The sequence below is a fragment of the Mirounga leonina genome, unplaced genomic scaffold, assembly GCF_011800145.1.
Source record: "Mirounga leonina isolate KUSES-001 unplaced genomic scaffold, KU_Mleo_1.0 Mir_151, whole genome shotgun sequence".
NCBI classification, from domain to species: Eukaryota; Metazoa; Chordata; class Mammalia; order Carnivora; family Phocidae; genus Mirounga; species Mirounga leonina.
In genome coordinates, this window is record NW_023270377.1 from 99,052,884 (window position 1) to 99,197,062 (window position 144,179).

Here is a 144,179-nt window from a genome sequence, read left to right on the forward strand (position 1 = left end):
CAATATTCTCAGTCTAGATATACCACGGGCTAGGCTTAAGAAAAGGGGAAAGTCTTCCCTTTGGTCTATTTTGACCTTCATGGAAATGCTGCACATTTGGAAAATGTGGTTATTGTTGATAGGATACGTCGCCTCTCTTTGCTATAAGGGTGTAGTAGCTTGATGATATCAAGGGGTTCATTTTATCTACACGGATTATTCCCTAAATGCAGATGGGTTCAGAGTACATCACCTTCCAAACAGTATCCCTTCCACACTGATGTCGGCTGGACAGCTGCCTGCTCAGCTTCCCGGCACTGTGGGGCCATGCTCTGGTGACCACACAACCTTGTCTGATCAGTCCACTTGCTCGGCACTATTGATTTAGTTCAGTGCATGAGAGCTTGGTGTGGAGGGCACCCCACCGGCTGGGGTGAAAGACAGGCTTGCTGGCAGGCACCATCCTTTTTACAAGCATGACCCACAGGGTGTCTTGCAACAGTGTATTCCAGGCTTTTTTGTCTGCAATGCCCAGAGATGAATATCTTTTACATTGCAAATCAGTTTATGCACACGAGCACACCCATACACACACACACACATCTGAAACCAAAATTTCACAAAATAATGCTCTTATTAAGTGATTTAACAATTAAATTTAAAAATAAATTTAAAAATAAAATATGGTAGAAAACCATTCCCAAACAAACAATATTCTTAAAAGATGCTGGGTGTTTACTATTAAATTGATCTCTGACACAAACTACTGAGCTGAGGCTAGCAGATTGAAACACAATAGGTTAGTAGAACTTTTATGTGAAGGACCCAGACTTTCTCTTCATTCTTTTCCTTTTAAAATTTCTTTTCCTCCCTTCCTGCCTCCCTCCCCTTCTTTCTTCCTAGCTCTGTTTCCTTTTTGAGAAATGCTTTCGCGAAGACATCATAGTACAAAGTTAGCAACATGCCAATCTGATCGTCACTGGAAGATCTGAAATTCATTCCATTTCCCAGCCTATGACTCATATCCTGGGTCATAGGCTGTTAAGTATCCTCAGTGTTACTGGTTGTTGCCAAATTATGCCCCAGAAAGGTTACACCAATTTACCTCCCCAGCAGCAGCGTATGTGGCTTCCCAAGTCTCCACATGCTTGGTAACACAGGTATTGTGAAACTTTAAACATTTTTACTAATCTGATGTGAAGTTGTTCAGATCATTTTCATAATTATTAGTGAAATCGAACACTTATCTGGCAAATGTAGATCAATCAGATTTTCTTGTATGTGAAATGACTATTCATACTTCTGGTCTATTTTTCTATTAGGTAGTGTTTTATTATTATTTTGTAGCATTTTTATATATTCGATGCACCAAGCATCTCTATACTAAACATTTGCTAGTTAAATGAATAGCAAATATTTTTCCCTGTAGCTGAAGGTATAGGAATTGCAATTAATTTTTTCCCAGTTGTCCCCAACCATACATTAAAAAGTCCCTCCATGTCTCTCTGATTTGCTAGGGCATTTCTATCACTTTACAAAGTTTGTATATATGCACGGGTCTCTAAGATTTGTACTCTCGTCTGTTGTCCTATTTCTTCATCTTTGAACAAATATCATACTGTTTTAATTGCTATACTTTCATAATAGGTTAAAAATCTGGAAGGGTAGGGGCGCATGGGTGGCTTAGTTGGGTAAGTGTCTGCTTTCAGCTCAGGTCATGATCCCAGGGTCCCTCTGCCCCTCCCCCCGCTTGTGCTCGTGCTCTCTCTCTCTCTCTAAAATAAAAAAATAAAATCTTCAAACAAACGTGGAAGGGCAAATGTTCTGTCATCCTTCAGGTTTACTTGGCAACTCGTGGCTCTTAATTTCTCTATCTGGGTTTTAGCATATTTATTTAAACTCCATAAAAATTCTTGTTGGTATTTGAATGGAATTATGTCGTGTTTATTGACTAATCTGGGTAGGTCTGCCATCTGTCGAAACTTCTCAAACTGTTTAATAAGGTTTACATCTCTATTCAGATGATCTTTTATTTTCTTAATATTTTGTCATTTTTCTCCATTAAACTTATTGAAAATATCTTGTTAAATTTAGTCCTAAATAACTTAAGGTTTTGTTAACATAATCTTTTCCCATAATATTTTCTAATTGATTATTTTTGATGTATAAGAATACTATTGATTTAGTCAGTCTAGAAATCTTTATGAGCCCTCTTTCTACTTCAGAACTTTGGGTTTTCTAACTAGACACCTGTATTATAATATAAGGATGACTTTATTGTTTTCAAATTTTTGTAGTGTTTGATTATTACAAAAAAAGCTGTTATGATTATTCCCATATAAATATTTATCTGGAGAGAGCTTTTATTTTTCCTAAGTAAAGAGTGGAATGACTGGGTCATATGGTATGTTAAACTTTTTAAGAAACTTTTCAAAGGGCTGTATGATTTTCCATCCATTCCCACTAGCAATGTAGGAATGTTCCATTTGCTCAAAACCCTTGTACACTTGCTATGGTCAGCCTTTTTAATTTTAGACATTCTGATCAGTGTGTAGAAATACTTATTGTTGTTTTAAATTGCATTTCCCCAATGCCTTATGAGGTTGTGTACATTTCCATGTACTTATTTGTCATCTGAACATTTTATTTGGTACAGGGTCTGTTCCCATCTTTTGCCCAGTTTTTAAAATTGGGTTGTCTGTCTTATAATTAACTTGTAAAAGTTTCTTATATATTCAGGATTAAAGTCCTTTGTTAGGTAGATGTTTAGCAACTATTTTATCACAGACGGTGGCTTGTCTTTAATTTCTTTAACAGTGTCTTTTGGAGAGAAGAAATTTCTAATTTGATGAAATCCTATGGGTTGATTTCATTCTTTTATAGTTCATATTTTTAGTGTTGTGTTAAGAAGTTTTTCTCAAAGCCAAGGTTATTAGGATTTTCTCCTGTTTTCTGTTTTATTTTTATAATTTTAGCTTTTACATTTAGGTTTATCCATTTTGGGTTAATTTTGGCATCTGGTAAGAGTTGAAGTTTTGTTTTATTTTGTTTTGTTTGAATGTGTTTATCCAATTGCTCCAGCACCATTTGCTGTAAAGATTTTCCTCTTCCCCATTAGATTTCCTTGGCACTTTTGTTGAAAGTCAGTTCCATAAATGTGAGATCTACTTCTGAACTCTCAAGTCTGTTCCATCGATCTACATGCCTATCTTTTTGTCAAAACCACACTATCTTGATTACTGCAGTTTTATAATAAATCCTGAAACCATTAGTTCAATCCCTGACTTTTTTCTTTTTAAATGTTGTTTTGGCTATTTTAGGTCATTTGCATTTTTTTAAGAGAGAGAGAGAGAGAAAGTGCATGCAAGCATGGGGGAGGGGAAGAGGGAAATGGAAAGAGAGAATCTTAAGCAGACTCCAGGCCCAGAGTGGAGCCCAACACAGGGCTTGATCTCAAGACCCTGAGATCACGACCTGAGCCATAATCAAGAGTGAGACGCTTAACAGACTGAGCCACCCAGGCGCCCCAGTCATTTGCATTTCCATATAAATTTTAGAATCAGCTTGCCTATTTCTGTAAAGAATAAGCTTGCTGGGATTTTGATTGGGATTATAATTAATATCTAGATCATAGCAGCCTTTGCTGTAATAGCCCCAAACTGGAAACAACCCAAATGTCTTTCAAAAGGTAAACAAATAAGCAAATTGTGATATATCCATATGATGGAACACTACTCAACAATAAAAAGAAATGAACTTTTGATACATGCAAACACATGGATGAATCTCAAAACCATTATGCTGAATGAAAGACCAAAAAAAAAAATGTATGGGGTATACTTCCATTTATATAAAATTCTAGAAACTGCAACCTAATCTGTAGAGAGTAGTAGAAAGCACACCAGTGTTCCATGGTGCTGGGGACTGGGGCTGGGAGGGGAAAAGGAAGGGATTACAAAGATATGGGGACATTTGGAGGTGTTCTGGATAGGTTCATTATTTTTATTGTAATGAGGGCTTCATGAATGCCTATATATGTCAAAAGTTAGCAAATTGTATACTTATTGTGCAGTTTATTATAGATCACTTATACTTTAATAAATCTATAAAAAATATCTTATAACAATTAATTTAAAAAAAATCCTTTTCCCTATCAACAACACTGTGTAATCTATGGATGATGGTGGGCATCTTGGTGTTGCTCCTGACATATAATGGATTGCTGCTCTGTTGGTTCATAGGGATCGCCCTTCTCCTCTCCTCCCCTGTCTCTTTGTCCTGTCCTTTCTTTTCCCTCCTTTCTTCCTCCCTTCTTTTGTTCTTTCCTTCCCTCCCTCCCTCCTTCTTTTCCTTCCCTCCTTCCTTCCTTCTTCTCTTTTCCCCCATAGGTTTGTGACAAAGTCTATCAAATTAAAGAGTTTCCTAAATCTCTAATTTTTTTTTCCTAAGCACATGTGAAAGTTGAAGTTTCCAACTGTTTTTTTTACATTTAAAGAATTAACATACATTATTATTCTTACTTTGTTAATGTAAAAGATTATATGCATATATATGAATATATATACACCCACCCACCCACACACACATATATATATAAATGTCCAAATTGCTTGCATTTTTTTGGATAAATCTTATTTAGGCTTGAGACATTTTTATTCTTGAAACGATAGATTTGATACACTACAGTTCATTTAGGGTGTTTTTTGTTGTTTTGTTTCTTTTTTACATGAATATTCCCAAGCGAGATTGACCAATAATATTTCCTTGCCTTTGTTTTTCTAGTTTTGATGTCAAGTTTGGACTCATAAAATGTGTTCAGACACTTCCCTACTTTTATATTTTTTGAAGCAACTTATATAATATAAGATATAATATATCTTTTCTCTGAAGGTTCACAAAACCTCATCTAAAAATCATCTATTGATGGGACTTTTGGATGGTGCAGTCATTTAAGCATCCAATTCTTTTTTTTGGCTCAGGTCCTGATCTCAGGGTTGTGAGATTAAGCCCTGCGTTGGGCTCTGTGCTCTGTAAGGTGTCTGCTTGTCCCTCTCCCTGCTCCTCCCCCTGGCTCGTGCACACTCTCTCTCTAAAATAAATAAATTGTTTAAAAAATCATCTATTGTTGCTTTAGGGGTAAGGTATATGTATGCATATTTACAGATTCAATGACTTTAATAATTATGAACCTTCTAAGTGTTCTATTTCTTCCTTTAATTGTTTAAAAGACTTTAATTTTTAGAGCCATTTTAGGTTCACAGCAAAATTTAGTGGAAAGTCCAGAGATTTCTGATATGTGTCTGGCCCCCACACATGCATAACTTCCCCCATTATCAACATCTGCCACAGAGTGGTGTATTTGTTACAATTGAGAGACCTGCATTGTCACATCATAGTCACCTGAACACCATAGTTGGTGTTACAAGGTCACTCTTGGTGGTGTACGTTCTGTGGGTTTGGACAGATGTATAATGCCATGTATCCATCACTGTGGTATCATACAGAGTATTTTCACTTTCTAAAATTCCTCTGTGCTCTGCCTCTTCATCCCTCTCTGTCTTAACCCCTGGCAACCACCAAACTTTTTACTGTCTCCATAGTTCTGCCTTTTCCAGAATGTCATTTGGTTGGAATCATAGAGTACGTAGCCTCCTCAGGCTGGCTTCTTTCAGTTAGTTATATGCATTTAAGTTTCCTCCATGTCTTTTTATGGCTTGATAGCTCATTTCTTTTCAGTGTTGAATAATATTCCGTTGATTGGATGTACCACAGTATTTATCCCTCTTAGTCAATTTTTGTAGTTTGTATTCCAGAAATTTTACCATTCTAAACTTTTTAAATTTATTTTTTAAAAGATATTCATAGTGTATATTTTTCTATGTCTATGCATTATATATGTATACAGAGAAAGAAAATCTCTATTGTATCTGTGGTTTTGCCTTACTTGTAATCGCTAATACCATTTTCTTGTGTTTTCTACTATTTGCTTGGCTAGGCTTGCTTAAGTTTTCTCATTTAAAAGAACCAGATTTTGGGGTACTTAGATGGCTCAGTTGGTTAAGTGTCTGACTCTTGGTTTTGGCTCAGTTCATGATCTCAGGGTTGTGAAATCAAGCCCCGCATTTGGCTCCATGCTCAGCGGGGAGTCTGCCTGAGATTCTCTCCTTCTGCCCCTCCCCCTCCACCTGCACTCACACAGGCTCTCTTTCTTTCTCTCAAATAAATAAATAAATAAATATTAAAAAAAAACAACCACAACAGATTCTGGTTTTGTTGATTTGTCTGATTTATTAGTGTATTCTCTGCTCCATTAGTTTCTTCTTATATCACTATTTATTCCTTTATTCTCCTTTTTGTTCTTATTGCTTTTCTAATTTCTTGAACTAAACACATAATTTTTCAATAAATACATTTAAATACATTTAAAGCTATGAATTTCCTTCGAAGCACAGCTTTAGCTTCATTTTACAATTTTAAATATATTTATCTTTCCGTCCTAAGTCTGGGCTAAGTCCTCAGAACTATTTTGCATTTCACAGTTTGTTCTGTGTCTGATCTAGACTTTATTCTTGATGTCTTTTTTAAAATTAAATTAGCCAACATATAGTACCTTATTAGTTTCCGATGTAGTGTTCAATGATTCATCAGTTGCATATAACACCCAGTTCTCATCACATCATGTGCCCTCCTTAAGACCCTTCACCCAGTTACCCCATCCCCCCACCCACCCACCCCTTCTGCAACCCTCAGTTTGTTTCCCAGAGTTAAGAGTCTCTCATGGTTTGTGTCCCTCTCTGATTTCTTCTCATTCAGTTTTCCCTCCCTTCCCCCATTATGCAGATCCTCTGCACTATAGTTAAAAATAGGGCTACCCTAAGACCTAGCAATTGCACTACTGGGTATTTACCCCAAAGATACAGATGTAGGGAAACGAAGGGGCGCTTGCACCCCAATGTTCATAGCGGCAATGTCCACAAGGGCCAAACTGTGGAAGGAGCCGAGATGGTCTTCAAAAGAAGAGTGGATAAAGAAGATGTGGTTATATATATAATGGAATATTACACAGCCATCAGAAAGAATGAATACCTACCATTTACATCGATGTGGATGGAACTGGAGGGTATTATGCTAAGCAAAATAAGTCAGTCAGAGAAAAACAATTATCGTATGTTTTCACTCATATATGGAATATAAGAAATAGCTCAGGTGTATGTTTTTTTAAAGTATTTTATTTGAACAACTACACTTGTCATCTCTAAGATTTCTAATTGTTTTTTTTGTTGTTGTTTTAACCTAAATTTGTGAAAAAATATTTTTGGTTGGGGGGGGGATTCTAGATTGAAACATTTTCTTTCTTCCAGTATTTTAAGATGTTATTTTATTGTTATTTTATTGTTTGCCTTCAGTCTTCTTGCTGCTTTTTTGAAAGTAACATGTTTTTCTCTGTGGCTTCTGCATGCCTTAATTTTTTTTTCTCTATCTTTGATTTTTAGCCACTGGACTATGCTGAGTCTAAGTGTGGTTTTCTTTGGGTTTACATTGCTTAGGGTTTCTGAATCGGTGCGTTGGTTCTGTCATCAGCTTTGCGAAACTTTTCTCTAGAAGAATGCCTACCTACCTATCCTTATTCTCCCACTTGTTCTTTTGGGACTCAGTTACATGTACTTAATTCTCTACATTACTTCTTACATGTCTCCTATGCTTTGCTATGATTTTTCATACATTTTTCTCTTTAAACTTCAGTTTGTATATCTGCTATTCCCTCATATTTAAGTTCCTATCTGTAATTCTTAATTTTTGATATTGTATTTTGTAGTTCTACAATGCTCATATAATTGTCTTTTATAATTTGTATCTCTAGTAATTTTTTATTATATACTAGACATTTTATTAAAAGGAATTGTAGAGGCTCTGGATAATATGTTCCACCAGAAGAGATTCTCTGTCTGAGACATTGGGCGGATCAGTATGGAGCTGACCACATCAATCTACTCAACTTAGGTTGGGACTGGGTTGCAGTTTTAGTGAGATTCATTTCATTCACCTCTGTTTCCTCTCCATTTCTTGGACATGTCTCTCCCAAGCTTTTGCTTGACAGGCTTCTAGGTTCCTATCTCCCTAATCTTAAAATACCAGAGAAAATTCAGGCTCATCCTTCAGAAGTGTGCAGTTTTGTCCCTTCCAAACTTGGTAAATGTCTTGTGGAGGAGAACAGGCATGCATGTTTGAGGTGGGACACTGTTCAAACAGAAGAGTTTCTTCTAAATATTGTGAGACCAGTGGACATTTCCTATCTTGTCAAAGTTCCATAGTCTTTCATGCAACCCTAAATTTTTAAAAGAAACCATACAGGAAGCCAGTTGTGCATTACTGGATCCTGAGGTTTCCAAATTGTTAAGCCAGCCCTATGCCACCTCCAAAAGTTTTGTCCATTTCTCTTCCTCCTAACAAATCCCTTGTGTTTGGTAGGTCTCATCCTCAACCAAAACCAAAATTAACAGATAGTGCCTGGAGGAAAAGGACAACAATTAATTGACTACTCACATTGGAAGAACTCTCTCTACTCTGAAAATGTAGCTCATTTACTTCTTTGTTTCTACAACTCTTGATCTTTAAAGACGTGATTTTTTGCAATGTATCTGGATTTTTAAGTTGTTGCAGTGAAATCAGTGGTCTGCCACCACCTACTACATTTTCCCCAAAACCGTGATCATATTTTAAAGTAATTTTAAGATTTCTCTTATTTTTATCTTATTTAGGGTAAAAAAAAATCTAATTTGATTTTTTTTAACTGCCATTTAATCATCTTCGTTCATGTCTTTGGGATTTTGATTTGCAGGTTCATCTTGAATTTGATTTTTTTTCTTTTTTGCTTCCTTTCTCTTTGTACTTATCACTTAATGGTTTAGTGGTTTTGTAGTTACCTCCTTTTCTCCTTCTGGGAGCTCCCAGACCAATGCTGTGCTTTGTACCGGTGGTTCCTGGCTCTTATTCCCATGGGAATATGGAGCCAGCAGGATGCTTCTCTTAAGTCTTGATTGCAAACTTCCTCTTCATACCTAGGACAATGTGAGAACAACTTCTTCAGCTTTCTGTAATGGGCAAGGATGAGCTGCCTCAGTTTCTGTTTCCAACCAGCGAGTTTAGCTCTGTTATCCTGCTTCATGCTTATGTGTGTGTATGGGAGGGGGTGGTGTTTTCAGCTTGTGAGCTACAGGATATGAATTCCTTCCACCCTTATCTTCTTCTAGACCTGGGTTCCAGCAGGTGTCCTGCTGTACCCTTGCTTATTGGTATTTCTGTTCTTTCATCTTTCTACAGAGGTGTCCATCATGCTTTTGACCATGACTATCTTTTTTAATTCCAGTTTTTATTTTTTATCCATCTTAGCTATGTGTTTGAGTTGAGAGGAGGTGAACATGATCAAAGCATAACATTGCAATGCAATTTCCTCCAAGAGTTGAACTCTAGATTTTTTTAGCCATTGTATTTTGGCTTTAAATAGCTAGTGCATAAAATCTTCCTTTGGATACAGTAGGACAGCACCTCCCACTGTCACCTTTGTGTACTCTCAGTGTTATACAAGTAGGCTTGGATCAGTCACCTTTACAGAATGTAGTTTTGAATTCCACAAAAAATGGGTCATGAATGAGACTCTCCACAGATTTCCCAAAGGACATGAGATTTAAATAAAGCTCCTATGTGCCCTCAACCATAGTGATATATATCTAACACACATTGCATACCAAGAATTGGACCACATCTCTCACCATTGTCATTGATAATAAAAGGCCAGAGTCTTCAAGCAAGTTTAGTTTTCTTTTTATCCTTGGTCATTTGTTAAATTTTTTCATTTTTCCTTGGATTACTCATCTTTCACTGGACAAGAATTTATTGAGCGTAGTGTTGTCCTTAGTACATAGGCAGACAGATCCTGGGCAAATCCATTCAGGAAGCTCTAATGTTGCTTTCCTAAAAATATCTCCCCAACATTCTTGACTGGTATGAAATGCCCATCATCACTCTCTTTTGAAGGAAAAAAACGAAATTTGTTATAGTCAAATATCTTACTGGATTTTCTTTTTGAAAAGCCCAATTGCCATCATATATTAGAAGAGATGAGTTTAACCTTGATTTGGATGGGATACAAGCAAGTGCAAGAGAGAGTTGTCCAGAGCAGTGTATTTATAAGGTCCATGGGAATGCCCTAGTTACCAAGAGATGGTGGGAGGACACCATTCAATGATGACAGACAGGAGAAAAAAAAAATCCAAGAACATGGGATCCCATGCATGTAAAAGCAGGTATCTTCCAAAGTGTCTTAACAAACAGAAATGAGGACAATTCAACTGCTCTTAGATGGGAATGATCTCACAGGAAGAGAATTTTAAAGAGCTTAAAAAGTTTTTATATTTCTATACTGATGGGTTCATTTATTCATTTTTTCCATTTGGTTAGCAAATATTTCTTGAGCACTTCCTATGTGTTAGGAAAAGGAAATGCTAGGTGCTGGAAATACAGATGAACAAGACACAGTCCTTGTTCTCAAAGGGCTCACCGTTGATTGGAGAAGACAGACAAGCACACAAGGAAACATCCAGAAGTGTAGAAGGTGCCCAGAATGTTCCCCTCAGGAGGAGGGGTATGTACCCAGGAGTGAGAAGGGGCTGAATTCCCATCCAGAACATACTGCTTCTTACATGTTTTCCCTAAAGAAAGATGAAGAAGAAGAGCCTTTCACATTATGAGAAGGATGTGGGAATGTGAGAGGAATCTACATCATGTTGGCAAGCAGGGTTTGGAAGCTTCTTTAAGTTTAGATCTTCTTTAGAAAACCAAAGCTCCCCGCCCCCAACCTCTTAACTCCACCTCCCCACCAAAAGGAAAGACAGTGGATGAGCAACTATGAGACATACAGAACCTGTGGGAACTTGCACTTGGCCATCAGTAGCATTTATCCAGACATGCAATCCTTTGGTTCAGCCCTCTAGGAACTCAGACTAGGCTGTTCTCACCTGTTTTCAGGATCAAAAAGAAGTGAGTACTGAAAAGGACCTTCCATTATCATAAAAAATGAGGCTCATGGGCTCATATCATATCCCACGATTAAAAAACAAATGACTAGGAGGTAAAAAAAAGAAAATATAAGTATTCTAATGTTCTTGTTTCTGTAACATGAAATATTAGAGGCTTTGCAGATATCCTGAGGTTGGGCATAGTGTAGAATAATGATATCTGCTGCCATTTCTTGAGATATTACTATGTGACGCGTACTGTATTAAGTACTTTATAGGCATAATCTCATTTGGTCCTCATCTTTTATTATTGTTCCTGTTCAATATATTAGGTCTAGAGGTGAGAACGTGGTGCCTCCTGGGAAGTGAAAGAGATTCATTTTGAGCAGAGTGTGCTCTGCAAGGTGGATAATGCTGATGGATGAGGCTGCGAGATAGGGAGGGGGGTATATTCTGAAGGGCTCAGAAATGTGGATTTTTCTGACTGCAAACAAAGCAAGTGAGATTGAGGAATTACCACATCCAAATGCACCCAGCCAGCAGGAAGTTTTGGCATCGTTACTTCTTTCTCATCCCTGAGGTTCCCCAATTTTTTCTTGCTTGGGAAATCCCCTCCAATGACAGATCTCTGCCCATCGACCAACCAAATCCTCCCCCTCCTCTCTGCAGATTGGCCCATCAGCAGCTGGGAGAGGGCCACACAGTGCTGCAGGGGCTAGTGAGGGGAAGATAGCCGCCAGCGTTGGCCTCCACCTGGCTCACCCAGAAAATGGTTTTCTCTAGGCGTAATTAAGGATGACTTGATGTCTACACAGCTACACTTAAGTCTTTGTTGGCCTGCTGTTGTTCCTACTGAGCGTAACAAGGCCTAAAAGCTCTATTCTGGTTGCCTCAGCCAAGCGCCAAAGGGGAAAGAAATTAAAAAAAAAAAAAAATCACTACTTTCTTTCACTAAACATGCCCATTTACTTGTTTTTCTATTTTATTGCATTAGTCATTGCTATAAACCCTATGTGGTCTATTTTTCCCCCTTTTATGATAGTGACATTCCATAGCCAGGTAAGCACTCAAACCATGAAACAGACCTACAACATGTATCCAAAGGCAAACCATGAAACAGACCTATAATATGCATCCAAAGGCAAACCATGAAACAGAGACCTATAACATGTATCCAAAGATGTTGGCTAAAATTCCAACAAATGGTCCCCTCCATATGGATCCCCAGAGGCTCCCAGACCAGGGGAAACCCTTGTTCCTTCACTCTTCAGAGCATCTCTGAAAGGAGAGTGATTGTAATTATCGTCATTATCATTTTGGTGTGTGGTATTGGCCGTGTTCCTTCTTTATTCCAAAAACTAGAGTTGCCCAATTTAGCAAATAAAAGTATAAGACACTCAGTTAAATCTGAATTTCAGATTAATGACAAATAATTATTTAGGATCAATAATGCCCCATACAATTTTTGGAACAGACTTATCCTAAAGTATTATTTAACCTGGCAACCCTACCACCAACTCAACTCTATAAACACATAATGAGTGCTATCTTGACTATCACTAAGTGCTGAAGAGTCACTCATGAATCAGACACACATTTTCCCCTGAAGGGGTTCAAAGGCCAGGAAGCTGGAGATAAGAAGCAACTAAGAAAAATAAACCCGGATATGGATCAGACAACTCACAGTATCCACTCACCCAAATACTCACACATACACAAACACCAACCAAAGGTAATTTAATTATGAATTTCAACACACACAAAAATGCAAAACAATAAATGTTAGCATGTATTAAAGTATTCAGGACTACAAAAAAAAAAAAGAGTAATATGATTCAACCAACTAGGATTCAACCCTGAAATGCAAGAGGGAGTTCAAAATGCAAATATCTACTAATGTAATACATCACATTATTATGTCAAAAAATTGATAATCTCAACATGTAATGAAAAGGAACTTACCACGTAAATATTTGTTCATGAAATTAAAAAAAGAAAACACTTAATAAAAGCAGGAATGGGGCACCTGGGTGGCTCAGCCGGTTAAGCCTCTGACTCTTGGTTTCAGCTCAGGTCATGATTTCAGTGTTGTCAGATCAAACCCCACGTCAGGCTCCCCACTCAGGGGAGAGTCTGCTTCTCTTCCTCTCCTTCTGACCCTCCCCCTGCTCACATGCTCGCTCTCTCTCTCTCAAATAAATAAATAAATCTTAAAAAAGTAAGAATACATAGACAAGTACTTAATATGATAAAATACAGAAATGAATTTATTCCTAAATATGAGAACAACAACAAAAGTCTTAGAAAAACAGATATAAAACCTGTGTGTATGTGTGTGTGTGTGTGTGTGTCCCATACCAAAAGTCAGAATCATACTTAGTGGTGTAGTAGCAATATTTTCCTTAAGCCAGGAATGAAACGATGATGGTTATTATCACAATTATTATTTAATAATTAACCATTACAATTAACCATTGGTAATGGTAAGTATTAACCATTATAATTGGGCAAAAGAAATAAAAACTAAGAGATATAAATACTTAAAAGGAGATACCAAATCTGTTATCTTCAGATGATATAACTAAAGACCCAGAAAATCTAAGATCATTTGAAGGTGTTAGAAGAAAATTCAACATAGAAGAAAAAATTCAATAGAGTGTCAGTTAACAAATGCTTGTGCAAAAGTCAACACCCTTTTCTATGAAAAGCAAGAATCAATCAGAAAATGGAACAGAATAAAAATTCTACCAATAATGGCAACCATAGACATAATTTCTAGAAGTAAACATAATTGATCATATGTGCAGGTCCTACACGAAGTAAACTTTAAGATGAAGGATCACAAAAGAAGTTCTGTGCTAATAAAAGATGTACTGAGTTCTTGGATAGGAAGTCTCAATTTTATAAAGCTATCAGGTTTTTTCAAAATTAATTTCTAACCTGCAATCTTAATGAAAATATCAAGAGGGCTGTTTTTAGCTTGACAATAATGTGTGAAATTCACCTGAAAAAATAAACTTTTGAAAAAGAAGAAGGAACAGAAGAGATCTGTTTGACCAGGTATTCAAATGTATTATGTAGTTATAGTAAATATTATACTTTGGATGTGAAGAAAAAAATTTCAGGGGAAAAAAATCAGTGGGATGGAATGGAGAGAACAAAAATGTACGTGAGCACTAAATATAAGATAAAACGTTTAAAATCTGTTGGATAAAAGAGAGAATTTCTTAAATTCACATATAGTGAACACACAATGTTACACTAGTTTCAGGTGTAACAGAGATTATTTTAAAAGATACTTCAATTGAGAGCACCTGCGTTGCTCAGTTGATTAAGCATGGACTCTTGGTTTTGGCTCTGGTCACCATCTCAGGGTCCTGGGATCAAGCTCTACATCTGGCTCTACACTCAGTGTGGAGTCTGCTTGAGATTCTCTCCCTCTGTCTCCCCCTCTGCCTCTCTCTCCACTGGTGTGCTCTCTCTCTCCCTCAAAATAAATAAATAAATCTTAAAAAAAAAAATACTATAACTGGACCACCGATTTAAACATGTAAAAATACAGTTATGTAAGTTTCCCAAAATGAGAAGTATAAGAAGCTTTCATAAAGCAGATACATAAGTCAGAAATTATAGAAGAATAGCCTGGCAATGTTGATGAATTAAAAATGTAAAGTATCTGTAAGCAAAGCCATATATAGAAAGTGAAAAAAGAAGAAAAATATTTTTATACATATCAAAAAAGGCTATTGTGTTTTAATTAACAAAGAGCTCATAAAAGGCACTGAGAATAAAGACTAATAACCACTCAAAAAACTGTATGAAGTTTGTGAATAAGCAACTAACAAAAAATAGAATGGACAATTTCTCATAATTTAATAAAATCAGCAGTAATTCTGTGTAACTGATCAGATGGGTAAAAATTAATGGATTTGGTGGTATCTAGAGTAGGCAATTTGCATGGATAAATCAGCTTTATAAGCCATTGGTGGGCATGTAAGTTGGGATACCCTTTCTACAGGACAGATATCTGGGTGATATCTACCAGAACTAAAAATGCACGCTTGCTCCCTTTGACTGCTAAGAGCACTTGTAGGAACTTATCTTTGTGTAAACATATGCCAAAGTAAATGTACAAAGTTATTCACTAGAGTATTGTTTGTAATTTGGGGGGATAAAAGTGGAAGCATAGTGCCCACCATTAGGAGACTGGTTAAAACTTGTGATACATCGGTTTGATGGACAAAAGGGAAACCAGTGAAAAGAAGGGGGCATGAGGTGGATGCTGATATGGAAAGATCCCTGGAGAAGTGTTGTGTGAAAACCCAAAGTGGAGGTGAATGGTGTAGTATAGTCTCATGTGAAAAAAAAAATGTTTTATACATAACATATAAAGAGAAATACATATGGATATGATATTATGCAAAAATATATAAATATATAAATATGTATAGGTAGGGACTTACCTATGATATTCATATACTGGGAAATGCAAACATTTTTTTGTAAGAACAAAAACTGTTCATTGTGTTGAGCACTAAGAATAGAGATTGAGAGTCAGAAGAGGGGCAGATTATCTTCCATTTTATGCCTTTCCACACGTTTTGAATTTCCTAAGCATACACATGTATAGCTTTCTATTTTGTCCCCATGCCACCTGGAGTTATTTGGGGCTGTGGGATGAAAGACTTTTTTTTAAAAAATCATGTTTTTTTAAAAAATCACGTACATTTTCCTTGTGATGATAGGGGTCAATGCAATGCTCAGAGGAGTGACTGTCCAGATTTGGTAACATCCGAGGCTAGCAAGCTCGTGCCTGTTCTTTTGCCTCTTCTCCCACTCCCAGCAGGACAACTCAGTGTCTGTCATTTTCCTAGGCTCCCCTCCTCACTTCCACGCCACGCTCCTCCTCCCTAGGCTCCTGCTGAGGTCCAAGCATAGATGGAGAACTGCTGCTGTTGGATTAACTGGTGCAGTCACAGCTCCAATCTCTCGCACCTGCCAGGCTCCTGGAGGTCTCTTCTTTGGCCCCCCACCCCCACCCCCACCCCCGGGGCTGGTCTGGAATTCCCCTTGCTTGAGCAGTGCCGGCCTCCTCCCAGCCTGGCTCTCCTGAGTGAGCTGCCTAGAGAGGTTGCCCAGGGAGGTAGCGCCCCACTTGGAAGTCGGTGGGGCTTTCAGGTAAAATATAGGTGCTGCCTCTTGCTGGGTGATGACCATGCTTCACTTCTCCAAGCCTCAGTACCTTCAACTGTCAAATGGGGGATGATAGCATCTTCCTCCTAGCTCTGCTGTGGGCAATACAGTGAAATAATGTATGTCCCCCAGTCGGTGAGCAAGAAAACCTAGCTTTCTTTTGCTTTTTTTCCGCTCTTTATTTTCCCATAGTTTTCTTTCCTTATGGGGTGGGGAGAAAGGAAGGAAGGCTATTGCTAGGTTGCCAACCAATGTGACAGAGTTATGACGTGACTTAGCAATGAGAGCCTTGGAGCTATCCATGCTCCAGACCCTGTCCATCCCTCCATGACCAGGGACCTGAGTCTGGGAGCTTCCCCGTCCCAGTGGCTCCCAGAAGCTCTCCTGAGATGAGCTCAGGCTTCGCCAGTTCCTATTTCTTCATCATTTGATTTACAAGACACATTGCCTATGATCTGGAGGTCTCTGGGCATGGGCATCTAAACAGAAAAGAGCCATTAAGATTCGATCAAACCTGCTGGGTAAAGTTCCAAGTGTGCAGTGAGCCGGGGGCCTGGAGACAGGAACTTCCCATGAAGCAGCACGGCCAGCCCCAACCAGGTGCTGACAGACTGTAGTCCTCGCTTTGATTCTCCCCTCAGAACCATGGGGCAAGATCCCATTGCCATTGTTACCGTTAGGGATAATTCAGCTTTTGTTTCTTTTCTGTGGAACTTGACAACTCTCCTTTAAGATGATTCAAGTAAATCCCTTATTTTAAAGCCCGTGCTCTTTCAAAAGAGAGGAAAGAAATGCAGATGGTCCGCACAGGTTATGGGGCAGCCTCTGGAGTCCACACACCTGCCCGCAAACCCCACATCTGCTGCTGAGAAGCAGGGGAGCATGTGAATCTCTGAAGCTTTGGCTTCTTCGTCTGTAAACTGGGATAATAGCATTCTCTACGTTAGGCTCAAGGTAAGCAACAAAACACCTAGCAAGGGCCAGGCACACAGCGCACAAGAGGTGTTGTCCATCACTATACGGATTGGCCCCACAGGAAGTGAGTTAAAAGTGAACTCCAGAGGCAGAGTGCCCGGGGTCCTAATCCAGACTCTGCCATTTGCCGGCTGCGTGATTTTGTCATTACTGAACCTCCCCGTGCCTCAGTTTACCCCTCTGGGAAATAGGAATGATAATGGTCTCCACATCAGGTAGTTGTTGTGAGAGTTAAATAGTTAATATGCACCAAGTGCTATTTAAAGTCTGGCACATAGTAAGTACAGGAAAAATACTGGCTTTTGAAAGGATTGTTAATGACAAACACCCAACTGAAGGAGTCCAAAATAGCAAAATTAAGGAAATATATATACACGCATATGACCAACCTCAATGGAAGTAGATAGAAGGCAATGTCAGAAAACAAATTCTATACACAGAAAAATAGAATCGATAAATACACTGAAGTGAAGTAAGCACACACACACCCACTACTGAAAATGCAAGCTTCTGGTGAGCACCGGAGGGATAGGAGACACCTCAGTGAGATCAGCAGCAGGGAGCACGGGGCTTTCCGAAACCGAGGCTGGAAGTGCCTGTGGTTGGAGGTGGGCCCAGCGCAGCCAGTAGCCGATGGAGGCCTTGCTGGAAGAAGGCCCGCGTCGGAGACGTGCACCCTGCCTCTACGTGGGGCCGCTTCTACCTCTCCCCGCCTGGATACCAGCCACCTGGGGCCAGCTATTCTGCCCCAGCCCAGAGCTCTCTTTGTCATCACTGGTCTCTGGGTGGGTCTCTGAGAAGAGACCTAAGGTTGGCACTGTCTTCTGCAGGAGACCTGCCTCAGACCTTTTCCCCCCTCGCCTCAAGGGGCCCAGACCACCCAGCTTCTCAGCCAGCTTCCCGCCTTGCCAGCCCACCCATCGACCATCTTCAGCCTTAAGACCCGACCTGAAAAATGATGGAAGGGATTTTCGTCCTCCTCATGCAGTCCATCTTCTGGGTGACCCCTGCACCGAAGACTTTGAGAAATGGATGTGAATCAGTAAACATGAATTCGTGCCCGATACTCACAAAATATTGGGCTGGTGTGGTAATATGTTAGGGGGTGTATTTATATATTATATATATTTATATAATTGACTTCCTGCTGCTTTCCAAGAGCTCAAAAGGGTGAAAGGGAGAAACAGTCCAGCTTTGGGGTGCGACCAAATATAAGTCAATACAGTAATCAGTGGAGTGTTCGCCAAATCTAAGGGTTTGCCCCTGGCAGGGAGTGCCCTGAGCAGACCAGGAAGGGAAGAGACGGGGCCCTACTAATGGGGAGAAAGGAACCTCTTTGAAGGACCTAAGACCTGGTAGGTTGGAGATACAGGTGAGAGAGCACAGGGGAACCTGCATGCACAGGGGGTATCCAGCACTCCTCTTACCCTGCTCTGGGTCATAAAGTGTGAAGTGCTCATTCCTTTAGTCTTTACAACATCCCTGTGTGGAAAGCACCACGATCAGGGCCGTATCATAAATGGGGAGACCTAAGCCCAGAGGAGAAGCCGGCCCGTGGTCTCACAGTTGCCAAGCACAAGTGTGGGGCTCAGATCTGTGTCCTTGACCTCCTGGCTGAGCTGCCAGGTGAGATGGTGTGTGTATTCGGAGTCTGCACTTACTAGCAGCCTGTTTCTTTGGCCTTAAAATGGAAGTAATAATACTACCCCTTGGGGTTTGGGGGCCTAAATGAGATAAGGTAGGTAAAGTCTCTGGTTTATTTTACTTTTTTTTAAGATTTTATTTATTTATTTGACAGAGAGAGAGGCGGCAAGAGAGGGAACACAAGCAGGGGGCATGGAAGAGGGAGAAGCAGGCTCTCCACTTAGCAAGGAGCCTAATGCGGGGCTTCATTCCAGGACCCTGGGGATCATGACCTGAGCCGAAGGCAGACCCTTAATGACTGAACCACCCAGGAACCCAGGCACCCGAGTCTCCGTTTTATAGTAGGTGCTCAGATGTCCCTGGCCATCCCCTCCTCAGTCCCCTCGAAACTACCTTGAGCTTTATGCACTGATCCTTTACTTCATAGCACGTGTGGTCACCATTTCTGGAACGTCCATCAGATTTCCAGGTCTTTGCTTGGTTTGCACAGGTTTCTTCTACCTGGGATGCCTTTTCCTTCCTTTTCCAGGCTTCCAAAACTGGGAAGCCTCCAAGTCCCCATTTAGGTAACAGTTAGCCTGTGAAACCTTTGTTCCCTCCAGCTCTAAGAAGCTTTTCTTCCCTCTGGTCCCCTGGGGTCTTCTGTGTGGGCTGCTTCAGAGCACCCTGGGTCTCAGCTTTGCCACCCAGAAAAGGGGACGATGATAGTCTCCCTATTGGAGCTGTGCAAGGTATGTTACACTTGACAGAGCACAAGAAGCTCCTAATAAGTGGTATCCATTATTCTATTCTCATTATTACTTGACAAACTCTTGCTCATAGTATTGTTTCCATTGAATCTGGTTTCTTTTCCTTCTTAAATGAGGGATCAGGGCAGGGATATTGTTAAATAATGCTTTGGTTTTTTTCCACAATGCCTGGCACAGAGCCTAGAATGTAAGAGGTGCTCAGTGAATGACAATCGACTGAAGGGAACAAATATCAAGCTAGAGATCACACAGTGGGGGAGATTGACCTGGATTCAAAGGAATGAGGCTCTGTTCACACCTGCTATGTGCTAAGTGCTTACAGTCTGCAAAGCCTCGTGCTAAGTGCTCTAGTGTATGGGAAGAAACTCTGGGATTGCTGTCTGGGCCCAGGGATTAGCCTTCTGGTTGGGACTAAGCTAGAGGGTCCAGCACACGGTTTTTCAGCAATTCCAGAAGCACTGGGGCCACCCTTGGGAAAGCTGTGAATGAGGTCCGGCAGAATAGAAGTCCTATGGCTACATGGATATTCTCTTTTTCATCTACTGCTAGATGTCCTATATCCAGCCAAGTGTCATGGGGCCACTCAAAGCACACCATGGGTTCAATGAATGAAATGTGGAAATCATCCTAAGGAGGAGGAGAGAAATGCTGTGGATTGCTGGGGAAAAAAGAGAAAGGTGTTTTATAGGTAGACAGAAACAGAAGTAAAAAAAAAAACGCCCCAAACAAAACAAAACAAAAAAAAACAACTATGAAGGGAGGACGACTAGCAGAAGTTTTGCTGGCAAAATATTGGGGACAAACTGTATATCCAACAATAAAAAAGTAGTTATGCAAATTATGACACTCCACTCAATGTAATTATTTAGGGGCATTAAAAATTAAGTTTGCAAAGACCTTATAACAAGATAGGATTGATAGTGACAAATGCAATGATAGAAAATCACACAGCAGACTATTAGAAACCTCTTTCTTTAAATCCTAGGTTTATGCATGATTGTTTTCTTTTCTCTATGTTCTATTTTTCTGGGTTTCTCAAAACTTCTATGACCATGAACAATTTTTAATATGGAAAAACAATGAAATTATAAACTTGAATTATATAACAGATCTACATTAATTAAAGTATTTTCTAGATATAAGCAGACTCCTGGAGTTTATATTCACAAACTCTAGTGCAATGTGCATAAATATCCTTTCCCTTTCCTGATTTTGATGATTGAGAATATACTGAATATGATTTGCATACACCATATTTTAGGGTGAGCATGTGTGAATCTCTTGCTATGTCCTATAACTTGAGATGATCACATATGTTTATATCCTTATGATATGTACATATACATATATATACGTATATATACACACACACATGCTGGATCAGAACATAGTTGCGGTGGAGAAAGATGGACAGATGGCTAGACTGGTGGGTAATATAATAGGATAGACCCCTAGTGTGTGCTGGCAAGTTCAAAGGTGTGTTACAGACTGAAAAAGGGAAGACGTTCTAGCAAAAACACATCCTGTCTTGAAATGGACTCAAAGTTTGAGAAGAAATTGGACAACAGAGACTATTTGTGGTTTCTTTCCTTCCCATCTCTCTCTCTCTTTCACACACGCACACACACACACACACCCTCCCCTCCTCTCCCTCCCCATCTCCTCCTCTCTGACTGATGTATGAGTTGTCCGGCCCTGAGGCAGCTGCAGCTGAAGAACACTGTCCCTGGGCATTTTGCCCGCTAGAAAGAGGCAACCAGGGCTTTGGAGAAATGTGTCTGACAATGACAAAAGCCCAAAGTGGTCAAAACCGGCTGAGTTTTTGAGAGAAAAGATCTATTTTTTAGACCTGTCTGGGCGGGGCTGTGTTTTGAAAATAATTATTTAAGATTGAGTGTAATCCGTTTAATGTGCAAGGAAGTTACTAATTTCAGAGAGAAATAAAGATCCTCAGAACCCAGATTCCTCTGAGCTCTACCTCAACCTTAGCCTGGGGTGATCACTAACTCCTTTGGTGAGAAGATAATTTTATTTTAATTCTCATGCAATGGCTGAGAAACTTCCATACAAATGCCAGCTATCAATCTTTATGAGTAAATTATTGTCCTCACAATTTGGGTGTGGTACAGGAGAGGATGACATACTTTAGGAGCTATAAACCTTCTTGGATATAATTTTCTTCCTAGGCTATTATAAACATAACAACCTTTTTTTTTTTTAATAGCTTAAGCTATTGAAAGAGAAAAAGAAAAGATTTCAGCAACAGTGCAGATACCGCTTTACTTTTTTGTTCCATCCTAGAAAGAAAAATGACTTTCCCCCCACACTTTAAAATGTGAATGAATTAATTTGACTTTGAAATTCTCCTGACACTCCTTGAGGTAACTGGAGCCACATGTGGTCAAATCGGATTTGGCAAGCAAGACTTTTCCAAGCCTTTTTTTTTTTTTTCTTTTTTCTTTGTTGCCTTCTCTTGGAGCAGACTAGCTTGCAAGGACCCCCTGCCCCCCCAACTCACTGGAGAAACACTTCTCCAACAGATAAGACACCCAAGCCTGAAATCCAAGCCATGACTTCAATGGGGGGAATGAAATACTTGAGGGTTTCAGGGCTCTTGGCCTTTGGATTCTAAGAAGGCGATAACTTCCCAGAATTCAAAAGGACAGTGGTCAGATGCTTCCTGTCTTTTATTTACCTGATAAGGAACTTAAAGTTAAGGGGCTCAAATAAACTGCCAGAGTCACCCATGGTTGGGGACAGGGCTGGGACCAGAACCCAGGGTTGTGGGCTGGACCCCCGCCTGGGGGTGGGGGGGCCCCACAGTTGCTCCTCTGGCATCCACAGCAAGCCCCAGCCCCGCTCACCATGGACGCCCCAGTGGTACCTACCCCAGAGGGTCGTTTGAAGGCGAAGTGAGCCAGTTCGGGCAAAGCGTCAACAGCAGTGCCCGGGACAGTGTTCCTTCTTATTGGTTTAACTGGAAGAATGGTCCTCAAAACAGGAGAAAGCCAGCCAGAGGCATTCGGCACTGACCTCCCAGGCAAGGATGCAGACACCAGCGTAGTCACTGATCACGTGCGAAATCTGCAACAAGCAAGCGTTCAAGTCCCTCGCCCTTTCTTTAGATTTTTACCAGTCATTGAGGCCAGCATTTTTGAAAGCAAGGCTTTGGAATTTGAGTTGTTTGCGTTGAAAATACTTAAGTGTTGTCCCGCATCTTTCTGTGAGGAAAAAGAAACTGGGCTGGTTCAGGAGGTTTGGTGCCTTTGTCACAAATAAAGAAGGCAGTTGCTTCCTGTGTTAAAGCCAAGTTTAATTTAGAGAATCCTTTGGGGTTTTTTTTTTTTCCTAAAGAAGCTGGGTACGGTTGTATATAACCAACAACTCTTTCAGTCTCCTGTGTGAAGCTGCACTTCTATGCCTTGTGTCCTCTGTAAAAAAGATGCAAGGATCCATCCTTCTTTCCTATGCATGTTTGAATGGTTTTATGTAATTTGTTGTTTCCAAAGAAAACCGCTTGGTGAAATGAGAGAGGTGTTTGTGTTCCCCTCCAGACTCCTCCAAAATCTGCACTTTACGCCAGCACCTGGACTGCCTGCTAAGTTTCTGGAAAGTTGTCGGCTCCTCCCCACTTCCCAAAGTCCCATAATTAGCTCCTCTCCTATTCCCAAAGTCCCACAATTAGCTCCCCCCAACTTCCCATAATTAGCCCCGCCCTCCTTCCAACGCCGGGACGCCACAAAGGTGCCCTCGGGCTCCAGGCACTGATGGTCTTGCTGCAAGGGTCCAGGAGCCACAGGGCCCGGAGGAAGTACTTCAAGTTCAGGGGCACCCGTGAGGAGACTGGAAGGGCAGCTTCGGCCCGTGGGACACAGTGGGTCTCTGGGAATAGGCGCCACGACGCTCCCCGACCCAGGGGGCTCCATTGCTCTGTCTGCCGGGTGGGTAAAGCTGCTTCTTGCAAGAAAAACTAGCCCCTGCACCTGGCCTGCCGGGCTACTTGACAATAAACACTGCTGTTATGGAGGGCATCCTTTGCACTTGACACTGGGTTAAGTGCCATCCACCAAGCATCCCTTTGAATCCCCCGCAGTACCCCTCAGAGGCCATCCTCACCCCCGTGTCCCAGGTGCAGGCTGAGCAAGGTGAAGCACTCAGCCCAAGTTCACACAGCCAGCGAGGGGCAGCGTCCCCATCCTTGGTGATTCAGGACAGCAGAGCGGTCCCCTAATGTCTCCTGTTTTCCTCCTTAACGAGAGAGAGAGGTTCCGTGTGGGTTGCTGTCGTGCCTGGGACCTGTCAGCATCTGCCTCCGCGGCTTTCAATAGAATGGATGGTTCACCCGTTAGATAAAGGATTGTATTTGATCTTATTTTCTTGGATTCTCAGTATCAATCCTGCCTAGCACCTTCTTTGCATTCGTGACAGCCTCGAGATGTGAGCATAAAGCTCTTTGGTCTCAGACGCTGTTTTCTGCTTGTGTTTTCCCCAAGTTTGCCTCAGCCTGGGGATTTAAGAGGATGAAGCCATTTTCTCCTCAACTCCATTGGATTGTATTTAGGCAAAATGAAAATATGCAAATCCTCTCCCTTCAGGCTTGCTCTCATTTAAAACTCAGACTCCCAAGTCTGGAGCTGAAGCAAGAGGTTGGGAAGAAATAATCCCTCCCTCACACCCGCCAGGCCATGAGCGCCTAAGTCCTGTCCGGTCCAAACTTTCCACCAGCCGTCGTGGAGGCCCCGATGGGTTTGCCAATGGTTTCCTGAAATCTCCTAGGACTTCTGTCCCATAAATACACCAGACACAGCTTCCTTTTCGGGTGCCTCCCTCTTGGTAAGGGTTAGTTTGGGGCCCATAACCTAGAAATTGTTTCCTCTTAAATAAATCATTGTGTCTTGGCTTTTGACCCTGCACCCATTCATCAAAACCGGTTCCTTTCCTCAGCTTCTTCAGTGAAGTTCCCACCCAAACCAGTTCCCCTGTGAGTGGAATTCCCAGTTTACGGGTTACTTTGATGTTAGTCTTGAGTGTTCTCTTCCCCACTAGTGATGTGCGGTAGACTGGGTGAGGGTTACGTGGGGGAGCCCTTCCAGCCTCAAATGAAGGGTGGATTTTTGTTTTTGTTTTTTTTTTTCCGGGGAATTCTGACACACTGGGTGTTTGATAAGGCTACTCTCTACAATTTCTACCCTGATATACCAAGCTGGCTTAGGCTCCATCCTCACGGCGTGCCCCTGAATCCCATGTTCGATCTATTTTTTAAACCCTTATCCCAAGGGAAGCAAGTACTCAATTTTCTCTCTTATTTTCCAAATGCAGTCAGGTCATTAGATTTGACTTAATGAAGAATAGTTGGTGGGAACAAGCCAGGCTCTGAAACACCAAGGAAAGAGTTGAGGGCTCTGAGGGGGTGGGGGGGAAAGAGGTGGCAGAGAATCGAATATATGCAAGTAAGCACTTTTCCCATTTCACATTAAACAGTTTGATGCCATTTTTTAAAAGAAGGAAAGAAATATTTTAGATATTCTAAGCAGAATGCTTAAACCACAAATTCTGTAAAAAATGAACAGCATAAACTATTAGCGCTGTATGCGTCATGAACACCTTCGGCGAGACAATCAGACACGAACACCAGCAGCACCTCCGAGCCATCCGTCTGCACAGCGCTCGACTTCTGCAATTTCCTAAGATTAATGCCTCCGCTGTTTTAAGATGATGAAAGTACAGCTGAGACGAATCTCCGTATTTTTCACCAGTGATTTAATAAAGGCCAGCTCAGAATAAATATGGAAAGGCTACTCCGAAAGCTTTTTTAGCTTTGTGCTGAAATGTGTTGGAACTTTCTTCCACAAATTGATTGTATCCCAAGTTCTGATTTGTCCAAGCACGGAAGGAAGATGTTTACTAAGTCGTGGACTCGAAACATCCCACGTGACACGCTGAGGTTTAACAGGGAGTTTAGAGAAAGGTGCTTCCTTGGGCAAAGCCAGGGGCCGGGGATGGTGAAGTTGACCCTACTTTTTTCTGGCCCGAAATGGGTACCAAGAGAGATGGAGGACAGAAGGAATCTGAGTTCTGGATTTTGCTGTCCCCCAGCTCAGGCTTCTCAAAAAAGTGCTTATGCCCATATGATGTCACACTTTGGGTTTATTTTTGTGCCTCAGGATGTCTTAAACACATGCAATCGATAAGTAGCGAGACAGGCAGATGGATATACACATGGACAGTCAGAGGGGCAGATAGATAAACACACTTCAAGATATTATAGGTAACTACTTCCTAAAGTAGTCAAAATCCTAAGGGACAAGGCTGACTATAATTTTAGAGGATCTATTTAAATCTTATATTCATGAGTAAGAAAAGTTTTTTTTTTTTTTCATTTTTGATGAGTGGGAGAGGAGGGCAAGCAAGAGAACAAATGAGGAGGAACGGATTTATTAATATTTCTTTGGGCCCCTGTTCTCAGCAACTGGCTCCTTAGTATGTCAGCTAACCCCTTCCAGAGTTCCTGATTAGCCTGTGCACGCGCGCGTGTGGGTGCGTGTGATTGTCATTGGTCTGCAGCCCACTTTCCGGCATGTCAGGGAAAACCGGGGTCCGTTTGCAGGATTTGGCAGGGGCCGGCAGGGTTGGCTCCTCTGAGGTTGGGGAAGCGCCCCCCCCCCCCCCCCCCGCCGCCCCGCCTTCCAACGCTGCAGCGGGGCGGCTGTGTTTGCCCGGGCCTACCCCCCCTGCTCTGGGCCCTGCTGACTTTAATTACTCCCTCCTTGGCCAAATTCACAGGTGGCTTCCCTGGGAGGAGGCGGTTACCTCTCCCCAAACCCCCGGCTGCTCATTTCCTCAGTGGATTAGCAGGGCCACGATGAAACAGAAGCTTGTGGCTTCTCCATTCTTTACACAACCTGGTGTTAGAGGTTGACCTTTCACCCCTGGAGATTCGGAGGATTAAGGCCGCTTTTAAGTCCCGCTCTGGTAACTAATCCACCACTTTCACTGGATGTTATGTAAGCACTTCCTGACTTACCCTTTAAATCCTGTAAACATAATAAAACAGAGTTTAACCTTTACCTTTGGATTTCCCCACTATCTTTTGCGCTGTCGAATCAACTGGACGGATCCAGGAACAGAAAGCTAATAAGTGATAGCCTGATTTTTTTTTTTTTTTTTTTGCCCTGGGACATGTAACAAAACATTACAATCTTTAATATATTCAGGTCAAATAGTTGTGGGGGAGCACCAAAAGCTTCAGGCTGGGCAAATAATGTTTCTCTCCCCTTTAACTGCATATATTTTCCCACAAAACAATGAAGCAGATGGTATTGGGTGTTTCCTCCCCTCCCCCTTTTCAACAAATTAGAACCAATAAGGTCCAAATGATAGCTGGAAAAATGGGCTTTTGAGACGGTTTGCAGTAATACAGATTTTCACCGCTCCTGTCTCAAGTCCGCAGCCTCCTGAGAGTGTCCCGAGAGGCCCGCTTTTGCAGACTTCCCGCTTTTAAGCATGAATATTATTAGCTAGCCCCGATTTCTAGGCCCAAAGAGCAAATCCAAAATTGTTTTGGACAAACATAAAATGCATTCATCCTTCTCATTTTCTGTTCGCCCTTCGACTGGTCAGATGCCTTTCCCGAATGTTGTTTCTTAGGGACTGAGTTACAGAATTGAAGGGACTGTGTCTAAAGAGGTCCCATTTGGTAGCAGATTGTCACCAGGCTCCCGGTTAATGAGGCCCAAGCCTTCGACACATCATTATTGTCACCGTGAAGTCGATGTCAACCACTAGAGCTCCTGAGCTGGCCACCTTCATAACGTTCCTTACTGGTGAAAGAGAAGATTCTGGATTAGACTAATTCTTGTTGTTGTTGTTGTTCCTGTTTTTGCCACTAAGAGAATCTAGCAGACTTATCTGGGCAGCAGCTGGGGGTGAGAGGAAAGTGGTCAGACACTAGACTGCCAGCCAAGCAATGGGACGGCTTGGGACCAGCCAGCCTGTGTCCCCATGCATGTCACCAACCGTAATTGGCCCTCAATTTCCCCATCTTCATATGGTGATAACGTCCCTGACTCCTTCCTCTGGATCGCCAAAGGAAAAATTGCATGCAGTGCTTTCATATTGAGCGAATACATGGTTGAATGTTCACAGAAAGATTATGATTGGCTGGATGACAGACTATAAAGAAAGGAACTCCCTGTATCATTAGAAACTCTAGTAATTGAATTAAATACAGAGAAGACAGCTCTTTCAGCTGTCCAATGGGCTATACAAATTTATCTCCTCTTTAGGCCACGTGGTCCTCAGATAAATCCAGAGGGTCTGAAATCTTCCATGCGTCCCCAGCCCCACATTGCTACCTTGCTGGGCCCTGCACTAGGTAGGGATGCAGCTGATTAATTTAATCCACGCCACAGCTCTGTGTTGTAGGTGTTAATAGCGTTTGCACCCCGGGGACACTTAAATTCAGAGAGGTTAGTATGCAGCTGAGATGCACACCCAGATCTGCCTGAGCCCTGCCTCAGCACACAGATGAGCCCGTGTAGACATGGCACGTTGCGCCTTTGTACCTCTTTCTCATTTCAACTTCTCCAGTCCTTCCGGCTTCCCAAGCAAGCCTCAGAGTTGCTTTCATTTGAGAGTTGAGATAATGAGGAGCCGTAAACGTAAAATGTGATTTATTGTAGTGTATGGATATTTCGAAATATTCCCTAGAGAAAATGTGAAGTGCCCCAGGGTGGGGTGAGAAGTAGGAATCAAAGGGTTTGTTGGCCCAAGCAAGTGAGGAATCGCTGGATTTGGGGAGGGTGGCAGGGGGGACTTCCCTGGGATTTCCTTAGCTTCTCCACTCTTCTGGGCCCCTGGAGACACCCTGCAGGAGGGGAACTTGGCCTTCTCTGCCTATGAGGGACAGTCCTTCCCCAGGTCCTCCAGGATGGAGGTCATGCGAGCTGAAGGCTGAGTCACAGTCCGGCAGCCTGCTTCTCCTCCACGCCCCTTACCACAGACCTTCCCATGGCTGGAGAATTAATGGGCATCTGAACACTTAAGAAATGCTTCTGGACAAGGAACATGTGTAATTTGTGTCTTGTGGTAAATGCTTTTTCAATGAGCCTCTGCAGAAGTGTAATGTCCTGTTTGTGACAAACGTGTCCTTTCTTGCAGGTAGATGTGTCACCGCTCGGCTCTCATGCGAAGCCCTCACACATAAGGACAGACGCTAGGATGTGCTCATGGGTCTACGCACATGCCACGCATTATAGCTGAGGGAGGAAGGCCCAGCAGCACCTTCCTTGGCATTCGCTACCTGTCCCTGAGGTGATGAGGAGCTGGAGAGAAGGCGACATGTGTGCCAGAGTGAAGATGCTCCAAAGCAGGCTGGATCCACATCTAGCTCTGCTTGGGGACATCAGGCTTCCCAGCGGTCAGGTTCCCCCAGTGTGCCCACTCCTTCACACACTCAGCCCCTTTGCCTTCTCTCCCCCAACAAAGTTCACCAAGTCCAGTTCTTCCTGGGTCCTGCCAGGTGGAAAGGGGAGAATCCAGGGGAGTCTCTTCATCTGTGAAACGAGAAGATCAATACCTGACCCACCTAGTTCTCAAAATTTTTTTGAAGGTCACAGGTGATGATGGGAGTGATAGAATTTTTAAACTGCAATCCAAATAGAAAATTCTGATCGAATGTAAGTTCCATGAAGATGGGAAATATACATGTGGTGATTTATCTTCACAAACTGGAAGTGAGAGCTCAGGGTAAGAGAGGAGGCAGAAAAGGCACTGAAAATAAAAAGTCACGCATGCTAAAAATATCTAATATAAGGTCAATGGATAAAGAGAGAAACTTCCCGACAAGTTCTTACAGCCCATAAGTATTCAATTTTTAATCTTTAAACAACTTGAAATTCTTCCTCTTTTTTGTTTTTTTGCATTTAATTGAACCGTACATCAACAAATATTTATTGAGGGCTCACTATGTACTGGACACGGGGGTTAGAAAAGTTAAGAAGTGGTAAGGTAGTCCTCCCTTATGGAGCTTAGATCCCTGAGCAAGATGAGCCATAGCGACCAACGTCTCTCGTATGGCAGGTCCAGCCCAGCCCCTTCTCCCGGAGGCGCTGGGACCGTGGAGCATCAGTGGTGCTCTTGGACTTGGGAGCCGGCTTCTATGAAGACATACATCTCTGACACGCAAGCCGTCCTCTGCATCTCAAGAAGCTGTTGCCGTGGGAAGTAGAAGACGAAGGGAATAACAGAGGTATGCCTGTTGTCTCCCTGTCTGCTCATTTAGCTGAAAAGCAGGAAGCTGCCATGATTCTAATTCACTTTCTTTTCTGGTTCCTGAACCCACATGGTTGATTTTATATCATTAGAATCCACATGTGAGGTGCCTCCACATCTTTATTGTGTACTGTTAGTGCTGAAAAGCGGCAAGGCCGTGTGGACACAAAGGCTCTGGGGTCAGAAAGACCTGGTGCATTTCTCGCCCCTGCCTTCTAGAGTGGATAAGTTACCTTATACTTCTTTAGGCCTTTATTTGCTCAGCCATGAAGTCGATGAAATGACATCCACGTGGTAGGGCTCTCATGCAGGTTTGACCTATGGAAAGCCCTTTACCTTGTTTCATATAGAGGCTTAGTGAACAGGAACATTTGTTATTGTGGCAACTCGAAATTCTTAGTGATAGCTCAGAGTTACCAAGAAAAGCTTAAATAATATTTTGGATCTGCTTCCAAAAGACAAAGATGTAGATTTCTAGCCAAAGGGAACTGTAATGACATGTATGTCGAAGGATAGCTGGTCCATTGAGGTGACAAAGAACATGGACCTTGGAGTCAGGCAAAGCCAGGTCCAAATCCAGGCCCTTCATTCCAGCTGTGAGTCACCAGACATGTGACCAAACATGGAGAAGTCTTAATTCCTTCGCCTATTAAAAAAAGTGGGGTTGATTGTAAAGATCAGATTAAAAGACATCATGTTAATAAGATGCTTGGCACATAATAGGAATGTAGTCATGCTCACTGTTATTTTTCGCTGGAAAATTCAATCGTATTGAGCATCCCAATCTCAGCATCACCCATGGTATATTAATAATCAGAATGATAGCAATAATTAATAATCATATCATTTATCACCTAGGGGATGATCAGCAAAGAGACTTAACCCCCCCCCCAAAAAAAACCCTCAGTGTTAAGAGGACATTTTTTTCCTAAAAATTTTTAAAATTGCTAGCAACAGATGCATTTGCTAGATTTCATGCCATAAATAACCATAACCACTTAGAATTGTAGTTACATGGCTTCCTTGTAGCTCACACTTATCAATCAGTAGGGGTTGCTTAGGCCAAACGGTTCCCAAATACAGTGGCAATGAAGAAAAGAATCAGAGTAGATGTATTTTATGGTGTAAGACCCTTTTCAAATTGAAGTGTGAAAACAATCAATACAACCAGGTGCCTAACTATCCCGAGTCCACATAGAGCAATTACTGAAATAACAGAAAAAAATCAAAAAGAGCCTTCCTACCAAGGTAATTCTGGAAAGGCAGAGTAGCACCTTGTAAACCTTCTGTTTCCATAGCTCCCCAACAAACAAGGGCTTTGGACTCATGTGAAAACTGCATGATCTACAGCCAAAACACTCAGTGTGAAGGTGACATTTCTAGAAGGAAAAGTAACTTAGTTGGGGTATTGAGTTTCTAGATAATTCTTTCTGTGCTAAACACGTTTAATATTTTGTGGGTAAAAAATGACCCTCTTTTAACATCCATCTTGCCTTCTAGATATCAAGTAAGTAGGATTAGTGTTTAAGTTTTCTTTTTTTTTTTTTTTTGAATGAGGTGAGGATTCCTTGATTCAGTGTGTAAAACAGATGAACAGAAGTTACTCTAGTTGGTGCTGGAGTTCCTTCTCTTCACTGCCCTCCCCCTTCACCTGAGGGACCCCATGGAAACTCAGAGGAACCCTAGCACTCAAGAGAAACTATCAGAAATTACTTCCTCTTCTCATCCAGCTCTAATCATCTAGTTATTTTAGTCTTACACTAAAAAAAAAATCCTCCCCAGTCAGAAATTTCCCATGTTTGGAGGACACATTTAGAGGATCAGGACTGCTAGAGAAATTTTTGAAGTTTCTAATAAGGGGAAGCCAGCTCCCAAAGTGCTAGAGACAGGGACATGAATGACATTTCTGATGACAGAGAGCACATCATAAGCAAATGGCCCTTGGGAGATCCAGAGGGATGAGGGCTGGTCCATAGTAGGGGCTACGAGCCATGTCCCTCTGTAGTGTTCGCTCTTCAGACTCATATAATGCCCAAGGGGAAGAGACCTCAACTTGTTAGTCCTGGAATATTCAGTGAGTAATAGAAGAGTCAGTTTGGGGATGCTTGAGAAGGTGGCAGGTCCATCCCATGGTGGGCAGACAGTTCTGTCCCATTATCTTAAGACTTCCAGGGAGGAGCTTCTATGACACCCCTTGCTTACTATTACGGGATTTTATCACCTCCACGACTGAGAAGCCCCATTTTGTCAGCTAACATAAACCTTTCATGGAGGAATCAGTGCCCATTTTTGTCTAAGAGACAATTAGGAATTGCTGATGACTATTCTCAACACCTTTGAGCTTTCTCAAGTCCCATATCTTCGGTTTATTTTTTCCGTGGTGTGGAAATTGCAAGTGACTTCAAGCTACAGACATTGTGAATTAATTTCCTATGCCTGCCCCTGGGGTCCTGGGAGGAAATGGGTGCACCTGCCCCAAATCAAATGAATAATTCATATCGCATCTGGGTCTAAAAGGTGATAGGCAGCATAGAAATGGAGAAACAGCTGCAAACAAGATTAGGGATGCCCCCCCTTCCCTCCCAAAAAACGCTAAGGCAGAAAGGTAAACTTCAGGTGATTGCACTGGTACTTATTCTCCTGAGCTTTGTGAGCTCGGGGGTTCTGGCATGCGTATTCCTCTGAAAGCGCTGGCTGGGGCGTTCAGAGGACAAGGAAGGCAAAAGAAGACAAGGCTCAGGGACTGGCTATGTTCTGCATATTAGGGGGAGATCACCCAGCACTGGGGCCTGTCGAGTGTGCCTCTGGGTACTCAAACATCTGTGGACAAGTGTGTCTCCCTCCAGCTGGGAAGACGGCATTGTTAAGGAGAGGCAGGTATTTCACTGTGGCCATATGTGGGAGAGGACCCCAATCTGCTGTTGTGTCACTATGGGAGATCGTTTTTGCAAAGGCGCCCTAATATACACTCCATCCCATGTATTTTCTTTAATGTGACACTGACACTGATCTTTGAGAAGTGGGGTCTATGTTTTCGTCCTTGAACCTGGATGGACATTTGTAATTGCTTCAGTCAATCAAATAGGATAAATGTGGTGCTGTGTGGCCTTCGAGGAAGGTCACAAAGGCGTGGCTCCCACGTGGCCCTTTCTCTCTCTGGATGCTTCCTCATGGGATCCAACCACCATGTTGTAAGGCAGCCCTGGCCACATGGAGAGGCCACACAAAAGTGCTCCAACTAAACAACCCCAGCAGACAGCCCAGATCAACCTCCAGACACGTGAGTGAGCGGGCCTGCAGATGAATCCAGCCCCCGAACTTCAAGTCTTCAGCTGAAGCCACAGACATTGTAGAGCAGAGACAAACCATTTCCACTATGCCTGGCCCACAGAGACGGTGAGAGATAGTGATTATTGTTGTTTGAAGGCACTACGATTTGGAACTCAGCCCCCTTGGGCAAATTATTTGCCTCTTTTTGGCTGCAATGTCTGTATTCTCTAAAGAGTCTGCTCTCAACGATTCTGAGGTAAAACAAACAAGATAACAGATATACAGGGCCTTCTGTCTAGTATGTGGTGTGTAAAAGGGAGCTAATGTAACGTGGGGGGCTGAGACAGCCAGGACACCCCCTTTGGGCATCTTTGCATATCTCCTGGGGCCAGTTACGCTTATGGTGGCACCAAGCACACAACACCTGCTGTCATCCTGGACACCCTTGTTTGTCCACCATTTGCCCTGCTCAGGCCTCCACCCCCGAGTTAGATGGGGAGCTCCTTGTGGGCTCAGCCTCAACACTCCGGGCACATAGAAGGCACGTAGCAAATACCAGTAATCCTGTTCGTTTTTTAAACTCAAGGCTGTTGCCGATCCCACAGAGGTAATGTGTGTTGGGGGAGCAGGTGGGGTTAGAGAAGGAAGAGGTGGAGTTCCCTTCCTCCTTTCTGTGCTGATGATTGATTCTCTCTAGTCTTTCCAGACTCACCTGTAGGTCCCATCTCTTTGAAAGCTCCTGGAACCTCCCTCTCAGTTCCTGTATGCTTCTAGGGGAACCCATGTTTCCTTCTATCATACCACCAGATTGTCTCTATTATCTACCACTCCCCAGTAGACCATAAGCAAGATAAAGTGTTCTATAGCCATATCACCAATTATCTGTCTGTGGCACAGAGCAGGTGCTCAAAAAATACGGACAGATGAATAACACATGAATGAATGAACAAATGAATTTAGGACACCAGACTGGGTTCACTTGCCACTTGCTGGCACAGTGACCTTGGGTAAGTCTACTTATTTTGGGGGGGGGGTTGCTGTTCTCATTTTCATATGTGCAAAGTGTTTACTTTGCACATACCAAGGGCCAAATGAGATCGTATATGTGAAAGCGCTTGCAAAATGGCACAGTGTTGTTCAAATAGGCAAATCATCATTTGTTTACTCTGTATAGAAGAGAGCGAAGGTTGGCGAGAAGGGGATGGGCGATGGAGGTGGGTCAGCAAGGGACAGAAGAGCATCACCATCACTGACAAAAGCAGTAACAAAAATCACCGTATAGCAGCTCGCACTGAGCACGGATTATATTCCAGGCACTCTCTGAATGCACGGACCTTTCATCTCCTCGATGACACAAGCAGCTTGGTACTACTGTTTGCACCTTCCACTTTGCAGCTGAGGAAACTGAGGCACACACGGGTTGAGGCACACACTTTCCAATGCTGCAGAACTGGTAAGGCATGGAGCTGGCATTTGAACTTGGGCCTTTTGGCCTTAGAGTCTGCACTTCTGACCACACAGCATTAAGCTGTCTCTTCAAACTCACCTACACAGGAAGGAGGAAATCCCATCCCACCTACCGGGAGGCCCAGATGCCTCCAGACCCTGTAGACTGGGTTAAAACATACCAGTAAGGAGATATCTTGAGGGGGCTTTATGACAAGCTGGAAAGGACTTATCTAAGATATCTTCCTCCCTGGGTAACCGCTGGCTGGAATGCTGCCATTAGAACTTTGACTTCTGTGGCCTGCCCTTCGGAGGACCCGCTGAGTCTCGATGTTCCCAGGGTGAGAGCTCACAGCTGTTTAGTAAGAATTAGTTCTCAGACTTTCCAGCTTCCTCCCTTTACGCCACCCCCACCTCTCAAGTAACTGGCTTCATTCCCTCATCATCTCTCACACAGGCCCTTTCTTGTCCCTGTGTTTTTGTCAATCCATTCACTTTGTCAGGGATGCACCTCCCCCCAATGTTTGCCGTTTTAAATCTCACCCTACCTAAGATTTAGCTCAAGAAGTAACTTCTCTAAGAAGTTTTCTCATATTTCACCAGAGGGACCTCATTCCTCTCATATAAGGTTTGTTAGAAGAACTACACTTTTTAGCAAATAGTAAATTACCCACTGAAGTGAAAGACTTGTCTTCTCAGGAGAGATCCTTCTTCCATGTGGCTCTTCCCTCATCAAATCCAAACACCCTTTCTTAGAATAAATAAGCTTACAGGCTGATTTCCAGAGCATGTATAACCCCTCTGATAACCTTTTCAAAATTAGTTGACTCCATCCGCCAGGTAACTTTACCCTCACTTCTTTTAATCCCACATTAACCTAGGATGGCGTCTGAAGTTATTTTGGCCCTTGATTTAGACAACTGCTCTCTTATAAAGACTTGCCTCTCTTAGCTTCTCAAAACACATCTGAATAGGGACATAATAGTTATTAAATGTAGCCCCTCAACAGAGAAATGTTGAAAATAAAGTGCAGGTTGGACCACTGTGGAAACTGTTATATGACATATTTGGTGTAAAATACAGCTGAACTAACAAGAGGCTATAGAAAGATAACACTTTGGCAACAAAGAGAAAATTTCTGCTGTCTCTGGATTGGAGGGCATTTTGTAGAAATGGCGATTAGTCAGTCTAGAAAGTATCACAGTCAACAGTTGCTCATCAGCACAGTGGAGGAAGGAAGAAAATCCAAGAATAATTCTCTGGTGCTCTGAGCTACACCTCATGATCTGGTGGCCACAACCCATCAGTCAACAGACATTTATTTAGCACCTGTGGTGTGTTCAGCACCAGGTTGAACACTGAGAACCAGTTTGACATCCCAGTCCGCTCAGATAACAGTTGTGGGAGGCTGTGTGCCATCCAGGCCACAGGGAGGGAGACCCAGGAGGGTGTGGAGCAGTGGAAAAAAACAGGCTGGAATTACAAGGGAGCCACATGTAATCCATAAACAGGAAAATCCTCTCCTGCAGAACCGAGAGTTGACTGCCTAGGTGCAGACCAGGCCAAGCCAGTCAAGACCTGCCTTGCGCTGTGGGGAGGGTGGGACATGAGCAAGCGCAGCTCAAGCCCTCAGTTCTGTCCTCATCTCTGCTCAAGGGCAGCACCGCATCCTCCCATCCAGGCGCGGAAAGCAGGGCTGGAGGGGCAGCCGTAGGTTCTCCTTCATTCCTTGTCTGGCTGGACAGATAATGGGGAGATGCTGAAGGAATTGTTCCCAGGGTTTGTGATGACACTGTCCACATTGGACCGTCCCCAGTGGAGGTGGAGAGTGGCTGGCCAAGGGTCCCAGGAGCGTGCTTTGTGGTGCGTCCCAGGCTCCATAAGTTTCCCACAAAGCTGCCTGTTAATGCGCTTCTGCTTGGGGAAAGTGCCCTGGAGCTCAGGCTCATGCCCGGTGGTGCCTAAGCAGCTGGCCTTCCCTCTCTGCCTGAATTGGTGATTTCAACTCTGACGACCCATTAGAATATCCTGGGGAGATTTAAAAATAGACCCATGCCTGGGCCCACTGGAGATCAAATGAACCTGACCCCCTGGGGGTATGGCCTGGACATGAGAATGTTTGGAAGCTCTCTGGGCAATGTTAATATGCAGCCAGGGTTGAGGACTGATTATTAAGGGCACTCTTTGGGCTAATTAATCTCTTATGGTCTGTCTTTGAAAATTACCCCCCACCCCACCCCCCCGAATCCCTATTCAAAATCCCTCTGGAGGCGGGCCCACTTGTCCGGAGCCCAGGGTCACAGCCCCCCCTGCTGCCGGGTGGGAGCACTGCCACACACAGATTCCACCCCCGCAAGGATCTGGGTGTTTCTGGGTTGCCTGGAGACCCCTCCCCAGGCCAGGAGCTAACATCAGTGGGCTTCCTGCCCTGTCGCTGTGCTGCTTCATCGACATTCCCACCAGTCCTCCTCAGTCCTGTGAAGAGTCACCCCACTGAACGCACGAGAAAACTGAGGCCCAGAGAGAGAAGGAGCTCGGGAATTGCTTTCTTCTATGTTTCTCCTCAGAGCCCCAAGCCTGGGTGTCCCGAGTGTTTCCTCAGCTGGAACATTTCCTGCCTCCCAGGTCTCCTCAGAGATCTTGCTCATCCCAATTCAGAGAGCCCCACCCCTACTGGCAGCCCTCCCCATGGCCTGCTCCATCCCCCCACACCTAGACAGCCACTTGGCATCTTTGATCCTCCATGCCTGCTGGCTGAGAAGCTGCTGACCCATGGCGTCGCCTGGGGTCTGTAGGATGTAGCAAGCACCTGAGGCCCAGCCTTCTCTTGGTCCAGGGAGAACAAACATCCCACAGGAGGAGCCACTTCCTTGGGCAGTTAAAATCCAAACTTGACAGGACATGAAACCATGGCTGCTCAAAAGCCCAGAAGGTGTTCTGATGCACTCCCCATCACGCTCACACAGGCAGCAACCCTGTATGAGGGCTCTGAGTGTTCCCATTTAAGCTGTGGAGTGAAATCCTGCAGTCATGGGAATCATTCACTCACTTTACTGACCATGCAAATCAAGGGAGGAATGGTCCAGAATTCGAAACTACCACTTTCTTGCTCTGTGGCCCTGATATGTAACAAATGGAGCCTTTGTGTCCTGATCTGTAAAATGGGATCATAATGGCCTTTTCCTCACTAAACTTCTGTGAGGTCTTAATGAGGTAATAAAAGTGCATTTTGTGCAGCGCCTGGCATGCAGTAGGCACATAATAAATGTTGCTTGTTGTCTTCACCTTGCTCTTCTTGCCTGTAGCCCTTCCCCCCTTCCCTTTTGTCCCCCACCCTCACCCCACCAATAACGTAGCTGTTACTTAAAACCAAACTCAAAAGCTTTGCCTCCTCTCAGAATGTTGTGGAGTTAGTTGGGCCTCTGAACGGTTTCGGCACCATGAGCCCACATGTCCCTGCCTAGGTCAGCGTAGACTTCACAGCCCCTGCCTGGATCCACCACCGACTGTCTCTCCACAGACTCTCGGCCACCATCTCTTCCACACTCCAGCCTGCGGCTGGGCCAGTCTTGCAATGCTGATCTTGTGACTATGCAGCTGAAAACACTTTTGTGGTGCCTTGATGCCTCTGGGGGTGAAGCCCAAGCTGCCGGCCCACCATGCTTGTTGTCTCCACGGGGCTTGGTCCTTGCTGGCCTAGCCGGAGCCCTCCATCCCCACCACGGCCGATAAGCTTCTCAGCTTTTAGGAACAGCTGTCCCTCTTCTTAGAAGGGCACCTACCTGACGCCCACCACCACCCCACTGTGGACCTACACAACACAGCAGCGTATTTACTGAGTGAGTCAGCTCCACAGATCTCTTCTGGGAAGCCTTTCCTCACATACCACACCCCGAGCAAACAGACCACATCCTGCGTTTGTATCTTTCAATAGACTTTGATCCCTGCCACTGCATCTGAACAATTAGTTCTGTTACTTACTTCTTATACATCTGCCGCCATCTTGACAAGGGAGACATCTGAATGAAAATTAGCAACAGCAACAACAAAACAGCTCACCTTTATTGTTTGCCAGTGCCAGGCACCATTCAAGGCACTTCAATACCTATTATTAACTCACTTAATCTTCATGACACAGTGAAGAAGTTTCTCTTATTAACCCATTTTACAGATGTCAAAACCAAGGCACAAAGACATTAATAACAATTCCAAGATCAAGCAATTAGTAGGTAGTTTATGCTCAGAGTTTAACACAGTGCTGGTGTATAGTAGGTGCTAGGTAAGTTCTGTGGGGCTGAAATATATCGTTTGTGGTTGAAGCATGCCAAATTCAGTTGCGTTAGAGGCCGGCCTCTCCCGCCCTGGTTAAGGCTCTTCACCTTCTGGTCATTAGCTTGTATTCCAGGCTGAGGCCACATGGTGTGGGACTCAAGCGGGTGCCCGGCTAGCACGCATTCCCCCTCCAGCTTCTCAGTTGGTTGTTCTGTGAATTCATAACACACAAATATTTTATGACTGCATTTATTCTTCATAACAATATGAATGAGCAACTGAATAAAAGCTGAATCCCTTGTGAAGCCAGAGGAAGAGTGATTAAATTATAATCATCCTGGATTAATTAATCTATAATATTTGCTCTTTATATGAAAGAAGAAAATCAGCCTTCAACATAAAGGTTATGTACTCCTGAGGTCTGTGTCTTAATAAAGGAAAGGCTTGGGGAAAAAACTTGACAAGCCCCCAAGATACGACATGTTGTAAATGTAGACAGAAGGTTATTACTGATATAAAATATATTCAGTGTAATTATCAGCCACAACAAATAATCAGAGCAATGATAATGAATAATTAACATTTTTATATTCCTATAGTAATGTGTCTAATAGATAAGTGCACAACATTGAATTAATTTATTGTGCTATAGTGCTTTTAGTAATGAAAATTGCCTAATCAAAACATCTCTTCCACGGTATTGCCAGATATTGGCAGAAATCACTGATAAGGTTTGTTTCTTTGTCTTCAGATCTCATTGTAGTAGAGATGCTATGAAATATTTAGAAAAACCTAAGTTGAGAAATTGCAGGAAGAATAAACTCAAGGCAAGCTATAGATCTCAGTTAAGGGGAAATAAATTTAAAGACATCACTTTCCATCCTTGGCGTTAAGGGTTAATAAGGGTGTAGGAAGCAGTCGTGTCTGCCTGAGAAAAAAAAGGCTATACACAGGAGAAGGGGTCTTATGAGTCAGATTCACAAAGGTCTTCCGTGGGTGTCCCTTTATTCTCCTCTTCCTGGGGTCTTCTTTTCTATAAAGCAGGAAAGGGAAAGATGACCTTCATCAGCAATTTCACCCTGGAGTTCAAAGTCCCGTCATTTTGTCCGCATGTTGGACTGTAATGATCTGTTTCTTACACCCACCTTCTTCATCAAGCATGGCAAGGGCCATCTTCTGTTCATCTTTTTATCTTCAGGGCCTCACCCAATGCCTGGATCCTCAGTGAAATCATTGAGGAATAAATGAATTGTAAGCCTATCTATGTCTACTGCCGGTGGGAGATATAAATGTTAATGGATCTAACATGGTCATAATCTCATCCCTTTAGAATCTATTACCTAAAGCAAGCCTGGTGGCCAGAGATATTGAGGAGCAGTAATATGTGAACAATGACTGATTCCACTTCTATTAAGGATGCCTATGAAGCATAAGTCAACAAATACAGGAGCCCCCTCTTCTGAATGTGGAGGGAAGTGCTACCTAGCAGGGCATAACATCAGTTAAGACTTATGGGGAGAGACCAAATGGCATCTTAGACCTCTTCTTCCTGTTGTTCTTACCAATGGTTCTCTATAGCAGCCTCTTTTCGAGCTCTAAGGTGCATACCAATCACCTGCAGATCTTGTTAAAATGCAGATCCCAATCCTGTAGATCCCAAGTGCAGCCTGAGATTCTGCATTGCGCTCATAGGCTCCCAGGTGATAGTTCTTCTGCTGATCTGCAGATCCCACTTTGCATTGCAAAGATCTGTAGGGACCTCTCTGTCTCTGTTTCACTCTCTGTTTAGGTACTTTTAGATATGTTTATGTTTGCAAGATACATACATAAGGGACAATCTGCTGGTCTCAACTTGCCAGGATATGGTTGTCTTTCTAAAAAAGCTACAAAGGAATCGACTTTGTTCAGCCAGTATCTGAAGAGTCCAACTGTGTGTACAGGACCTAAAGAGAAACAAACAGCTTCGTAAGTGTTAAGCGTATATGCTAAGTGCACATCTGTGGTGTGACTGTGTCTCATTTTCAAATGTAGTGGAGTTGCACAGTATGTGGTCTGTGACAACCAGAACATGACTGCCGATGTAGTTTATGCATCCTCCTCACGTTAGTATCTCTGCATTATTTTCACGCCAACCACCAGAATTTTGTCCGAAGAGTGGAGGAGATAAAAAGAAAGAAAGCAAAAGAAATAACCAAATCTATCATAACAACTACTTTACTCAGGGCCTAGTTCTGTGACAAGCCTTTTACCTGCCACTGAGGCAACTGAGGGAACTTAGGAATCTGACCAAAGTCATAGGTCTTAGATGTTGCAAAGTCGAGAATTAACTTCATAGTTTGGACAACTGCAGAGACTGTCCAGGCCCCGTGACTTTGTCACAATGGTCTACAATGGTCTAAGGGACTATAAGACCAGAAAGTATACAACAGACATGCGGCCTATAAGGGTTTACACTTTGATAAATGACATAAAGCATACTCATGACAAGATAAATCACCATGGCTCTGTGGATTCACCCCAATGAGGGGAGGGCCCAACATCAAACAGCCTGGCAGACAAAGAGGAATCATTGCAAACCAGGATTGCCACTGAAGGCTTCAGGAAGATGGTTAGGACCAAATTCAGCTCTAGGGACTGAAGTGATAGTTGGATATCAATAATATCATGAATAGGGCTTCAGGGAGCAGTGAATGGAGCAATCTGGCCAGACCAGAGAATTCTGTGTGCCTTAGGAATGTGGTTCCCCAATCTGGCTCTGCATCAGACTCCCCAGCAGAATGAAATCAAAACACTCCCAGCCTCCCTTTCCCCTAGACTGATGGCATCAGCCTCTCCCCAATAAATCCTTGCCAATATGATTCTCAAGAAGTTGCCTACATGGGTAGGCAATTGGCTTCTGGGAGTGCTCTACCAGCCCAGGAGTCTGTGGGGGTGGGACATGTGTCCTTCTTCTCAGTGTTCTCAGCCTTAGTGAAGTGGCTGGTGTGGAGTAGGGGCTCAGCACGACAGGAGAAATGGACCAGAGTGACCCCAGGAAGGAGCGAGAGATGAGGAGGCTCTGCTTCGAGAATCTTCAGAGAACGGTTTAACCCTGGGACTCTTTGCTAGTGGAAGAGGAAACTTGGAAATGTCTTTCCACAGAATAAGCCCATCTCAAGTGTGTGCGAGTTGTGGGCCCTTTGACCAGGAACAAAAGTAGGCTGCACCAATCCTGGCTGGACCGGAGACCTCTGTCCTGCCATGCCTGGGACTGAACCTGGGCCTTGAGATGAACTTGGTGAAGCAGGCAGAGCTGGACTTAATGAAGAACACATACTTTTCTCTGCTTTTATGCCGAAGGCAGCCCTGACCCCCTCTCACCTCCATGAGGACTCCTAATGCAATCTCTTTAATTCTCGTTTTCAGATTTCTTGAGGGGTCCAAAGAAATTTGAAAAGAGGAATCTCCATGTTTAGCCACTATTGATTTATTTTGGTTCTGGTTGGCCGATTTTTATATAAAAACAAAGAACAAAGTAATTCTCCAGGGCTGGCCTAAGCTGATTACATTAGAACCTGTTCTACCCCATAGAACTGGAGAGGGCCTGATTTCTATCTGAACAGCGAGTCTAAGACCAAGAATGATGCAGACACACCAATAGAGGAAAAAGAAAACTTAAAGCAAATACCTGGATGTTTGGGAAGTAAAATTCTGCTACAGAAGGAGTGAGGCAAGCAAATGACTTTCACTGCTGAGTCAAAATCTCGAATCAGTTGGTCGACCTATACCGGTTGAATGTATTACTCATCGATCCTCTAGATATTCCCGGTGTAGACATACAGCTTCAAAGATCCGTCAGTTAGGAACTGGCTATAAGTGACTGCAATCTGCAAAACAATGGCTTAGATGATTGAAGCACAAATGAGTTACCTGGAAGGAGGTCAGGCAGGGATGTTATAATGGCTTCACAAAGCCATCAGGGACCCAAACTTCTCCTGTTTTCTGCTGTCATCCTTCCCCTCTGCTTGTTGCCTCATAGAGATAAGACGGCTGCTCTACCTTCACTATTGCTTCCAAGATCCAGGCAGAAGTAGAGAAGATAAGAGGCAGAGGGACATGTGCCAGCTGAGTGTGCTCTCTTTTTAAGGAGATTGCCCCAGAAGTTCCACCCAAAACTTCAGCTAATATCTCATTGACCTGAACTGTTCCTAGCACCTCATTTGCCATAAGCAATATATCAACCATGTTCGTCAATCTGAAAGTTTCCAGTATGGCCATTCCCATTGATCTTCACTTATAGCCCTACTGCCAGGCAACCACTGATCCCTGCACTTTCTGAAGGGATCAGACCATCATTCAGTTTTGAGAAAGGCCAAGACAGACTTCAAAAGTGGAGGACAGTGACTCTAGAAACCACAGTAAAATGCATATATGGTTCTGGGGATTATGGGTCTTTGCTGCTGGCGGAACATAGGTGGGTGAAGCTATGGGATCTGATGTGATAAGACAGAAGAATGGAGAAAGGAGCAAAAGAGATGAGGAAGTGAGAGGTAGGAGAAGGAGAGAAAAGAAAGAGCGAGTACTCATCAGACGGATGAGAGAGACTGGTCCAACAAAGCTTCACTGAAGAGATGCAACAGGTGAGATTCTAAAAACTATGAGCACAGTTTCCAGGGGCAATGGAGAAAAAGGGCTTCCCAGCAGACAGAAGCACAAGTGCAAGTGCATGCGAGCTTGAGAGAGTATGAACTGCAATTAGTTCTAGCAGGAGGGACCATAAAAAAGATAGCCAAGTAAGTGAGGGTCACACGTAACATTGTAAGCCCTGTATGCTGGGGAGAGTCATTAAAAGATTTCAAGGATGGGGAATCATAGGATCACATTTGCGTTCTAGAATGGAAAGCGTGGCTGAAATCTGTAGGTAAGATTGAAGAACAGCAAAATTAAGGAGTTAGAAACTGGTACAATGAATGATCCAGGTGAGAAGTCACATGGGTTGATATGGAGATAGAGTGGGAAGAGGGAGGAACGGACTCTAGTGAAGACAGTAAGGAGGTAGAATAGGCAGGTTATGTAGATTAAACAAGGTCACATAGCAAAGAAGAGGCAGAGTGGAAGTTTAAACCTGGCCATGTGACCTTGAGCAAGTTACATAATCTTGGGCTTTAATCTCTTCATTTGCAAAATAAGGTTAATAATAGTACCTGTTGTTGAGATAGTTCTCCATGGGGCTCGAGTTTCTGCACATCTTGTTGAGCAATGCGCTGACTGCCTTTTGTTTTGGACTATCTTTTCAAGGATGTTTCTATAGCCTTGGAAGATAGAGATCAAGTCTCCCTCTAGAGTGAAGGGTAGGCATGTTTACTGCCCATTATAAAAGATTCAGGTCCCCTAAGCTCAGGGTCTACCTCCTGCAACTCAACCCACTGTGGGTTCAGGTGTCATCCAGCCCTCTTTGTACCACTCTGTGGGAATTGTCACAAAAATACTGATATTCTGGCTAGTTCTATTGCTGTGAGTAACATTGTTCTTTGTCTTTAAGCCAGAAATCTTACCAGCATCCAACAAATGCTGGCAGGCTAACTTGTTAGCTTGAAAGCAGGATTAAGTCTTACTCAGACCCTTCATGGTTCCTACCACCTGTGTCACATGATTATTGTGATTAATTGGGTTTATACTCGTAGAGCCTTTGATCAGTGGCTTTTGGTAAGCCCTCAGTAAGGGTCTCATGACTGAGGTGGCAAGCATAGTGTCTTTCTTTTCTTTCTTTTTTTCTTTTTTTAAGATTGTATGTATTTGAGAGAGAGAGAGAGCACAGCAGGGGGAGAGCAGAGGGAGAGGGAGAAGCAGGCTCCCCACCGAGCAGGGAGCCTGATGGGGGGCTCGATCCCAGGACCCTGGGGTCATGACCTAAGCTGAAGGCAGATGCTTAACCAACTGAGCCACCCAGGCGCCCCTGCGGAGTGTCTTTAGAGTATGCCTCCTGAAGCCTGAGTCCCTGGCTTCAAAGCTGGCTCTGCCACTTATGGGGCATAAGAATTTGGGACTGTTACTTCACCTCTGTGTCTCAGTTTCTTCTTCTTTCAAATATATATAATAATAATAATGATAACTACATCACAGAGTTGTTATGAGGTTTTATTGAGATAATGCACATACAATGCTTAGACAGTATCCAGTATATAGTGAGCTTTTAATAAAGTATAGCCATTATTACTATGTTATTATTTTTGCAGGAGACAAACCATTATCTATAGAAATAGAATCATTAATTGACCATATTTCAAGAAGTTGTTAACCAGCATTGAAACTTTGTGGATATCAGTTTAATTACAACCTGAGGATGATGGTGATGATGATGATCACTAACAAATACTGGGCATTTTTATATGCTGGGCACTATGCTACTACCTTTATATGCTTTATCTCAATCTGCAAAGCCATCCTATGTGATATTATTATTTTGATTGTTATTTTACTAATGAGAAAACTTAAGCCACTTGCCTAAGGAATTGGTTGGAGTACTGACTCACACCAAGAATATCTGTTTGGGAATCCTATCAAGAAATAAAACATTGTCCCAAACTACAACTGACCCCATGGCAGCAATGTGGTGGCTTGCATTCCAATTTCATCTAAAGAAACTCATAGTAGACCTCTGGGCTAGTCATACCTGGACCACTTACTTTAACTTTAACATCACCGACTTCCTTGACACCTCAGCAACGACTGTCCAGGAGCCGAGATGACCTAGGAACTTGTACCCCTTCTCCATTCCTCCAGGAGGCAATGAGGCAGCAACCCACTGTGCCAGTTAGGGTACTTTCAGCTGCACCCAATGAAAAATTCTAAATCGAGTGGCTTAAACAATGATAAACATTTATTATCCCATAAGATTAGTTAATTCAGCAGCACGATAATCACGCATGGACCTAAGTTCTTTGCATCTGTCTGTTCTATCACCATCACACTTTTTGGTCCCAGTACATATCATCTCCCCATGACACATTCATCTGAATTATCTCTCTTGTTCATGCTCAAACCAATCAGTGGCAAGGAATGTGATGTTCTAAAGACTATTTTAGACCAATCAGCATTCACACCCAGAGGGTGGAGTCTACCTCCCCTGAACCACATGGCTACATAGATAAACATGCATACTGGAATCTAATGGGACACCATTTGGAAGGATTGGTTCTTGGTTAAGTAGCCAATAATGTTTTCTATAGCTAACTGGAAAAAAAATGTACTAGTTCATTAAATTTCTCTAGCCCAAATAGAGTGCTTGTCTCTCTGCCCAACATTTGATTGGCATAGCTAGCACTTTTCCAGATAAAGTGAGCATATAAATAAGGAAGAGAGAGAAATGTACCTTCTGTGCTATCTCCCAAGCTACCATCCAGAGTTCTGTCTGGGGAATCCCCTTTAATTAGTGGGCCCTTCCAGACATGTCCTAATCATTTTGACTCCTAGTGAGAATGGATTAGGCTCAAGGTAAGAGCACTGATACCTGTACATTCCCGGTGAAACTGAGGCTCAGATACATATTGTGTAACTTGCACAAGGATAAAAAGTGGTAACCTGAGATTCAAACCTACCTATTGGATTGTGTACCCAACCTCTTTTACTACTTGGGGATGGGGGGAGGGGGGAAAAGAGGTGGAAAAGACTTAACATTTTGTTTCCCATCATTGGCTTAATGAGCATATATAAAACCCCTAGAGCATAGGAGGCACACAGAAAAAGAGAGAAAACCTCAGAAGGCTCAGTGAGAGACACAAAGATGTAGGGCAGGCAAAGCTAGGATGGGAGCTGGACTGGACTGGGACTCATAAGAGAAGATGGTGAATATTTGTTCCTAAGCAACACAGCACTGTAAACAGTATTTTTCTTCTGTTAAAATTATCTGCTTGTATATCTAAAAGAGAAAGTAAAAAAAAAAACCAAAAAAACACAACTCAGTCTCCAAATCACGTTGTTGGGTTTTTTTTTGTTTTTTTTTTTTAAGAAAAGAATTAAAACTCTGCCTGCAGCAATTAAATATTCCCAGATACCCAAGTTCATCTTCTGTTAACTTTATTGAATAAGTGGAGACCCACGTTAGCAAAGTCGTTGCCTTTTTGTTAAGCCACCCCCTCAGCATCTTTCTTAGGTGATTTAAAAAAATGGTTTGGGGTCTCCCTCCTTCAGATTTTCCCTATTTTTCTCTGCAGATGTCTATCTGGAAGCACTCCAAAGCTGAGAAAAGGTGAGAAGCAAATACTGAACAAAATGTTAAAACCACTAAGAATTTATCATTTGTTCCAAATATAAGAAAGAATTCCTAGATAAAAAATGTACATTTTACAGAATCAAGAATAGCTGCATAACCCATAACAAATTAAAAATCATTGCTCTCTTGATCAAGACGCACAGTAGTTTGACCTAAGATTTAGATTATGCATATCCCATCAAATGCTTGTATTTGATATAATTTTTTTTATTTGAGTATAGCTGACACACAATGTTACATTAGTTTTGGGTGTAAAACATGGTGATTCAGCATCTCTATACCTTATTCTGTGTTCACCACAAGTGTGGCTACCATCTGTCACCATGCAATGCTATTATAATACCACTGACTATATTCCCTATGCTGTGCCTTTTATTCCTGTGGTTCCTTCATTCCATAACTGGAAGCCTGTATCTCCCATTCCCCTTCATCCATTTTGCCCATCCCCCACCCTCTCCCCTCTGGGAACCATCAGTTTGTTCTCTGTATTTATAGATCTGATTCTGCTTTTTGTTTGTTATTCATTTGTTTCATTCCTTGTATTTGATTTTCATCTTTAAGTAAAATCTTAAGTTATATGGATGGGTTATTGAAGATTTCAGAGTCTGAGTCAATAGCATTCATTACCATGAAAAAGATTATTATTACCCTTTACATTTGGGAAGCATTGTTCATATGCATTTATCCAATAGGAAGCATTCATCGATCACTGATATAAATATTATACATTGTGTGCCTGATGGCAAGCCAGGAGCAGACTTCAAATAATTAGGATATCAGATACTGACCTTGGTACCCACAGTGGAAGCAGATGTATCCCGATTAGTAAATTCTATCTCTAATCCAAAGTGAATGACACTTGAATTTCCTGAACAGCTTAAGTTGAATGTCAAAGATGAGCCCTCCTCAGGAAGTAGAGTGAACATGAGGAAATTAATCAGGCCAAAGAGAAGAATCAATAATGTATAGAATAGGAATGGAGCAAGAAAGAAGGGGTCGGGAGGGTGAAGGAAGAGCCTTCTCTAAGCCACTCCAGAGAGTGAGACATTGCTGGTGTGGAGAGACTCCTTTGCCATCACGGGTGGAGCCATCCACCATCCTTTATCTTTATTTTGGGTGAGTTCAGAGCTTGGAGATGTGGGTTGACTACCTGCGGTCCCCCAGGTAGTTGGGCTGAGCCAAGTTTCCTGAATCCCAGCCAGTTGTTCTCAATTCTCAACTCATCTTCTCTTACCAAAATCTCCTAATAATTCCCTCTGCTCAGGAAATCCACACCAACCGGGTGGGTCTTGAAAAAGACACATCATGGAACAGAGAATTTCCAAGTTGGAAGAAACGTCAGTGATCATCCAACCCCTTCATTTAAAAATGGGAGTTGGAGGGCTATAAAGGATTCATGAGTTGTCCACCATCACCTCTTTTCCATCCTTCTCTCTGGAGAAGTGATATGGAAGGAAAGAAAGAAGGGAGGACGGCCGGCATCTTTTATCTTGGTGGGCACCTCTGCTTCCTCCCTCACTGTTGCCTCAGCTCCTCGCTCACTCCATCCCTCCTCACATGATGAAAATCAAAAGAGATGGAGAAGCCTGGGAGCCTTCCACTTATTCCACTCCCTCTGCCCACATTCTCAACCCAGATATTAACTGCTGAATACCTCCTTACTCTCCTCAGCTGCCACCTCTTCTCCACTCTGCTCCTTCCTCCACATTCCTTACTTCTCACCTGCATTTCTGTAACAAACTTGACACCTCTCCAAGCTTGTCCATCTCCAGTCCACTTTCCACACCTCCAGTGGGTGCATCTGACTATAGCACTTTCCAGATGAAAATCCTATCTCCAGAATAAAATTCAAACTCACTGTACAATTATACAAGATCCTTCCTGATCTGACTACTGCCTTCTCCAGCTATACCTCCATTACCCATTTATTCACTGAATACAGATAGATGGAGACTGGAATATGTGCCAGGCAGTCTAAACACTGAATGCACAAACACATACTTAGCCATTCACTGCCCTTTATGCTTCTGCTCTTGCCACATGGAATGGCTTAATTTTTCCCAAAGTGGCATGCTTTCTCAAACTCTGCTTACCTCCTGTGACTCTGACCCTATTTCTCCTTTCTCACTCATACTTCTTTTTGTTTTGTTTTATACTTTTGTCATTGGCTTGGATACATTCTCCTCCAAGAATCATTCTCTCACCCCCTATGCTGAATAAATGACTGACATTTTTCCATAATTCCCAGAGCTTTTCATACATTATAGAAATTGTTGGTTTGTCTGCATTCCCCATTAGCTGTAAGTTTGTAGAAAGCAAAGGTCATTTTTCTATCTCTGTACCCCTAGCACATGACCTGTTGCATAATAGCATAATAGGCATTCAATAATTATTTGTTGAATGAGTGAATAGATGAATGTAGTCTTACCTCCCCAGCAGATGGCTGTTAGTCCTTCTCAGCCTTGTCTGTGGGACTCAACATCTTGGCTATACAATTTTATCTCTAGAGGATGTGAGGAGTGTTTATAGACCCAGAAAAAGAAAAAAAGGCAAAGGATTTTAGTACAAACCAAAAGAGCGTTGAAATGATAAAAACAATTCTTCTGCCACTGTTTTCTGTGTAACCTTGGGCAAACCACCTCCTCCTTTTTCACTTTCTTCATCTGTAACTGGTGATAAGGAGGACTGAGGTTTACCCTAAAGTCATATACATCATTTGACAACATAATTAACAAGTGCATCAGTACTGACTTCTAGAAAGTTAACCAGAGAAAACCTTTAGACAAAAAGATGAACTCCAGGAGCAGAGGTCTGATAAAACAATGAACCCTGAGTGTGTGTGTGTGTGTGTGTGTGTGTGTGCTCACACAAGCCTAGGAACTGAAGTGGTATAAAGAAAGGTAGTGAAGGGCGCCTGGGTGGCTCAGTCGGTTAAGCGTCTGCCTTCGGCTCAGGTCATGGTCCCAGGGTCCTGGGATCGAGCCCGCATCGGGCTCCCTGCTCTGTGGGAAGCCTGCTTCTCCCTCTCCTCCCCACTTGTGCTCTCTCACTATCTCTGTCTCTCTCTCTCAAATAAATAAAATCTAAAAAAAAAAAGAAAGAAAGAAAGGTAGTGAATCTTCATTTTCCACATGTCTTACAGTAAAAGGAGAATATTTGCTTTACCTTGTTACCTTATGGAAGTTACTCAGCTTCTCTAAAGATTAATTTCCCCATGTTTAAATCCAAAGAATAGTCACTTAGCAGATCTGAGGAACATCAAGAAATGGAACAGAATAGTTGCACCATATATAAGAATTGTTGTGGTTCTTAAAAATTAAATTTGTTCTTTTCCTTGAAGGAGGTAAACTATTGTAAAGAACAAAAAGAAACAAAAAAAGCCAAGACCTCTAAAAATCTATTGGACTTGATGAACAAGTTCAGCAAGTTTCAGGATAGAAGATCAGTATTCAAAACTGAATTGTTTTTCTATACAGGAGCAATGAGCAAACAAAAAGTAAAATTAAGAAAACAATGCCATTTGTAATAACATCAAAAGGAATAAAATACTTAGGAATACATTTAGGGAGTACAAAACTTATACTCTGAAAACTCCAAAACATTGATGAGAGAAATTATAGAGGACCTAAGTAAATGGAAAGACATCCCATGTTCATGAATCAGAAGACTCAATATGGTTAAAATGACAGTAATCCTCCTGCTGATCTATAGAGTAAAGGCAATCTCTATCAAAATTTCAGCTGACTCCTTTACCTGAATTGACAAGCTAAACCTAAAATTCAGATAGAAATTCAAGGGACCCAGAAGAGCCAAAGCAATATTGAAAAAGAAGAAAAAAGTCAAAGAACTCACATTTCCCAAATTTAAAACACACTACAAAGCTACAGTAATCAAGACAGAGAGGTACTGGCCTGAAATTAGGTATATAGACTGGTGGCATAGAATTGAGAATCTAGAAATAAACCTTTACACTTACAATCGATTTTCAGCAAGGTGTCAGGACAGTCTGATTGGGAAAGAATAGTCTTTTCCCATAGTGGGGCACTGGCGCATTCACATGCAAAGGAATGAACTTGGAGTGCTACCTTAGACCATATACAAAAACCAACTCAAAATGAATCAGAGATCTAAGTGAAAGAGCTAAAACTATACAGTTCTGACAAGAGCATAGGCTTACATTTTCATGACCTTCATGACCTTGGATTAGGCAAAAACACAAGTGACAACAACAAAAATATTAACTGGACATATTAAAATGACAAACTTCCGTGTTTTAAATGATACCTTAAATAAAGAGAAAAGACAACTTGCAGAATGGAGAAAAAATGTTTCAATTCATGTATCTGGTAAAAGGCTTGTATATAGAATATGTAGAGAACTATTACAATTCAATAATTAAAAGATAAATATCCCAATAAAAATGGGCAAAGGATCTGAATAGATATTTCTCCAAGGAAGATATGCAAATGGCACATGAAAAGATATGCATCATTAACCATCAGGAAAATGCAAATCAAAACCACAATGAGATACCCATTTAAGATGTCTGTAATCAAAGAGAAATAATACCAGGTATGACAAGGATGTGGAGAGCCTGGAACCCTCATCCACTGCTGAACATTAAATGGTGCAGCTGCTTTGGAAAATAGGCTGGCAGTTCCTCAAATGGTTAAACATAGTTACCATGTGATTCAACAATTCTACCCCTAGGCATATACGCAAGAGAGAGCAAAGTATATGTCCACACAAAAACTTGTCCATGAATGTTCATAGCAGCGTTATTCATAATGCAGCCCAAAAGTGAAAACAACCCAAATGTCTATCAGCTCACTAACGGATAGATAACATTTTAGCGTATCCATTACAAGATTATTCTTAATCCATACAAAGGGATGAAGTACTGCTTCATGCTACAACATGGATGAACCTTGAAAATATGCTAAGTGAAAGAAGCCAGTCACAAAGGACTACATATTGTATGATTGCCTTTATATAAAATGTCCAGAATAAGCAAATATATAGATTAATGGTTGCCTAGAGCTGAGAGGGATAGAAGGACTGGGGAGTGATGGCTAAGAGGTATGGGGTTGCTTTTTGGTGTCATGAAAATATTTTACTGATGAGATGGGATATACAACTCTGTGAATGCACTAGAAACCATTGGCTTTGACAGTTTAACTGGATGAATTATATGGCGTGTGAACTCTATTTCAATGAAACTGGCAAAAACAGATTAGAAAGCTACAACCCCACCACTTTAAGATTGTTTTTCATGCAGAGGATCTTCTCTCTTCAGAGCCTCCGTATCCTGTGCTCTACGCTAGTCAGCCAAGGGCTTCATTACCCAATGCATATGCACAGACACATTCACCCAGACAGATAAACACGCACGCTTACGTATACACACAGTCACACACACACATGCAGTCACCTGGACTCTTACACAAACACACACATGCACGCACACAGACACAGCACACTTACACACTCATCAGCCCTTCCAGCAGAAGAACTACCCTGGCTTTTTGGTTGGGACAATAGTTAGGGACTAACATAAATCAGTACCAAAACAATTGTTTCCATTTCTTTTCTCTGGAGCCGGAGGAAGGGAGTGGAGGAGGGAAGAATGAAGGTCTCGCTTTGAACTTCTCACTGACTGCGAGTGGGGGGACTCTGATCTCGCTTCAGCAGCCTCCAAGCACAGGTCCCAGGAGTGAAAGAAATAATGAAGTCTGGTTGGACCAGCTGAGGCTGCCTTCCCTGGGTCTCTCAGAGGCAGCTGCCTCAGTGGTGTGATGGAGGAAGAGCCAGACAGGACTGTGCCCACAATTCTCCACCCTGCGCCCTAGTCTGAGCATAAGGCTGGTACTGGGAACTCACTTATTTGGCACAGATCACTTTCAGGCTGCTGCGCTTCAGGTGCTTGACTTGCCAAAATCTGTTTCATCTCTGTGACCCCTGCCTCGGGAGGTGGACTTGCTGGATTTAAGTACCATCCCATCTCCTTGACTCAGGAAAGGGCCCTGCCCTAATTAACAATCTTTGACGTGGAGGAAGAAATTTACCATTGACTTTTGGAACATTCTTCTCTGCTCTTAAAAAATAGGCTAGGGAAACCTCTTGCTTTCTCTTCCGCGATATGAACTAGGAAGCATGTAGCCCTGATTGCTCCTGGGAGCCATCCTGCACCCACAAGGGGAACCAGGCTCAGGGTATTCCTCGAAATGGTAGGAGGGACAGGATGAAGTTCAGTGCTTGGTGACAGCCTCCAGATCAATCAGTCCCAGAACTGTCTTTGTTCCTCAACTTCCTGTTATGTGCAGCGATAAATCCTTCTGTAGTTGAGGCTTTTTGGATTGAGATTTTTGACCCTTGAGGTTGAAAGCATCCTGACTGTTGAAGAGACTTCTAGAGGGTGTGTTTCACAGCTTGGAGGGGACAGGGAGAGCAGTTGACACATGTGTGGAGAGCTGTGGGGAGGGTGCTCCCCCACTTGCCTGCGTATCTGTGAGCGGACATCGTATGTGATGAGTATGAGGACATACTTGGACGACTGAGTTTACTTGCTCATTCACTCACTCATGAAATAAGCCCATGTTAAGCCACCAAGACGCTCAACAAATCCCCTAATGTGAGGGGAGGGGTATAAGTGTACGAGTTATGTATGTGCAAATGTGCACACGTGCCTGTTTTCTTCCAGAGGATTATTGGATTTGCTGCAATCTGCCATCCTGGCTGAAGTCAGTGGCTCCATAAAGAGGAGTCCTTAGCTCCACGTCCTTCCCATGTCTTGTCGCTAATTCTGTGCTGACCAGAATGGTGAAGACTCCTGTGACAGGGGGACAATCTGTGCCAAGTGGCCCACAAATGCTAGGTTCTGGCATTCATGATCTTTGCACCAGGAAGCAAGGCCTTGGACCTGAGGGGGCGGTGCACAAAGCACATCCAAACAAGGTTCATCTCCTATAATTGATTTCTTCTGGCAGGTCTGACCTCCTAATAGTGTCCCTGCCTAGGCTGGAGCTTTTATAATTAGTCTCTGGTCCCCGAGACCCCAACCACATGCTGACTCATAGAGACTGGCTTTCTGGGTTTAGAAGCTTGTCATAGGTAATTCGCAAAGCAAATAATTCACTTTACAAAACAGTGCTATGTTTTGATACCTCCCCTTTTGCAAATGCTAGATTCTTGGTGTGATTTAGTACTCAAATTGTTACTATCACACAGTGCTAATGTAATATGTTAAATAAAAAAATAATTATACTATCCTCTCTATAGATACCAAAAAAGCCATCAGATTAAATTCTGCTTCTGTTTCTACTTTCCAAATGTTTTAGTAAACTAGAGATATATATTTCTGCAAAACAATAAATAAAATGTAGTTAAGGCCAACAGCCAGGGTTACATCTAATAATTAATCACTGGAGATATTTCTATCAAAATTAAGGAAAGATGAAGATGACCTCTATTAGGCACTATATTTAAGATTGTTGTGGAAATTCTACCCAATGAAACAGAATTTAAAAAATGAAAGGAAGAGATACTAAAAATAAAAGAAAAAAATTATCATTATCTTGCTAGATAATTATCATTATCTATCATTATCTGTCAGAATCATGATGCACTTTATTTTAACAATGATCTCAATGATTGTAACTGACTTCTGAAGGAACTAGATACGTACTAACCAATCTGGAAATTAAATACTCTTCTCTACAATGATTATTTGATCTTACGTTTACGTTTACATTAGGTTTGTCCCCGGTGGGACTTCAACCCGATCATTACTGTCCACTGGTTAAAGTTTACTTATTTCAAAACTCAAACCATCATATTCAGCGAGTGTTGTGCAACATTAAACTGGTTATGACTAATAATTTGATATAATAGCTGGGGGTCCAAATTTGCAAAACTCCTATTTCTTTGATTTTAAGGTGCATTTTAAAAATTAAAAATATTTGAAAAATTGAAGCATATTTTATAGCTGATGTATATGTTTAATATGTTAGTGTATACTTTTTCCTGAATGGTTTTTATTACTTTATAGTCCTAGAATGGGGCAACATTGGCCCAAATCAGATGTATGATGAGTGTTTTGTTGTGGTTTCCAGAGGGCCAGGGCAGGTATATAGTAATGTCCACAGTGAGCATTTTCTAAGTTAGACAGGCTGGGGCTCCCTGAGGCAGGAATATGGCAGCTTCGTCCAAGCGTGAGTCTAGTGTGTTATAGTCCTTTGCAAACACTCTTGGAGGACTGTGCTGGCCCAACCCATAGGTTTTCCTTCAGCCCCCATGTGGAGAGGGGGTGTCTTTCCTTTCGATCACAGTTATTGGTTAAGCTTTGTAATTTTTATAAGGGAGTTTTAACCTGATCTACCTGGTTGCTCATCAAGGTGTGTGACCTGTCACTTCTGGAAAATGTTCACCCCAGGTTCTTGCTGTGGAGAACAACCTTGAACTCACTTTCATCCCAAACTCATCAAGAGATTGGTGATGAGAGATAATCCCTGTAGGTAATTGTCTGAGGGGCACACAGACTCAAATCTTTCTCTAGATCAGCTCTATTTAAGTGTTTCTTAACCATGGAAATGTTTGTTCAAGGATAGAAGAGATGGATACAAAGCTCTTCCAATTGAAGTGGATGAAGGAATAAGAACCTCATCTATACCTTTATTTTCTCCCCCACCGTACCCCAACTCCCAGGAGAGTCTGAGGAGATGCCAGAGAGCTTAGTTTGAAATCGATCACTCTAGATGTCTTTCATTTGTACCTGAGTCATTCAAAATCACCAGAGAGCTGGTTCTATGAACAATTGTTTTTATTCCCTGAACTTTGGGTATAAGCCATGAATCTGAATAAAGAGATACTATCAAAACATGTGCATGGGGCGCCTGGGTGGCTCAGTCGTTAAGCGTCTGCCTTCGGCTCAGGTCATGATCCCAGGGTCCTGGGATCGAGTCCCACATCGGGTTCCCTCCTCGGCGGGAAGCCTGCTCTCCCTCTCCCACTCCCGCTGCTTGTGTTCCTGCTCTCGCTATCTCTGTCTCTGTCAAATAAATAAATAAAATCTTAAAAAAAAAAACAAAAAACCGTGTGCATGTACACACTGGGCATGCTCGTTCACACACACAAACCAGCTAAATGAAACATATTGTGTCTTACTGAAGTAGTTGAAACTTACTGAAATTGTAAATGTTGGGATATTGTTAAGGACACTGTCGGCTACCATTGAAGAGGATACTTAATTTTTTTTTTAACAAATTCTTGTATGACACTACGTGCCAGGTACTATTCTAAGAGATTTGCAAATATTAACTCATTTAAGTTTCATTAAAGCCCTACAGGGTAGATTCTACAATTATCTACATTTTGTAGATAGAGAAACTGAGGCACAAGAAGTTACCCAAATCGCCCAAAGTCACACAGCTCTGAAGTAGAGGAGCTGGCATTTCTTTTTATTATGTTGTTAGCCAACATATAGTACATCATTAGTTTTTGATGTAGTGTTCAACGATTCATTAGTTGCGTATAACACCCAGTGCTCATCACAACATGTGCCCTCCTTAATGCCCATCACCCGGCTACCCCAGCCCCCACGACCCTCCCTTCTCTAACCCTGATTGTTTTCTGGAGTCCAGAGTCTCTCATGGTTTGTCTCCTTCTCTGATTTCTTCCCATTCAGTTTTCCCTCCCTTCCCCTATGATCCTCCGTGCTATTCCTTCTGTCCCACATATGAGTGAAACCATATGATAATTGTCTTTCTCTGCTTGACTTATTTCACTTAGCATAATCCCCTCCAGTTCCATCCATGTCGCTGCAAATGGTGGGTATTCATCCTTTTTGATGGCTGAGTAATATCCCATTGTGTTTATGGACCACATCTTCTTTATCCATTCATCTGTTGAAGGACATCTTGGCTCCTTAAGATGTTAAAAATAGAGCTATCGTATGACTCAGCAGTTGCACTACTGGATGTTTACCCCAAAGATACAGATGTAGGGAAAGGAAGGGGCAGCTGCACCCCAGCGTTCATAGCAGTGATGTCCACAATAGCCAAACTGTGGAAGGAGCTGGCATTTGAATCCAGGCATTCCAGCTCTTGGGTCTACTTCCTGATCCACTAGCCATCTCCTTTTTATAAACACCCACAGGAAAAAAATAATCCTTTTGGATTTCAGTAGTTGGACAAGCCATTGTTCTGAACAGATAATTTTCTTAGAAGTTTCAGACATTGATTCTTATAACCAAACTTCAGCCCTCTTGACTGAGCCTTTAGTGGAGCTCAGAGGTATCAAATCAGCTTGCAAGAGGCCCTCCCGTAATCCCTACAAAATCTGAGGCTCCTGCAACCCTATCCTTTTTTTTACTGTGACAAGTTTACAACATCCCATGACCTTCCACGCTATGCACGTGGTGGGAGGAGAGCCCCTCCATCGCCCACCACAGAGGCCTCACTCCTTCTCTGCATTCCCAACTCTCTACACAGATCAGGCGTCAGGAATCTCTCCCTCTCCTGACCCATAGCATCCACCCTCTGGTGCTCAGAAGGCAAAAGCACCCATGGGCCCCAGAGAAGCCCACACAAGCCCAACAGAAGAGACAGAGGAGAGGAGACAAAGGGCAGAGCAGCAGGCACAGGGCAGGAGTCAGGCCAGGCAGAGGTCCTGGCCAATCAAGGGAGCCCAGTAACAGGCAGGAGTTTGAATCCGGGCAGGAAGTGATGTCATTGTAGGATCTGGCAGCTGACACTGGAATTCAGGGGCAAAACCCCCAAGTCCTCAAGAGGATAAACGGAGGAGGAGGAACTGAGTTTTTCTCACTGAAGTGGGTGCCTTGTCTTGTCCAGTTTATTATCAAAGCATATGAATCGTCCCTCAATCTGGAAAAGGAAATACCCACAGATTTTGGTGGGGATTATAACAAGCTTTGAACTCACAGAGCAATCTGAGGTAGGAACTGAGACACAGTAGGAATGACATAAAAAGGGAAATGAGTGGGCTCTGGGGCCCATGAGTGCTCCCCACTGGGCAGCGAAATAGAGTTGGCCAGGGAGTGAGGTTCTTGTGAGAGGGGCATTGAGAGGGTATATGTTGGTCCTAGAAGTGGGGGACATTCACCAAAAAATTGAAGGCAAGTGTTTTGGCCAGTCATATGGTCCTTGTAGCTCTGAGCACTGTCTTGGGAGGTTCCTAGAAGCTCAGAGCCACTGTAACCTTGGGCTTGTGTCCTGCAGTAGACACCACCTGGTCACACAGAGGTTCAGGGAGTGTCTGTACCCCTCCCCCGAGAAAGCTTTGACCCCACTTTGCACATCCTGGACCCCTCTTATTGCCCTCTCTCTTTAGGTCATTCAAATTAAGAAGTTACCTCAGTAGCTCAGGCCCCGGCTGAGGGACGTGGGTGTTGGCCACACCTACGTGGACGCCGAGGTCATGGGTCCTGATCAGCTGCAAGAGATTCCTATTGCCAATGTGCGAGCAAATGAGCCAGGAACCCAGGTGCTGGAACTGAGGTGAGTGAACAAAGCAACAGTTTCATAACTGAAAGCAGGAGACCAGGCAGAAATCAGAAGGGTAGCTAAACCAAGAGGTGACAACCAAGAGGTGACAAACAATGAAGCTAAGGCATCTGGGACTCTCTATTCCCAAGACAGTGTTCTCTATTCAGCCTGTCTCTTACATCCCCCAGGGATATTTATTTTTTAAAATATTACATGCCAGATCCCATTCCCATAGAGTCTAATTGGTCAGCCTGGGGGTGGGTTCTTGTCTTGGATTTTTTTTTTAAGCACCCATATAATTCTAATATGCTGCTGGGATTGAGAACCACCACTATACCAAGCCTGTTCGGATGCTCTGCCTACTGGTGGGGTTTAAGAAGACCTGGCTAGACTGACAAACAACCTTGGGGTCTGGTTTTTATGAGCACAGAACATATGCTCCTCTCCTCCTTCCCTCTTATCCAAGTTGCAATTTTACATTTCTGAGATTATTTGAATAACGTCTTCCTCTTCAACTGGACTATGAACTCCCCAAGGTAAGAACTTGTCTGTCACTTCAAACATATAAAGCAAACAAACAGAAAAAAGGACAGAACTAAAAGGAGAACTAGAACTAGAAATATTAACGTAACTCTTTAACAAATCAAAAAACAAAGAAGAAAAATATCATACGGTATACTGATGGGTTAAAAGGCATAATTAACAAGTATAACTAGATAATATGTTGGCTTCCATCAACAAATAAAGAGCTGACCAGACTGAGAATCAAAAACTCTCCTTAAATCTGTAAGAGAGGGGAGAACACAGAGCAAACCAATATTACCCCCAAGATTAGAGAGACAGAAGGTGGCCCAAAGTGTCAAGGCATACTGGAGCAGAGACTCACACGCAGGAAAACCTGAACTATAGTTGACAAATTGTTGAAAGCTCAGTGTGGACAGCTGTGAGTTGAAAAATTTCAGAGGGACCAAATCATAGGGGTGTCCTCACATTTTTGTGAGTTTTATCTCCAGTTGCTGGACCAAGTTCTCACAGTAAATATCAGAGAAAAATTCCCCCATGCTTCCAGCAGGGGGAGGGAAAAAGGAATTATTTTAAAATACAGTGAATATGGGCAGTCTACGGCTAATCACAAGAAGCTTATCAATTCATGCTTGGCCAGGGGTTAAATCAATTCTCAGAAAAATGATGACGAAACCATGGAATGATTTCCTCCTACATAGACTCCCAAAACACACCGGCTACCTAGGATGTGTGTAGATTTATTTGCTGAATTCCCTTATCTTATCTCAATAACATTTTCCCCTAACCAGGAAACCCCCAGCTGTCTCTTTGCCAGTAACTATGCATCCCATGCCTGATATGGTCATTATATTACTCTCCTTCAGTTTTCAAATGAAAAAAAAAATACCATGTTAAAAATTGCATTAGTCAGATTTATACCTTCAGTCATGCTGGGATAGCTAGTATCAGATTAATTTTCTTGCTAAAAATAATTATAAAAACAGAATATAATTTGAAAAAAAAATGCTTGAAGCCATTAAACAATGACAAGGAAAGCCAGGATTTAAGGGACAAAGATACAGAAGAAAATAGAAATGCTTTGTGTTGAGTGTTATGGATTGAATTGTATCTCCCCCAAAATTTCAACGTTGAAGTCCTAAATCCCAGTCTCTCTGAACATGACCTTATTTAGAAATAGGGTCTTGCAGATGTAATTTTAAGGTGAGATCATACTGGAGTGGGTTATGTCCCTAATCCAATATGATTATGTACTTATAAAAAAGAGGGAATTTGGACACAGAAACAGAGATGCAGGAAACCATATAAGATTGGACATATGCTTCCACAAGTCAAGGAACTACCAAAATTTAAGAGCGAGTTCTAGAACATATCCTTCCCTAGCACCTTCAGAGAGAGCAAGACCCTGCCAATACCTTAATCTCAGACATCTAGTTCCCAGAGCTTGAGACAATAAATTTCCATTGGGTAAGCAACCCAGTTTGTGGTATTTTGTTATAGCAGCTGTAGCAAACTAATACATTGAGTTTGATATTTTGTATACAATTTCCTAATGAGTCATTTGTCAACATATAAGTTACATGTTGAGAAGCCAAGCAGGAACTGAAAAGCTAACAACTAAAGAGAGATTTCCATGGAGTTATAGTGCTGGGGGGTCAAAACCTGATCTTAGCACCTACTAAAGTGGAAGGGTCTTGTTAAGCAAGCTAGGACCCAGCAATTGTACTCCTGGGTATTTATCCCAAAGACACAGATGTAGTGAAAAGAAGGGCCATATGCACCCCAATGTTCATAGCAGCAATGTCTGCAATAGCCAAACTGTGGAAAGAGCCGAGATGCCCTTCAACACATGAATGGATAAAGAAGATGTGGTCCATACATACAATGGAAGATTACTCAGCCATCAGAAAAGATGAATACCCAACTTTTACATCAACATGGATGGGACTAGAGGAGATTATGTTAAGTGAAATAAGTCAAGCAGAGAAAGTCAATTATCATATGGTTTCACTTATTTGTGGAACATAAGGAATAGCATGGAGGACATTAGGAGAAGGAAGGGAAAAATGAAGGGGGGGGAATCGGAGGGAGAGATGAACCATGAGAGACTATGGACTCTGAGAAACAAACAGGGTTTTAGAGGGGAGGGGGGATTGGTTAGCCTGGTGATGGGTATTAAGAAGGGCACGTACTGCATGGAGCACTGGGTGTTATATGAAAACAATGGATCGTGGATCACCACATCAAAAACTAATGATGTATTGTATGGTGACTAGCATAACGTAATAAAATTAAAATAAATAAATAGCAAGGATATTAAATTAAAAAAAAAGATTCAGGAATTAGGAGAAAATGGAAATATACCAGCATTGACTGGATCAAGGTAATATGGCTATAGTCTAACTGCTTATCAGGAGCAAATTAAATGCTGGAGGAAGATAACTTGCCCAAACCTCTACACTTTATCTTATATAAGCCAACCTAGACACAGACCCATAGGTGCTTTGGATAATGTAGATATCAGATCAGGACTTTACAATATCTAAGATTAATTTACTAAAAGAAAATTTGGTAAATTCCATCACAGAATTGGACTCTATCTATAAATAATCAAATAAAAATAAAATTACTGAAAGAAAAATGGAATAGACAAAGTTAATAATTACATCATGCAAAAGGCAGAATTAATAAACTAGAAGATAGATCAAGAGGAAATATCCAGGTGGAAGCCCATAGAGATAAAAGAACAGAAAATGCAGACATTTCCATTAGAGACATATAGAATATGATAGAGAAATCTACCATTTATGCAATTGGAGTTCCCCCACCTCCCCAGGAAAAGAGAGAGGGGGACAAAAGTAATATTTGAAGAGATACTGACCAAACATTTTCCAAAACTATTGAAAGACATTCAGCCACACATTCAAGTAACTTTAAGAATCTCAAACATATTACATGAAAAGAAAACCACAATTAGGCACTTCATTTTCAAACACTGAAAACCAAAAGAGAAAAACTTGAAGGTATTCAGATGAAGATATCAGCATGATGATATCCTGTAAATGGATACACATAGATGGATATACAGAGAAATATTTATAGATGTGTGTATATATACACAGGTTAATATGCATACACATGTTTTCTTGCTCTGTCAGCTGAGAGAAGCAAAAACTCCATTAATAATGAGCACAACTAGCACCCAGATCTTGGTTTCTGATAAAATCCACCAATACAAGGAATGATGTATCCTTGAAGAAATGGCTGATTCTTGGGACTGTGGTTGGGAATATGCAAGATGAGCCTGGAGTATCTTGTAGGCCAAAAATTAAGGAAGTGCTAAAAAAAATAAGCTTACATTAATGATGGCAAAGGAACATAGGAACACAGGAGCCAACTGAAAAGGCAACCAACAGCCAAAGCTGGAACAAGTTAAGCAAAAAGTAAATTAGTGTTGGATTATAACAGAGTATAAAATATCTGCGAGTTCATACTAACATAAATAAATGATCAAATATGGTGCCTGGATGGCTCAGTTGGTTAAGCATCTGCCTTTGGCTCAGGTCATGATCCCAGGGTCCTGGAATCAAGCCCCACATTGGGCTCCCTGCTCAGTGGGGAGTCTGCTTCTCCCTCTCACTCTGGCCCTGCTCATGCTCTCTCTCTCTCAAATACATAAATAAAATCTTTTAAAAATAAATGATTAAATAAATAGATGGATAGATAAATAGGGGATAAAAGACAAATCTGTGCATATTTGTGCAAATGTGTACAGAATTGCAAATAATTCATGTAGGTGCTCCAAGCTCAAAGGCATGGAGCATAACTCTCCGCTCCTTAAGTGTGGGCTGTCATTAGTGACTTTCTTCCAAAAAATACAAAATAAAAGAGGAATCTGACAAACATTTCCTCAGCCAGGTCATCAACAATGATTTCATGCTGATAACATGTACCCTTGATATGATGTGATAAGAATGGCACTTTACCTCTGTGGTCTTTCTCCCCAAAACCCACAATTCAAGAAAGAGAACAAAGACTGGAGGAAAAAAAAAAAAACAGAATATCCAAGGACTGTGGGACAACTACTAAAGGTATGATATACATGTGATGGAAATACCAGAAGGAGAAGAAAGAGAGAAAGGAACAGAAGAAATATTGAAACAATAATGACTTTGAATTTTCCTGTACTAATATCAGACACCAAACCACAGAACCAAAAATCTCAAAGAATACCAAACAGTATAAATGCCAATAACATATAGAACACTGGATGTAATAACTGAAAACTGAACATTCTTTTAAGTAGATGTGAAATATCTACCAAAATTGACTATACATCGGGCCATAAAGAAAGTATTAACAAATACCCAAGGATTGAAATCATACAGGGTATGTTATCTGACAATGGATCTAAGCAAGAAATCAGAGACAAAGAGTAACTCAAAAATCCTCCAAATGTTTTTAAATGAAGCAATATGTTTCTAAATAATCAATGGATCAAAGAATAAATCACAATACATATTAGAATATATTTTGAAGTGACTTTTAATCAAAAGATTACATATCAGTTTTGTGGGATGAAGCTGATGCAGTGCTTAGAGGGAAATTTATAGCCTTAAATGCATATATTAGCAAATGTGAATGAAAAACAATGATCTAAGTACCCATCTCAAGGAACTGCTATTTTGCTTAGTTGAAGTTAATAAACATAGCAATTGAATCCACAGAAACTATAACAAAGGAAATAACAGAAGAGCAGAAATTAATGAAGTCAAAAGCCAACATATAATGGAGAGCATCAACAAAGTCAAATTAAAATGATTTGCTAATAAATCCCTAGCAAGATGACCAAAAAAAATATTAGAAGACAAAATATCAGAAATGAAAAAGGGATTGTAACTACAGAGTCTACAGGCATCAAAAATTATGTAAACACTATAAGCAACTTTATGTCAATAAATCTAAGCTAAGTTAAGGATGTCTATCATCACTTATATCAGGATTGTACCAGAGGTCCTTACTAACTTAATAAGTTAAGAAAATAAATAAATAAATAAATAAATATTAGAAAGGGAGAAATTCAACTTACCGTATTTGCAGGTGATGTATTTTGTGCATAGAAAACCCCAAAGCAGGTAGAAATAAATTATTAGAATTCTAAGTAAATAAGTAAAGAACAATTTTGGATATAGAGTCAATAAAAATAAGTTCTATCCTTCTATAGAGACATAGATAATTAGAAAATGAAATTTTAAAATGAAACCATTTAAAATAACATCAAATCCATTAACTACATAGGATGAAATTTAGCCAAAGTTGTACAAGACCTCTGCACAAGAACTACATGACCTATATGAACTATATATACTGAGAGAAAGTAAAGAAGACCCAGGTAAACAAAGGGATATAGTACGCTCACAGGTTGGCAGGGGAATATTTTACAAATGTCGACTCTTCCCACATTGATGTCTCTATTCAAGGCAACCTGAATAAAATTTCCAGCAAGTTTTTTCTGGACATTGACAAACTTACTTTAAATTTTATCAAGAGAAGCAAAATGTCAATAGTAGTAAGTCAGTTTTAAAGAAAACAGAATAGAATTGGAGGACTGATCAAGACTTTTAGACAAGAACAGCAATTAAAACAGTGTGCAACTGATACAAGAACAAACAGACCAATGGAACAGAATAGAAAATCCAATATCAGACTTATGTATATAATATCATATGTGCCACTGAAAAGCAGTGAAGAAAGAATAGCATTTCCAATAACTGATGCCTGATCAATTGGTTATTCCTATGGAAAAAAAATTGAACTTCACCTCTAGATCACACCATATGTGGAAATCAATTCCAGATAGATTATAGATTTATATGTGAAAAGTAAGGGGCGCTTGGGTGGCTCAGTTGGTTAAGTGACTGCCTTCGGCTCAGGTCATGATCCTGGAGTCCCAGGATTGAGTTCCGCATCGACTCCCTGCTCAGCAGGGATTCTGCTTCCCCTCTGACCCTCCCCCCTCTCACGTGCTCTCTCTCTCTCTCTCATTCTCGCTCTCTCAAATGAATAAATAAATAAAATCTTAAAAAAAATGTGAAAAGTAAAACAATAAAGTTTCCAGAAGATAATGTAGGAGAATATCTTTATAGCTTTGGCTGAGATACATAAAGATATCCTAAACAGTATATATAAAGAAAAATCACAAAGGAAAACACTGATAAACTGAACTTTGTTAAAACTAAGAACTAATGTTCATCAAAAGATATGATTAAAACAGTGAAAAGGAAACTATAGAGAAGAAATTTGCATAACATGTATCTGATAAAGGACCAGAATATGCAAAGAACCCCTATGAATCAGTTACAAAATATAGACAATCCAATAAAAAAATGGGCAAAACATTTGAATAGGTATTCTTTTGCAGTAACTACTAAAAGTGAAGTTTTGCATACCTTTGCACCTAGAAATTGCATTCTCTTGCCTAAACTCAGCTGCCAGAATCTTGTCCTGGGTCACAAAGAAACATTTTCTTATCTAGCCTCAAATGAGGCTTGATACATCAACTGTTGAGAGTGTCATAGAGGGTATATTAGGATTTTTAAAATCAAAATCAAACTGCTTAAGTATGAAAAAATAAGTATTTTATATAACAGGAAAGAAAATCCAAGAGTAGAAATAGTTTCAGATAATGTTTGACCCCAGAACTTAAATGATGTCATTTAAGACCTAGTTACTCTCTCTTTTGACTCTGTCACCATATGGGTTTTATTCTCAGGCACCATGTAGTGGTAAAATAGTGCCCATAGCTCTCATCCTACTTCTTTCCAGGTTCAAATCCAGCTAAAAACTGAATACTTTTCCACGTTGCTATATCATAAGTTGCAAAATTCACTCTAATTACAATTTGAGTTGTGTGTTAACATTGAAACAATAACCATGGGTCAAGACAATGGAATTACACTGATTGGTTAGGCTGGGTCATGTGCTCATCCCTGAACCAATCCCTGTGGCTGGCGAATGCAAAGTGTTGTCTGGCCAGTCATGAGTTATGCTCTCCTTACCTAGAATCAGGATCCTCACCAGATCCATATGGACTGAGCTAGGAGTGGACAAAGGAACTTTGAGATGTTGTTCCCAGAAGAAATGGGTGATAAATGCTGAACATTTTAAAACCACAAACATGCCAGATGGTTATTTTGTGAGCCTGAGTTTCAGAGAGTAAGGTGACAGATCCACAGTGTCAGAGATGGAACATAAGAACAAAAAGCGTCAGCTAAAAAAGCTTAAGAAAAGTGGGGTTTTCCTAAAGGCTGTGAAGATGCAGACAGGCCCTGAGACCTGAATTTTGTCAGGCATTCTTCCCCCAAGTTCTGGCTGGCTCCAAGGCCAGGGAAGGGAGGTACCTCATGCTGGGGGAACAGGTTGCCAGACAGTCTCCTAAGGTATCTGGATGCAATCCCACATGGCCTTCATGGGGGAAGGCTGGGATCCTGACTAGGAGCCAGGAATCTGGTGGCCTGGCCGGGCCTAGGTGTCCAGGATTGGCAGGAGGTGCCTTCTGCACACTATCTCTCCATAGCACCATCTGCAGCTGCCGTCTGCATTTGGCCCAAAGACAGTGTTGCCAATCACTTCAGGGGATTGCTTGGCCTTCTGTAAGCAAGACTTGGGAAAGGCCAAATTTGACACTTGGCTGCTCTCCTTGAAGTTAAATGACCCGGCTTAGGTCAAGAAACATGAAGCAAGAAAAAAGAAAAAAGCATAGCATGTTGCCTGAGAGAATGCAGCCCTACAAGATGGCAGACCAGAAAGTACAGGCCGAGGAAATGGATAAAGGAGGCAGGGCAAGGATCTATGGCCTTGGAGTCCCTAAAAGATGCTCTAGCTAGTTTGAGGATTTTGTTTTTAAGAAACCATGAAGCCCAGAATGAGGGCAAGACAGAAAAGAAACAGGGGGTTTATTCTTCTAATTTCTCTTCCTAAAAATCAAAGGCACAAGTAAGCAAAGTCAGTCAGTCAGTGAGGGGCTCACTAGTTGACTATGACTGGCCTGAGCAGCGTCTGATCCTTCTTTATTACCAGGTGGGGGCCACAGCAGTGGTAGACTTAGTGAGGAAGGATCCACTCTTATCATTGTCACAAAAACAGGGTGGGGACAAAAAGTTGTGATCTGGGGGAATACTAGAGCCTTAGGAGAGCAGGGAGGAGGGGAGACACACAGGCAAATCCAAGGCTCCAGCCCAGTGAGTTTTTTCAGCTTGCTCTACTCCACGCCCTCACCCATCTAGGCCCTAAACTAAAAGGATACTCACTGCAGCCCCCATCAGCGGAGAGATGCAAGCATAATCTCTCACCCTGGCACAATGCATTGAGGAAACTGCCAACCTTCAGCTACTTTTCTGAATTTCTCACTCCTCATGTTTGGCCTGCAAGCCTTCTAACTTCCCCGGAGACTGTCATGATCTCCTGACCATGGCCTTGCTTCTCCATGTAGCTCTCACAGCTTCTGTGTCCGAGATTAATGTATCCTCCAGAAGACACTCTTAGCCCCTTTCTCAAGTTGACCCTGGAGAAGGTAAAGCCATCTTGCCTTATGGCCAACTCCAGCCCTAGGGTGAACCCAGATGCTGATATCCAATATCCAATATCCAATTTGATAAGGAATCAAGTAGCTATGGTGGTGGGAGAGGTGAGGCAAATGGGCAAATATAACTTTAACTGAAAGCCAGGTGGATTCACTGTCAAAACTGAAGTTGGTCAGATTGAAGGGCAGGTAGGACATCATCCAGAGTCAAGACTCTCTCTGCCCCCACTCCTCTGAATTCCCAAGGAAGACCCTCCAAGACAGCTCAAAAAGAGGCTCCTTCCTCAAAATAACCCCAGAGAAGTGGCAGGCATGAACTATAGTCCCCAAAATCTAAGTGTGACAAAGGCACTACTTAGGGAAGCCCCAGGTGCCAAGGCCATTCTATGCTGAAGATGATCATCAAACAGTGATTCCCTATAGTCTGCCATGAGATCATTAACAAGTAAATGATGCAGTGTTTGGTTTTCTTCCATTAAACAAATACCATACAAGCATTCTTGAAACTTTCAGGGACACTGTAAAAAAAGATCCCCATGCCCAGTGGGAGGCTGGATAAAATGATGTCAAAGGTTCTTTATCAGCTCTCGGTCTGTTTCTTGGGTTGCTCATTGGCTGGGTGATCAGAAACTGCCCCATCATCTCTCCCAATCTCAACCCTTTCATTGGCAAACTGGTGAGAATCTCACCTGCTCTATCAGCCTGAAAAATTTTGCAAAGATGTGCAAAGAGATTTGTAGAGGACTAAACTTTATATAGAGTTGGAAAACTATGTTGATTGTTAAAAGCTTTTGACAAAATTCCTCCCTGGGGAAAATTTGGTCAGGGAGTGGAGAAAGGAAGCAAAAAGCACATATGAAAGTGTGGTGTGTGATGAAATGAGAACATTTGAAGGTGCTTGGGCAGCCTGAGAGAGGGAAGAGAGGATGCCTGGAACCAAGAAAGACAAGGGAGAAACCAAGAGGTTTCGGTAAGAACAGAAGGGCAGAGAAGACCTGCCACCTTGGGAAAAGCCTAGTACAGGAGATGAAGAAACCCCAGAAAGTAGGTCCCATAGGTAGAAAAGGCTGAGGACTTCCCACATTAAAGCTGGAGGTTCATTTTGAGTTGCGAAATAACCTCCCTCCATTCCTCTAAATCTGTTTCACACAACTTCCTTGTGCAGGAAACATTTAGGGGGAAACAGCAGAGTTTTGTTCCCCATTTGGGGTGACTCAGGTTAGAGGGGAAAAAAAGAGCCCCAGAAGGAAAGATAATTGAGATCTCAGGAGCAAAAGGAAGGCAGAACAAAAGCTGAAAACAAAAAATTAAACCCCTCAAAATTCATGAAAATTTTGGGAGGACATTGGCTCTAATAATAAATGTGATAGAGGCTTGAAACAGTTTTATTTTGACTGTTAATTATTATCCTTATGGTGGCTTTCAAGATAAGAGTGCTTGGTACTCATATATCCTTTAGCTTGAGGGTTTAGAAAGGCTCTAAAAGTATTTTGGTTGGCTGAAACACAGACCTGAAAGTAATCTACATTAAATGAACTGAAGTGCCAGAATAGTCTTGGTATACTGTAGAGACAGGCATCCAAAGGCTTAGGGAGAGTGGAATGGTAGAGTGGATTTCATTATGTAAGACCTCCTCCACCCTGAAAGGGCTCAGAGGACACACATTTACCATAACTATGAATATGTGAGGGGATCTGATCTCCAGCATCCTTGAAGAACTTTGTGGTTGTTCTTCTCATAGGTCCAGTGAGCATTGCTACCACTGAACTGGGATGCTTAAATGCAACGGAGATCATTGGAACCCAGAGTGACAGGGGACAAGTGGCAGCACTTAATTACCAAAGGCAATGTGGGTGTGGCTACTGTAATGGATAACAGTGTCAACGTAGTAATCAGAGCAGGCTGATTTGCAGAGACCTACAATATTGGTTAGTTATCTTCATATCCTTAGAGAGGAAATAGAGAGGTACTCTATGTAATTTTTACTTGACCTATATAAGTGGAAGAGTTCCAGATAGAATAAACAGAAGTCTAGTGTGAGTCATCAAAACAGAGGGTCACAGCACCTCAATCAAATTCTAGACTTGAGCAGTTTGTAGACCCAGAACCCACTGAATGAAAGTGTTCTCTTGATGGAGGACCTCTAATACACTATCAGAAATTGATGCTGTTAATTTTTCTCCCAGTCTACCTCAAAAGGACCTATGTTTGATACCAGGGTGAATGTGCACTGGGGAAAGAGAAATATTCAACCTTCTGGGGACTATCAGGCACTGGCTCTGGACTGACACTAATTCCTGGAGACTCAAAATGTCACTGCAGGCCACGAATCAGAGTAGAGCTTTACAAAGGTCAGGTGATCAATAGTGATTTAGCTCATCCATCTCAGAGTGGGTCTAGTAGGTCCCTGAGCCCATCCCATGGTTATTTCCTCAGTTCTCACATGCCTAATTGGAATAGATATATTCATACTTCCAGAACCAACTGATAGAATCTCAGATTGGTTCCCTGACCTCCAGAGTGAGGGCTATTATAGTAAAGAAGGTCAAGTGGAAGCCACTAGAACCCTACCTACACAGTAGTAAAGCAAAAGCAATACTGCATTCCTGGAAGGGTTGCAGAGATTATCGACACCATCAATGACTTGAAAGATGCAGGGGTGGTGATTCACACCACATTCCCATTCTCCTCTCCTATTTCACCTGTTCAGAAGACAGATAGATCTTGGAGTATGGCCATGGATTATCATAAACTTAATCAGATGGTTAGTCCAATTGCAGCTGCTGTTCCAGGTGAGGTTGTGTTGCTTGAATAAATTAACCCATCCCCCGGTACTTGGTATGCAGCTATTGATAAGGCAAATGTTTTTTTTCTTGAAAACTGTTAGCAAGGATCACTAAAAGCAGTTTGCTTTCAACTGGTAAGGCTAGCAATACACCATCACTGTCTTATCTCAAGGGTATGTCAACTCTCCAGTCCTATGCATAATTTAGTCCATAGAGACCTTGATTACTTTTCACATTCACCAGACACCACACTGGCCCATTACATTGAAATATTATGCTAATAGACCTGACTGAGCAGGAAATAGAAACTACTCTAAATATATTAAGACATTTGTATGTCAAAGGAAATAAATCAGACAAAAATTACCTAGGTGAAATTTCTAAGAGTCCAGTGGTAGGAGGCATGTCAAGATATCCTTTCTAAGGTGAAAGATGAGTTATATCTGGACACTCCTACTACCAAAAAAGAGGCACAATGCATGGTGAGCCTCTTTGGATTTTGGAGGCAACACATTTCTCATTTGGGTGTGCTAATTCCAGCCCATTTACCAAGTCACGCGAAAAGCTGATAATTTTGACTAGGGTCCAGAAGAAACAAGGCTGTTGCACAAGCTTCTCTGCCACTTGATCCAGCAAATCCTATGGGGCTTGAAGTATCAGTGGCAAATAAAATGGCTGTTTGGGGCTTTGAAGATTAGCTGCAAAGTCCTGCCATCCTGTCGATAACTACTCTCCTTTTGAGAAACACAGTGTTTGGCTTGCTACTGGGATTTAATAGTGACTGAACACTTAATCATATGATCTGAGCTGCCCATCATGAACTGACCCACCAAACCATACAGCTGGTCATGCACAAGAACACCCTATTATCAAATGGAAGTTGTATATGTGAGATTGGGCTCAAGCAGAGCTAGAAGGCACAAGTAAGTTATAAGAGGAAATGGCCCAAATATCCATGGCTATGATTCCTACAACCTTCTCTAACCCAGACTGCATATATGGCCTCATGGAATATTCCTATGACTGAATGACTAAGGAAAAGAAAATTCTGCTTGGTTAATAGTTGGTTCTACCTCTTACTCAGGCAGTACCTGAAAGTGGACAGTTACAAAACTATAGTCCCTTTGTGGGACACCCCTGAAGGGCTGTGTCTCATTTTCAAAGAGACAGGCAGAATTTTAAGCAGTGCACCTGACTGTTCATAGGAAGGAGAAATGGCCAGAGGTACCAGTCCGTACTTATGTTCTTCAGCCAATGGTTTTGTTGGATGGTCATGGACCTGGAGGAAATGTGATTAGAAAATTGGCAACAAGCAGATCTAGGGAAGAGGGATATTAATAGACTTCTCTGAATAGGCAAAGAATGAGGAGACATTTGTGTCCCATGTGAATGCTCACCAAAGTGTGACCTTGGCAGAGAAAAATTTTAGTAATTAAATGGATAGGCCCATTCTGTGGATGTCAGTCAGCCTCTTTGCCCAGCCATTCCTGCTGTTGCCCAGTGGCCAAAAAGTGGCCATAATTGAAGGGATGGAGGTTATGCAAGGACTCAGTAACATGGACTTCCACTCACTAAGGACAATCTGGCTATAGTTGTGTGCCAAATTTTCCAGCAGCAGAGACCAACACTGAGTCCCCAGTATGACACCATTCCCTAGGATAATCATCCAACTACCTGTTGGCAGATTGATTACATTGGACTGCTTCTATCATGTAAGGGAGAGCCCTTTGTTCTAACTATAATACACATTTACTCCAGATATAGATTTGCCTTTCCTTCATGTGATACTTCTTCCAGATGTACTATCCATGGGCTGACTCAATGCCTAATCCACCATCATGATATTTTATTCATTGTTACTTCTTGTAAAAGAAGTCACTTCCCAGAAAATGAAGTATAGCAATGGGCCCATACCCATGGAATTCTCTAGTTTTAACATGTTCCCCAATATCCTGAAGCAACTGACTTGATAGAATGGAGGAATGGCCTTATGAAGACTCAGTTGTAGTGCAATGTAAGTGGTAGATGGCAATATAAGTGAGGCTTGGGTAATGTCCTGCAAGAGGCTGGATATGTTCTAAATCAGCATCAAATATGTCATGCCCTGTCTCCCATACCTAGTATTTCATGGGTCCAGAAATTAAGAGGTAGAGGTGGGAGTGGCTTCACTCACCATTACCCCTAGTCATTTACTAGCAGAACTTTTGCTTCCCAACCCCGATGATCTTACACTCTTCTGGTCTAGAGGTTTTAGTTCCAAAGGGAGGAATGCTTCCAGCAGGAGATGCAACAGTGATCCCATTAAACTGGAAGTTGGGATTGCCACCTAACTACTTTGGGTTTCTCATGCCTCTCTTCTCCACAGGGAAAGAAGATAGTTATAGCCATGACCAGTTGCAGAAATCAGGACTATAATAGTTACGAGTATTTATTCCTTATTTTGTTATAAATATGCTTCTCTATATACTAACAAAAATTTTTGTTTTCTTCTTCTATTGTCCCCTTATCATCTAACATAGGATAATACTAATGGTAGTTAGCCTTGTATCACAGTATTTAAATTATAAAATATCAGAGGAGAAAAATGAACATTTTCCAAGGACTTTGCATGGTCTCCTGAGGAAAAGGTTAGCATGTTTTGGTTGTATGCAGAGTAGTTGTCTCATTTTACGTGTAAGTATCACTTTGCTATTACCTTTATTTGGAAATGAATACTGATTTAAGAAGATCTGTATGGATGCCAAGTTGACGAGGAGTAGACTGTGATGATCAGTTTAGTCTATCAACTTGACAAGGCTGTAGTCATGAGTCAATCAAGCACTAATCTAGGTATTGCTGTGAGGGTATTTTATAGATGTGACTAAAGTCCATTATCAGTTGATGTTAAATAAGGTAGATTATCCTAGATAATCTGGGTGGGCCTGACTCAATCAGCCGAAAGACCTTAAGAGCAAAACTGAGGAAGAAAGAAGAAATTCTACCTGTGGATAAGTAGCTCCAGCTCTTGCCTGACAGTTCTAGCCTGCCCTTCTTGATGTCCTGCCTTATGGACTTTATACTTGCCTTGTCAAACCTCACAATTATGGAGGCTAGTTCCTTATAATGAATCTCCTAATATACACCTACTTATCTTCTTCTTCATATTATTCCTTTACTATGTGGTCCAGGCTAGAATTGATTGCTTCCTCCAATCAAACAAATAATTAACCAGAAAAGCTACAGTCTTTATCTGAAGCTGTCTAATTCAAACTTTTTAACAATAATCCAACTGCTAATTTTAAGAAGGATTTTTTTTCTTCCAATAGTTTCTGGAAAACATCTGCCTCTAATCATTTAAAATGAGGGCAGCTCTTCTGTATTTGCAGGGTTCTTTCTGTATGTGTCCTCTACCTGATGCTTTTTGGGCTGTTATAATAATAGCTTGCACTCTTAGATATACTTGTTGGTTAATCTTTACAACAACCTCATGGGGTATATACATGTAATTAACTCCTACTGTACAGATGAAGGAATAGGCACACAGACAAGTTCAAGGAACTTGTCCACAATCACATGGCTAGACAGTGGCAAAGCCAGGCTTCGAACCCCAGCAATGTGGCTCCAGAGTCTGTGTCCTTGACCACTGTATCACACTGCCTCTCATTACCGAGCCTGCATCATCTGTCTGGAAGGACAATCGTTCTGTGGCTAAACAGAAGCCTGGGTAATGGGATGGGTTCTCTGTGTCAGCAAATGATAGTACATGATTGTAACTTGTCTGGGAAAACCTGGACAGGGTAGACTGGGAAGAACTTATCCACTCCCTGCTGGTGCTTGGCCTCCTTCTGTCAAGGTGGGAGAGAGTTCAAACCACAAAGTCTCTGTACATTTTCCTGAGACAATTTGCTGAAAACTGTCTTGTTTTTGCAAACACAAGTTATCTGCAGAAGGTAGCACAGCTCAGGTCTCAATTACTGAGATGGAAGCCACTCAAGATTCTGAATATCTGGAGTTCACCAAAGATCTATTCCCACTGAAGCCTGCATGCCCACAAGGTAGAGGGATCCATGAGAAAGGATTGGGCTCTGTCCATGGTATCTCTGGGGGTTTTGTGACTTTGGGGATAAGGGAGGGAAGGAGGGAGAAGAACCCCATAGCCTCCAAACACTGGCCTATGGCCTGGCAGCCAGGCCCGGATCTCAGATAATATGGAGGCTCTCCAACACTCATCTACACAACTATTTCTCCCCTGTAGGAACCCAGTGGCCTAAGCTCACTACTCATTTCCATGAAGCGTGCTCTCTAGAAAGGTCCATAGGGCACCCACTATAAGGAACCCACCTTCCTCCTGAAGGTTGATTTGCAGCCTAATCCTCATACCGTGACACCATAGATGGTTGTCCCAGATGACAGGATTTCAGAAACCCAGGAGCAAATTGAGAACACTATCATGTGGCAAAAAATCATTCCCTGGGTGCTCCCTTGCTCCACACGGGTATTTGCCTTATCTAGCCAGGCCATCATTCTCAACTTCGGCTATCATAAAACCATCTGGGGGCTTTAAAAGCATTCCAATTCCCATGTGGCACCCCAGACCCCTAAATCAAGATCCCAGGAGCAGGACTCAGGCTTCTGTGTTTCTTAAGCTCCCCAGGTGATTCCCATGTGCAGCCAGGTTGAAAACCACTGGGCCAAGTCCTCATGGGCATGGTGAGAATTTTCATCATGTATGTCCAGGAGTCCTTATGTCACTCAGAAAAGTTCTAAGTATCATGACCAGTCCCTGTGGACTAACAGACCCTTCTCTCTGCTGTGAGATTACTCACCTTTTGGGGGACGAGCAGGGCTCCTCTGAGCAGAACCAGAGCACGACGGGTATGAGTGTGTGCACACGCTCCTAAGGGATATGGACACATGGTTCTGTTTCAGAGAGGCTTCAGGATAATCAGAGACAGCTGTGCTGCTGAGAAATCATTGGCCCCCAAAAGATTGGTCCTGCATACTTCCAGGAGAGCTGCAGGTGTGCTGTGGGTGTGCCAGAGAGTGCCCCTTGCAGGAGGAGACGCACTGCTCATCTCTCTGCTTCTTGGCATACTCATGTCTGAGAGAACTCCCCATCATCAGCAAAGCTGTGACACCAGGCCCTGGGGCTCATTATTGCAACGAGAGGGCTCTGCAGACCCTGACCCCGCATGGGCACATGGAGATCCTGTGATAAAGCTGCCTTGTTATTGGACAACACCCCACCCACTGGATACTGAAATCACAACTAGAGTATTCAGAAGTGTTTAATATGGTACAGATGCCCAGGACAGGGACTTGTAGAGGACAAAAAAAAAAAAAAAAAAAGGCCAGAGTTCTAAAGTCCATTGTAGTCATGCTCCTGCTTCCCAGAAAAACCAGCCTTTCAAGATTCCCATACAGGGGCAGTGTTGCCGATTTTTCCAGTCTCAGTGGGTAGGAAAAGGAGGTAACACTTACTAGCACTTGTGTTAGAATCTCCACGTGCTTTAAATTATTGAATCCCAAATAGCCCCAAATGTAAGATAGGTGTTTTTACTCCATTCTCAAATCACAAAACTGGAGATGTCAGACATTAGGTAAGTTCCTCAAAGGGGAGGACATTTCAGAATTCCTGTTCACCCCACCTCTTTCTGGCTCGAAAATCCAGTCTTGCCTCCAGACCAGGCTGCACCGGTGTCTATGCTGAGGCTCAGGCTCTAACTACTGCTAGCATCAGTGCTGTTAACTCCCATTTCTCAAGCACTTTTTGCGCACTGGGTATTCTGTGCAAGCTGTCTCTGTTTTCGCCACAGCCGTGGGAAGGGGGTAGTATTCTATCCATTTCACAGGTGGGGAAACAGGCTCAGGGAAGTTAGGGTGACTCCTTGAAGACCCACAGCCAGTAAATGCAGTCGGATTTACCCCCAGGTCTTCGTTTTGCCATTTCTCCCTGAGGGGACTTAGGAGACGTCAAAAGCCAAAGTGGTAAGGGGCTTATGATCGAATTTCAGCCTTCAGGAGGTTGTGGGTAGAGATCCTAGGGTATCAAGATAGGGACTTTCCACTGACCTCAGACCACCCCGCGCTGTCTTTCTGACTCCATCTCTGCATAAAGGCAGCTCAGAACTTCCAAAGTGATTTCAGGACTCAGAGGGGCTGCACACAAGGCAGTGGGCATGGGAAATGTGAACTATGACAGTGTCACTTCCTTTGGAACATATTTATAACACTGCAGCAGAGTCATTTTGCACGTTCCCTGGACCCAAAATTTACATCTAATCCATCATCCTAATCAGGCTATGATGCATTGCAAAGGCAGACAGTAAATATTTTCCTTCTTTGATAATGACAGCAGACAAGCACCTTCTAAAACGCATTCAAAGATGAGAAGCACGCGCAGACAGCCAGGTTGCCGAGATTCGCGGGCAAGTTATGAACAATATTTATTTTTCTTATTACATTTTTGCAAGTTTCTAAATGAAAAAAAAAACTGTTCTTTAAGGCTTACACATCCTCACTTTGGGCACCCCCTCCCTTCTGTCCTTTCTATTTTGGCATTTCATTTGCAAGAAGTCCCCATCTCCCTGATTTACATGTGAAAAAACGTGGAGCATCATGTGGTGAGGGTTTGGGCAGACACTGAATTCCATTCAATTCTCATTTCCTCTCTGACAGTCACCATTGAATCAATCATGTTCTCCCTGCCCTCTCTCTGACCACCTCGGAGATCCCAAATCGCTTTTCATCTCATGTGTCAATCACCCTCAGACCATGTCCACTTTTCATTACTAACACGCCATCACATGACCCGCTAATCTGTCACTTTCTGACAGCGGTTAGTGTGCCAATTGATTTAATTAGCAATCAATTAGCTTGTTACTATTGGAAGTAATTACCTTTTATAGAGAAAAGAGTGCAGCTGGTGAGGGCAATAAAATTGCACTAATAAAACTGCATCTACTCCCCTCTGTACAGCAGTCACTGCACTCAAGGGCTGGCCAAATTATGGGTGACACACACATCTTTTGAATAGCCTCTGGGGATGTATTTCCCCTCCTTATTATGTGCAAAGCCCCTCTGTCATTGATATTACCCAGAATTGGTATTTTCAGGGGAAGATTGGGTTAATTGTTCACGTTCTTGCTCTCATAGCAGGGACTCTTCAGAAGCCTTATGTTTCGGAGCAAGAAGAAAACTTGGAAATACACCTAGACCCTCCCTTTTCCAAAAATGGAGCGTTTAGGGCTGCCGAGGGGCCAAGTGACTTGCCCAAGGCCATACAGCTAGCCAGTGCTGGACCCCCCACCCCTGCGCCCCACATGTTGGGAGGGGCCTCTTCCCACCATTCCTGCGCTTCTGCAAGTCTCATCTCTGCCTGAGGATCAGGGGTCTCTGTGAGAGGGGATGGTGGGGGCATATATTCAAGAGGAAGATCCTCATGGTCTTGAAGATAACAGACGCTCTGATTTTAGAATCACATTCTGAAAACATGCGGAGAAAACTCTGCCATCCAATGAGATGTGGGCACGGCGCGGTCTTGGGTGGCACAGACGGGTAGCGATTTTCGGCACGATTGCCTGTTCTTGTATACACAGACTTAAAATGTACCCTCCGCCACTCCTGACCCAGGGCTGCAATACATTTCCCGCACTTTCGCTATTAAATTCAGCCTCCAAACTACTCCCCAGGCGCGCGATGACTCGCTACATTAGCTCCGTGGTGAAGGGGAGGCAGTAATGAGATGACTAAGGAGACCCGGATTCCATTCATCATCCTGTTTGCTCCAATATAAGTGTTCTTTTATCAGCACTATTCGTACTGATGTCATCGCAGGAGGCATAAATCACCTCACCAGTGACAGGGTCCTATTAAGGGTCACGGCCTAAAATCATTATTGACAAATTAAGGATCACACTTGGCCATTTTGTCAGCGTGCCCTCAGTTGGGGGTACGGCCTGCTTCCTGTATCTGGTCAGAAATTAAATAGTCATTTAGAGTCCTGAACAACCGTGGGGATTAATTCCAAGTGCAGTCACCTCCTCCTCTCCCTCAAATTTGAGAAACTCGCTGCGGAGTTTGGCAAAAGCAAGGAGTCCCGTGTTCTTATCAATTCTCCTCATTCCAGCGGCTGTGGGGACACATTACAAGACGTTATAGAGTGCATGGCACACATATCCTGGGTTTGGATGGGGACGGGCAGCAGGGGGCTTGTCAGAGAATTACTGAGAATTCTCATTCGGAATGCTGTCACTTTGGTCTTTCTCCATCACCACCGAATGTAACTGCAGGTGACTTTTTTGGAGGGCAGGTGGAATGTAGATGAGGGGACAAGGTGAAGAATTAACACAATCATATTTTCCCCCATTAAAATGTGATACCCCCCATTAAAAGAAAAATGGTTTTTCCTGTAATATTTGGCAAGGTTATTGCTCTTAGGTTTTTTAGGGTGAGCACCAAAGTTGGCTTCGTACTTAAGTCAGTTCCAATATCTGGACTTCAAGTACTCATCTTAAGAAAGTGATCTGGGGGTGCCAGGGTGGCTCAGTCGTTAAGCGTCTGGCTTCGGCTCAGGTCATGGTCCCAGGGTCCTGGGATCGAGCTCCGCATCGGACTCCCTGCTCTGCAGGAAGCCTGCTTCTCCCTCTCCCACTCCCTCTGCTTGTGTTCTCTCTCTTGTTGTCTCTCTCTCTGTCAAATAAATAAATAAAATCTTTAAAAAAAAAAAAAAAAGAAAGTGATCTGGACATGTAAGTAAATTTGGTACTCCTAAGCCATGGATCATTGGTAGGTTTTTAGCATCCCATGAGTCATTTTAGATAATATAATCTGAAATGATGGTGAAAGTTGTTTATAAAACACCTGAATAAATAGCCTTATCACGTCCTTGCTTGGAAAGTGTCACTATTGTTAAGATGGCAGTCTGCTCTAAGTTAATCTACAAATTTAATGCAATTTGATATGAATTTTAATGGTATATGTTTGTGTGTGCTTGTGAATGACATAAAGTGATTCTGTAGTTTATATGGAAGAATGAACAAGTAAAACTATGCAGGAAAATTTTCTAAAGAGTGAGAGAAGACTCCTTGTTCCATCTGATTTTAAAATGTATTACAAACCTATAGTAATCAAAACAGTATGGCAACAGCACCAGAACAGATGTGGAAAATCATGAAAAAGAAAGTCCAGAAATAAACACAAGTATAAGAATTCAGTACAGGGCATCTGGGTGGCTCACTCAGTTAAGTGCCTGCCTTTGGCTGAGGTCATTATCCCCGGGTCCTAGGACGGAGCCCCACGTAGGGCCCCTTGCTCACTGGGGAGTCTGCTTCTCCCCCTGCCTCTCCCCCTGCTCGTGCTCACTCTCACTCTCTCTCAAATAAATAAATAAAATCTATAAAAAAGAAAAGAAAAGAATTCAGTACATAATAAGGTGGCATTTCAAGTAATAGGGAAGATATTAATTATTTGATAATTAACATTCTAAAACATTGATTAAACATTTTGGAGAAATGATTATGTTCCTAATGTGTACCTTATGAAAACTTAACTTCCTTAAAAATATAAATGTAAAATATAAAGCCACAAAAGTAATGAAGGTTGAAAGCAAAAATGAAATTATATAAATTTTACTTGCAGGTAAAAATGTATATAATTTTGGGAGAAGGAAGGCCTTTCTGACACCAAAACCAGAAACCATAAAGCAATAAAAGTGAAAGATTTAGTCACATAATAATTATGTAAACATGGCAAAAAAATAAAAAATAAAAACAAACCACAACTAAAAATGTATGAAGTAGACAAAGGATTGATAAAGAATGGCTACTCCAGTAGGGGGAAAACATAAGCCAAAGCGCAAATAGAGTACAGTATTTACTTAAAAAGGAAAATGGATAACCAATAAATACAAAGACCATACAAGTAATTAGGGAAATGAATTTGGAACAATACAAAAAAGAAAAGCACATTCATTTATCAAATTGGAAGTACTTTTAAATAATACACAATGCTAGTGAGTATGTGAGGAAGTAGGCACACTCATATTTTGTGGAGGGGTATAGAAATTGTTACAGTATTACTGAAAACCAATTACCAAAATCATTAAAAAGTACATTTCTTCTTTGACAAGCAAACCAACTACTAAAAATTTATCCTAAGAAATACTTAGATAAATATGTAAAGATGTTCTTAACAGATTTTTCATGAAGTGCTATTTAGAACATTTTTAAAAATCGCAAAGAACCTAACTGTCCCATAGTAGAGAACAAGAAGTTTGACACATATTATTCATTATAAAAGAAAAAAGTGGAAACAATCTAAAACTTCAATTGTGGGTTATTAGTTCAATTGTTTCAGATCTACTTATATGGAAAGTTGTTCACAATATCTTTGGAACAAAAAGCAGGTTGCACAGCATGAAAATATATAGATTTGCATGAGGAAAAAATATATACACAAAATTAAGCTTCAATAGACTTTGATCTGAATACCCAATTTAATTTATTTCAATTTGAATACAGTTATGAGTTTGAGTACCTTATATTAAATTTTTTCTTTCTTGAAAAACAGTGCAAATGATAATTTTGCTTATGTGGGCAAACTGCACATGGAAAGGAAATATTAACTAGCAATGTAATAACGAAATGATTTCTTTAGGGGCCTTAAACTCAAGCCTTCAAATTTATACTGCTTCCTTGTGGAATTACTTGATGAAACTAAAATTAAACCCCAAAGATCTAACTGGGTCTGGTCAGACTTCCTTGCTGTCCCAGATAACTTCTGGAACTTTCCATCTTCTGCAAAACCCTAAAGCAACTTATGATTGAAACCTTGCACGGAATTCATCATTTATTCAGCTAATATTAATGGAACACCTTCGTTTATCCCAGTCACCCTCCTGATGAGACAGATTGCTTATGGCTAGTGCTTGGAACACAGCAGGTGGCAGTAACAAGAAGGCAGAGCCTGGTCTTGGGGGGGGGAGGGGAAGGGAAGGTGGGGTATGAGAACTCAAGCTTATAGCAAGTATGAACCCAAGGCACAGCCCAAGTGAAAACACAGTAAATCTGATCATGAGCATCAGCACCTGCTAAATTTTTGAGTTAGAATTTTGTCACATTTATCCCAGAATCTTCACGTGTATATAATATTTAATGCAATTTATATAATAAATAATACACATAATATATAATACAAACACAGTTTCTGAGGGAGGTAACTGAATCCCTGTGGTTCCCTCAGTGAAGAGCCCCAGCTCTGTCAGTTAGATGGGCCTGCCGTACACATTGGGAAGCTGGCTCCATCAAAGTAACTTACTTTTTTTCTGGGTGGTGGTCTGCCTTGGTGAAAAGACTGGCAGAGTGGTGGTGGGGGGAAGAGGGGTTGTTCTATGGAGCTGAATCTGGCAGCATGGGCCACCAGCCTTACTCCACGTGGGCACCAGCCTGGAGTGAAGAAGTGCCTTTTGAAGAAGTTTGATGGACTGGTAAACCAGAGACCACCCAAACAGGGCAGGAGGCCCAAAACAAATATTGATGCCTGGGAGATGCAGTTAGAGAACTGGAAGGCTGGGATGAGGAATGGGGGCTAAGAGAAAATGGGTACTTGGAGTGCCATTTTGGTCCAGCTGCTGAGGGCAAGGATTATTGCCTTTGGCAAGTTCCCACCTTCTCTGTGTTGGGTTTTTCCAAACTCCAGCCCCATTCAAGCCCCATCTGGAATAATTTTTACTTAAATCAACTTCCTTTTTCCCCCTATGTATTTAAAATAAAATTTTAGACTTTGTACACTGCTATTAAATGGAAAACTGGCCTCATTCACCATAAAGAGATGGTAACTATAAAAGTATATATAATAAAACCAAACATTAGTATTGAACATTTCCTGATGAAGGCTCTGAGCCCAGAACTTATTGTCACTTTGTTAAATAGGAACTTTAGCCTGAGTTAGGGAGGGAAAAAAGACCAGCACAAATAGAGACTCTCCTTGGGCTCATCCAAAGGACTGAAGAAGCATTCCAAAGGGGGCCACTCTCTTTCCTGGTGGGCTTCAGTGGTTTTTAGCCCCTTTTTCTGGGTACAACACCTAAAATCATATGCCAGTCTGACCAAATTTATCTTGTGAACCTCTCTTGGTGTGTCCTCCTTTTTCAGGACATGGTGGTCAGAGGCACTCAGAGGCACTCAGAGGCAGGGAGCAAGGTGCCCTGAAACAGAGGGACCATGGTGCTGGGAACCCACTCTCAGTCTTGATGCCTGATAGCTGCAGGGATGATGGCTTGTCACAGTCTTCCTCAATGGGGGCTTTGAGAAAGAGAGCTCTGAAGCACCTGTCCCTAAGGGAGATGCAGACGAGGATTGAAGGGTAGGCTCCCTATGTAAATTCAGCCAGTGGTGTGAGATCTCACTTGGAGCCCTGGCTCAGTGGGGCAGGAGGGTGTGGGAGAGCTGGGTGCTGGTGCTCACACCTCACCTCTTCCTCCTGCGTACTTTGCCATGCTCTGAGCAGAGCCTCGGGTCATACAATGGGGGGTGTTGGGATCATCCAGTCCAAGCTTCTCATCCTACAAATGGGAAGACTGAGGCTCGAGCAGAATGCAGCTGATCCAAACCACAGGAACTGGTTCTGGCTTGCCGCCCTGCGACAAGCACTTGTCCACCACCTGCTGGCCCAACACCTCCTTTGTGCTCCACAGGCCGCCTCGAAGAGGCATACCTCTGACTGTCCCCTGGGAGCAGTTGCAGCTGGTGACCTTGAGGTGAGGGGACACAGATAGTGGCACTGATATGCCCAGCCAACCATAGTTTTGGTTTGGGGAGCTCTCCTGACAGCCCTGCTCGGCAGAGAACAGGAACTTTTCTTTAAAGAAAAGGAAATAAAACCTTTTCTTAGAGAAACTGAAGAGTCACAGTGCCCTTCCGAACCTTCTTTTTCGGTGACATGGTTTCAGCCCCAAATCCTTAGAACTTCCTTCTCGAACAACTGACCCCACCTTGCTACTTCCTGGGGCTGGCCCTCACAGTTCTGCTCCCTCAGTCACCCTCCTCTGAGAAGAGACAGAGAGCATGACACCCTCTTCTTCACTCCAGCTGCAACACAGGTCCCCCGTCCCTACCCCATGTCCACCATGCACTGTAAAGTCTCGAGCAGGTCATGGCCAGATTTGGCCTCTGTTCCCACCTCTGTAAATGGAGAGTGTTAGCTTATCAGAACTCTCAGGCTCCTTCCAGCTCTCAAATCCTGAAAACAGAGCTGCAGAGAGAGAGGAGGAGGAGGAGAAAGAGAGCTCATATTTGAGATTGTCACTGGGGACAGTGGGAACTGGGCAAACGTGAGGTGGGCATATGGCACGTCCTACCATGTGCTGCCCTACAGCAGCTTCCCCACCTGGCTGCCTAGCCCTGTGCATGCATGCACGAACAGCATGAATGTGTTCAGGGCATGGAGAACTCCACAGCTTTGGACGGTAGGTGGGGTAGATACAAGCAAAGGGAAGAACCGGCATGAGGTACTCCAATTGCACCAGTCCAATCATCAGCCCAGAGTCACAGCTGTCCTTAGCCACCTGGTGGAATTCAGGACCCTCCCCGCCTTTGGGTCATTTGGTGAGGCAGCCTGGTCCAGGCACAGGTGCCTCATTCTTCTCTACCGGCTTTTCACTAAGGGCAAAAGGGAAGGAGCCCCAGGAGGAGCTCAAAGCAATTGTGTTGTGAGATACTGAATTTTATTATTAAAAATTACCTCTTGGATGGGGGCACCTGGGTGGCTCAGTGGCTTGAGCATCTCACTCTTGTTTTCCCATCGGGTCACGGTCTTGGGGTCCTGAGATGGAGCCCTGCCTTAGGCTTTGCTCAGCACTGAGTCTGCTTGTCCCTCTCCCTGGTTCTCTCTCCGTCTCTAGAATAAATAAATAAAATCTTTAAAAGAAATTAACTCTAGGATGAACGGTACAGCATAGGGAACACAGTCAACAATATCGCGATAACTTCGTACGGTGTGAGATGGCAACTACCCTTATTATGGTGAGCATAGCATAGTATATAGAATTGTTGAATCACTCTGTTGTACGCCTGAAACTATATAACGTGTATCAACCATGTTTCAAATTTAAAAGAAAAGAAAAAACATTAACTCTAATTTTGCCTGAAAATGTACTAAGAAAGCAGACAAAAAACAATAATCTTTCATAATTCCATACATTTTAAGGTTATTTGCATTAAGAAATAAAATAATAAAATGAAATTTCTTTTCAGGCCTCATCCCCCTCCTTAGCGCTAACGACTGATAATTGCTAGGACCTTTCTCAACCACTTCCTGTACTTCTGCACATATATTTGTTTACATACTTCTTTTTCCTAAAAAAATGGGATGATGCTGGTGCAGCCACTCTGAAAGACAGTATGGAAGTTCCTCCAAAAGTTAGAAATAGAGCTACCCTACAATCCAGCAATTGCTATACTAGTTATTTATCCAAAGAATACAAAAGTACTAATTCAAAGGGATATATGCACGCCGATGTTTATAGCAACATTATCTACAATAGCCAAATTAAGGAAACACCCAAGAGTCCATGGACAGATGAATGGACAAGGAAGATATGGTGTGTGTGTGTGTATAGACACACACACACACACACACAGGAATATTACTCAGTCATAAAAAAGAGTGAAATCTTGCCACTTGCAACAGCGGGGATGGAGCTAGAGATTATAATGCTAAATGAAATAAGTCAGAGAAAAACTACCATATGATTTCACTCATATGTGGAATTCAAGAAACAAAACAAATGAGCAGAGAGGAGGGAACAAAGAGAGGCAAACCAAGAAACAGACTCTTAACTGTAGAGAACACACTGATGGTTACCAGAGGGGAGGTGGGGGGGAGGATGGGGGAAATAGGTGACGGGGATTAAAGAGGGTACTTGTGATGAGCATAGGGTGATGTATGCAAGTGTTGGATCACTATACTGTACACTGGAAACTAATATTACACTGTATGTTGACTAACTGGAATTTAAATAAAAACTTTTTAAAAATGGGATGATGCCATACTTATCACTCTTCAAATTGCTTTCAAGTTTAACCTTACATGATAGGTATTTTTCTGTATCAGCCAGGGAGGTCTACTTTGCTCTTGCTCATGTCTGCATTGTTTTCAATTGAATCAATACATTACAATTACTTTATGGACATTTACAATGTGGCCAATTTCATGTCAATTTTTTGTGACTTCAAACAATGCTGCAGTAAACATCCTTTGGACACATATCCTCATTATTTTATTGTAATTTCTGTAGAACAGACTCTTATGTGAAACACTGGCGGCTCTTATCCATATTTAAATCTGTAGTAGATACAGCAAATTGCTATGCCACAAGTGTTCTAATTTATATTTTCACAAGTAAATTATGAGAGTGCCCATTTACCCACACATACACCAGTATTATACATTATCAATGAAAATTACATTTTTTGACCATTTAGTAGATGCAAAGTGCACCATCGTTATTGGCTTACATTGCATTAAGATAGTATTTAGGACGAGTTCGTTTTCCTATATTTATTGTCTGTTAATATTTCTTGTTTGAATTTCCTGGTCATATTTGGTTTTTCTTATAGAAGATCATTATATGTTAGAGAAATTGACCTTTGCATATTAAATATGTTGCAAATATTTGGTGATGTCTGCCGTTCAGAAGTTTTACCTTTAATCTGGCCAAATCGTCGCTTCTCTTCCTTTTGTGATTTTTGAGGTTTGTGTCTTTTTTTTTATAAAGGCCATCCTCCCCGCAGAACTCTAGAATATGGTCAGCTCTACCACCATCTGATACTTCCATAGTTCTGTGTTTACATCTATAACCCACATAGATTTTTTTTAATAGGGTGAAATCAGAATTAATTTTTTTCCCAAGTGGAAAGCCAGCTACCCTTATATCAGTTTTGAATATTTTATAATTTATATAATTTATCCTAAATTGTATAATTTATCCTTTTCCTAAGCATTTAAAGAATGTGTTTTTCTCTAGATAGTTGAGAAAGTTAAGGCTTAGGATAATGGTTCTCAAAGCATAGTCTAGGGAGTTCCAGGAGTCCCTAGGACTAATTCAGGTGAAAACTATTTTCATACTAATATTAATACACTGCAATACTAATATGAGATCATTCCCTCATGAGTATACACTTGAGTTTTCCAGAAGTTATATGACATGCCATGATGTCACTGTTCTTATGGATATTGGAATGTATGCTTCTATATTCTTGTGTCTCAAATTTTTCTGTTTTAATTTCTAATTGAGTAAATATTGATAGATATAACTCACAGAAACAAAAGATCTTTGGCATCCTCAGTAATTTTTAAGTTATACAAAGAGGTTCTAAGATCAAAAAGTTTGGGAACTGTAGATCTAGGGGAGATATGGCCTGTTTATTCTATGACTTCAGATTTGCTCTGGCATATCTCTGCCTAACAGAGTACACATCCCTGAGACTGAGAAATGAACAGTGTGAGTAGAGAGACAGAACATAGCTCCGTAAGGGTCTATACCCTGTCATCTGTCACCTCCCTTTATTAGTTCTGTCAATTTGAATGAGGAGTCTAACCCAAAACAGCCCCTAGGATGTGTTTGGCCAGTGTTTTCCTCTTCATTTACCATTAATCTTTTTCAAATTGAGATACAATCATTTGTGGTTCCTGAGATTTCTGGTGTGCAAATGGGATCTACTCACCACCCAATATGATGGTCCTAATTCAACCAAAGCTCTTTAAGAAGGGGGACCAGTTTGTGTTTTACTGGTCAAGAGATGGAGTAGAACTCCCAGGTTGAGGGGATTTGGTCATTTACTTTCTGGCAGGTGCAGCAGCCTACACCATGGGATAGAGGGATGGGGAGCAGCGGGGATCTGGCCCCTTGAAACTCAGCCTAGTGTCCTGGAATCATTGCAACCGACAAGCCTGCATTGGCAGTCAGCCCTGCCAGCACAGGGAGATATAATAAGATGGGAAAAGACAGGGGTCATTAGAATCTTAAGTTCAGAAGGCATTTCAAATTTGCCTAGTAATGAGTATAACACTTATCTCGTGAATGCATTGTCCTTCATAATCTCCAGCAGGCAGTTGTACAATGTGTGTATTTAAACCCTTGCTTGACAGGAGGCTCACTACCTCATGAAGTAACCCTCATTGTTGAACAACTCCATTTATTATGTCTGGCTAGAAGTGCTTATCCCTTCCCCTCACACACACACACACACAAACTGTGCCTAATACCTGCTATTTCACTCATGTGTCAATTCCTTCTGAAATTCATCCCTGACTCTTCTCCCTCTGGTCTCTATCTAGAGGGTTGGAGATGCTCTCCAGTGCTCCCCCAGCACTTTGTCTTACCTTGACTATGCACTTAGAGTGTATTAGTTTCCCAGGGCTGCCATAACACAGCACCACAAACTAGGTGGCTTACAGCAACAGAGATTCACTCTCTCACAGTTCTGGAGGCTTGAAGTTTGAAATCAAGGGGTTGGGCAGGCTGTGCTCCCTTGAAAGGCTTGAAGGGCGAATCCTTCCCTGCCTCTTTCAGCTTCTTGTGGCTGTTGGCATTTCTGGTCTTCTTGGCTACATCCCTCCAATCTCTGCTTCTGTCTTTTGTCTTTTGTTTCTTATAAAGACACCGGTCATTGGATTTAGGGCCCACCAGGATAATCCAGAATGATCTCACCCATAATTCCTTTACATAATACATTTACAAAACCCTTTCTCTAAATAAGGTAACATTCCAGGTTCTAAGGGTTAGGCCACGGACAGAACTTTTTTGGTGCCACCATTCAAGTCATTATATAAGGTGTGGCAAAATGGCCACCCTTGGGTCAAAGTCTGCCCTTCCCTGCATAACACTGTACGCATTTGGACATTCCACACCAATACCTGGATTTCCAGCTTCTTTGGAAAAAGAAGAGGATCTGGCCACACGGAGACTGCCTTCACAATGGCATCAATCAGGGGACCTGCATGGAGGCTGCACTCAGGGGATGTCTGTGTTCTCTGGCTCACCCCATGCCCACCTCAGTCCACCTCACTCACTTGAACCTGACCTGACCTGTCAGGTCCCCATAAGCATTCGATTTTGTGACTCTTAATTTAGATTCTGTTAGTCTTGTCCCAACCAGACGTTAAGCTGTCTTATTTGACTTTGCATTCTTAATATCCAGGACAGAGCCTGATACAGAGTAGTTGCTCAAAAATAGTTGTTGGAGGGCACCTGGGTGATTCAGTCATTAAGCGTCTGCCTTCGGCTCAGATCATGGTCCCAGGGTCCTGGGATCGAGCCCCACATCGGGCTCCCTGCTTGGTAGGAAGCCTGCTTCTCCCTCTCCAACTCCCCCTGCTTGTGTTCCCTCTCTCGCTGTGTCTCTCTCTGTCAAATAAATAAATAAGATCTTTAAAAAAAATAGTTGTTGGAATAAAGAATGTAGAACACACACTGAACTGAAAGATGTTTCCCTCTAACTCCTACCTGCAGATAGGTCTTATTCTTGCATTCAGAGCCACACAGCATAGGGTCTTTCTTCCTTATGAACATGTTTTACATTTAAAAAATATATGACATGGGAGAGGACACGAACATTTGCACTGATAGATCTCTATTAACAATGAGGGGTGTTTCAGTTAGCATTTATGAGTAACAGGGCCTGAAAAATTGTGGCTAAGTCAAGATAAGCATTATTTCTCTATCATGAAAAAGAAATCTGGAAGTATGCAGGCCAGGAGCAGCATGATGGCATCTTTGTCTGTTGTCTTCCATATGTTGCTTCCAATCCTGGACATTCTCTCTCCAGATACCTCTTCTTCCTTATTCTCCCTTCCTGCTCTTTCTTGGGCACTGGTTATACATATGCTAGACATTTTCACCATGCCCTTCAGGTTTCAGATGCTCTTTTCTCTATTTCCCACACTTTTTTCCTTAGGGGCATCTGTCTGAATATTTCCTCTTGAACAACATTCTGGTTCACAATTTCACTTATGATTATGTCTGCCCTACTTTGAGAAGCTTTCTGCTGAGCTCTGAATTTTGATTACTTTATTTTTTTCTTCCAGAATTTCCCTTTAAAACTTCTTTACATTTTCCAGTCCCTCTGCTGAAATTTCCCATCTAGTTATCTCATTTTTTTAACATATTAATCACATTTATTTTACAATTCTTATCTAACTCAAATACCTGTTTCATTTATGGGTCCATTTCTACTGACTATATTTTCTCTTAGTTTTAGTCATGCTGCCCTTGTGGTATGCTTGGTAAATTGTTACTGCATGTCAGATATTGTAGCTGAAAGTAATAGAATTAATTTTAAGTCCAAACATGATGACCTTTTCCTCCAAAGAAAATTTGCTTTTATTTCTGGCAGGCAGTTAAGGTAGGAGTAGTCTATTTTATTCCAGTTAGGACTGAGCTGATTTGAAGGTGTACTTCCATTTTTATAAGGACCAACCTGTCACACCCCTTCTAGATAGGGCACTACGGGGTCCCAACTGAAGCCTGGATGCTTGCCATGGCCTCTCCTGATTCTAATTTTTGGCCATGGCCTTCAGCCTGGTGAGACTGCTGGAAGCTCTCTTCAGCTCTCAGTATCTCAGCCAATGCTTTATGCTGCTTTTCAGCCCTAAACCACCATAATGGAATTGACAAATGCCTTAGTGGAGAAAGAGGCAGTGAATTTGGGGCTCACTTGACTCTCTTCTCTAAGAATCTCATGAATACCTACCTGTGGTGCGTGAGCCTTGCAGGGGATAGAAGAGAAGGTTCCTCAATGGGCTTCATACCCTCTGTGCGGGAGGTAGTAGAGCTTACTAAGCATATCCCACCTTCCATGACGTTTTTCAGGGCTACCAGATTACCCTACTTAAAGATGGTGCCTTTGTGCTTCTTACTCTTGAACTTGGGGAAGAATCCAGAAAAAAGGCCAGAGATATCTGGGGATGTCAAGGGCTCTGAAAGACTTTGGAATGTCAGTATCTCTGTCCTTACACTCTCAAATTGACAGATGAGGGCACAGCATCCCTCCCACTCCTGCTGTTTGGTCTTTTGAATCCCTACCACCTTGACAGTTCCTGAGATCTTCAACTAGATATTTTGTTAAAAAAAATAATAAACTGGGCGCCTGGGTGGCTCAGTTGGTTAAGCGACTGCCTTCGGCTCAGGTCATGATCCTGGAGTCCCGGGATCGAGTCCCGCATCGGGCTCCCTGCTCGGCGAGGAGCCTGCTTCTCCCTCTAACCCTCCTCCCTCTCATGTACTCTCTCTCTCATTCTCGCTCTCTCAAATAAATAAATAAATCTTTAAAAAATAAAATAAAATAAAATAAACTAACTCAGTTTGTCTAGTTGTTCTCAGTAGGAAGATTAATCTGCTAAAACTAGGTGCCAGTACCAGAAGTGGAAGCAATTTAAGTTTGAAAGTCACCTCATGATCTTAAATGGCCACAAGTACTCCACTCAGTCTGTGTCCAAGGTCTCCAGTGGAGGGAGGGGTCAAATGTGGACCTCCCCTCCCTTTATGGAGCTGTCAAGAAAGTACCACACACAGCACTGTGTCTTCATCTGACTGGCCAAAACTTAATCATGTAGCCACATTGAGATGCAAGGGAGGCTGAGAAATGTAGTCTGTTGACTTAGTATGTAGCTGTGCAGTAAAATACCAGACTTTCGCTACTAAGGAAAAAGGGGAGAAAGTATAGTGAAGGTAAACCATTAGCACACGCTGCCCACAGGGATGTTCCAAAAATATCCTTTGTGAGAAATTTCATAACTAGGCTGAGAGGTAACATGAGAGCTCTAAGAATGAGTTCTAGGGGGGCAGGCTGCAGTATGAAAATGCACCAAATTATTAAAGAGTGATATAAATAATATCTGATTAGCATAAGACAAAAAATACATCTCGGGACAGAAGAAGGAAAAAAGACCACGTGTAGAAGGACGGCAAATCCACATGCCTATAACCACCAGGCAGGTTATCACAATGAGTAACATGGGTGTAGGGTGGCAAATGATGTGTTCTTCATGCTGGTAACTGAGTGGAGGAGCTACAGAGGGACTCCTCTCCCTTGATGGGTAGTCTGCCACAATCTAATGTCTCAGGCCCTTGAAGCTGCATCTCGACTTGGCAACAGACATGACTAATAAGTGCAAGAACCAAGCGTGGACATCGGCGTGGTTTCTTGAAGAGCTGTCTTTGGAGTGAAAAGGAGAGCATCTAGATGCGGCCCTGACACTTCCCTCCAACACTGGGCCTGCCATTTGATCCTTTGGAGCCTCGTTTTCCATACCAGAAAGAAAGAAAGAAATGATCATCATAGTAAACCCTCAAGGGCTCGTTGTGAGGCTCCAATTAGCGGACCTGCAGCAGGTCGCTAGGAAGTCTGTCCCGGTGTTCCCTCCCATGGATAGGCAGTATGGTGGGCACACCCCACTGACCTGCATCCGAGGACATGCATTGTTCGGGCGAGTGAGAGTCACCTGTCAGGTGCTGTCAATCATACCCAGCCAGGCGAAAGCTTAGGGAGGCAAACCCGGTGGTCCGGGCCCCGATAAGTCTTCTTTGTTTTACCCTCCTGCTTATGACTCCTCTTGGCTGGTTCCCAAATCTTCAGTATTAGATTGGATAATCCCACTTTTAATAATGCTCAGGATATTTGCCTCCCTTGGGGGACTGCGATCACAGCAGTGGAGGGTATTAAAATGGAGCTGAATGCCACGCAGAGCACTTACCCTTTAAGCTGTGTGTATGTGCGCATGGTGTTTTGCATGTGCACACACAAGGGATTGCCTGTGTGCGTGTGCATGTGTGTACATTCTCTTGGCCTTCTGAGATTTTTGTAAACAAAATATTACATGGAACACCCAGTTTATTCTCAGCATTAAAGCACTGCCGAATCGGTTCACAACTCAGATTTTCTAAATCACTGAGGTTATTAACTTCCAAATTCTGTGTTTTTATTTCTCCTAAATGGCGCTAGTTTAGCATTTGCCTTAAGGGCATAGTAACACCTCATGAGACCCCAGAAAAATTAAGTTAATACATTGTTGAATTTGTTCAAAGTTATTTGAATTGTGCCCAGTATTTAAAACTTAGCATAAATCGAGTAGTGATCATGGACATGATTGGCTCCCATTTATAATAATATGTTTGGGGGGCCATGTTTTTTACCCCCTTCACCTGACTCTTCCGGTAATCAAGAGGCCATCCTGAAAAATAATTGGTAGAGAACAGAGAAAAGAAATATACAGAGTTACTAATATACACCAGGGTTTAAACTGACATGAAATTTTATCTTAATTATCGGACAAATTTGTACTCCCACTATCTAATTCAATTTGCATGCATCGGTAGACACTTATTAAAGGTAATATTACATCTGTCATTTTAAGACTGGTGAGAATTTTATCATATGAGCTGCATGAAACAGCCACTCTATTATGTACAGAACTCTTTTGTACGGCTTAAAATAACCGGCATTGCATCCTAATTAAGTATTTTTTGTAATTGTCTTCAGGGCAGTCATAGTCTTGTCCATTTCGTGTCCGTCTTGTAAGTTATTTGGGCACAGAATTGAAGTTGCAGGAATGTACTTCTCCTCCCCTCTGCTTCCTCATTCTGGGTGAAAAATGAGAGCTTTGCTAATAAAATGTAAACTGGAATCAAATGTTCAAATAAGGTTTTATGAGAAGCATGCAATGCATAAACCCATCTTATAATTCTCCGCTGGATTTAGAATTCTGCTGTATACAAATATATCAGGCTGCTGAGGCATTAGCAGTTGAATACATCAGGGCTATTTTTGAGATGAGTTTATTAGATTTGTACTTTGTGTGAAATGAATTGGTGGAGTGCTAATATAGCATCATCAATTCAGGATAACAATGGCAGTTTCTGAGCATAGAAAGCCCTGAAATGCCATTAGATGTTGATATGATACTTTCCAAACAGACCCCAAAATCAGCTCACAGATTCTTGCTCTGAGCTTCAGGCCTTGGGTGAGGTTTGAGATAAAAATCCAGTTGCACAAAGCACACATTTAATCTTACATTTGCTGCCCCAGCTACAGCCATCTTGGTTTCGGAGCTCTTTTGTTCCACCCACTGAAGAGAGTGAAAGAAGTGAATCAGGGATGAAAATAATCGGCAGCATGCAAGGAGAGAAGAGAGGGAAGTCCGGTAGGGCAAGCGTGCCCAGACCGGAACTGCCAGAGCCGGGCTCTTGGGAAAGTGCGGGGTGGGGGACGTGGGGTGGTGATCCCTGACTCCCTATCTGCCTCTGTTTTCCTGGGGACCCCGATCCTCCTGGAAATGGAAAAATCAAGCGTTGCAGCTTTTGACTTGCTCGTCCCTGGGCCCGCAGGTACATTTGACATGCTTACAGACCCTTTTACTGATTGGTAACAGCATTTGGCTTTTTTGGTCCTATCTTTTAAAAAAAGCCACTTTTGTCTGTGACTGGGGACAAGAGCTCCCACAGAGTTCAAACCAGACATCACCCACTCATAAAATTGTCAAAACGTTCGGCTGGTCACAATGCTGCTTTCTTAAATGGGAACTTTTGTTGTTGTTGTTAATTTAACCGAGACATTTTATCATGGGAGGTTTTTTTTATTCTCTTATTTTAATTTCTTTTTTCTTTTTTACTGAGACAGAACCCAATCTTCCACTCCCTCCTTTCTAGGGATGACTGATTTAAGTTGCATTAAATTATGAAAGTGGTTTCTTTCATCATTGTTTTACAACACCTCGGGTCTGTAACTGGGTGCACTTGGTCTTTGAGAAGGATGCTCCTGTTTTAAACCATCTCAAAAGTAAGATATTCTTACACCTCTTCCATGCCTTTTCTTTTTTCCTCCAACAGCCATCCCCTCGCTGTCCCTAACTCCCCACATATGTGGCAGTGCGTCTTCTGGGTGTATTCTCCCTCACCACCATCCAGGAGAAGCAGATGAATAATTCATGGTGCCCCCATGCAGGTCTTCTCTGAGACTTCCCTGCAACACGTCTGAGCCGGCGAAGGACCAGGGAACTTACAAACAGCCACAGTGTGCTGTGTCAAAGAACAGTCAATCAATCTCCAAAGAAATGTGAAGAGAACAGGTTTTTCATGCCTGTGCGTTGGGAGGAAGCCAAATGTGTGTTGCTATTTGATGGTAGAATCAGTGTACACCTGTTCCCACCAGCTGCCAACATAACCTGTGTCAGATGCACGCGTCGCACCCGCAGCATCCGCACAGCGGGCCGTGTCTGTGTGACAGTCGGGACAGACAGCACCAGGAACTTGGGGACCAGGCAAGGGGGAGCTTGCAGAGCCACTGCAGGGACACAGATGTGTGAGGAACGTGATAAAGGAAGGAAACATCTGAGGGAATACGCTCAAACAAAACAGCAAATGTCATTTGCATTATATAATTATGGCCAACCATGGAGTCCTTTGTAATAACACTCGGTAGGCCAATGTTAAACCTACAGTGACTGATAAAAAGGCCTCAGCTTGAAAAAAGGTCAGCGTGAATTAGTATATATTTGCTGATTAATTCAGAGTGTGCCTTCGTAAATTTTATAGTCCGCGGCCCCAGCCTGGTTTGAGACCTATGAAATTCAAATGCACCTGATTCAGCACACACTAGCACTCGGACCTGGCATTGTGCTTTGTGGAAAACTTCATCATGCACATGCGGACACGTGCAGGCATGTGGCCGGATGGACAGACCACTGGATTTGGGAATGTACGTAAAACAAGACACGTGCCCGGGGACAACACTTGCCACCTGCCCGTGTGTGCCGGGCTGTGGCAGGTCTGCTGGAAGGATTCCTGCCTTTTTTACCCAAATCTCCATAATCAGGGCTGTTGATTGCAATGTGAGGCTCTTATGATGCTGTCTAGTCAGTGTTCAAAGGAAAAAGTAGGTGTGTGTGTGTGTGTGTGTGTAAGGGGGGGTGCGGGTGGATAAATATGCATTCGAGGAAAACATTTAGCCTAAAAGACTGTTAGCCTAAAACTATTTTCAAGATTATAAATACAGGGGCACCTAGGTGGCGCAGTTGGTTGAGCCTCCGACTCCTGGTTTCAGCTCAGGTTCTGATCTTGGGGTCATGAGATCGAGCCCTGCATGGGGCTCTGTGCTCAGTGGGGAGCCTGCTTGAGCTTCTCCTTCCCTCTCCCTCTGTCCCTCCCACTCATGTTCTCTCTCTCTCTCTCAAATAAATAAATAAATCTTTAAAAAAAAAGATTATAAGTATAGATTCTGCTTATAGAAATGCATGCTAATGAGCACCTACTATGTGCAAGTTAATTTGTCAACGTAAATTCTCATTATTGCTCCATGATATACCAACTATTATCTTCATGAAACAGCTCTCCCAGGGTGGAGTTATCAAATGGTGCAGTTGGGGTCTGACCACAAGTTTGACTACTGCCAAAAGCCCTTGCTTCCCATTTCACCTTCATTGTCTTTGCAATTGTTTGTTACACCTATTTTTGTACATATTTGCTAAATCCCTTGCCAGATGCTCTGAGTTGGGGACCCCCACATAGAGCACAGACCCTTAGCAGATTTCAAATACTTACCTTGGCTATTCCAACCAAGCACCTTCCCCTGCAAGCTGGAACGGCAGCCAGAAACTCCATCCCATCTAGATCTACGATGAAAAGATCTTTTCTCCCACCTTCAAACCCACGTTTCCCCCCTTTGCCTCCACAAAGTGGCTTTTCTTTATACAAAGGGTGGAGACCCTACCCTTAGACTCCAGCTGAGCTCCTCTGCTCCCACTAACAGTCTCTAGATGAACCAAGCAGCAGTGATGTGCATTTCTTGAAAACTAGCGAGTCTCTTGGTTTCATTGAGCAACAGAGCCCTTCGCCATAATTAGGGAGGGCTGCCGAGGTTTTGGGAGAAGGGTTGGCTGCAAGTCGGGAAAGGAGAAACAGTTAGATTACAGTGCATGATTTTAGATGTTTGTCAGGGTCCCAAACTGGGGACTTCCTACCTGCTTCATATTTTATGAGACCAAGACTGGGAGGTCCAGGTGGAGTTATCCAGTAGGTTGTGGAGTGATGGAAGGACACGAGGCTGGAGGTCAGCATAGTTGCTCCCTCCACCATGTTCTGCTTCTAGCTTGCAAAACGATTCTGGGCATGTGTCAAACCAGCCTGGGCCTCCATTTTTCTTGAGTGAAGTGTTACATCACCAAAGTGTCTTCTGACTTTAGCCTTATACTATTAAAAATGATATTTTGCATTGTGACACCTTCATGGTTCACAGAGTGCTCATATATATGTTACTCTAGAAAATACTTGGAGAGCAAGAGGTGGGAAGTTGAAGGGTTGGACGCTGACCAGGGGTTTGTAGCCCCCTCCATACCTGTCCATCTGTGGGATAGCTCCTCAGACATGCCAAAAGCCCTGTGGATGTGCTGGGCCCGGGCTGTCTCTGAAATGGGGTTTCCACCAGTTTCCCAAGCTAGTATCCCTCTTGCCCCCTCTCCATGCTCTCAAGGGCAGTGATGGTCTCAGCCCCACCCCATGCATCCTCCCTGACCTTCCTTCTCTGAGCATCTGCTACCTTGTCAGCAGCAGAGCGGATGGGGCTCTGCACTGTCTGACCTTTACCCATTGTTCTAAGAATATAGCAAAAGGTCCTAAACAACCTCCAAGGGCCTACCAATCTGGCTCCACCACCTCTGCTGACCTTCATTCAACACATCCCTTTGCTTCCATGCATGAGTCACATACGTCCTCATTCTGAAAAGCACTTACCTCTCAGGGCCTGGGACGTTCTCCATCTTGCTCCTTCTCTCCTTGTCTTGTACTCCTTTCTTGTCCAGGCTTTAATGTCACTTCCTTGCAACAGATTTCCCTAAAGCGTAAGCTCAGTGCAGTGCCTGTTTCATATCCTCAAAGCTCCCTAGAATTTTTTTCTGTTAGCACTTAACACAAGTTTGATGCATTACCTGTGTGGTTATTTGATCAATGTTCACATTTGCAAAAGTACTGACCTCTGCCCCGCCCGGTTGTAATCCCCACATCTAGGGAAGAAGCAGCACTTACTAAGTGCTCAACAGACACTTGGGTTGACCTGGCTGATCCCCAGGGGAGATAAGAATGCTGTGAACTCTTCTTCTGGGCAGGAGCTGTGCCATTAGGCCTCTTTGTCACCATGTCTAGAATGGAGCTGGACACCCAATAGGTGCTCACAAGTCCAGAAAGTCAGGGAGGTGGCAGGAGATGGATTCCAGCCATGTCATGAAGTTCTGCGAAGTTGCCGCCAAGCCTCCCCAGAGGGAAATGCTGCAGAGCTGCTGACCCCAGGGCCTGCACCCAGAGAGTCCCAACCTCCAGCTTTCCAACCATCAGCTTTCCTGGCCATGGCCCTTTAAAGGTAGAAACCAAAATCAAGGGTGGAATTTAATGCAGTTCATTATAAGACCAACTGTTATTAACACCAAACAGTGTTAGCATTTAAATTTTGGTTTCCAAGTTATCAGGAATTTTTCTAGAACCCCATTTGCACAGGAGTTCATAGATTTCTATGAAATAGGCCATAAAATAGAGCATAATCCATTCCCATTTGCCAGCCCCATGCTCGGGTGAACAGCCATCCTGGTTTTCCCGGGACCGAGGGGTCACCCAGGAAATGGGACTTTCATGGCCAAAGCCAGGACAGCCCAGGCCTATCTGTGACAGACGCAGTGAGAACACAAAGACACAAGCTGGATTGCCTGGCAGGTTTATCCTGGTCTCAGTGTGGAGTTCCCTAAAAGCAAACCCACAAGAGGACTCGCATGCAGGCAGTTTACTTGAGAAGGGATTGTAGGAAGTGCAAGTGAAGCAATGTGGAGTATAAGAGAGATAAGGGACGGAACCAGAAAGCTGGTTTCCATAATAGATAGCAGGAACTCAATCTTGCTGAAGGCCCTCGTATAGTCTTAGAAATGTCCTACAAAAGGATGGAGCAGGAGGAGGTGTATTAGCCCAGTGACTTCAACTCCTCATTGGTTAAAGGTTGCTCCCTAGCTGTGACTTCCTCACCCTTGGGGCTGCTTCTGCTCTAAGCTGGCACCAGGCTGGGTAGACGAAGAGGTTATGGGCCCAGGGGGTATGGAATGGGGCATCAACAGCACACGCAATGCCTAGGATGAGTCCAAGACGTGAACTTCAGTTATGGTCCAAGAAGGGGGCCAAGGGTCAGAGAAATCGAATCCAGTATAGACCCAAAAAGACAGCTTGAAGCCAGTTAGTTTGGAAAATAGATCTTGACCAAGGGGAATGCTGGTCATGTGTATCTGTCAGGACTCAGTGCAGGAAACAGAAATCTCTCTATTTTGAATGAAAAGATTTAACACATGACGTAGTTGCTTGCAAAACATTTGGAAGTAAGTGCTAGAGGAGCAGATATCGGGAACCACCACTAAACTACCGGTTTCAAGGTCACACCACCCTGACTGTGGTCCAGGAGTCAGGAAGCTGGTGCTCCACTGCAGCCACTGCATCTGACCCTCACTGCCCTGGCACTGCCGTGACCCCTGAGAGTTCGCATCTCTGCCCAGCCTTCCTTGCCAGCAACCAAGATGGCCACCACCCATGTGTTCCAAATTTCCCGTACATGTGTGAGATTTGCAGGACCTAACTTATATGCAGATTCTTAGCCACCAGATCTTCTGGACAATGAAGATTATAGTTTTCCAAGTTTTCCAAGTAAAATGGGAGGAAAAATGGAAGTTGAGAGAGCCAATCCCAGCATTTACTAGACCGCATGCAGCCTTCGGTGGGTGCTACTGTCTTGAAGTGGTTTTATTATTCTCTAAGTGCAGCTGATGGAGATTCCCAAGAGAAACAGAGCAAGACCAAGGTTTTGTTCATCTTTCTTCTCTATCTCATGTTCTCTAATAGTCCACGGTGACCCATCAAGATGAATGACATTTGGGGACTGCCAGGGTCCCATTTTAGAAGGAACCCCACCCTCGCTGCCTCCAAACTGAGTCTGACTCTTTTAGCTGCTTCCAGAAATATGATGGGGGGCTTTTCCCTGTGCTTCTGAGCTATAAGCTCTGAGCTCACTTCATTCACTGTTTCTATTCTGGCTTCATCCTTCAGATGATGATCTCCTTAAAGCCAGGGCTGTTCCTATGTTGTCTTTGAATGTCCTGCCCAGCACTGGGTACCCGGAATGGGCCAAAGGTGCAGTAAATGGGTGTGGAATGAACACGCTTCCTGCCTTATCAGGTGTGTGGTGGCTTTGTGGAAGTTCGATCACCCACCCAGCCCACCTATTGGAAAATAGATCTTGACCAAGGGGAATGCTGGTCATGTGTATCTGTCAGGACTCAGTGCAGGAAACAGAAATCTCTCTATTTTGAATGAGTACCCTCACAAAAGTCAGAGGATGGGCCTCATGCTATGGCCGTCTGAGATAAGATGGCCATGTTGAAAGATGGCACATGAAACTGTGGCCTCCTTCACAGGCTCTGTCCCACTGAGTTCACACACCTCCAGGTCCACGACCAGGTAGTTTTCCAAAGAAGCTTGCTGTAAAGCATCCCTCTCAGCTAGGAGTACTCTGGTATTCAAAGCACAGTGATGTGGTTTTCCTTGGTACAAATCCACTGCATTTGGGAGCCAGGGCTATGGATCATATCTGGGGAAGCACTCAAACCCCACTAGCTTCTCCCTTCCACCCTCCACCTTTCCACCTCACATGACCCATGGAGAGGTCCCCTCACCAGTCACATCCCTGTCATTAGGAAACTGTATTAAGAAAGCAGAACCAGGGGCGCCTGGGTGGCTCAGCTGGTTAAGCGACTGCCTTCGGCTCAGGTCATGATCCTGGAGTGCTGGGATCGAGTCCCACATCGGGCTCTCTGCTCAGCGGGGGGTCTGCTTCTCCCTCTGACCCTCCCCGCTCTCATGCTCTATCTCATTCTCTCTCTCTCAAATAAATAAATTTAAAAAATCTTTAAAAAAAAAAAAAAAAAAGGAAAGCAGAACCAGGCCACACACCCATCTGGTACTGTATAATTTCTTTCCAAATTACTGATCCAGTTTTATTTCCATCCCTTTTATCTAGAGAAAATAGAGCAACTGATTTTAAAAATATAAAAATAAAAGGTTTCCACCTAATTCCAAGCCACTATGCCCACTAACATGGGAAAAATCTCTTTCAACTTCACTTTTTTTCTTCTTTTGCTGTCTCCATTTGCCTCTCAGGAAAAAAAAAAAAAAGGAAAAAGAAAAGGGGAGTGGTAAGAAAAAGTGAGTATTGGGTTAGATCTACACTTTGTAAAAAGTTGAGTTATTTTCAAGTGAGATTGATGGGGCCAGAGTCCCATGTTACAACGTGGCCCGAGTTACTCATTTTGGCTCAACTGGGGTCTGAATTGTTTACGTAATGGGCCTCTCCACTCCCCTAGTCTCTGCAGAAGCCAAAAGCAGCCTAGATAAAGTTCTAATTAGACCACCACAGCCCAATCTCCAGGGATTTTCATGTCTGGCCCACCCCTTAGCCTAGCTTCTGCTATTTTGAGAATGGTCTTAACACCCCAAAAGTGAAGGCTCACCAATTGGTCTCCAGAATCCAAGGAGAACTTTACCTGTTATATAGACACCCCTCTCTCCAAAGTAGCCAACAGAAGGCCAATCAGTAAGACATCAGAAAGCCTTCATTGCCTTTTGGGGTACCTGGAATTGCACCTTTAAAATGTCTTACTTTGCATCTCAAAATCCTCTTGTTGTTTAAGGAAACCCTATTAAGATGGGATTTCAAGGTCCCCTGAAAAGAGACCACCTTCTTAGCTACTGATTAAAGAATAAGTTCTAGTATCTGGACAGATAGGCAAGAAAGAAGGGACAGGAAGGCAAAGATGGAGAGCCCTAGAGATGGACTTTGTCCACTTTATATCTTTGTTGAAAGTCACCTCTGCCAAGAGTCCTTCCTGGGTCTGCTGTGTATGGTTGTTCAGGTTGTTGGCTGCTCAAATAGTACTGAACAAGTAGTGCTGAAATTCAACCCCGCACTTTACTTACCAAGCTATAAGACTTGGTGGGAGGTTGCAATAGCACGGTCAAAGAGAACTTTTTTCCAGTTCACTTAGAGATGCCATATGATAGAGATGTCAGTGGCCACCATGCACCAGACCCAGGCTAAGATGTGAGAAGCCCCCTTTGGATACTTAGGCTGGGCCTCAACAGCCATCCTTGCTAAATAGCACCTGTGGAACTAGGAGTAGAGACTTGGAGACAGTCATCACAAATAGGTTCAGATATGTTTTTGCATGAGCTTGTGTGTGAGAAAGATTTACTTTGCTTGGTTCTGCAGATGGTGGATCATGGAATGGAATATGGAGCCAAAGTTCTGCAAGAGACAGAAGGAGACGAAACCAATGAAGATGGAGAAGTTGATGAACAATAGACCGGAGACCCACCTGTTGGTACAAAGCCACGGACAACATGAGCTTCACAGTACCTTCCAGATGTGGGTTCTGGTCTCCCCAGGGTGGTTGCCATGTACACTTTTAATCTGTTCTTGATGGCAGAGGTGGACTTTACGTTTTCTAAAATGCACCGGAAGGTCTATTCAAAGATGTAACCTCAACTGTGTCAGAAACCAAGTTCAGACACAGGAGTGGGTCTCCTTGGAAGCGCAGAAGTTAAAAAAAAGAGAGAGAGAGAAGAAGAGGAAAAACACAGTTTTTCTGATGAAATGGCTTCTTTAGCGTGAAGAAGAGATCCCGACAATAAAATAATGATTTAATAGCCTCAAAGTCAATCAGCTGAATACAATAACATTAATTAGCCTTTTATGCCCAACTTACAACTAATTCTGTTGTCTACTTATTTTTGTTCCAAAAGGATTACTAATGAAATATTTAATATTTCACCAGTTTCCAGATTCATTTCCACACTGGCTGGTAATTTTCCCTTATATAGCTTGAAACTGTGCTCTCGATAATTTCACTCCAGAGTGTATCTACATCGCAGGATCACTGACTGCAGGAGGAAAGGCTCCTCAGTCTTTGACAATCGGATAATAGCTTCACTTTTAGCCAGTAGAGGAAGTCAAGAGCAAGAGAGTACAGATAATGTGAGTATAATTCATTATTCAAATCTGCAAGTGGAGCACTGAAAACAAAGAGAGAAGAGGAATAATGGTGTCATTATTTTTATTACTCTTGTTGGGTAAACCTAGCGTGAAACATTTAAGGAGACCGGGGTGAGCTTTGTGACTACACGGTGACAAATTGACTTTCGGAGCAATATTGATAAGAGGAAAGTAGAACAGACAGATTTTCTGTATAAGGTTTGCTTTCTTATTAGTGGTCCCATTAACTATTTTCTTGTTGCTGGATGCTTCCTGAAATTCCCGTCGTTTCTTATGTTTCTTATCCTTCGAGGTCCATAGCAGCGGCTGGGAAGAAGCGAGGCATGGTTCACTGAGCTCCTTGGAGCCCAGAGCCCCTGTGCCTGGAGCTTGAATAACAAAAGCCAGGTGAGAGGGTTGCAGGTGGCTCTCCTTCAGAGACAAATGGACTTGAAGTCCTAGAAAGGCATCGATAGGAGAACAAGGCTATTTGCAGACTCTGGAAGCAAGAGTGTTGTAGATCTCTTTTAATCTCAGATTTTCAAAGCTCCCTCACCTTTAGGCATTTTAATGAATATTTCTCTTTAATCACTTCTCTTCCTGGGTTCCTTGTCACACAGAAACACATCCATAGACCCTCCAGCTAGGGCAGTTTTCTCTAAGCTTTTTTAAAAAGCTGGAAACCTAGCTGGGTGCATTTGGGCTCATGTTCTGGGGATGGGTGATGGAACCAGGTGGGGCAAAAGGTGAGGACCCTCAGGCAAAGCTGCTGTAAGCAAGTCTGGGCTGTTATAAGTGGAGTATGAGGTTGCCAGATTGCTGTGATTCCAGGGTGACTGGAAAGGGTCCCCCTCCCTCTTCTCCTCTCTGAGAATAGTTCATACTCCAAGGTACATGGTACCTGCAATTCAACTATTACAGACTTATTCCTTTGGGTGTTTCTCTATAGTGAATGCTTTGGAAAGGCAAATAGCTCTGGAAGAAGTAGTGTGCTAACCTACTGCACATGACAATAGCTTCTGTTCTCACCGGAGGGGCAGAGGGTGAGAGAAGCTACACGGTAGAGGAATTCTAGAGAGCTGGGAGGGATGAAAAATTCACGGATAAGGGAGAGATGAGAAATGGAAAGACAGAAGTGTGGAAAGCCATGTTCTTACTACCTCCACATTAAGAAAAACAGCTATTCAGTGGCTCACCCAACCCCTCTAAGGTTGATTATCCAGATGATGCAGGAAATAATAGTGACAGCAGCATGAATAGTATATTCAAATTTTCATGAGGGGCTCACTAACTACCACAGGAGATGACCCAATTCACTGTAGAAAGCCAGCATCATTAAACCCCAAGTAAGCCAGTAGACTCTTATTAGAGGCCCTGGGTTCAAGATGACTTCACTTATGTGAGCTGAAGAAACCACTTTACATGTATGAACCTCAGTTTTTATCATCTGCAAAATGGGCTTATAACATCAGGTCTGACATGCGCAGACTCATTCATTCATTTATTCAGCCGGTATTATTGAGCACTTACTATGTCCAAACGCTATCATAGCAGCTGCAGATCCTAAGTGAAAAACAAAATTTGGCACAAAACTCCTATTATCCTGGAGATTATTTTCTAGTGATGGTGTCTTTGAAAGGAGGTTGTGAGTAGTCAGGTACTGCAATAATGTAAAATGGTATCATTTTGTAGAACTAGAAATCTTCTATTTTAAAGATTTTATTTATTTATTGGAGAGAGAGAGAGACTGGGGGGAGAAGCAGAGGGAGAGGGAGAGACTGAATCTCAAGCAGACTCCACGCTGAGTGTGGAGCCCATGCAGAGCTTGATCTCATGACCCTGAGATAATGACCTGAGCTGAAATCAAGAGTTGGTCGCTCAACCGACTGGGCCACCCAGATGCCCCTGGAAGTATTCTATCTTTAAATTCTATGTTTGTGTTTCAGGACAACAGAGAGCACCTGTCACCTCCTGGACAGAATCTTCCCCTTCAGGTATCTGAAGACAACCTTCATATCGGTTCTGGCCTCTGCCTCTTCATGCCGAACACCCCGGATTTCTTCAGCAGCTCTTCCTATGGCTCACCTTGTACAGCTTTCCCTTCCTGGTTGCACTCACTATGTCCCTTGCAGGGCGGGGCCCTGGGCAAAGCACAGGACTCCAGGACAGACCCCGATGGAGACTCTGGCACTCTCTACCTATAATGCAGACTTCGTAGTAGACTCAACATGCTTATTTAGTAACCATTGTTTTTCCTTGGCACCAATGCCCATGTACACACAAAACATTCAGGCCAATTTACAGAGACATCAAGTTTGAAAATCAGACTCCCAGCATCACCTTGAGTAGACAGAAACAGAGTTGACACATCAGTGTGGCATGCATAATCTGGTGGCCTCCATAATTTAATAGAGAAATAACATTTCCCATTCTCATCACCAGAAAACAATCACCATATGAATGCACTTTAGCTATTAATACTTATTCCTTGATGCATAAACAATCTCATTTAAAAATTCTCGCTCCCAAAGATGCTTATCTTCTGCAAGGGGAGGCGTGTGGGTGGGTGGAAGGCAAGGTAAGCATGATACATCACGTACAGCTGAATTCCCAGCCAAACTCACAGCCTTAAGAATAAAAAACAGTTAATGAGTATCATCATAGTCAGTGCCCCAAATAGTGAGATACGGAATCCCATTCACTCTATCACGGCCATGACTGACATTTAATTATTCTCTATTTTTTGGTGCTTATAATTCCATTCTTATCATTCATTGTAAATCCTTTGGAACCCCTAGAAAAAGCGAGATCGAGTGACAAAACAAAGATAATGAAATCAGAGGCAGTAGAATAAAATTATATCTTGTAGGTAAAGCGATGATTCAGTAGAGCAAGTCATTTCATAAGGTTGTAGAAGATGGGGGAGGAATCAGAATTAATGTAGCAGGCTCTCAGGAGAGTTGAGAGAGAATCCATGAGTTAGGGGCACACAATAGATAGGAAAGTAGGGTGCTGTGGGAGGAACAGTTGACTAAGCATTGACCCAGCTGTGCTTCTGTCTAGTCTAGCTGTGTGACCTTAGGCATACACTTAACCCTCTCTGGGCTTTCCACTTTCTCACTGTAAAATGCCATCACATGCTTCACAGCATGACCTTGAAGCCTAGAAAGAGACACAGTGGCTACTCAGATGTAAAGATTGGACCTATTTCCTAGTATCAGAGGTAAAATTGAAAGCCTCTGAGCAATGACAAAAGGAATGTTATATAGTCAGTTGAACCCAGAAGGCCTAAAATTATGAATTCCCCTGCTCTCTCCCAGCGTTACCTGTAGGAGCCATGTGCCCCAGCCAGCAACACTGTCCCCACTCTCCCTGACTTGCCACTAACACTGGGGAGTGAAGGTCAATGTCCTGGCTTGGCCAGCGAGCCCTGCTGAGAAAAGTTGGAAGAGAAAATGATCCCACATGTAGCTGTGGGAGCCTCTGAGCCCAAGGAAGCACACCTTGTTGAAAAGTCACTGATGTGGAGGTGCCGAGGTTGCTAAACCCAAGAAAGGAATAAGAATGGGTTGCCAACCAGGAAGAGGGTCAATTAAGGGGAGTTGAAGTGTGGAAGAAACCAAGGAATCAAAGATGTAAGAGTCAAGAGTGGGGAATGATGGGTACAGGGGGCCTACGGGAGGCTAGTCTGGCTTTGCAAATGGCTGGTTTTCAAATGTTCCAGTCAAAGGGGTACATCAGTGGGTACCTCCCCTTAACAGTCTAAAAATGCAAAGCCAATTGCATTGAATACCTGGCAAGAAAGCTTACCTGTCTTCCTCTTTGCTAATCTTTCCTCCTTTTTTTTTTTTTTTGCTGGGTGACTCTGCTTATGGTCAGGTTACATCTCTCTGGTTGCTGGTTTTTCTGTTTGGTAACAGATTACAATTCAGTCTTTCCCTTCCAGGAAGGTACTTTACCCTTCTGCTCATGTGGCAGCCACGAGAAGGCTCCTGTCAAATCCCTGACTTCAGGAAGCATAATTAACTCATGGCCCCACTGCTGTGCTCTGAACCCAGCATTACGTTCATGCTGCCACCACTCTTTCCACAGCGCCCCCCTAGCCGATAACTGAATGTGGCAGGGATACTGAGGCAGGCCCCTTCCTCGGAGACTGGGGCCTTCTGATGGGCGAGTGTGGCGTGGCACTCCTTGAAAGCCTTGTCAAACGTCCCTTGGAACTGCCCAACAGCCTGAAATGCTTCTGTCCAGCATTCCGTCCTTCCTTCCTTCCCTCTCTCCTTCACTGGAGGTCAGGTCAGCATCAGTCTGGCAGCTCTTCCACACTCCCCCCTCCCCATTCCCTCTTGCCATCACCACCCCTAATGGATTTCCTGCATGTCCCATTCCATCTTGATGTCTGCTCCAAATTTGCACAAGTCACCCAAAAGAAGAGTTCCAAGAATGGATCTGAGCCCCACTCACAACCTAAGAAACGCATCCTCACATATGCTCTTGCTCAAGTCCAGAACCCAACATCATGCATCTCTTCTTTTTTAGGAAAAATTTCTACATTCCTATGAAGCAGAAAGGTCCCCATGATGGTGGAAGATGAAGTTCAACAGTAAGGAACAATGAAGGTCACTAACCTACTAGCTGGTTTCCTCCTCTTCCCTTTCCCTATTCCTCTTCCTCTCCTTCCTATCTGCCCATTTCAGTCCTAAAGCTGTTCGGTGGGGCAGAACAAGGTAGGTGTCCACGCTGTGGTTGAGGATGGGGAGGGTCACAGTGACTCAGAGTGGGAGCCAGAGCCCAGCATCATGAGGACATCCATGTCAGGGTGTGTGGCCCTGCGTGGGGAACCCCAGCCCAAGAGGACCAGGGAGGGCCATGCATGGATGGGTGGCCTGAGTGAGGTGGGGAGGGACTTCCTCAGAGGGGAGAGGGTGAAGTGAAGGAGCACCCTGTGCATGGCCAGGCCTATGACGTCAATGCCAGAATGAATTTGGAGGGAATCTGTGTGGGGAAAATGTACTGGTCAAGATCGGAGATGCATTATATACAAAAGCTTGAACAAATAAGCAAATATATTTAGGATAATAGGATCTAAGGTTCTTATTGTTAGAAAGGGGAGTTAAAAATAGAGGAAAAGAAAAAAAAATACAGGAAGAGAGAAAACCAGACTCACCCTTGGGGTGGTGTTGGATTACAATTGAAAGCACCATTGTGAACTTACCACTTTCAATATGTATGGACAGATCTAGAAATAATAGAAGTGTTAATGTGTGCGTGTGTGTGTGTGTGTGTAAATATTGTTCTCCCCTAAAAGAAACCAGGCTTCTTGGGGAAGTGACGGAATCCAGGACCAAAACAGGGAAAGCGTAAGATGGGTCCGGAACATTCGCAGTGCCAGAGAGCAAGAAGGCTGAAAGGGTAGTGAGCCGGCCAGGTCAAAGGCACACAGAAGCTAGCTGGAAAGGGCTCCCATTAGCCAAGTCAGGACAAGGTGAGCACCAAAATAAACAATGATTGTCATGGAATATAACCTATTGAATAAAACAGAAAAAAACATAGCAATAAGTTAGTACACTGAAAGTCTGATGCATACTTAAACAGTTTCAATCCCTCCTAACAAAATACTAATTTGTTTCAAAATCCCTCCTAACAAAATGCTAATTAGTTATATGAAGAGAAAGTCACTTTGAAGTGAAGGAGCCAAAGAGCTGCCACCTGAAGTGAGTGATCAAAGTGAACATGGGCAGAAATGGGACAAATAAAACTTGTGTGCCCCTGCTGGGAGGCAGTGAGAAGACCCGGCATCCCTTGTGTGATGCTCCCGCCGAAGGTGTGTACTCGGAATCTTATCACTGGAGAAACCCCAACTGAGGAACTCTCCATGAAGTCGGTGGTCTGTAACCCTCACTCAAGGGAGAACCAGAGGACTCTTCCAAATAGGATGTTCATGAGACACCACACTTCTCTCGCTCCCTCTCCCTCCACCTTCCACCCGCTTGCACTCTCTCTCTCAGTAAATAAATAAAATCTTTAAATAAAAAAAGAGAGAGAGAGAGAAACTACATTGAAAGCAATGGTCCATTCCAGCCTGGCCCTGTTTGCTATGAACGACATTATTGAGAGAATTGGTGAGATTCAAAAGGTCCGAGGATTGTTAGTTATCGGATCTGGAAGGTTGTACTGTGGTTCCGTGGGAAAATGTGCTTGCTCGTTGGAAATGAGCACCAATATATTCAGAGACAATGGGGGACTGGGTCAGTAATGGACACTCAGGTGGCTCAGAAACGAGTTCTTTGTGCACTACTGTACTTGCAACTCTTCTGTAACTGTGTGATTATTTCAAAATGAAAAGATATTTTTCAAAATGCCAGCTGATGGGAGTGCCTGGTGGCTCAGGGAGTTCAGCATCTGCCTTCAGCTCAGGTCATGCTCCCAGGGTCCCTGCTCAGCAGGGAATCTGCTTTCTCCTTCTCCCTCTCCCCCTCCACCCATGCTCTTGTGCAATGCGCTCTCTCTCTCTCGCAAATAAATAAATAAAATCTTTTTTAAAAAATTTAAAGAATAAAATACCAGCTGATGTATTGTAGGTGGGAGTGAAAACTGACAAAACCTTTCGAGAAGACAACTGGGCCTGAATCGTCTGAATTTAAAATGCACATTCCCTTGGACCATCAGTTCTACTGAAATACTCTCATTTGAGAACACAGACACGTATACAGGGATATCCTTTGCAGTATAAAGTGTAATCAGTAGTAAAGAGATTAGAAACAATCAAAATATCCATTAATGGAGGACTTGCCAGATAGATTATGGTGCATACAAGTGATGGAATACTATATAATCTTGAAAAATAATTTTTAGAGTGAGCCAAGCTCCAAATAAATTGCTAAGTGAAGTGTGTGTGTGTGTGTGTGTGTGCATAAAAATATCTCTGGAAGGATATCCTAGAAATTGTTGAGAGTGGTTATCAGAAGAAGAGGGACTATGTACTTGTACACTGTTTGCATTTCTTTTTTCCATATTTATTTTTATCTTTTGAAAATGGTGGCCAAGTTGTAAAAAGGATATAGAAGAATTTGTTTATAAACTCTACAAAGAGAAAAATGTATCTACAATCAAGTGTTTGCCAAACTTCTTAGTTGTCCTGATCTGCTCAAACTCTGTCCCCACGCATACAGCTACTGCCCCATTTCACATCCATGACAGACATTGCTAATTGATCCCAGCACTCATTACCATTGAGCCCAGACACAGACAGTATCCTTCTCAGCCCAGACAGCCTAGCAGCTACTATGTATTCATCAGTTTGGTAAGAAAGGAGAAAGCTTTTACATCCCTATCCTTCTGGGAGCACTGAACAAAAGGGAACTCTTCAGAGGATGCCGTCTCTTGCAAAAGTCCAGGGGACTCTGGCCTCCAGCAAGCAAAACATCAAAGCACTGGGCCTGGTCTGGTCATTCACAGTCTAGCCCAGCCTGCTCACCATGCCTACCTGTCTGCTCCATCTGGAGTGGTGCCAGTCCATTCCTGAAACTTCAAGAGAACCTGGTTCCTGTCCAACTCACACACCGCAGCAAGGGCTCAGCAATGCCTTCAACCAACAGAGCCACATAGTTGTGCTACTTTGATGTGCTTTTGAATCCCGGGGAATCCTGTTGAAATGCAGACTCAGATTTAGGGTCCAGGAGGGGATGGGAGATTCTGCACTTCTCACAGGCTTTCTGCTGATGCCTCACATCTGGTCCTGGGACCACACTTTGAGTAGCACAGCCTTAGAGCAGTGGTTCTGAAGCATTAGCTGCAATCAGAATCACCTGGAAGGTTCAACGAAACACAAATTGCAAGACCCACCCCCAAAGTTGCTCATTCAGTAAGTCTGAGGTGGGGCCGAGAATTTGCATTCTTCACAAGTCCCCAGGTGGTCCAGAACGGAAGGGTGTTGTTTTCAAACATCTTGGAGAACATTCCTCTAGCAGCACCCGCTCTCTGTCCTCCAGGAAGCCCGTGGAGGGAAAGAAGCAGAGGATTTGGTGGCATTGGACACACCTGACTTTTTTTAATTTTTTTTATTAACATACAATGTATTATTTGTTTCAGGGGTGCAGGTCTGTGATTCATCAGTCTTGCACAATTCACAGCACTTACCATAGCACATACCCTCCCCAGTGTCTATCACCCAGCCTCCCCATCCCTTCCACCCCCCTCCACTCCAGCAACCCTCAGTTTGTTTCCTGAGATTAAGAGTCTCTTATGGTTTGTCTCCCTCTCTGGTTTTGTCTTCTTTCATTTTTCCTTCCCTTCCCCTATGATCTTCTGTCTTGTTTCTCAAATTCCTCATATTAGTGAGATCATATGATAACTTGTCTTTCTCTGATTGACTTATTTCGCTTAGCATAATACCCTCTAATTCCATCCATGTCGGTTGCAAATGGCAAGAATTCAATTTTTTGATGGCTGCATAATATTCCATTGTATATATATACCACATCTTCTTTATCCATTCATGTTGATGGACATATAGGCTTTTTCCATAGTTTGGCTATTGTGGACATTGCTGCTATAAACATTGAGGTGCATGTGCCCCTTCGTATTACTACATTTGTATCTTTGGGGTAAATACCCAGTAGTGCAATTGCTGGATCACATGGTAGTTCTATTTTCAACTTTTTGAGGAACCTCCATACTGTTTTCCAGAGTTCCTGCCCCAGCTTGCATTCCCACCAACAGTGCAGGAGGGTTCCCCTTTCTCCACATCCTCACGAACATCTGTCATTTCCTGACTTGTTAATTTTAGCCATTCTAACTGGTGTGAGGTGGTATCTCATTGAGGTTTTGATTTGTATTTCCCTGATGCCAAGTGATGTTGAGCACTTTTTCACGGACACACCTGATTTAAAACCCTCATCTGTCACACTAGGAATGTTATGTCAGGAAAGCCACTTAACTGTTCTGAGCCTCAGAGCCACTATCTGTGAAATGGGTCCAGCAGTGCCTCACCTCCAAGAGCTGATGTCAGGACTCAGGGAGCAAATGCAAGGAATGGGCTTGGCAAAGTGCCTGGCACATTTTAGTTCCCTTCTCCCCTTTGCCTCGGGGCAGGCATCCCACCATCCCAAGTGTCTGGAGGAATATTGGGTAAATCCCCTATATTCGTGCAGTGCCCCCAGGCAGACCTCCGATTTAGAGCCTGTTCACATTTGGTATTCACAGGTGCCCTCGGTGCTAACGTGGCACCAGCAGCCAATTTTCCCCTCAGAGTCGTCCCATTGCCCCAACCTAGTGCTGCTCCTGCGAAGTGGTCTCTGCTTCCTCCTGGCCACAGTCCAGAAGGCTCCTCTGCATTTATGGGCACTCATCTGAGGGAAGAGTAACTGCAAGGAACAGGAATCCAAGCAGATTTCCTTGGCCTTTTGTGGAAGCTTCCAGGCCCAGGGTCCTGCACGTCCCCCACCATCCTGCAACCCCCCAGTCACCAAATCTACAAACTTTGTTGCAATTATTGGCCACGGCCAAGTGGTGGGAAGAGAAGAAGGAGGTGCTGTGTGGCATGAGGTGGCTGGGGTTTTCAGTAAGGCTTTCCCTCTGTGTATCTCCCCAAGCAGCACAAAATAGAGGTGGAAAGAGCCCTTGACAGCACTGAAGCCTCCTTCAGATGTCTGGCCATTCTGGGTATGGTGTCCATTGGGGCTCACTGGGAACCTCCCCACCCTCAGACCCCTGGGTCCAGAATCTCATGGACCCCCCTAGAGGAAGGAGATCCACCATGGGAAGACCAGACATTATGGAGAATTTAGATAAGGGTGTTTCCAGGTAACTGGAAACCCTCTAATTACCAGAGCTTGAATCTCCAACCACCTGCCTCCCCACTTCACTCTGTGTGTTAAGAAGCTTTCCAGGGAAACTACACATTTTCACACTCTCTGCAGTAGAGGCGACAAACATAATTTATATTTGCCAACATGACTCAGGATCATTACTGGAACATCAATTAGTGTGTCTAATGGAACCACTTTGACAGTCTTCTTACTATCAGATCCACTAGCCCCATGAGTGCTTTTTATTTCATGCTCTTCTTAAGTCAGTTTCTCCCTTGGATCTCAGATTTGACAGCTTGGTTTTTTAAAACAAATATCTGATGGATTCCTGGTTTTGCTTCTTTAAGTCATCTATTCTAACTTGGAGCCAATTTTTTAACTGTCTTGGATACCTCTGGGTTTCCCATGAGCTTAACTCCTGCATAGAGAGAGGTGGCTATAACTAGATTGTGGGAGAATATGTCCTCCCATGGTCAATAATCCCGATCTTCAAGCACTTTTGGATTCTTGTTCCAGCTCTGCAATGTTTTTCACTCTTTTCATTTCTACTAGATTGGTTTCAGTCACCTAATACTGCTTTCTTAAATACCTGTCTCTAGCTGTCACTTTCCTCCTCCAGGGTTTTCTGTTGCATGCTGTAACATCAGATAGCCAGGCACGTTAGAATTGTGCGTAAACAAAGAATTAGTAAGCTCTGAGTGAGGGCCTAGGTGGCTTTCCTAAGAATAAAGCACATGCATTTTGATTTGGGTTCATGCCTATTTTGGTGGCCCCAAGGCCTGACTCCCTGTATCTGCTCATAGTCTGCATAGCTCATGTGCTAAGAACCTTACTTTCTAAGTATTAGTTCAAACATTGTCACAGTACATGTTATTTTTATTCCACTAATCCCCATACAAGAGAGAAATATAGCCTCATCCCTATAAGGGACACAGATAAGCTATTCAAACCAAACATGTGACAGATGCAGAAGCAGAAGCTCAAGGTGAAAATAAATGGCTTGCCGAAGATCTCACAACTATTTAGAGTCGATCCTGTGCTCTCTTGTATAGCTGCTGGTTCCCCTGGAGTTTTAGGACCCAGTCTGAAAAGGGATACCCTGTGTGATCTGCACTATATCATCCCATCAGACCTTAGAGGAACCAGGAATTACCTTCTCCATGTCTGGGAGATGGCAAAGCCAAATCCAAAATGGTAAGGTGAGTTATCCAAAGTCAAATAGAAGTTGAGGGCCAAGACAGAGCCTGGAATCAGGGGTCCTGATTCCCAGCCGTCTCCAATCTCAATGCATCCTAGGCTCCTCTTTCGATTTTATCAACCACTTCTCAGAGAGAGATTCTGTATGCTTGAGCAGGGAAAGCCAGGGGCAGTGCTGGTCAGGAAATAGCAGGATCTCTGGAAGAGACACTGGAGAAAGCCAAGACCGATCTGCCACTTTACTCACATCCTTGTCAAAACCCGGACACTTAGTCAATGGGGACTTGCTCGGCCATAGAGAATGATTCAAAGTAAAGGACACAGAATGGTAAGTTCTTCACACAGTTCTGTTGGTGGACACTGAGAAGTTATCTTACCCCACAAAGAAGGCAGAAATGAGTAGGAGTCCAGCAGTCTTCAAGGTCGATCTCCTCAAAACCCGGGTTATTGCGATAGCCTCCTCCCCTTGTCTGTCTGCCTCCTCTCTCTCTTCTCCAATTTATTGTCCACGGTGCCATGAAAAATAAGCTTTCTAAATCACATGCTCAAAAATCTTCGACAACATTCTGTTGCTTATAGAAAAAAAAAAAAAAAGGCCAAACTCTCTATCTGGTATCAGAAGACATGCACATACTTAAATCACCAGGCTTTTTATTTCTCAGTTGTCCTTTTTGGGTAGCTCACGCCAACGTCCTCCAGTGGAAGTCCCTCAAATGCACTCCATGCTTTGTTATCTGGGGCCCCTGAACAGCAGTTTTCTCCGTTGCAACATCTTCTCCCCTTAGAGCCTGAGCCCCAAATCCTACCGATGCTCCCAGTTTGGGAGAAAGTGCCCATAGGTACTCGCTGCCTCTTCCAAATCCCTTCATATTTTATCTGTCCCTCTTTCCAGGCATTTATCACACTCTGTTCGGTATCACTATTATTTATAGAAATGTCAGATCTCAACTTTCAGACCATTTTTTTAAAAAGTAGGATCCTCTTCTGCTTTATTTTTACATCCTTTGCAGGATTTAGTGGTGCCCTGATCACAGGAGATTTATTGTGGCGGAGTAAGAACAGTGTGGAAATTTCAGCCACAGAGGCTTGGATTCAAATCCAGGCTCTGCTCCCCACTAGTGGCCGGGCCTCACTTTCCTCCTCTGAAGGAAGGGAGCATCTCCTTTGCAGAGCTGTGAGATGAGCAAGTGAGGAGTAAGATGTCTGACATGGGATTTGTGATAAATTATTAGCTAATAACAAAATGGGCACATTAATTAGTATCTGGGGGAGGGGAATGAATAATTTGAGAGAATGTGTGAGACAGAGAGCCAGCTGAATTGGAATGGACTAGTGGGAGACCTCTTCTGATCAAAATGAGAAAGCCTGAGGAATGGTGCCCCTCCTTTCATCCTTGCCCACCCAAACAGGACAGCGTCCCCAGATAGATACCCCGCCATCCCGTGGCTGATCATGTACTTCTTCCAGTTTGGGGCAATGCCTTTGTGGATTTCCTCCCAGCCCAGGATCCTCTCCCTAAACCCCAGGCTGCGGGTGCTTAAATATGGCCCCCAGATGGCTCTGAGAAGGAGGGGGCGGCCCCACCCCGCCCTCCCCCTCCTGCCCGCCGCACCCACCAGGCCCAATGAGAAACAGGTGATTGCAGAGGGTACTGGGAGAGACTTTGATCAGCCGGCTGCACAGAAGCCAGCTGAGCCAAGAAGGAATAGTGTCAGATTTATTGCGGCCCTGAGAAGTACAGATATTAGGTTGGCTGTAGCTCACTGGCCTCTTCAGGCTTTCCATTTTGGTCGGAGATTTATTACCTCCTTGGCTTTTTTAATTCCCAGGGATCTGTGCCTTTAACATTTCTGCTCAAGCCCCCCAATTCACAAGGACTTCCTGTTTGCCGAGACCACAGATAAAGAAGACACAAACCACAGAACACCAACACTATGTAATTTTTTTGTTCCTGACTCCTTAATTTCTCAGCCATCCTAGGTGTTCTGTCAAGATGCAGTCTGAAAGTCTAGACCGAGAGATATCTATGATAGAAAATGTACATCAGTATTTCAAGTCCTCTGAATTTATTCTAGCCATTTGACAGTTGCTTGGAGATACAATCTCAATTTTTTGCAATGGCCCCTTCAGCGAGATATTTATGGCAGATACAACTGTAATTATTTACCTGTAACAAAGTCCAGGTCTGTCTGCTCCAGGTGACTCAGGCAGCAGAGGGACAAGGAAAGATTCATCTTCCTCTTGTCCAAAAGTTGACCTTTTGCCCTCAGGTCCCTGCCCCACTCCTTATAAAAATTCTGATGCCCTGGGCACGGGCCATTTCCCCATCCTCTTACAGATACCAATATTGAAATAGGTGGACCAAAAAAATAAACACATGCCAGATAGATTTGGTGAGCTCCTCGAAGACATCAAGAGTGTGTTTCATTTTCTCTGTTTTCTGGTTCCAACTTACAAGGGGATCAAGTCTCCAGCAGTATTTAGAGCTTTGACTTTTTCCTGCAAACAGATGCAAATTAATACATGACAGTGAGTGTTGGCCCCCAGAATTGTCCCCTGCTGAGATGGTGCGGAATATTCCAAAGCTGCAGTCAGGCAAGAGAGCTTCGCGCCAGCCCGGTTTGCGTCCTCCTGGGCTGCTGATGTCTGTCTCTGGTCTTTCCAGTCCTGTTTTACTTTTACCAGAAAAGGTTTCCCAAAGTGATTGCCCAGCGTAAGGACAGACAGAGTTTGCAAAAAACGCTTTTGGAAAATCATAATCTATCTTGAAAAGGCAACGGCTTGGCAACACAGACCACATCCATAAGCCTGAGCTGTGGACCCCGGGACTATTCCAAAGAGAAGACAAAGATTTTTTCTTCCCTGAGCTGAAACAGCAGGGAGGGAATAAATGTACCGCCTGTCTCGGGGACTTTTCTGCAGCACCAGCATCCACTTGAAAGAATATAAAAATTCCTGTATGTGTGGAAAAACAAACAAACCAACCCATTTCAGCTACGTTTATTTATATTCTTAACTAGTGTGCTTTTGTTTTGGCTGTTGTCACTCGTCCTCTCGCTGGAGGCTCCAGGAAGGAAAGACATTTGTGTGACGTGCAGGGCTCCGCGGTGGTGGTGGCAGTGAGATTTCTGCCCCTTGGCTCTTATCCTGGCATTTACATGGTGCAGAATCTTCTCGCCATCACGCTGAGAAGACTGAGCTGCTGCATGGTTTAAGCACGCAGACACAACCCTCCAGCTTGCCTGTCTCAACGTGATGGCGAGAAAAGTCTAGCTTAATCTACCCCCTCCCCCGCCCTGTTTCAAAATATGAAATGCACCCTGGAAAGTTTGCGAATACCTCCAAAGGGAAAGCCAGCAAGGACCACCTAGAGTCAAGCGATTGAGTTCTTTTGGGGACTGTTTTACCTAAGCTTCTAGTTAACATATTTGCAATCAGCTGAATGTATCCGTTTTTATTTGACGTTACAGGACGCACACCTTCAGATCTTAGGGAAAAGTCTTTGTGCTCATCACTTTCAACAGCTGCACTGCTTCTCTTTAAGTGGATGTCTCTCTGCCTTGCTTCATGGGTGTCAGTTATTGATATTGTTGTTTCTCCGATTTGTTACTATTTCTTCTTCAGGACTCTTAATATAGGAGCAGCCTAGGGAGTACAGAAGGAAAGCTCGGTGTCACAGGGGGACAGCCAATATTCCCCGGATCCACTCTAGATAGAGCCGAGGTCTGGGCCCAGGCACAGGGTCTGTAGTGACAGATGCTCCTTGGGGACCCTTGGGGTCCTGTTGCGAGGGGATCTGTCAGGCTTCTGACTACTGAGTCAGAGGAGCCCCCCACCGTCCAGAGACCAAGGCTTCCCTTGGGTCCCACCTGGGAAACCAGCTGGGTTGACTTTCCGCCATGGGCCCTCTGAAGTCTTGCTCAGTCTCATGTCGAAACAGGATCCGAGTGGTTTGTCCCCTGGTGCCCTAGTGGGTTTATCCTAGATCGCTGGCCCTTGCATCACGGCCCAGGGGGTGCTCCTGTCTTTCTAGAGAAAATCACGGCATATCTCAGTAGTACATTATGGGGCCTGGACTGGAGCTAGTGCTTAAGAGGTACCTGGCCCCTTCTGCAGGCAAAACTCCCCTGTGAGCCACAACCACCCAGTGCCATCATAAGATCTCTGTTACTTATAGAAGGAAGCTGGCCCAAGATGGGTTTGTATTGAGTAATATAACGGATGTACAGAAACATGGTTACACCGAAGGTAATAACATTTATTGCTGTGAATGGAGAAGCTACACAATGCTGGACATTGTGCAAGGTGAGGGAAACCAGCTTCCCCAAGACCACACAGCAAGGGGGCCCCTTTGCTGGGTTTAAATCCTCATCCGCTGACGTCAAAGCCCTCCAGCACTCTGTCCAGGCCAGAAATCTTTGGAATTATCTAGACTTGTTTTACAGACAAGGAGCCCAAGACCTCGAGCAGGAACGTTGTGTGCCTGTTCGTCCCAGTTTGTCGGTGACAAAATCGAGTCTCCAAAATCTGTCCAAAGCTGATCACTTGGGAGCAGTTGAAAATAAACAGTTTGCAGATGACGGGAGTCTGGGATGCGGGGGAAAGAGCAAAGGCCCCCTCAAAGGAGCATCCATTTGTTCTCCCAGGCACTCTGAGGGTTTTCCACTGTGTTCTGCGTGCTCCCGAGCCCTCTGCCTCCCCGGCCTGCATGCATGCCAGCCTGTTTGTACTAGAACAGCACGTTCCCATGAACTCCTTTGCCAATTCACCCCAAGCAGACATTCCAAGCTGGCCTGGGGACCTGTCAGTCGGTGATCAATTGGCCCGTCACCATCACCAGAGCCTTTAGGAGATTAGCCAGCCCGGGACAGGTGGATCTGGTTTCCAAGCTAGGATCTGCGGTGACTCCTTGGAGTCTTGCTGGAGGGTGGGCCCTGGGAGGGAAGAAGCTACTGCGGGCCTCAAAGCCCCAACAAATCTTCCCCCCAGCTGGGGAGGGCACCAGACAGTCCGACACCCTAGCTGAACCGATTTGGCACACCCGCGAGCAGCTGACGTTGCTCCCCATTTTCCATGGTGCATCTTGAGAAGCTGTGGGCCTAAGCCTTCCTGGGTGGCAGGGTGGGCACTTGGAGCCGATGGGGTTGCGATCCTTGTTAAGCCCTCAGGAAGTAGGAAGAGCATGGCCTCATCTTGCATGTGTAGCCCATTTTTCCCAAAGAGCTTTCATACCCATTCCCTTCCAGAGATGCTCTGCTTACAAAAGCACTGTAAGTATATTCGAGAAGGGATTTGGCCAACGATGCAGGAAGGACCCAGAGGGGAAAGGAGTGCCTGTGGGTCATTGCCATCAGTTGGCCAAGTGGGCACAGGGTCTGCCTTTCCTCCTCTTGGAGCGTTCTTCTTAGAAAAGCTTCCACTCTTCAAGCTGTCTTGTTATCTGTATTCTGGGGACACCCTGATTAAAATTCTTCAGTGGCTCCCTGTCACCTCCATGATTGAGTGCAAACTTTTTACCAGGGTATATGAGTGCTGTGTGACCTTTTCTCCCACCTCCAATTCCCTGAACACACCAGGGGACTCAGTGTCTCTGTACATTTGCCTAAGTTATTCCTTCTTTTTGTCATGCCTTCCCTTCCCCTATCTCCCTGGAGAACTCCTATTCATTCTTCAAAACCTTACCCAGGCATTATTAGCTCCTCTTTGCATATCCTTGAGGCATGCTTCCTCTGGATCACTTCCTAACTTTGTACATCTGTGAGGTCAAAGCCCACATACATAGAGGGCTCTCTCCCATTCATTAGGCTGAAAGACTATTCTTATGGTAACATTTGGAACCCAAAGCATGGCACAGTGCCTGACACATAACACATACTAAATAACAGCTTTCATCCTTGGCCTGTAAAGAGGATTCCATTGGCACGAATCTTCTGAGGAGTTTGGCCCAGGAACTGGGGAAGGGAAATACTCTATCATACATCTCTACTTAGGGCCCAAGAGGTTTAGCATGGCATTGTTGTGGGGACGACAAGCTGGGACAGAGGCTGGCTCCTGGCAACTTGGAAGGCTTCTTTGACCCTCATTCCTGAGCTCTGAGGTTACAAATGGCATCCCTTGTGGAGCAGGCTAGGTCCTGGTTGCAGAGCCAGGTGCCCGAGCCCATCCCCCAGCTGGGTCTGTCTCAGTCCACACTTGGCTCTATGTCGCTCCAGGTTCACCTCAAACATGGCGGCAACAGTAGATGACCAACCTTCATGGCGTTAACTTCCAGGTTGACGTGCTTCCTCCTGACCCTGGAATCACTGCCCATTTTCTAGATTCCTTCAGTTCTGCTCCCTGATTTGTCCTACCCATTGACAACCACTACCCCTTTCTATCCATGATTTCCATTCTTGTCTTTCTTTCAAGCCTCTCTCTCTTGGCCATGTAATCACAGACAGTTTATGGTCTTCTTTAAAGGTATAGCCCTGGGGTAGAACTTTCCCAGTAGTACAGGCCAGGCTAGCCCACCCTCTGTATTTTCTCATCCCAGGACAGCTAGGGGGGGGCATGGTCCAATCTAGCAAAGGGCTTAGAAAAAACCATGCCCGAACTCTAAATTGAGGGATTCCACTGCTATTACTTACAGCCTTGGAGACTGAACCCCAGCTCTGCCTTCCTCAAGCTCTTTTGGCCATTGTCCACCAAGATCTGGGGATTAGTAAAGCAAAACACCCTATTTGGGGTCTGGGTGTCTCAGATGTTTCCTGCTGCCCAGGGAAGATTTCCAGCCTGGGCGAAGGTCCACCAAGTCTGAGAAATTTGTCTGAATCCATCAAAGTCATATTGGGACATAAAACTCAAAACCTCTCTCCCCAGCAGGAAGGCTCCACTCTGCCAAGACACCAGCATGCCCTGCCATCAGCAATAATTGCCGACACGAATGGAAGGACCATGTGAGATAAAAAAGATTTTAAATTGTTCAGCCACCCCAAATCGTCCGTGGCCATGATATGGGTGTCAGTGAGAGGTGGGGAAGGAGACCTCTCTCTCTGAGATTTACCTGCCACCCACACCGCCTGAGTTCTAGAACTTTTGTTATCTGTCGTCCCCTCCATGCTGTGCCTGGGCTGTTCCTTTCTCAGCCTAGTTAAAATTAACCCCTCTGTGTCCTTGGCCAATCTGCAAAGGGGAGCCATTAAACAGTAGAAGGCCATCAGAGAAACAAATGGAAGAGAAGAATTATTTATATTTGCCATTGTATTGTTTTTGAGCTCCCAGGAGAAATATTCCCAGGTACTGTAGAATTATCTTGAGTCTTTATTTTATTTTATTTTATTTTATTTTATTTTATTTTATTTTTTAAAGATTTTATTTATTTGAGAGAGAGAGAGCACTAGCAGGGGGAGGGGTAGAGGGAAAGGGAGAAGCAGACTCCCCGCTGAGTGGGGAGCCCAGTGCACGGGGCTCTACACATGGGGCTCAATCCCAGGACCCTGGGATCATGACCTGAGCTGAAGGCAGATGCTTAACTGACTGAGCCTCCCAGGCACCCTTATCCTGAGCCATTTTAAGTGGCTCAAAACACTGTTGTTAAAAGGCATCTCTTTCTTTGATAAAATATGGGCATCAAGGGCATGAATATTAAACAAATATCACCTCTAGAGAGGAGAGCCCACCTGAATCCGTCATTGACCCGCCTTGTGGACCACCGGGGCTGGATGCTGGGGGTCAGGGCATGGGATGGGGGAAGGTGAGCAAAGAGAAGTAGACAAAGGTCCATTTGACGAAGTCAGAGTCTGGGGAGACAAAAAAAGAAGGTATGAAAAAGCCAACAATGACAAGGTATCAACAGGCATTTTGGAGTTCAACTGTCAGCACCCCAACAAGCTTCGTCAAAGGTGGGACACTTCTGGGAGGGCTGGGCCCCAAGCTCCGCAGGATCCGACCTGGGAGGGAAGAAAGACAGGGCCCTGGTACAAGCTACGGGATCAAGCTGATGGACCAGTGAGGGCTGCCAGAGAAGGCACTCAGTGCGGGTTCAGGCCTGATTATTCTGGCCTCCCTTACTGGCCCTGCTGGGGTGTTTACAATGGACATTCTTCTCCTATGGCTAGGCTAACCCCTGTGCTTTACCTCGTCTATTTGTTTATATGTTTTGGTTGAATTAATCAATGAATGGGTGAAGGAGCAGACTCTTGAATGGTGAGTAGGAGTTCAGTGGGAATAGGAGGAGTACTGAGTGCAAAGGCCCAGAGGCTGCGAACATCAGGCCTATCTAGGAGACCACGTGGTCGGTGAGACAGGAATATTCCAGGTGGGACCTAGGAGGGTCAGGACTGGGGGGCTGGGCAAGGGCCCCATCCTGGAAGGCCTTACAGGTTTTGTTATATATTTTAGCCACTTCCAGGAAATATAGAAATATTTGCTTTGTTTTTATTCCATGTATTATCTGTCTTTACGAATACCAGTAAGAAGGTGGGATTTCCAAGTCGGTTTTGGTGGGTGAGGGACCAGGGAGCAGACAAGGATCCCCTTCTCTGAGCATGAATCCCAAGCAGCCCCAAAGTTTTGGCATTGGCGTCTATCTGTGCCTTTGCATGATTCTCCGGATGTAGAGCTGGTGTGTTCAGGAGGACACAGCATCTGGCTTGGAACTGGGCTTCCCTCCCTCCTCTTCCCTGTGTGACTCCGACTGGGGCTCGGTGGCCTGGTTTCCAGTCCCTGGCTCCCTCCTTCTAGTCTTTCTTCCTAGGAGGCAGCGCAATGTGTCTGGGCTCAGAGCATCCCTTTCAACAAGGTGGCTCTTGGCTGCACTTCTCCTATGGCTAGGCTAACCCCTGTGCTTTACCTCATCTATTTGTTTATATACAAATAGTCCTAAAATTCTCTCTGCAATTCCCCAGGCAAGGGGTGATGTCTGCTGGGGCTCCGGCGTAGGCTCACGGAATTGCTGTCCAGTTTGGCGCTGATTTGCAATCTGCAAGTTAACGGATGCTCAGGCTGCTGACAGCTGGCTGAGTGAGAAGTGACTCTAAGATAAGAGAACCCCTCTCTAGTATTTACAACTGAGCTATGAGAGTCCAGACAGCCTTCCGAGGCCTCAGCCAGGTCTGGAGGGGAGGAGCCAGCAGTGGGTGGGTGGCCCAGGGTCCTGGGATGAGCGAGGACATCCCAGCCAAAGGAAGAGAGCACTTTGGGTTAGGAGTCCAGAGCCCTGTGTTCTCTTCCTGGCTCCCACCCCAGCTAGCAAATTATTTCCTCTCTCCGATCCCTTTTTGCCATGAAGTGGAGACAATAACTTCAGCCTTGCTCTCAGCTCCAAATATCAGAAGGATCAGATGAGATGGCCTCTGCGAAGGGGCAACGTAAGAGTTTCAAGCTCCATGAGAATGTGCTGGAGAATTAAGACGGACAGGGAGGGCTCCCTCTGAGGGGCTCTCCAGACAACGGCCCACATGGCACCGGGCTGCTTACAAGGATTTCAGGAATTATGCATTTTCAGGATTGCGTGTTTAGGCCAAGGGGTATTAAGACATGCATGAAATAAAACTTGTGATTTGTGGCCTTGATTGTTTCGATATGGCTAAGGTGCAAATGTAAATGAAAATATTTCAAGTGCTGCTGTGGCAAATGTTGCAAAGGTGCTCTAAATGCCGGTGGTTTGGGGAACACTGGGGGCCGAGCTGGGCCTTTCCATCTGCATTTCGTTCAGTCCTCCTTCTACTGTCCCCATTCCCTGGCTGGGTGGGGGTCGCCCTTGCCGGCTCCACGGTGACCTGAGCAAACAGGCTTGGAGAAGGAAGGACCTGGGCCGGCCAGCTGTGCTGGGGTCACACCCAGCTCCCCAAACCCCAGAACGTGTGCTCTTCCCGTTACACCCAATGACCCTGGGCATCGGCCCCAGGGGCATGTGCATGATGGACTCCTATGTGCTCTCTTAGGTCATCTTCGTGGCAACCCTCCGACGTGGGCAGGGGCGCTGCTGTTATAATGACTTCACAGATATGGGAGATTCTAGAAAAGAAAAGAAGGGAGGAAGGAGAAAAATGAGTCATGCAGACAGAGAGTGGCAAACCTAGGCCTCAGAGGCAGATCATGTGACGCTAAGGTCCTTCCCAATTCATCCATTTTGGTTCTTTGGAGCTTTATTCATGTCGCTGGTTTCCCTCCTAGGGGTGTGGGGGGGGTGGATCTTAAAATTAAAAGAGCAGAAAGGACACATTTAAGTCATTCCTTCTGGAAAAACAAATAAATAAAACCCTCTGAAATAAAGTCAAGTTCTGGGGCAATGACTGAAGGTGGGAGATAGTTTTGAAACTGGAGGTTGTTTAAGGGAAACATCTCTCCATTTGGGAAGACCCCAAATGGAAGGGAGCAGAGTGTGGTGACTGACAATGTGTCCGTGCAGAGAGCTGAGAACCAGAAGAGTGTAGCCCGGGGGCAAATTCTGCGTCTGTAGGCAGCTCACTGCAGGACCGGGAGCAATTACATGCACCCAGGGCCTTGTCATTCACATCCTAAGAATGGGCTTACTAATCCCACTGAAAGGAGATAAGAAATGTGATCCTTTGATTAAAACTTTCTGTATTCCCGGTTTTATTTTTCTTCACAGTTCTCATAAACGCCCGACATATTACATAGTGAGTTTTCGACATCTCTTTCCAGAACGCAAGCCGCCTGAGGGCAGAGATTTTGCTCTACCGCTCGCCCAGCCCCTGATCAACGGCATTCATGATAGATAGCCCGTAAACATTTGTTGAAAGCCAGAAAGAATGATGAAAGAAGGAACGCTTCCACTATATGCCTCATCAGGAAGGGATTATGCCTCTTGCTCACTTATTCATCCCAACACCTAGCACAGAGCTTCTATGTAATAAGCTCTTAACCAATGTCCATTAAACAAATGCAAACCAAGAAAGACAATTATCATAAGGTTTCACTCATATGTGGAACATAAAAAGGAATAGTGCAGAGGACAGTAGGGGTAGCAGGGGAAACTGATTGGGAAGAAATCGGAGAAGGAGACAAACCAAATGAGACTCTTGACTCCAGGAAACAAACTGAGGGTTGTGGAAAGGGAGGTGGGTGGAGGATGGGGTAAGTGGGTGATGGGCATTAAGGAGGGCATGTGATATGATGAGCACTGGGTGATATAGTCAACTAATGAATCACTGAACGTTATATCAAAAATTAATGATGTACTATACCTTGGTTAATCGAATTTAAATTAAAAAAAAATGCAAGATACGGGAAAGCATTTTGTAAACCACAAGGGCCCACAGGCACTAAAATGTAAGCTATACAAATATGAGAGTAATATGCCGCCAAGTAGTCATTCCAAAGAGAAAGGGAAATTGCAGCTGCCTACTCAATCCACTTGGTTGTAACTCCTGACTTCAGTCAACCATCTGGTTATCTAGCATGGAATCCCTTAGTAAGAGTCACTTCTACAGATAAATTCAGCTCCCAAATCAATGTGCCTGTGGACATTGACAGACAGACTCCAAGCCAAAGGCCAAATTACAAAGGTGAACCCAGAGCCCAAGGCCTGCCAAGAGTGGAACCAGCAAGGTCCCATTAGATCTCTAGAATGATCTCTGTGCTAATAATCTAAGCTACCATTAGTGACTTAAACCAGAGAGTTTTTTCAAATGTTAGAATGCATATGATTTTTATCTTGACATTATCCCTGTAATCACTGGTCCTGATTAAAGACTTCTGCCCTCAAAGATGGATGGGCTCAAACACTAAATACATGGTAATCTTTCACCTCTTAAATGCTGCTTCTCCCAACACGTTCTTCCACGCTCTTCCATTTAAAGACCAGCAATTGCCTTTCTTCAACTATTTGTCTTTCTTCAACTATGTGAAAAATAGCAGACTTGGGTTGGAGAGGAATGGTAAAAAAAATAATAATAATTCTAACAACCTCCATTCTTCCTGACTAAGGAAGTTAACTAAGCAGTTAAGAAGCTTGTTACAATTTTTTTGCAATCAAGAGTCAAATATTTGAAAAAATGCCAAAACATGTTGGTGCTTGTTTCTCCATAAATACGCAGGGCAAGATAGTCATCAGAAAGGAAACGTCAGGGTATCATTCACTTTGTTCCTCTCACATCTGGCTAATGCCAAACAGGATGGCATTCCCAGGGTGCCCCTGTAGCATCGATTTCCCAAGTTCCCTTCCCCTCCCGACCCACGTGTCATCTCCCTCAGCTGGACAACCCTCAGTGGTCTGACAAACATTCAAATCCTTTTGGGCTAGCTCTGCTCTCAGGCTCATGTTTAAGAGCAAAGTAACTGGGGCTGTGTGTATTCAGAGAGCAACATGAGTTCCTGTGATGGATGGGGGTGGGGAGGTTTTTTCCTAGGAGCAAATCTTGAACTTCAACAGCAATCACCCTATCAGCAGCATCTTAAAGAGCTCCAGCCAACAGTGACTATCTTTGTGTAAATCTAGATGTTCTTCTTTCAAGTTGGCCTAAAGCAAGACAACTTTTACTTCAGGAAGCTTGATGTTCAAGGCCCCCCACAGTCCACCTTGGGGCTCATGGCTGGCATTTCTCCAGAGAGAACCTACCTGCTAATCACTCTTCACAAACACTCCATTGGATCACCTGCCTCAGTGTCCTTGCTCCCTGGAATGTCCTCCCTCCTTCTCTTTGCTTGTCAGGGCTCTGCTTGTTCCCTGAAGCCCTTGTAAAGGCCATCGTCTACCCCAAGTGTCCCCCAGTAAGCCCAGTCGTGGGCAGTCGGGCCCCATTCCTTCACTCCCGGGTCTGCTCGTGCGCTCAGCATGGGGGGCTCATGTGAGAAGCGCCAGGCCATGCGTCTGTCTGCTCTCCCTGACTGTGAGCTACAAGAGGCCGAAGATGGTGTTTTTGTTTCTCATATCCCAGCACCTGGCACACAGCAGGGTTAGTGTTTGCTGGCTGAATGTGAATTCTGCTCTTGGTCCTAATTCTGCCTATTAGAGCCTCAGGAAGAAGGTATCTATTTTCTATTTCACCTGAAAGCCTTGTGTCCTTCCTTTCCAACACAACTCTCCCACTTTCTTCCACCTCTCCTGCCATGTCATTCTGGCGGGGTAAGGGATATAGACAGGCCCAGATTCAAATCCGGACCTCCTAGCCACCTGTTAGTCATGTAACTTTATCAAAACATTAGCTGGTCTGTGCCAGAGCATCCTTCACTGTGAAATGTCTCCAGCACCTCAGAGAGTTTTAGCACGTGTGAACCTCCACCACCTTCCCCCTTCTGCTCACACCTGGGGGTTTCCTGTTTGGCCAGTGTCCTCTGGAAGGAAACTGGAACTCCCAAGGTGGCCGGGGAATTGGTAGGTAGTCTGCTTTGTCTGCTTTCATGTCTCTTAGTGGTTACGTGGCACTGTTAGCAAGTCCTATTAGCTCAGGGAGAACTTGAGGTTTTAATCAAATGCTGCCATAAAGGGTTGACAAACAAAGCTCACCAGTGCTCAGCTGTCATTAAATGGATGATGCCTTTGAGTCAGGGGACTGACAGTTCTAATAAAACGCAAATATGAAGGGATAAACATATGTGGTAGATAGCCCAAACTCACCCTGCCAGTGTGGGTCCAGCCACTCACTCTGGAGAGGTGGGTTCCAGACCAGGCTCTGGAAGTGATGAGCTTGTGGCCCCAATCAGGTGACTTTGCCTCTCTGAGCCTCCATCTGCTAAGAGCCCCTGCCTCATCTGACGACCGTAAGGGTTAATCCATGCAAAGCACTTAATACAGTGCCTGATAGATAGAGGAGGGATAGCCAATAAGGCTGTCGTGAGAAGTGAGACAGAGTCAGTAGAAGTGTTTGGAAGATACGGCAAGCCTTGTCATTGTGTCTTTCTGTGCTGAAGTCCCCTTGAGGGCATCACCCTCACAGAGTGCCCAACCCAGACCCACCCGGACCATTCCTGACTTGTTTCTCTCCCCCTGGCCTCCATCTCCCCTGTCCCCTACTCCAAATGCCTTCAAGTCCTACTGGTTCTACCTCCTTAAGATCTGTCTCGCCTGCCTCCTTCCCTCACATCACTGCCACCACCTTGGTTCAAAGCCAGAACACTGCGCTGGGATAATGCCCAGGGCCAGTGAACACCTCATCATCCATCAAAAGTCAACACAGACATTGCTTCCTTCCTCCTGGGGCCCTCTCAGATGCTCCCACAGCTCCTCCTTCTTCCCCTTCGTGGCCATTACCACAACTTGTGCTTTTCTATTGACTTCTGGTGCTGGATTTGTCTTTTCCACTAGACCAGATGAACTAAAGAATCAGAGACTCTGTTCTGCTCATCATTGTTCATCCCCAGCACCCGGCACAAGATTATGGACGAATGAGTGAACGAGTGAAGGAACACTCTACAAGCCCTCAGTACCCTCTCCACCCTGCAACCAGAGTGATCTTTTTAAAGACAGCTCTAATCATGTCACTCTCCTGTTAAAAAATCCTTCTGTGCTTCCCCATAGTGATTAGGGTGTTTTCCGAAATGCTTAGCCCATCTCAAGATACACGCTTCCTGCCCAGGACCATCTCTGTCCCTTACCCTCCCCTGTGTTTTTATGCAAGGCACTTGCCATGCCACCCCCCCCGCCCCCAGACAGGCCCCAGAAGACCTTGCTGTCTTTGCACATGGGGCTTCTTCCTTTGGATCACTCTGCATTCCTCTCCCCCACCATGACCCCCCATACCAGGCCAGCTCCACTCTAGCTGACTAAATCCTACTGGTCCTTCAAGATCCTCCTAAACACAGTCTCCATTCAAAGGAGTAATGCGTGTACCTTTAAGACAATTTGAATTTTAACTGTGTATTCCCTACCCTCTAAATAAGAATGAAAAATCCTCACATATCCTATGATTTAGTCATTGAAATTAAGTGACTTGTCTAAGCCTTTCTTTTTTATTTTTTTAATTTGAGGATAGTTGACATCCCATGTGATATTAGTTTCAGGTGTACAATATAGGGATTCCATAGCTCTGTATGTTATGCTATGCTCGCAAGCGTAGCCAACATCTGTTACCTTACAACACTATTACAACACCATTGACTATATTCCATATGCTAAGCCTTTTATTTCCAATCTAAATAAGTAAGTAAGTAAGTAAGTAAGTAAGTAAAATACAACAAAATATGATACAATGTCATATACCAATTATATGCCAACAAAGCTGGAAAAAATAAATCATTTCAATTTTTTTTTAATTTTTGAAACATTCTCCTGAGTCCCTTCCTCCAGGAGGCTTCCCTGCCCATCCAGACTGGGCTAGGGCACCATCATTTGAGCCCACAAAGTACCCCTGTGATTGCTTTTCTCGGAGCCCTTTGTCTGCTCAGTACTCCCTCCCCCCATAGTCTAGGAACTTACAGAGGGCAAACAGCATATATTATTCATATTAGTGTCCTTAGTATCCTCCACAAGGCTTGTCTCAGAAGAGGCATTCAGTACTTTTTCAGAGGCTGGTGAGGGGGTGATTGAATGAATGAAACCACCATTCCAGAGGAACAGGACCACCAGGGCAGCAATTATAGGGTGCCTAGAGCTGAGTGAGGCAGCAAAGTGGGGTTTCCTGGACATCCAGGACACTGCTGGGGCATTAAACACTGTGCACGGGTGCTGGGGCCACGGCAGGAAATGAGGGACAGGACCTCTGACTTCCCGCAGCTCGCCTCTTCATGGGAGAGAGACATTCAAACAGTGTACAAATGACCAAATCAACAAACCGAAGGTAATTATAAATTATGATAAGAATTTTGAAGAAAGCAAACAAGGGAATCTGAATTATATGGTCACAGAAGCCTCTCTGAATAGTATATTTAGGATAGGAAGATGAGAAGGAGCCCTACGAACACTGGGATGGAGGAGGAGGATTAGAGGCTGGCTTATTTGAGGATCCAAAAATAGATGCCACCAGTGTTATGAGAGTACAGTGTGATATTATCAGAGCTACAATGTATGTACACACACACACACACACACACACACACTCACCTGTGTCTACATCCCAACCTGTAAGATGATCTCTGAACTTCTCATTTCTCCAGCACCTGGGTGGCTCAGTCAGTTAAGCATCTGCCTTCAGCTCAGGTCGTGATCTCAGGGTCCTGGGATGGAGACCAGCATCAAGCTCCCTGCTCAGCGACTCAGTGGGGAGTCTGCTTCTCCCTCTGCCCCCTAACCCCCACTCATGCACACAAGTGTTCTCTCTCAATCTCTCTCTCCTGAAAATAAATAAATAAAATCTTTTAAAAAAAAAACCCTTCTCATTTCTCCTCTCAGTTTTCTTACCTGCAAATGACAGATGTGAAGACCCAATAAAACAATGTTCTCATGGCAATCCCAACAGAGGCCCACCGTTAGGATTAGACTACTTCCTACCAGGTTTGGTGTCGGGGAGTAGAAGCAGGACACAGAGAGTGAGCTCAGGGCTATGCAAGGAAGGGCTATGCAACTCCAGCAGCTTTACTGATTTGCTGAGGCTGTCTCTTCTTCCATATGCAAATGCATTTTATATCTGACATATAGATTCATGCAGACCTAAACACACAAACACAAGCACACACATGTACAAATGAATACACAGAAGGAATAGGACACAGGAGATCAAATACAATGAACATCTACATGTATATATCCTGGAATCCAAATAGATGGTTGTAAGTACTTATTTGTTTGTTTGTTTGTTTGTTTGAGGCCTATTCAATAATGACACCCCTAGGAGTGGATACTTTCGTTCTACAGCCTTCTTTAAGGCAAATTCATACATGGAGCGAACCAATAGGCTTTCCCTTTAGAAAAGGACCTCCTGGTTTTTGGAAATGAGAGTCGTGGTTGTTTTGATCAGGAGACCCAGATTAGGTGGCTTCTACCTCGATCCTTGGGAACTAGCAGCCAGCTGCTGTCTGGTCACTATGTAGAATGTCCATTAACAACTGCTCTAATGACATTGAAGGTCACAGAGTGGCCGCCTTGATTATCTTGCTCATACAAAGAGTCCAAGAGCTACGTTTTGCTAAATAATTGGGAAAATGTGGGCTACTCCCCCAGCACTTCCTAAAATGCTTTCATCTGTTAGCTTATGTCTAACATCCCCAAAGTCCCAGGTATCCTTAATTATAGGATCCAGAGAACTCAAATGGGCAACACCCACTCAACTCTTTTCTCAACTTTCATCTACACAGTAAAGAATGTGCTTTTCCTTATCCAAACCACCAGCAGGATAATCTCATTCTACATTTTGCTGATTGGTCTGCAAACATAATCTTCAGTGGCAAAAATCTTGAAGGGTTGCCTTGAGATTTGAGCATTCAATCAATCTAAGGAATTTCTTTTGGCAACAATACTTAGGCTTGGTCAGAACTCATGGGGCTGTGGTTGGCTCTGTGTCTCTGAGGTTGGGTATGCCCGGCTGTGTGGTTAAATATTATTGGCGCTGAAGTTGGCCATGGGGTCTGTTCAAGGAAATTATGCTGATGTGATTTTGAAGAAAGCTTAAAGGAAATGGTACTATTTCTCCTGAAGAATAGAAGACTGAAGAGCAATTAGATTTCTGTTTCCAAGTTCAACAGTGTCTATAACCCCGAGCAAGCACAGAACATACCACAGGACCCTGCAGTTGTCTTTCCACCTTTAGAATGGGAGCCTGAGGAAAGTTCTTTCACTTCTACACCCCTGATGCACCTACACATAGTGTATGTTCAGAGGACGTTTGCCAACTTTTGAATTCATGAATGAAGAGAATAAATTATATTCTATTTTCATTAGAAACTAAACAAGAGGGCATGTGCTCAAGCTAAATAGTGATTTCTGGTATACATTTGGAACAATTCCCAGAGCAGCCAAGTGACAGCCAAGTGAAGATAGAGAATGTAAATAAGTTTACTGGAAAAGTTGAAGAAACTCTATCCTTGAAAATATTTTAGAATTCTTAGTCATTAATAATGGATGCTTAAGTTTATTTATCTTCATGTAGATAGGGGACTAGATATGTCAAGTTTTCCTCAAGTTTTAGTCTTTGATTAGCATAGTTTTAAATAAACCCCATGATTATATGAATCTTGATTTGTAGAACATTTTAGTCTTTAATTCTGCCTAAAGCACCACTGAATATAAGACAAGTTCTTGATATATTCATGGATGCAGTAGACACCATTGAGCCTACAACAGCAGGCATTCAGCGCAGGAGCCTGAACACTCCCACATGGTGCCAATGGCAAACATTACTAATCAATCATGATACTCCCAATGAACTCAGGTGGTGCCTCAAAGTCCTTCTTAACAACCTCCAGGTAATCAGTGTTGCCACACAGGAAGAAACCAATTTGCCATTTCAGATTTAGTAATTCTCTACTCCAAGCTTTTTGAATAAGGATTTGTTTGCCCCCCAGTGATATGCAGTCTATGCCAAAGGGTAAGTGAATTTACAGGAAGAAAGAGGGCTCACAGTAACTAACTTTACTAAAACATTGAGGGGAAGGGGAGAAGTTTTTCACTCTCTACTCTTGAAATCAATGACAGAAGAAATATTTCCTAGGCATCTCCCATGGCAGACACTGCATCAGACATGGGGGACAGCAGTGTCTGAGACAGGTAGGGCTCCTGTCCTCATAGCACTTTCATTTTAGAATGCAAAGCAGGTAATAGGCATGTAGACAATAGACACATTTTACAATTTCAAACTCTTGGAAGTAATATGAATAAAATAAAGGAGAGCTATATAATAGAAGGTGGAGGTGGGGTGTGTTGAGTTTAGAGCATCAAAAAAGGCTCATGGAGGAGATGACAAAAAAAAAAAAAAAACGTACCCATGCAAGACGAGAAGAATTTCCAAGTAAAAAAAAAGAGAGAGAGAGAGAGAGAGACCACTGTCAAAATTCCTGAGAACAAAGTTTGAATGTTTAAAGAGACAACAGAGGACCAGTATAGCTGATGCAGAGTGAATGTTGGTGGGAGGTGAGGTCAGAGAGGTGGGTAAAGGTGAGATCGAACAGGGCCTGTGGACCTACATGTGAATTTATACTGGTTTCTGTTGCGTGTTTTCAACACAGGAATAATATGACATAATTGGCACTTCAGAAAAATCACTCTGACTGCTAAGTGGCTGGTAGATTTGGGAGCTGTGGGAGAATGAAGCCGAAAGAAATGGAAGGAGGCTGTTGCTGTGGTCAGAGCAAGGAAAGATGGTGGCTGTTATGGGCAGAGTTTTGTTCCGCCAAATTCAGTTAAAGTTCTAACCTGAAGTACCTCTGAATGTGACTGTATTTGGAGATAGGGTCTTTAAAGGGGTAATTAAGTTAAAGTGGGGTAATTGGGGGCAGATCCTAATCCACTGTGGCCGATGACCTTATAAGAAAAGAAGATTAAGACACAGACAGGTATAGAAAGAAGACCACATGAAGACAGGGATAAGATGGCAATTTACCACCAAGGAGAGGGGCATCAGAAGACACTAACCCTGCTGACACCTTGATCTTGGACTTCTATACTCTAGAACTGTAAGACAATACATTTCTGTTGCTTAAGCCACCCAGTCTGTGGTGCTTTGTTATGGCAGCCCCAGCAAACTAAAATAGTGGCTTAGGTTAAGGTTGTGGGTGAGAAGTGAAGTGGTCAGATCCAAGGTACATTTTGGAGGAGAAGTGACAATTCTTATTAGTGGATCAGATGTGGAATGTGAAGGAAAGAGAGTAATGAAGGCTACTCCTAGGTTTGAAGCCTGAACATTTGTGTTGGGGTGGGGTGCCATTACACATATGGGGGAGAAATCCAGAATTCTGTTTGGACTAGGTTAGGTTGAGATTTGTCTTAGGTTCAGAAAATGTCAAATCTCATGTGTTCCATATCTAAACAGTCTCACAGGATACAAGTTACCTTCCCTCTGCCACTAAAGATTTCCCAGAAGAAATGTTGGCAAAGCATCATTTTAACTAAGACATGACAGAGAGCTCTCAATTTCATGAGCCACCCATTTTCTTATTGTTAGGATAATTGCTAGGAAGTTATTCCTTTGGTTTAGTAGAAATTGGCCTCTTTGTAAATTCCATCCATCAGACTTTATCCAACTACTGGACAAAAGAGAACAAATCTATTCTCTCACTTAATGGCTTCTAGTAATTACACACTTGGTAATTAGGACTAATCCTCCTACAGAAAATAAGTAGAAGAGATGAGCAAAATGTTTTAAAAGCTACTGAAGTAATAGAGAAGTTCCAGGCCAAGATCCAGAAGAAAATGGAAATCTAGAGATATAATTTTGGTAGGGGTTATATTTCGCCTGAAAGCAGATGTTGACTCTGGATGCAGGGTACTGGGACTAAACAGTACTCGCCTGGTTTTTAGTCTCATGGAGCTAAAGGAGCAAGAGTTGAATCCAGAGCCAGCCAAGGTGGAATGATGGGGAGGTAATAAATCCCCATATTTTAGGGTGCAACCCTAAAGGACTGTACCCTAGAAATAAAGGTGAATCAGAAATAAACCAACCCTGACATGGACAGCTTCATATCATTTGAATGGCCCTCAGAATCTCAAGCTGTAAAGCTGGATTAAGGTGACCACTGACTCCTAGTCCCCTGGTTTCTGCCAGTACTAACAGAAAAACCCTTTCTGGAGAAAGATAACACCATCTCTGGTATCACCACTTCTTCCACAAACAATTTTTTAGTACAATGTTGACAACATAATCAAAAGAAAAGCAGGTATACAAAGATGTAAGGCAAAATGATCAGTAATAAATAGAAATAACAGAATATAGACTCAGATCCATAGAGTGTCCAGGGGCACCTGGGTGGCTCAGTCGGTTAAGCATCTGCCTTTGGCTCAGGTCATTGATCCCAGGGCCCCGGGGTCGAGTCCCGAGTGGGGCTCCCTGCTCAGCAGGGAGTCTGCTTCTCCCTCTCCCTGCTAGTGCTTTATCTCTCACACACTCTCTCTCTCAAATAAATAAATAAAATGAAAAAAAAAAGATCCATAGGGTGTCCAGTTATTGAACTTACCAATAAAGCCTTTCAATAACAATGTCTTTGGTGTTCAGGAAGATAAAAAGAGAATTAAAAATTTCATCACAGAACTGAAAATATACAAAATAATGTAAAATGGAATGGGAGTTCTATAACTGCAAAACCACAAAATAAAAACCCAAATGATAGCTCTAATAGCCAAATAGTTCACCGGAGTCCTAGAAAGAGAAAAGAGATAAAGGAACAGGAGAAATATTTAAAGACAAAAATGGTTGAGAATTTCCTAAAACTGATGAAAAAATATCAAATGACAGATTTAAGAAATTTAAAAAAATTTTAAGATTTTATTTATTTATTTGAAAGAGCGAGAGCGAGAACACAGCTGGGGGAGGTTGCAGAGGGACAAGCAGACTCCTCGCTGAGGATAGAGTCCAATGTGGGGCTCTATCACAAGACTTTGAGATCACAATCAAGAGCTGGACGCTTAACCAACTGAGCCACCAAGGCGCCCCAAGAAGTTTAAAAATTTAAAGACTGACTTCATGTTCTCTCTAAGTTTCTCTTCTCCATGCACAATAACACTGCTGTCTTCCCTACATGGTGCTATCCCCAATTCTTCATCTCTGAGCACTGGCACATCTACATTCCTCCTCAAATTGCCATCTACCCTAAAATCCACTGCTTCAGAGGCAGCATGACCACCATCACACACAAGACGATCAACTCACCCCCTAACTGGAACTACAAACATCTATTAAGGCAACCTCAGTTTGCAACAAGGTTCTTTTTATAGTGTCATCTCTTTCTTCTATACATCCCTTCAGGTTTCACATTTTGTCCCATATGCTTTGCTGAAATTAGGATCCTCTAACTTTGCTGAAGATGCGCCATCCATGTAATCCTGGATGAAAAGGCAATGAGATTAGTTGGTGGGACATATTCCTAGTGAACCTATGTAGATGGCTAGAAGTCATATGATTTTCAAAATGCCCACAAACCACCTGTTCTGGTTAACAACATGTTCTGGAATTAGCCAAGAGTAATGTACTCTACTAGTACAAAGTGTCTTGAAACATTCTTGCCCCATTAACAAAAATAAGTATATTATTTGACTGCCTCAAATATTCTCAAAACTTTTCAAGCATTACTGACAATGAGATAAGTCATATCTGCAGGTTCTTATCATATGCTGGGATACATTCATGTGGGCCCAGGCACCCCAAATCATCTACAAGGGCTAGAAGCTCTCATATTGACTCACCACTGACGTTGTGCCCACATCCTGTTTCCTCTCCATGCTTGAGCTGTATTTCTCAAGCAGCCACAAAGAATAAGAGCAGCAATAAATGAGTCATCCTTACATCTCCTTTGGAACATAGTAAAAATGGCTTCCTCGGGCGCCTGGGTGGCTCAGTTGGTTAAGCGACTGCCTTCAGCTCAGGTCATGATCCCAGGGTCCTGGGATCGAGTCCCACATCAGGCTCCCTGCTCTGCGGGAAGCCTGCTTATCCCTCTCCCGCTCCCCCTGCTTGTGTTCCCTCTCTCGCTGTGTCTCTCTCTGTCAAATAAATAAATAAAATCTTAAAAAAAAAAAATGGCTTCCTCTAGGGCGCCTGGGTGGCTCAGGCGGTTGGGCGTCTGCCTTTGGCTCAGGTTATGATCCCAGGGTCCTGGGATTGAGCCCCATGTCAGGCTCCCTGCTCAGTGGGGAGCCTGCTTCTCCCTCTCCCTCTGCTGCTCCCCCTGCTTGTGCTCTCTCTCTCTCTCTCTGTCAGATAAATAAATAAAATCTTTAAAAAAAAATGGCTTCCTTTGTCTGAAATGTCCCCTGCTCTGCGCCTCAGGCCCTTCCACATCCTGGCTAATTCACAGTCATCACTGCAAATGCAGCACATAGACTTCATCTTCTGTCCAATCAGCTTCTTTAACTCCCCAGTCTGGGTTAAAATCTTCTCTCTGGAATGATACGGCCTCTGCGTCTTCTCTACATCACAGCATTTCTAAATCTGACTTCTAATCATCCTTCTCCTGTTCGTATTCTCAGGTGAACTGCATGCAATTTGAGGGCAGGGGCCAGGTCTTAGGCACTGTGCCATTTGCGCTCATATACAACATACTGCCTGGCATATGTAACGATTGGAAAATTGGTTTTTGAATGAATGTTGAAAATGTTAGAAGACGGATGGCAGCTAAAACTGAGTAAGGATGAGACACAGTAGTGGGTGCAAAGACAGTTTGCAATTCCAAGATGAAGACAGAGATATCTGAGGTTCATTTTCATTGACTGAAGGCTCTGGAAAACCTGCAAGAATGCAGAATCAACCTGATTTTAAAAACCCAGGAAAGCATCTTTGATATGCCTGATGACTTAGTCTCAAGGATGTTAACGTCATTGTTATTTTGAATGTTAATAAGTATTTATTTACTGTCACACTATTTTATGAATCATGTAATTATTGTTGTATGTTTATACATAATGATAGAATAATAACCAGTTTGATTTATTCATACATAAAAACAATTTTAATAACTGTTTTCAGCAGTGAACATTGAATATGACTCAATTATCCAACACAAAGGGATCGGTTAAATTAATCAAAGCACATCAACACAACAGAATGGTACCGATATGCAGTCATTTAAAAAGATTATATAATGGGGAGTGCAGGGATGGGCAAAATGGGTGAAGGGAAATGGGAAGTACAGGCTTCCAATTATGGAATGAATAAGCCAAGGGATGAAAGGTACAGCACTGGGAATACGTCAAAATACTGTAATGGCGTTGTATGGGGACAGATGGTGGCTGGCTACGGTTGTGTTTAGCATAACGTAATGTATAGACTTGTCCAACCACTATGTTGCACACCTGAAACTAACGTAACAGTGTGTGCCAACTAAGTTTCAATTAAAAAAACTATTATATAATTGTGTATTTATTGATCGGTAAATATTTTCAAAATTATTAAAAATTGAAAAATATGTCACAAGTTGTGAAATAGTACATATAAGTGGAATATAAAGTGGTATATGAAATTAAAAGGACACATAGCTTTATGAAGGAGTTACAGGTGATTGAAATTTTTTTCTTGATACACACCTATATTTTCTGAAGTTTGGTCAATGAACATGTGATATTTTGCAGAAAAAGAAAATCTAAGGAGGGACTGTACAATTTTTAAAAGGTCAGTGTCTACTCTATCTTCCTATCTACCAGGTTATTATGAGACGCAAATGAGATAAACATGCATGAAATAAATGAGATTATGGTTATTAGATATGGTTATGAGATAAATATGCAAACCAAAATGTTTTTGAAGCATTTCTATTAACATTATAAATATGATCAATAATATTTTTGGAGATTTGGTCCGGGGGTGGGAGCGGGGGGTGTGGGGGAAACAAAGCCTGTAACACAAAGGTTGGTGTGTCCGAGGTGGTCAGGGGTTCCCGGATTCCCCGCACAGTGTTAAAAATGGAACCGCAGCCACGTAGGGCATCCCAGCTTCTGCTGACGTGACCCACCGTCCTGCGCCAGTCTCCGGGCCGGCGGGCAGCCGTGCCTGCCTTCCCAGCCGGTCTGCAGACAGAACACTTCGCGGTTCTGTCGACCCGCCTCTTCTTTGTCAACGCTGACTTCATCTTCACAGCCGATCCCTTGGATTTGTTTAGAGATGTAGAGCTTTTTAAAACCTGAGCCAGCTTTAGAGAACAGTCGCCTCCCTTCCCTGGATAGGCTGAGTCCCCGCTCATTTACGCCAGGGGAAATTTACGCATCTCTTCTCACCAGCTCGCCTACGTCCTTGCTAATTCCCTAATCGTATTGAATTATTTGGAGTTTACTGTGTCATCCCTGGTCACCTACAGATTCCCTCACTTCATTACTCCTAGGCCAAACTGTCTTTGGAAGCCTCCTGTGACAGATTTATATTCTGAGCAACAGACAGGAATGCGTTTCTCTGCTTTTCCTTTGCTTGTACTACATAAACATGTCCCAGGACACTCCCATGCAGGAGCCGCTGGGCAGACCTTGTTCACAGAGGGGCTCCCTGAGAGGAATCTTCTAGAAAGGGGAGGTCGCTGGCTAGGGGATAGGATTACCCACCAAGGGCCTGATGCCTGAAAGGTGTGTTTAAACTTCAACATGCCTCCTGAAAATCGAACTATTTAATTATTTTGTAGAAACATCTACAACTTAAATGCATATATTGGAGTTGCTGATGTCTAAAAGAAGCTATTTCAACTTTCAGGTTTCACACAACACCTTCGTATATGTGTTGGCACACTTTAGCCAAACTTATATACATAGAAATGGCCCACCATTGGTCAGCAACTTGGTAGAAATAGAGCCAATAGAAATATATATATTATAAGGAGTATATGATATTGATATTGGTGTTATTGTTGCTCTTGGGCTTTTCTTGCCCTGAAGCAGGGAATGAGACCAGGTTTTCATCCTGAGGAGTTATAGTCTAGCAGAAAATACAGGTATACAAATAAATGTTATTCTATGATGGGTACATCATAGAATTATAAATAAAGCATTGTAGAACCACAGACAGAACAGTAACTAAGTAACTTGGTGACACTGAAAAGACTTTTGCTTGGATGGGAAACATTTGAAATGGATCTTAAAGTATGTATAAATGGAGTTAGCCCAGAAAAGGAGGAGAAGACCTTCCAGAAGGGGGGAAACATCACGAGGATAGGCATGAAGGCTTAAAGGGGTAGGATTTCTTTGACAAATATTGAGAAGTTCGGCTCATCAAGGACAGCAGACAATCAATAGTAGTGTTTTGCAAAGTAGCAGAATATGACTGGATGATTTTTCTAGATCAGTGGCTCTGGCATTTGTGAGAGAGGTCTATGGGTAGATAAAACAGAGACTGTTAGATGGAAGAGCAATCAAGAGGCAGCCGCAGGAGAGCGACAATAAGAACTTAAACCAAAGGCAAACAGTAAGGATGGAAATGGGGTCAAATTCAAACCAAGTTTAGGAGACATACTGGACAGAACTTTCGGTTAATGGGAAGCAGGGATGGGCAGTGGAGGAGTCTATGATGGTTTGGACAATGGGATAAATAGAAAAGGAAAGGCATATTTACTGGCTACCCCCTGTGCCCTATTCACTGTAACTGAACTCAAGAATGCAAGAGATGGGGATGGTTTGAGGTTAAGGTAATGTGTAAAATTATAGTCATGTCAACTTGGAGGCACTCATACTAGCAGTTCTTGCTTTAGGTGGTAGTATAGCACTGCAAAAAAGACTGGGCAAGCAGCATTCACACAGCTACTAACAATCTTAGTAGTCAATTACAATTGTTCTGTGATATTTAAAATTTTTTGTGAAACCATTAAAAACTCTTATTGTAGGCTGTACATGTATAAGAAATGAAAAAATAGGAAAACTTGGATTTAGTTAATACACTGTAACTCAAAACATTTGAAGAGAATTAAAGTATCTTATTTCATGGGGGAAAAAAGAGCTTATCAAGAGTGACTGCCTTCTTCTAGTTATATAACTTGATACAGAGATAGTATCTTTTTTCTAAGCCTTGGTCAATTTTCATACTCTTTTCTAAATTTGGGTCAGCTTCTAACACTTTATCCTTGGTGCTTTCAATACTGTGAAATATCTCTGAGAGTTCCTTTAGTGGGAAGCTTCATGCTGTGTCACTTGCCCTGGGACATCATCTTTCTTATGACAACCATTCTCCTCATTTATGTCAGTAAGCTCATGTTCAATAAGTTCCTCAGGCTGCACACCTAGAGTTCCCCATCAGCAGCAGTGAAATGTGCCTCTGGTCAGCTATTTTGTCCACTTACATTTCATTCATGTCTTACTCCAGTATTATCATATTTGGGAGTTTTTTTGCTTCACTTCCATCTTTGCTAGCCAATTTCCGCTTTTGATGATGTATTTTTGTAAAACATTTTGTAGGTTTATCACTAGCACACAAGGAGGCAACACAACTACATGCTTTGCTGTCTGTGTCTAAACTGACTAATACACAGTGACTGAAGATTTTAAAAGATATGATGTGCACTTCTAATCCTGATGCATATGTGTGATTTCTGTGATGATTTTTGGACTTAAGAGCTAACAGTGAAGTTTACACAATCATTCATAATTCATAGGTCATGGTGACTAAAGTTTGAGCCATCTTATTGGGGACTGGTGTTATTTAAACTATGGAAACCAAAACTTGCATATATTAGAGCCACACAAAGAGAGGACTTGTAGTCATCCAGGTGACACAGGAGTACTTCGGTCTTTGGGAGCAAGGAAAAACTTTTAAGAAGTATGGATGCATCACTAATGTCAAATACTGACCTCCAGGGAGGTAAAAAGAATGAGTCTGGAAATAGTCCCCTCACTTTGTCCATTGAGAACCTTAATGACTAAATTATGGGGCAAAGATCTAACTGTAGTAGGCTTTAAGAAAAACACTGAGAAATTTGATAAAATGAATATTAGCTATTTTTAAGAAATTTGGCAATGAAGGGAAAGAGGGAATTAAGATACCAGAATGAGAAGAAGGCATTTAACACTTTCAGGTGAAAATTTCCATTGACCATGAAAGCATCTAAATGTTTAGGTATGATTCTAAGGGATTTAGTCAACAACTTCAAAAATTCAGATATATCTTATCTACAATAGTCCCCATGAATATGAATTCCTATGTGTTTCACAACTTCAATCCACAGGAAGGAAATGAGACCTGTCTGGTGTTTCCCTCAACTTCACCATGCATCCCCCTCTCTGAGAACTTACCAGCTCTTATTTTGTCAACCCTAAAGTCAACATTGGCCAACAGAGATCATTGTTATAATTAATGTGATGCTTGAACAGAACAATAGCACTCTGTCTGTCTTGAGATCTTTCTAAAAGAGACTTTCAGACCACTTTCTGGCAGCTGGCAACGTGAAAAGCCCAGAAATCAATGGGCAATAAATAAAATGGTTTCAGTGATGGCAAAATCGACACCAGCAAACCAGAAATGAGAATAGATGAAAAATGTATTTTCCTTGGGCCTCTGTTCAATTCTCAGTCTCATTACCTCAAATTAATGAGGATTTTATTAATACAAGGAGCCAAGGGCTTTAGCATTCAAATATCAACTTTTACCACTTAGTAACTACCTAAGTCTGGACAAATTATTGAATATCACTCATCTATAATGTTGTATACAACTCACGGGGTTGAGGCGAAGATTAGGTGAAATTATATAAGAAAAGGCCTTAATTATGGTTTTGCATTAGCTTGAAAGATAACCAAAAAATGTCAGTTCCCTTCTAATCAGTTAGATTTGAGCCCAGTTCTCAATGCAAGAATTGGGATGATAGACCTGCACGAGAATATGACTGGAACATGAATAGTTATAATGCCATTGAAGCTGAAACACCTTTCATACTCCCAGATGGTTTCAATAAAACATCATCACAATAGATTCCTTAACAAAACTGCCAGAGTTATCTTATTAATGGTCTGTTCTTTCTTGCCTTTAGAAGAGAGTGTTCAATCAAGTTCATTTCTGCCCACCCGGAGTCAAAGAGTTTCCTCATCCAGCTGCTCTCCAATGACAACAGGACAGTACTGTCCAGGGGCACAGTCATATCCCAAATCTGCTCAGAGACCCTCCAGAGTTACAACTTACTCTGTCCTCATCATAACCAGGTGATACATTTGTTCACTTGTCATTTGTCTCCCACTGTCCACCCCTCCAAAGATAAGTGTATGTAAGCAAGGATGTTACGATGCTCCCTGCTGTACCCCAGTGTCCACCACAGGGTATATGGGTGGAATAAAGGAAGGAATGAGCAACTCTGTAAAGTTTGCAGAACACTACAAAGGAACTGAATAGACATTTCTCCAAAAAAGGCATGTAAATAACTGACAGGTATATGAAAAAGTGCTTAACATCACTTGTCATCAGGAAAATACAAATCAAAACCAAAGTGAGATACCACATCACACCTGTTAGGATGACTATTATTTAAAAAAAAAAAAGTGTTGGCAAGGATATGGAAAAAAGAAAATCCTTGTGCTGCCATGATGGAAGGCAGTATGGAGGTTCCTCAAAAAATTAAAAATAGAAATACCATACGATCCAGTAATGCCAATTCTGGGTTGTATATTCAGAAGAATTGAAGTAGGATCACAGTTTGTTGCAGTTTCATTCATAATAAGTAGCCAAGACATGGAAGTAACTTAAATGTCCATTGACCAATGAATGAAGAAAAAAATGGGTTATGTACACACAAGGGAATGTTATGCAGCCTTTAAAAAGAAGGAAATCTTGCCATCTGGAACAGCATGGATGAACTTGGGAGATATTACACTAAGTGAAATAAACTAGATACAAAAGGACAAATACTATATGATACCATTTATATGAGGAATCTAAAAGAGTAATCTCATGGAAGCAGAGAATAAAATGGTGGTTACCAGGGGCTTGGGGAGGAGGAAACAGGGAGGGATAATCAAAGGATACAAAGTTTCAGTGATGCAAGATGAGTAAATCCTGCAGATCTCCTGCATAGTGCCTATAGTTAATAATGGTTATATTGGGGCGCCTGGGTGGCTCAGTTGGTTGGGCGACTGCCTTCGGCTCGGGTCATGATCCCGGAGTCCCGGGATCGAGTCCCGCATCGGGCTCCCTGCTTGGCGAGGAGCCTGCTTCTCACTCTGACCCTCCCCCCTCTCATGTACTCTCTCTCATTCTTGCTCTCTCAAATGCATAAATAAATCTTTAAAAAAAAATAATGGTTATATTGTATTGTATGCTTAAAAATTTGCTAAGAAGATATATGAAGTGTTCCTATCACAAAATAACAATGATAGTGAGAATCATAATAATAAGGAAGGTGAGAGGAAACTTTGAGAGGTGATGGATTTGTTTATGCCATAGATTGTTATGATGGTTTCAATAATGTATACTTCTCTCATCAAGTTCTATACATTAAATATGTAGAGTTTTTTGCATGTCATAACAAAAATTAAAAACATAGAACTCACATAATGTCCTCCCCATTGGAGAAGTCAAGAAAGCAAAGCAGAGAAGATCAATGAATTGCCTGAAGGCTACACCCAAACCACTCGACTCCTCTTGGCCCCCTGTGAAGTTCTAGACTTCTCCTGGCCCAGCCTCGAGCATCTCCCTGCAAGGCCACCAGATGGGATGGACATGGGCTGCTATGTGGATGCTGTCTTTAGGCATGTCTACTTTGTGCTACCTCTGTGATTGCTCCCACCAGGAATGTGCTGGAAGCTGTGGGGGTGGGGGTGTTCCCCTGCCAGAAAGAGGAAGGCCAAAGGCTCAGGATGAAGTGCGGAGAGACTGAATTTCCAAAGGCATAACAGGGGCCTTCTACCCCCCAGCCCCCCACCCTACTATGAAGTATTGCAACTGGCCCTGTCAGCTTGGTATTTGAAAGAAATGGGTCGGGCTATGGGGCCAGATAAATCACAGTGATTTGAAATGTCACTTTGTTCTTCTATCGTGCTTGAATTTCTTCCATGTTACAATAGATCTTCTCTCATTGCCCAAGCCAAATTGAATCCCTCTTTTTCTGTTGTAGGAGGAGCTCAGGGTAAGGTTGCTGGTGCACTAATATTGGGACCTATCCCAAAAGCCTGTCTCTGCACCCCTCCCAGCAGTCTCCCCGCGTCTTTTGCCAATCACAAGGAAAGAC

The 144,179-nt window shown here is 43.1% G+C and overlaps 1 long non-coding RNA gene across 2 annotated transcripts; it reads left to right on the forward strand.

Annotated features, from left to right (window-relative positions):
• The first annotated feature begins 1,057 nt into the window (after window positions 1-1,057).
• Window positions 1,058-102,191, forward strand: LOC118012532. 2 transcript variants are annotated; one of them, XR_004679737.1, is made up of 3 exons: window positions 1,058-1,139; window positions 28,715-29,804; window positions 101,773-102,191. It is a non-coding gene; the product is annotated as an uncharacterized LOC118012532 (long non-coding RNA). The 2 variants fall into 2 exon arrangements; XR_004679738.1 differs by lacking the exon at window positions 101,773-102,191 and adding an exon at window positions 58,413-58,569.
• Window positions 102,192-144,179: the final 41,988 nt, after the last annotated feature.